The sequence below is a fragment of the Dicentrarchus labrax genome, unplaced genomic scaffold (assembly GCF_905237075.1).
Source record: "Dicentrarchus labrax unplaced genomic scaffold, dlabrax2021, whole genome shotgun sequence".
Taxonomy (NCBI): domain Eukaryota; kingdom Metazoa; phylum Chordata; class Actinopteri; family Moronidae; genus Dicentrarchus; species Dicentrarchus labrax.
In genome coordinates this window covers 19,825,069-19,934,662 of record NW_026136705.1, presented here as the reverse complement: position 1 = coordinate 19,934,662, position 109,594 = coordinate 19,825,069, and the positions used below count along the sequence as shown (strand labels likewise).

Below are 109,594 nucleotides of genomic sequence, written 5' to 3'. Positions count from 1 at the left end.
AATGTGGCTCCATGTCAGCTGAATGTGTATATAAGCGTTGTTTACCAACTTTATATGGTGATATATACAGTCTGTCAGTGTGTCAGTGTTCCACTGCCACCAAAAAAATGGCCAAAAAGCCCACAGCCACTTTAATTACAAAGTTGGTAACTTATTGTCTTTAAGTTGTTAAACTGTATTTACAAATGTTAAGATGCACATACTCTGACCCAATTACATAAAGAGAGTCATGTGAAGGAGCCAATCTGACTCCATGAGCTCCACCTCTGCCACCAGAGTGTCAAACTCTCAGTTGTTTCATTTAAAAACATGATTTGACATGAACAAAGACAATTTGAAGGAGATGACTCAGCAGAGGAAACTGCACACAGCAGAATGATAGATGTCTGCACAGAACAACAAGATGCAGCTCTGGCCTCTGTTGTTGTCAGAGGCTGATGTGATTTTTTCAGTGTTTTTTGAAACCAGAAAATGTGCATTTGTGCTGTTAGAGGACGCCATCTAAAAACACACTGTTTATTTTGATACGAGAACTGGAGAAAAGAAAAGTTCTAAAAGTGTCACACTTTTCAAAAACATTTGCAAAATGTAGATGGTAAAATAAATTCTAGGTTGTAGCTTTTATCTTATATTAGATTTCAACAGAGGGTGAGAGCAAGAAAGTGTGTGTTTGTGTGTGTGTTTTGGCTGAACCTCCTAAATCCTCAGGCTGTTCATCTTATCATCTGAAATTTGGCAGCTTCTCCCTGTTTGTGTATGTATATTTAGGTATTAAAATGTGTGTTATGTGTGTGTGTGTGTGTGTGTGTGTGTGTGTGTGTGTGTGTGTGAGTTAATATGTGCTGGTAGTCTAACTCTGCTAATACGGTCTATTCTTTCCTTTTCTCCTTCTTTCCTTCTCACTCTTACTCTCACTCTCTCTCACACTCTCTCTGTCTCAGTCTCTCTCTTATGGCCTACTTCCTCCCTGATCATGTGACCAGCTGGCAGCGATGGTGATTAAGTGGGAGAACCGCAGGTCCAACTATGCTGGAGGGCACTACAGGTCCCAGGATGCCATGGGGCACCTCTCTGTTTTCCTTGCCCCCTTGAGAGTCATCCTGTCAGTAATTAGCAAACACCGCCTCTGGTGTGTGTGTGTGTGTGTGTGTGTGTGTGAGTGTGAGTGTGAGTGTGAATACTGTGTTTCTGGATTTTTGTTTGCACGTATAGGAAAGAATATTTTGAGACGAGCTGTTCGCAGCTTTAAGTCTAAACCCCCAGTTGTTGCTTATTTGGTATGTTGTGTATGTGTGTATACTTTAGGTCTGGTAACAAGATCTCTGTCTACTCATGTTACATCCCCCATGTACCTCTGTCCTTTCCTTTTATTGTATGTTGCAGACGATCTCATCCAATTTCAAAAGAAAGTTCAGTGTCTTGCTAAAGTGCACTTTGGCAGGACTCATGACTTCTGAGGAAATTAGCGACTGCGTGCAGGGACTGCAATGGTGACCATTGATTCAGAGAATGATCTCTTGATCTTCAGCTTCCTCAGTGCAAATGCAACAGCATCTCTTTTTCAATCTCTTCCACATCATCGTTCAACTACACACCTGAAGCAGGACTAATAGCTCTCTACGGGAACTTAACGACCTGTAACCTTGCAACTTTCAAGAACCCATAAGGCTTTGGTTCTGCTTTGTATTTCTACTGTGTTTTACAAACCACAACATCCTGGATATTCTTCACTGAAAAGGCAACACTACTTCAGATACTAGGACAAACGGTTGTGCGACTGACATAAATTGTGCTAATATTGATTTCCTTCTACATTTACACACAGTGCCTTTCAAATGTCAGTATCATTAGATTAATGGAAGGGCTCCACATGCGGTGTACTATATAGAGTAGGAGGTGGACAGGCTCGTGGCTCTCCAAAGCCCTGCTCTCTCTCTCTGCTCCGTAATGTCAGTCCACCCTGCTGTTTAATTCTCTCCTGAATTAGAAGACAGGAAGGTGCAGGTAAAGAATCTGGTAGAGTGCATCTCGTCTAAGGTTTTTTTTTCTTTTCTTTCTTCATTGTCCCGCTATGAAGTGGAAAAATTAGCTGTTACATGATTTTGAAAAATAGTCAACCCACACATTAACTACTGGGAAATGTAGTTAAAGGTCCAGTTTGTAACATTTCAGAAGATTTATTGGCAGAAATTGAATACATTATTAATTGTTATGTTTAAATTAGTGTATAATAATAATTGTTGTGTTTTTGTTACCTTAGAATGAGCTGTTTTTATCTATAGAGGGAGCGGGTCCTCTTCCATGGGGACTGCCATGTTGAACTACCATGTTTCTACAGAAGCCTAGAACGGACAAACCAATGGACCTTTTGAATTTTGTATGAGTTTTGCGGCCACTGCAGTTTCTCCTACACACTGGCTGAACTGTATTCAAATAGTCTTCAACTTCACTGCTACACCACTGAATCCTACACACTGGGTCTTTAAACTAGGAACATTCTCCATAATACTGTCACACAATCAGTTTACACAGACAAACAAATAAGAAGGCAGCAAAAAACAAAACAACAAAACAAGCCAGATATTTGGAATCAGTGTCTCACTCGTATATGGAAACACTTCCTTTACAATATATTGCCTAGTCAAATTATACTAAGATTTACAGTGGCATGAGTTCTTACCATTATTGCAGTAATGCAGTTGTTGTTATCTAATTGGCTATTGAGAAACTTTGGCAAAAGTGAGATTTAGATGATATGCAGAGACTTTGTTTAAGTGTGATTTCTATTCACTGAGTGTAGTTACACCAAAAAATATTGTCAACACAAGCAAATCAGTTAGTGCAGCTTTTAACTCAGAAAAGTCTTGTTTTCTGTTGAATTATAAGAGCCTTTGCAGATATCTGGTTTTGGAGCCCAAGGCATTCCTATTGCAAAACTCCAGGGAAAGTGGAGGAAAGTGTGAGAAAATGCCTTTGACCTCAGCTTTACTTCTAAAGCTTAATAGTACAACACAGAGGTTGTACTGGGAAGTTGCTTCCAATAATGATTTGGCTGAATGTGAATTGCAATCACTATAAAGGAGTATACCGATCAACCATAACATTATGACCACCTGGGTACCCTGGTGGTCATAATGTTATGCAAGCCCATACACAACAAGCTGTGATGCTGACACCTTTCTATTAGAACCAGCAATAACTTTTTCAGCAGTTTGAGCTACAGTAGTTTGTCTGTTGGATCGGACCACACGGGCCAGACTTCCATGTGCATCAATGAGCTGCCCATGAGCCTGTCTCCAGTTCACCACTTTTCCTTCCTTGGACCACTTTTGATAGGTACTGACCTCGGCAGACGGGAACATCCCACAAGAGCTGCAGTTTTGGATATGCTGTGACCCAGTCGTCTAACCATCACAATTTAGCGCTTGTCAAAGTCGCCCAAATCCTCGCGCTGCCCATTTTTCCTGTGTCTAACAAATAAACTTGAGGACAAAATAAGAGATAATCAGTGTTCACTTCACCTGTCAGTGGTCGTAATGTTATGGCTGATAAGTGTACACGCTCAGTTGTCTATTTCTGGCTAAATAGAGTTATAAAATCATTATAATTTTTGCTCACAAGAGTACTGCAATTAACAAGTGAGTTGAAGAGAGTTGTTCAGGTACTCTTATTTTGTTATTCTGCAGTTAGCTGTCATGTTAATGGAGAGCACCTCTCCATGTTAAGTATGCCCTTGATCCTTCTGTCCTTCTACTGATGTGGTCCTGAATCCCATTATACATGCACACACTTACACGCACGTGCATGGAAAACATACAGAGCCCCGTTCATGCGTAAACAAACAATATTCACACCCACACACGAAGACACATTTGTGCCAGCCTTGTTTTATGTTTCCAAAGTCCAAACACCCCATTCACTCAAACGCAATCGTATCCACACTCTTATCATTTCCCAATTCTTACCCCATTAAATCACGCTCTCCCTTTCATGACGAGGCTAATAAGCAGACAAAGACAGAGGAAATGAAAAAAAATAGTTTAGACACAACCCTCATTATTTCCATTCACAGCAAGAGCGACATCATAATTTCAGAAAAACCTTGCTGTCTCTTCTTCCGCACATGCTCCATTTAAGTCTGAACCTCAGAAAATAACAAGTGATTGATGTCTCTCTCTCTCTCTCTCTCTCTCTCTCTCTCTCTCTCCTCTCATCATTTCATTCATCCAAACATCCTTTCATGTTCTTCGTACATCTGCCACACATGAAAAGAACCACTGAATATTACAGAAAAAGAGGTAACATTCAGCAAGAGAGGGTGAAGCTCCTTGTAAACCTACCGAGTGACACAACGTAGCCTTTAATTGTTCACTATAAATCTGGCTTTGATTCTATTGTTGCAGAATCAATAAGGTGAACAGACACACATGAATGCGTAGGCTACTGACATTCACATGCACACACTCAAAAACAAGGGCACACACACACACACACACACACACACACACACACACACACACACACACACACACACACACACACTAATATTAGTTAGAAATCGATCGGACATTCAATTTTCTCATAGCAGTGTTTCTAGCTGCTGCAAAGAGTTTCTCAGTGTTTTGTTTGACTTTCACAAAGATTCAATATCAGAAAAAATGTACTGTTGAGCTGCAGGTAATTCTTCATTCAGGCCCATAACAGATGGACGTCAGCTGTGGTTTGTGTCACTGTGTTTGATGTGTGTGTGTGTGTGTGTGTGTGTGTGTGTGTGTGTGTGTGTGTGTGTGTGTGTGTGTGTGTGTGTGTGTATGTGAGTGTGTGAATGTGCATTGATCATGTGACACGGAGATGATATCTCTTCTATCCCACTCTCCTGCTTGTTGTGTTTCCTGTTCCTGCTCCAGGACGGTTTGAGGACTTTTTATAGAGCTGATGCACATGAGATGGTCAGACATTCTGATTCGCTGGCCTCTGATTGGCTGTCCCACATCAAGGTGAGCTTGTCCCTGAACGACTTCCCCGCCCTGTTCATGTGTGTCTCCATCCTCCGTCACCAGCTGCAGCAGCGGGATGTCGAGCATGATTACATGAGCTCGCTCCTCTTTCATGTGCTGATGGGAAGGTTTGACATCTGGCTTCCAAGCAGCATCAAATTCATATTTTTTTTAAGAATCTAAAAATAAATAAATAAACAAGATGTAGACTGCCCAACTATAATTCCAGCTCTATGTTGCTTTTTTTTCCAATTTTCTAGTATAACCTCGGGACACAAAACCTGATTTTTGCAACAGTTTTTGCTCCAACTAAGCAAAGTGTTCAAATTTGTAATTTCAGGTGTATTTGATTGCATGTAAAAGGAAGGCCAATGTGTTTATGAGCATCTGTGCATGTTTATCTGCAGAAGGGATGGTACATGTATGTTTGTTTATTCCTCACAAGCTGTTGACAGATGGTGACGTGCGGGAGGTGGGAAGTTCAATGTCAACTCAGACATGCTCAAAAGTATTTTACAAGTTTACTTGATTTCCCTTTACGCTACAAACATCTGTCGTGATCACACTTCCATGGTCAGACATTATTGTAGCTGAAGATCAGACGTTGGTGTTCGAGGAGTGGCTTGTTTGGTACAATAGAGACCAATAAAAGTGGTGTTATGAAGGCATTATTGACAGATAGAGTGCAGAGTTTATTATGGGGCATTAAACTGGCAACAGATGGAGACCTTTGGTCGCTGTTCTAGTTCAAACAAGGGCAAATATCGTCCTTCTACCTTGTTTTTGTCCCTGGCCTCGCCCTATTATACTCCTTTTAATATGTGCAAGTGTGTGTGTGTGTGTGTGTGTGTGTGTGTGTGAGAGAGAGAGAGAGAGAGAGAGAGAGAGAGAGAGAGAGAGAGCTCACACCTGCTTAATGATGCTGATCCACGGTTTACTCATTAGTATTAATGAATCACACACTAACTACATCCCGTTCATTATCTCTGTCTTTTTCAATTCAGCTCAGTTCAAAGATACATTGTTAGTTAGTAAACATAAAACAAAATAGGCAACAGGAAACATATAAACAATGCTGTATTATAAGTAATGACTGCAGAAGGGGTAAATACATCTTAGATGTTAGACCAAAGTAGGAATATAGATTTAGCAGTATTTAAGCATCATGTCGGTTGTTAATTGGGCAGTGGGCTGCAGCTGTGGTGGAGTGACCAAGCAACAACCACCACAGTCACATGTCAATATCAAGTAAAAACATTGTCCATAGATAAAAAAGGATGCTAACAATTGGCAACTACAGAGGTTCTTGGTGACAGTAAACCTCAGCACGCCGACCATGGAGACTTACTCACTACTCTTCCTTTACAGCCTTCTTTGTGTTTGTACTTGTGCTCTTGCAAACTCTTCTTACTTAAACTATCCAACTTGTAGATTTTAATTACAAGATTGAATTTTCAATTTCAAGTTCAGTGGTAGTGAGGTTAAAGTCATGCGACCGTGGTGTAGTTTGCTTATAACGTGAGCTTTTTAATTATTATAATTGCATTTAGGTTCAAACACCATAAAAGTGGTTTTAGTTTTGTTATCCTGTGGAACAAAAATCCAATCCAATCCAATGGACAAATCCCATTGGCTTGATTGTGATGTCACTGCTGCTTGGACATAAACAAGACTCCAAATTAATGCTAATGTTGCTCTACTGGATGTGTAAATGTAACTTCCGTCCTCAAGTTGGCAAAAAATATATTATTGCTGCTTTAAGATTTTGTAAATTGAAAGACAAATTAGAAGAAGTGAGATTAGCTATTAATTACCTTCTTTCCAGTGGTTCTCACTTGGTCCTTATTCCCTGTTGTGATGGCTAATTTTCCATGCAGCATATTTGGTTTTTCTTTGTTTTTACCCCAAACCATAAATCCTGCATCCTGGCAGCTCCAACGCGGTTGCAATGAAATGTGAACCTATGTTGTGACAAAACTGACCTCGTTTTTCCATTCTCTGGGGATTGTGCCAGCAGGAGGTGCGAAGTGGGGATGGGGAAGGAATCGAGGGAGACATGGATGATGGGAAAAGGCAACTGTTGACGATGAACAGAGAAAATTGGGTTGGTGAAGGGAGAGGGGATGTAAAGAAGTTAAATGAAATCTGAGTTAGAAGCACTGGGAAGAGATGAGGGGCCTGCATGTGAAAGAGAAAAGGCTGGGAGGTAGGAAGGTAGAGAGAAAAGGGGTAAATTAAGGGGGAAGGAAGGTTGCTGAATTGGGGTGAGTGGAACAGGTTACAGTTGGTGGGGGGTAGCGGGGTGGGCAGGGCAGGTGGACTCCATCACCCTCTCTGGTTTCTGCCTCCTTGTGCCTCTAGCATGAGTTGATTTACTGCCCACCACCGAATGAAGATCCCCTCCACGGTCGTCTGCCTCCGTCTCCAGTTTAGTGCTCCTTCCCAGGGGTGATATTAATACCTGAGGAAACACGGCGCTTCTATTCACCTGCTGCCGGGGGACTTTATAGGGCACTTCACGGCCAGAGAGGAAGAGCATTACTCACAAAAAAAGTGTTGGGTGCCATTGTAGTTGCAAAATATTCTCTGCTTTGCAATAGCAACACTCCACAGATCTGTTATGGTCATTCACTGGAACTTGAATGGAACAAAACAGCCTTTTGTTGTCACACTGCACTACACGGTCGTCTGACTGGTACATTTATAGTAAAATGTTTGATAATGTTGTCATGGAAATAAGCACTGAGTTTCGTCGAATGAACATATGACTCAGAAAGCTAATATGTTGCCATGGCAATTCCCACAGCAGCTGAGTTGAATATTCCTGTCGCTTGAGTCTGACGAGCTGGCCACACACGGAACGACGTGTATTTCCATCACATTATTATTTGCCATTGAGATTAGGTTTATGAAAGGAGATGCTATGTTGTTCAGATTTGGACACACATACAAACACGGTCCTCCTGGCACCTCATCAACTGTTTGTTTACTGCAACCACTCTCTGCTCGTCCCCTCTCTTTGCTCCTCCATCATTCACTCTCTCCTTAACTTCACCTTTCCCTTTTCTCTTTCTCCCTCACCCCTTTCTCTCCACGACCTCTCTTTCACCTTAAATCTACATAAACTCTTGTGCTGCCTCTTTTTCCCACCTCTCCCCGCTTTCCTTCCCCTCCCTATCCCTGCACAACTCTTCCATTCTCTCGTCCCCGTGCTCCTCAGTGATGTTTCATTTACTTTAATCTAATTTGATGTTATTTAATTTAGAGAGCCGTGACTTGTGATGGCTCAGCAGGGATTCTAGGAGTGTAGCTGCATTGTCGCATGTGTGTGTGGCTGTTTGTGTGAGCACGCGTACGATCACGCGCATGTGCGTGATGTGTGTGTAAGATACTGGGTCTGCAGTGTGCGCACATGCACAGATGAGCACCTCAGCAGAGCAGAAATGTTTGATTTTTGTAGACTGAGTTTGTCTCTGAGAACTTACAATCATGCCAAGATGGTCATCACTTATTTACATGGCTGAGTAAGAGTTGGGAGACAGTAGGAAGAGCTGGATTGAAAGGATGATGAGGGGTAATGTTGAGATAGCTGTAGTGGGGAAGAAAGGAGGGCTGCAGGATGAGTAATAAATGAGAAGAGGAAGGAGAGGAAGAGGAGGGATGACCTTGGGGAGGCCAGATAAACAGACCTATTGTGATTTATATGACTTCATGCATTATTGACAAGGGAATTATTAGCTGCAGGGAATGCTCTTCACTTGCAATAATCTCCAGACTGTTTTGACATGCTGCTATAGATGCTGGCTATGAAGACAAAAGTGTACTGCCCATTTATATTCAACCCAAATGACCTACTCCAAGCTACAGAGGGCAGATCCGAAAGTCTGAGATAGAGTAAAATCTTGTCTATGCAGTATTATCTGTGATGTGTTTCTGCTGTAATAAGATGCCTCTGGCTCAGAGCTGCTTTATAAAGTTTCTTTCACCTGTAGCTCCAGTCATACGAGAATATCCCTGTAAAAAGTAAAATAAAACATTTATTGTAGCAACAACTATCTCTGTTTTTATTTAACATGTATAGTATAGAGTATATTATACAGTAGGGACATTATAACACAGAATTATGTTGTAATATGATTTTATGTTAGTATGTATCTTTATTGACACTATGACTGTTCATATGCTTGATTTAAATCATTTTTTCTGTACATTTGTTTGCTAATTTAATAGAGTGAAATTTTGTCTAGCATTGTTGATTTTACAGTAGAACTTTATTTATTTATGCTTTTTTTCAGTTCGATGGGCAGTGTTTGTTTTTTGTGTCAGAGTTAAATCACTTCTGAGAATTGTTTGTTTACTCTGTAATTCCTGAAGTTTTGAGCTTAGATGAACTTGTAATCCTGTTAATTTTTATCCCTCAGACATTCTCAGAGAGCAGCAGTGATGCCAGCAACATTAACATATCATGAATTAAAAGTAATGTAATCGTGTTTTAATTAAACCTCATTTGGGTCTGTTACCAGCATGTGGTAGCGCGCGTGTGTGTGTAGGTGGATGATGGGGTTTTATTGTGTGTGTTTGTGTGTGCTTATTGGAGTGAGTCTGCGTTGTTATGCACCTGTGTATTTGAGTTTGTGGTGCACACAAGTAACTCCAGCATGAGGCTTTTTTGTTAATTTTTTAAAGGAACCCCTCTTGTACACATGCTCATAATGCTGCTTAGAGACGGGCTACAGTGCAGGACTCTCAGTTTTATCTCATCTTATTGATTCAGTCACTTTTCTCATTTTTCTTTTTGTTGCTCCTCTCTATGGTTTGTATTTCTACACCCTAAATGAAATCAGGTTCGGATGTGCGCCTTAACTGTAATCTTTCATACAATTATACACAAAGATACAGAGCGATTCAGAGACATTCATAAAAAAATGTTTTATTAGCTGGTTGACTCCCTACACATACTGTGTCTGTGCCTTTTGGGTATAAATCCAGGCTGATTCAAACTCAAACCATTAGAAACCAGACAGGATAAGAAGAAAACTGCTGCTGCTGAATTCAGATATCTGGAGGGATGATGGACTGGCAGCTGCCTGGCTCAGAAGAGAAAACAGACTAGAACAGCTTAAACCCACCAAGGTGTGAGATTTATTCATGCTGTGTGTGTGGGAGTGTGTGTATGTGTGTATGTATGCTACGGTTCAGCTGATACAGGCTTTTTTTTTTAAACTGATTCTGATATTTATGCATTTAAGGTTTCTATAGTTTATATTTTGTGCATTACATTTGAGCATTTTCATGCAAGATTTCTAACCATCAACAGATTTTTTTTTAAACTTTTCTTATTTCGCAGGCGGAAAAAAGCCTCATAGCATTTAGACCATCATGTCACACTAAAACTTCCCCTGAAACTCATAAAAAATTTAATTGTTCCAGGGTTTAGCAGCTCCTATTGAATGTTAGAGGAAACTCTGGGATGAACTGAGCATTTAATTTACCAAAACATTACTAGATAATTAAATGAGGAAATTAAATCTGCAAAGAACGTAAAGGATGGATCTGTGGATCAGTCATGTCCATGACGAACGACAATGATTGACAAGTAGCAGGAGGATATATTGGAATACAGTGTGTGTGTGTTTATGTGCATGTGTACTCCTGAGTGCATCCATCTATTTAAGGGAGATGATGAGTCACCCAGTAATCTCCAAATGGGAGCGGAGTTACATTTTGAGGATACATCCATCATGTCTCCAGCAGGTGCATGCAGGTCATCAGGGTAGTCATCGTGCACAGCTAACTCGTTAGCGGTTCTACCAGCTTCTCACTTTGCCTGTCACTATTCCGACGCTGGCAGTAATTCTTAATTTTATGGTCTGTGGACAGCAGAGGCGACCAAACTATGTTAAAGTTACCGTGGCTAATGTCATTACAGGCTGTCAAATGCTCTTTACTGTAGTTCTTTAGCTGACAGTTTACAAGCAGTGAGCAGGTAAAGCTTCATTGACTTTCTCAAAAGCACTTGCTGTGTCCTAGTTGCATACACAGTTGTATACTAACTCAGACAGTGTTTTCATTATGCAAATACAGCACATTCCTAGTGGAAAAAATGCTTGTATAGCATGTGACCATGCAATCTGAAATTGCTCCATTTTTGAGTGTGCTGTTGACGGAGGCCATTTCCCCATAATTCAATCTGCAAAGGAAATGGAGGAGCTACTTACAGCTGGAAAAAAGTGTGTGTGTGTGTGTGTGTGTGTGTGTGTGTGTGTGTGTGTGTGTGCGTGTGTGTGTGTGTGTGTGTGTGTGTGGATGGTGGTGTGATGGGCGATGGTTCTGCCCAAATATCCCACAGACTAAATAAGAATAACTGAATAAGATTTGGGCCAGTTACCTCTTTTAAAAACTGCACAGTCTTACAAAATAGGTATTTTATTAAAGTTATAATATAAACCTCCTCAGTAACGTACTGTGGTCACATTTTAGTTACCTTAGATTATCATATCTGAGGCATACAAAAACACAGAAAACATTAAACATTTATAGCTTTAAGAAATGTATTTAGTTCTTTTCTGCAAGTACAGTATAAGTCTGAATTTATTCTGAATCTTTTTGACTATCTTGCTCTTGCTCTGGTGTTACAAAAAGGTCTCACTTTTTACACCCTTCACAACTTTAGGTAACATAGCAGTTACAGCACATTTAATGTATTTTTGGAATAAGTAGTGCCTTAATTAACCAACCATGGACAGGATGCCTCTAGCCTTAGCCGTAGTGCCGCAGGAAAATCGATGCAAAAAATAAATTTAAATTTTTTTCTCAGCCCAAATTTTCCACAACCTACATAACGACAGTCCCATTTTTATTGTGTGAAGCTAAATGTCTTGTTTGTTCAATGTTCATTACCTTCTTGAATGTTTTTATGTCCCATCTGCAAGAAACCACTTTCCACCCTTCGTTCTCTCTCTGTCACATGCATGTGTCTGCACACACTCTCCTCCAAAGGTCTGGACGTTAAATCCAACAACCTTTGCATTATTCATGTGGTGTTGCAGACATAACCTTCATGGAGGGAACTTTGTTTTTGCCCCAGCTCTTTACGGTATGGTTGGTTTATGTTACAGGCCACTTATTCATTTCTGTGTGTGCGGAACAGTTTGAGTTTTTAAGCGCACAGGATACCCAAGCTTATTGTTTGGCTGGATGACCTTTGAGCTGGGATGTCACCAATTTAATTATATATTTGGTCTGTCTTGTCTGGTCCAGTTCCAGCCTTCACCTGTTTAACAGATTTCTTTTGATATCTGTCTCTGGCTCCCACTTTGTCTCTTGTTCACCCACCAATCATTTACTTATTCATGTACATGGACACATAAGCACACAAATGCACTCTTGTCTGCTGATTGTTTCAGTATCTCCTCCTGTTTACAATCCTGGGTACATAGGTGAATGTGAATTAACCTGCTCAAGGATTTTAATGTAATTTTCAACGTTACCTACAGCACAAAACTTCGCCTGACAGAATCCTTTTTTTTTCCATGGAAGGTCAACGTTGCTGCAGGACTAGGAATAAGCATGGCAGGGATGTGGGGTGGAATGGATGATGACAAAATCTAAATGCTAATGAAAATGAGGTTGGATTTGGAGAGATGTTGAATGTATTATACAGCAGGGTTGTGATTGGAAACCATAATCTGCTTTCTCATGTTCCCAGGGCTGCCAGGTTTCCACTTCGTGAGGGAGCAGGAAACAGGATCAAGGAACCACTCCTTTGCCAGTTGCAACTTTACAAAGTAGACAAAATTTATATAAGAAGTATTTAAAGTACTACAAGTGTACATAGAGGACTGTGTCTACAGCGCTACGCTGCAATATAAAGTCAGAAAGATGCCGTTCATTTCCCATTGTCTCCAAGTTCAAGTTTTATCATCGCAAGACTCAACTGAAATCACAAACTCTGCTGCCCTTCAAGATAATCCTTTCATTTTGATAAATACACCACTCTGGGAGAAGCTATTAAAACAGCACATTATCGTCACCTTTCACTGCATGGAGGAAAAAAATGGCCATTTCTGAACATAAACTTTGAAATGCTAATGTTCTTGTTCAGAAGACCGCTGTAGTGTGACCTCAACAGAGACACTTTCAATCTATAAATTCACTCTGGGCCATTCCACTTACAGATCTGCTACGGCATATTTTTTTCTTTCTTCTTTACGTAGACCATTTAATAGAGTTGTTTTACTTATTTGTTCAATAAATATGACCTGACCTCCTGGTGACCATCAGACTATCATAACTGCTCCAAAATTCAAAGTCAGCCTTTTTAATACCTTTTATTGCGTGTAATTTCTTGGCACCCTCCACTGTCAACAATCTAATTTTAAAAATGTTAAGTCCGTCACTTCAGGCTATGTTTTAGTCATGGTCTCATTTAATGTAGTGATTGAAGCTCAGGAAGCAGGATAATAGCATATCTCTATTAGTGAGCAATGAATGGTCTGACAGAGCAAACATTGCAGGAAAAAATAGCACAGCCGCTTCTGATTGCCTACATGACTCCCTGTATTGATTTGTTGTGAGGTCAGAGTCCATGTTAGTGTGTCCCTGTGGCTCTATTTGATGGTTCAGACTTCCCCTCACGACTCCTCTCTTTATATTTGTGTAGCCTGAGGTTTTGCCAATTGTCTATCCTCTCAGGTCACTTGGCAGAACCCAGCTGTGAATGTACAATCCATGTTAGACTCAGGGTGAAGTGTATTAGTCAGTCAGTCAGCAGGGAACTGCAACACAGTGAATCAGGACGCTGAAAACAAGTCAAGTTCTTTGACTCGGTGGAGAGGTTTTTATTGAAGGAAACACAAAGAAGAGCCGCTGACATTTTGTTATTATGACAATGTGTTTTTTCTTGTGAATGAATGAACAAACTTTGGCAGCATAATAGTGTACCTTGGCCCTCCATCTTAAAAAATAAGCAATAACTTGGATTTCTCAAAACCTGAGAAAATTGTGCTCAACTCACCATGAGATTTTAGATCATCAACTGGCCAGACACCCGCTGCACAGCTGTGCCCGTTTAGGACAGCAGATGGATTCCAGTAAATTAGAGAACAAGGATGGCAGCCGGTGAAACCTTATCGTTTCTTTTTTTTATCAAAGTCTACCCTTTAAACATATTAATGGATGTCAAATTAAAGGAAATAATGGTATGCGAGTCACTGTATGGATTCAAATTAAAAATCAAAATCAATCGAATGATAATAAAATGAGGGAATATATTTCCAAAGAATACTGTTCAAAGATAGATTCAAGAGGCAGTGGAGCTGTTTTGGAGGCTAGTGGTGGCTTTTTATTCCCTAATATAGACCCCTTCAGGTTAAATTCTTAAATTTTTCCCCATTAGGTAGTTACCAGATAGGGCTGCAGCTAATGATTATGTTTATTCATGATTAATCTGTTAATTATATTCTCTATATATTAATCATTTGGTCTATAAAACTTGTCTGGTATCAAACAGAACTGCCAACTCACTACACTCCATTTCCATCTAAGAATCAATCAACTCGGTGACCACGCCAGATTTGAAGATCTGCATCTAGGCAACCATAAAACATCTTAAAATGGTTGAAAATGCCCATTAAAGTGTCCTAGAGCACAAGATCATATCACAAAACGTCTTGTTTTGTCTGACCAACAGTGCAAGCTTTTGCACCCTTATCTTTGTGTGAGCTACAGAGTGACATTTAACTAGATTATTTTATAAGCATATCAGATTACAGGATTAAGTACTATTTGAGTGCACATGCCCTGTTACTGAGTAACGATAACTCATTTCCAATGTTTTTTAAATCTTTTCTTTGAATGTTTTACTGTTTTGTTTTTAGTCTGTTGTTTGTTCTTTTATTTGAAACTTTATGCTGTTTTCTCAGCCAAGACTTCCTTATATGAGAGATTTTGAATCTCAATGGGAATATTCCTGGTAAAATAAAGGTCAAATAAAATGAAATACAATAAAAAGTGACTAATAATGAATTTCTATTGGCTAATGAATTAATCAACTAATCATTGCCGCTATTCAGGTAAATGTCAAGAGAGACCTGGCCAAGGAGCAGCATAACAGACTAAGACAACTGTCAGATGCTGGAAAAGAGTACAGAAAATACCCAATGGTGGGTACCCAGATGCATTAACAGCTATGAGTTTCTAAAAATATACATATTACACAATTATGCAAAGCTCTAGGTCAAGATATTAGATATTTGTTCAATCTGGCTACAAGTCTACACATAAAGATTAGAAAATAAAGATACCTTTTTACACTTTAGGACTCAATGAGCTGGACCTTTGAGTGTTTTTATTGACGTTATAATGTCACATAGTCGCCTTAGAACAAGGACCATCATGGAAATAAGTCTTGGACTAGACTGTGTCATCCTTGGGTTTTTGGTTGTTCTGTGTGATTTTAAACTCCTCAATCTGATATTGTCACACTTTATATTGTTTTTTTCTTTAATTTGGCACCCACTGTGCATGATTTAGGCCATTTAAAAGTGTTACTTGGATGTTGGAGTATTATAATATTGTTATGATGTAAGGGATTATCCTCAGTGACCTTTTTTATATTTATCAAATTACACGTATGGATTTTATTCTATTTCTGAAGACAATCCTTGTGCTAAAATCTAATTTAAACTGGCAGAAATCGCAGTCATGCGGGTTAGATTGTTTCTTAAACGCTGACATGAGGCGCATCACTTCACCTTCATTTGTCCCGCCTCTGTTGAAGAAAGCCCTTCAGCACCATGGACAGCGCCAAAAAAAAATAAAAAATCAGCCCCACAAACCAGCACGTGTTCAGAGCTAACTGCCACCCCTTGGTGATTTCTCTGAGTCAGTTAAATTCAATAACTCTGCATCTCAGATTTGGCCTGAGAAAATCGGTTAAACCCTTGCAGGTTCATTCAATATGCCCATGGTGCTGTTAAAGCTTTCATGACCTGCATTTACTTTCCACTGATGCCTCGACTCCCAGTGACAAAACAGCAGTCTAGTAGCCCTTCGCACTGTTAAACCCCCCCGGGGCGCACTCTTAATGTATTAACCCATCGCAATCAGCGGGAGGGGGGTAGATTGGGTGGTTAAGTAAGTTCCTGTAACCACTTTTAATTATAACAGCGCAGCAGCGCGGGAGACACAGTTTTCCACCTTAAGGCTGAGACTGCAATTGAGCTGCTGGCGGAGGAAAACAGAAACTTCACACAGCCTATTATATAATTAGTATAGGGGGTGTAAATGTGATAGTGGTGGGGTATTCTAATCAGAGGCACAGAGCGAAAAACACAGACTGATCTGGAGATAACAGGAGGGGAGTAACAGTGGCACAAAAAAGAGAAGTTTGGCTGGAGGAAGGTGCCTTGAATCTGGACGCCTGCCCCGAAGAAGAAGAAGATGATGAAGATGAAGATTTAGGATGGGTGGTGGGGAAGAAAGAGATGGGGGAGATCAGACACACTGCATCATTTAAGTACTGCGGCTGATGTCATTTCCTAAGCACCATAATTGGTCATCAATGACTCTTAAAGCTGTGAAGAATGGCTAAATGAAAACACACACACACACACACACACACACACACACACCGTTCCCATGGGAGGTGTTGTAGCTTCACTGATCCATTGAAACCTTAATTGCTCGGACCTTACACCCCTCCGCTCTCTCTCTTTGACTCCCCCCCACTCCCCTCTTTCCCTCTCTCTATCTCTCCCCCCTCTCCCCTCTCTCTCTCTCTGTTTCTCTCTCTGTGTGTCTGACTCTCTCTCTCTCTCTCTCTCTCTCTCTCACACACGCACACACACACCTGCTGAGGAGGGCAGCTATCTCCCATTGAGCTCCACGGCGTCGCATATTTCCCGCTCACCTATACACAGTCGCACCTCTGCTGCCGTGCCCCCCCCCATGTGGCGCCTCCCTTACCGGACTGGACCGATAAATGGGTTAACTCTGTCATCGGGAGTAGCCGAGATAAATGCACCGGGAGAGCGTCGGGAGATCCCTTCCCATCCCTCCGCTGCTGTTTGAACGATCTGCGCTCAAAGACATCATCCTGTCCACTCCGCCGTGTTGATTCGACAGAGTAGATTGAATTTTAAATCGTGATTTATTATTGTATAAGAGGCGACCGGCATCATCATCAGCAGCAGCAACAGCAACAGCAACAGCAACAGCAGCACCGGTTCTTAGACCCAGACCCGTGGGCGGCTGGGTGGCGTCCGTCTGGGCGAGCTGATAGGACGCAAGATTTGGCACTCTACCTACCAACTGCTTCATCCCAAAATTTCAAGATATGGCGATGAGAAGTAAGATGTAGAAAACGGATGGGAGGCCATTCATGTGTGTCTGGGCTTCAGCTAAAAACGGATAAAATCTCCCAGCACCATCACCCACCTCCTCCTCCTCACCAAAACCAGTTGATTTTTTGGGGGATTTTCTTTTTTTAAATAGGCTAACTATCTAAAAAGTGTGGAGCACATGACACACTGGTGAATCCCCGAGGCTGGTCCCACACTCAGACTGAATGAGTCCATCTTTGGCTGTCGGACGGACTCCTCAACAGTGCAGGACGGATGCAAACACACTAAACACATCTTGGCAATTCAAAATACCCTCAGCGTCTCCGCCAACGGTGTTCTAACCGAGCGGGGGAAATCTGACACCGGGGGGACCAGTCGTTTCACAGGCAGGTAGGTAGGCTAAACCCCGGCGGTTAATTAGTGTGTCACCTCTGGGTTGGAGTGTTAAAGGTGATAAAGGTGATTACCGCGACCGACCGCCCATGCGTCGGTGCCGCTGATGGCCGCAGGAACCGCGCAGGCGACTGCACCTGTTGTAATCTGTGTGAATGCGCGGAGCGCGCCTCTGCGCGAGCGTGTGCGCGCGTGTATATAGACTTCTGTGTATGTGTTGACAGTCTAGATGAGCTGTGGCGTCTTAATGGCTGACAAGAGAATTGTGTCTGTGTCTATTTGCATTCAGTATCCGACTATTTCAACTGCTCCTCAAAATCTTTCCCCAGCTGTTTGTGTGCGTCGCGCGCGTTGGTGCGCGCTGCGTGGGCTTGATCGGTGTGATTAGGTGATTATAGGTCCATCACACACGCGCTATAAGTGTAATTAGAGTATAATTGTCTCAACACGCAGCGGGATGTAAAGCACTCCATCAGACATTATACATCATGCTTTGTGGCTTCATCAGACGTTCTTCTGTTCATTCAGCTGGAGCAGCTCACATATTGGTTCTGATAAATGAGGACTGGCTGCAGTCTAAAGCCCAGTTGTATTCATCCTCATTGCCAGATGCTCTAAAACTCCACAGTCATAAAGCGTGATGGCCAAATCTGTCACCTGCCTCACACACATTCATCATCTGATACCCTGGAGGAGACCCGCCTGTGGATGGTAACGGATGGAAGGTGTTACAGTACGTGCGTGGTGTTGGGCGGTGTGGGTGCGAGCATTTTTGGCGGGTAGCGCGCATGTTTTTTTTTTTTTAATTCTCAGGCACCCCATTCTCTGTGCAATAAGGGTGACATGTAGCAGAGGCTTTGAAACATCAGGCGGTGTGAGTCCAGCTGCTTTCCTTCCCCTGCAGATGCGCGCAGTGTGGCAGACCACTGGTGTCCAACTCTGTTCCCGTCGCGTGGGGCTCTTTTAACATCCAACAAACGTTGTTTCATCAGACCATCTGACAGAAGATCAAGGGCACATACGTCCACATCTCCTCTGGCCGTGCTGGTGGTGAGGCGCCAGAGCTATTCAGTTGGCGCAGCAGCTGGTGGTGGGGTCAGATAGAGCGTGTTGGATGACCCAAGTTGACCCCCGGGAGAGGCGGCTGTAGGCGACAAGATGGGCAGCCCATCCAGCGCCTCTGCTGAGGAAACGATTTTAGAGTACAGCCTTGATGGGTAAGAGAGAGACAGCAGAGATCACAGCTGTGTGGAGGCTGCCTATCTTTGCCCAAGGTGACTTCAGTAGGACACAGACAATGTGACATTGAGCAGAGACAGAAAAGCAAAGACAGCAAGTTATTTGAATTCGATTCATCATTTTTTATTATTGGTTTAACAGTAAATCTAATAAGAAGCCATTTTATTGCTGGTAGCCTGTTGAGGTAACTTGTCTGTCCTGTTGTCCATTTTGTTTGGCTTTGTAGTCTATCTGACAGATCGCAGAGTTGCAGTTTATCCAACACCGGAGCTTTAATTCATCAATAGTGGTCCCTTATTAGTTTTGGCAGGAGGCAGGTGCCTTATCTCCAAAACTGGAAGAAGACATGGAGAGATAACATTTTAGTGGCTTGAAGTAAAAAGAGAATCATTTGTTGATTTATCTTGGAAGTTTGTCTGGCCAGCTCACAAATCTCACACACATCAGAGAGTCCCTGGATGAAGTTAAATCACACAGTTTTGCATGTTTTGATGGTTAATGGGTGGCTGCAGCTTGTAACAAGCTGTTTTCCTTTGATCTGGGCTTGATAAGGCTTTATTCTGTTGTCTTGTCAGGGCTGCCTGCTTGTGATGGCAGCCTTGTGCATGTGTTGTTGGAAAAATACTGTTGTGACCTCCCAGTTCTTTTCTGCCATTCTGCTAATGCATTTCTCTCCATGGGGACAGAGGGAGGTGAGGAAAAAACATGATTCTCCTTTCTCCCCATTCCCAGCTTTTTGGTTCAATCTCAGTTGCTCCTTTCCCTTCATCTCAGCCTCTTCCCTCCCGTCTGAGCTTAAATTCGTTCTGATCACCACACTGCAGACTTGAAACTGGGCTCCCTGGGGCGCAGGTGACCCCGTAGTTCAAACACTGTCAGTCAGCCTGCTTTCATTTGCTCCTTTCATCCCCCCCCCCCCCTTTTCCTGTCTCTCTCTCTCTCACCTGTCTGTCTGTTCTTCCTCTTCTTGCTCTCTTCTGCCAGGCAATGAGACTTATCAGATGGAGGTTTGCTGCTAAAGCTTGTCCTTGTCAGCTCTCATGTCCGTCTCTGTGACAACAGTCTGTGTTTTCACGAGTAGAAAAACCACAATCTAAAAATATATGGGAGAAAAATCAGGAGCGAGTGAGAGAGAGGTAGAAAAAATGAGAAAGAATCAGCGTGTGACTGAGTTTGATGTATGTGTATGTGCGTCTGCTGGTTTTTGCCATGTATGAGTGGGTGTTTCTGTCAGGGGAACAATTGTGAGAGCAGATGGACTGTTGAAATACATTCTCATATTAATTTCATATCATATGTCTTATTAATTTGTCCACTGATTAAATAATTGCTGGGTCCTGTTTAATGTGGGGAGTTGAAGACTTTAGGGTTTTTCATTTATTGAACAGCCATTAAATGTTCATAATTCTTCATTGTGACTTTTCATCCTGTCTTTAGTAGATAGATTAGATATATTCACTTGTAAGTGCACAACAAATCACTGATACATAGTGACAAACTGTGTATCATGATGGAAATATAAATCATTCTCCTCTGCTCAACTGTACCCACCACAGAGAAAATATATGTGTTTCTAACAGACATGCATGCAATAATGCACCCAGGGGAATTTAAACATGCAAAGATGCAAAATACACTCCAAAATAAACCTTTTGTATACATGTGCACATAAATTAACTATATGCATGTACCAATCTGCTGTATCTGCATATACATGCCAACACACATACGTAGACACCATAAAGCACATGTTTACTCAAGTATATGCAGTGCTGGTGGTACTGAAATGTGATGCAGAGGTGTAATTATCTTTGAAAAAGCAGCCAAGGTTGTCTCTACCTCTCTCACTTGGTAATACGTATTAGTAGTCATACACTTATAAACGTGTTGCTTCCTGAAAAAAGCTTCCTTGTTTCTTCTGTCAAAGGTTTGCGTCCATCATATCGGAATGAACGTGTGTGATGTGATTTTTTTTCACTCAACATTTCAGTTGTTTTATCTGCCATTTTGAGAAACTGAAGTAAAAGGCTTCTTGTGCCGTTTCATATGATAAAACAAACCTGATGCCACACGAGGTAAAATGTACTGGAGGGGCAGCCAATCTCCTTAGTGATTATCTTATTTATTCATTTAATTAAATCTTAAAATTAATTAACTCTCAGAGTTAATGTGGCAATATATCATTGATATTGTCATGCTTCACTTGGCAACTTAAAGCAACACTGTGTAACCTTTTACTAAACAGCAGCCAGTGTGACCAGAACTGATAATTTTGGAAAAATGATAACATGCCATGTTTGAGCAGGAGAGTCCAGAAGAGTCATAAAGTTAGCAAACTGACTTTCACAGCAACAGCTAACATTAGCCACCACAAGCTACTGGTCATACCAGACCATGGATGGCTATAGCAGTGTTTTACTGTTTATAAATTCTATTTCTCATTTGTAAGAGGAAAATGTGTTATTTCCTCCTTCAAAAGTTACATATAACACAGATATAACACAAATATTAAATTTTAAAGAGTTCATTCTGTATGTTGCTCTCGGCAGGTAGTAAGTGGATAATGATCCAACAATGAAACCTTAGCGTGTGTTTTCATCTTGTTGGCCGAAACCTATGTCTGCAGAACAGGTACATGTCAAGTACCTTTAATGTGCCGGTGGGACAAGAGTAGAACCAGGAGCAGATGGACTGAAGACTACATTACCTCAGAGCTCACAAACTATGTGCACATACACACCTTTCTGCAAACACACACACACACACACACACACACACACACACACACACACACACACACACACTGTTTGCTGTCTAGCTCTCATGCACATGTACACACAGCCATTTTCACACCCGGTGTCCTCTACAGATCACCAGAGCAGACTTGCACCTATCCCACGGCTCTTAACCTTTTACACTGTCTTTGTCTTTACGCTCAGTCTGTGTCCTTTCCCTCCCTTGGCTCGGATTCCAAGATCCACAAAGAGTTTAAGTCTCAAATAACAGTGTGGAGAGGAGAGGAGAGGAGAGCGTATGTTTATACTTTGACCATGTCTCCCCTGAAAAAGACATCCCCACTTCTATCTCTATCTCTTCTGTCTGGCAGCAGCCCGCTCACAGAATACTCTTGGGATCACTATCTCTTCCTCCCTGACTCCCTCCCTCCCTATCCTTCTTTCTCGCACTCACCTCGACTCAGTTCAGTTCAGCGTGTACTATTGGCAGCAGTATTACATGAAGCATATTGCCAAAGTGTCAAAATATTACACTGGGAAAGCCCTCAGAGGGGGCAACTCTCATGAATCAAATCAGAGAATCGCTCTGATCACACGACAGCAATGGGCCGTGGTTGACTGATGCCTTGTCATGCCCTGAGGTCTCTCTGAGGTGTTGGGTGGCAGTGGTGATTGTATGGCGGGACAGGAAGTCAGAGGATTTGACGAGGGGTTGGGGGGGTTAGCAGAAATGTTAGCGAGCGACAAGACTTTAGTGCTTTTCCTCTGTCGACTAAGGAGACTGAACAAAGAGCGAGCAGGAGAAAGACAGCAAGAGAATGATCGCTAGATAATACAGAGTTCCTGATTATACTCTGGTATTTATCAGAACAATAACAGTGGAATGTTTTTTTTGTGACTCCATTGAATTATAATATGATTACATAATTTGTCACTGTGATTGTGTCACAAGGAGACAGTGGTTTCTCCCAGAAAGGAGCATTAGCAGAGTAGAAGGAACAATGTTCCCTCCACAGGAGATTGTGTTTCTAAAAAAGGCTCCTGACTGCGCTGGTAGCCGGGGCTTGAATACACATGCCCATACTGACACAAATGGTTCTTACCTTTCGTTTTCTCTCTCAAACACATGCTAGGTTTATTCAGAAACTGTGCGTATGTTTTTGCTCTGCAGGGAGAAGATGCCATTCCACCATGTGCGGGCGGGCCTGCTCTATCCAGACAACTACCTGAGCAGCTCCCTGACGGAAGGCAGTGAAGCCTTCCAGCTCACCAGCATTTCCACCGAGGAGCTGGGAGGTGAGTGTGCCAACAGAGACACAGAGAGAGAGAGAGAGGGCAAGAGGTGGGGTGGTTTGCAGAGTAAAGTGTGAGGCACTGGGCAATTAATGTTTCACTAGAGGAACAATGCAACTACAACGCCCCAATTCTCCCAGGGATAAGTTTTTCCATTTAGCCATTTTGTCAGAGCTTGACTGGATGCATTGGTTTCCAATTATGGTGCTTAGGAAATAAAATCAATCACAGGACTCAAAATGAAGTTCAGAAATTCAATATATATGTCCGGGCCTGAATTAGGACACCACTATACTGATATTCCTCCTAATCCAAGTTTACAATCAACTGTGAAAATTGATGCCACCAGAACTCACAAAGACCTGTTTTATGGGTGGGGAGATTGTAAGCAAAGGTGATGTTTTGAGCAACACTGCTCTTCATCAAACAACATCAAGATGCTGTGTGCTCTATCAGGATATAATGTGTATGTGTGGATGTACTTTTGACCATGTTATATTACCACATTAGAGACTCTGTTCATGTTGACTCATTATGTGACTGAATCATGTGTATATAAGATGGCGTTGTGCATTGTCAGTTTGATAAACAGCGGTGATGCTCGAAATGTTACCTTGGTGAATTAAATCAGAGCCCTGCAGTGCGCTAGCTGTTTATTTATCTAATTATTTGCTCAGCACCTGCTCTTGTTTGGTTTAGATATATATTTATGAACGTAAACCACTGTATTAAATGCTTTCAATGTTGAACCACCATGTTTCTACAGTAGCTCAGACCAGACAAACCAAGCACTGGCTCTAGACAGGGCCTTTCACGTAGTTTCTCCTACACACTTCACAGCCTGTTCTCATTCCCAAGTTGACAAATACAGACACAAGCATTGTTCAGTCAATTGCAGTCAGCAACTTCCTAGCTAGATGCCACTGATTCCTACACACTGGTCCTTTAAAGCAGTGGTTCTCAACCTGAGGGTCAAGTACAGTACACAAGGTGCAGTTATTCAGTCAATTGAAAATCATAAATTAGTTGTTGTTCTGTCTGGGGCAGGGGGGTCCCAAATTTGTCATAACCAATGGCCAGAGCTAAATAAAACCCAAGTAGTAACAACCACAAGGGAGTTTTACTTCCATGCAGACTGGCTGCAGGCTGAGGGCTCCTAAAGCATGCCGTATGTGATTACATTTGGATCCTGATTTGAGGCAATCCTATGACGTAACCTCACATGTGCTATTTGACAAGCTGCAGAAAACAAAGACTTCTACACTGCACTGAGAGCGTATATTTCTTACATGCGTTGCTTTGGTGACAAAGAAACAGCTACAGTAATCCTTTCACCAAGCGAGGACCAACAGCATGACAGTGTGTTTCTGACTGAAGCTGTTTGTTTGTGTTTATACATGTGGCCTATTGTAGTTTGCTCGAATGAGCTTTGGTATGAAGTACTTTGTCCCATAAATCTTTTAATCCAGCGTCCCTTGTGCACAACTCGACTCAACCCAGTTCACTGAAACAGTTGTTTTAGTCCACTGAAGCTGGTACAGTGACTGAAATGCCTCATCCTCATTAGTCCTGTTGGCCAATGTCTGTGTTTGGTTTGTCAAGGACAATGAGAAGGGTAAAGTAGTTTGGACCTATAGAGCTATTATATAAATTGAATCTGGACTCTTAGACTCCAGATATTATGATGAAGCATTATCTAGGCCCTGTCAGCCACAGATGCAACTTAACCAATGGGATTGTTTGATGTGGACAAAATATCCGTGGTATTTGCTGCCAGCATTTGAAAACTCCTAATCCCACTTCAGAGAGATGCTGAAGGTTCTTCTAGGATCATCTGTTAGCAGAGATAGAAGGCTAGTTAATCACCCCTGTGTTGGAATCGCTGCTATCCTTTTCTCTGCTTTTGAGGCGTTTCATCAATCACAGTGAGAACATGTACAGTCCTGGGGGGTTGACTTCATAATACACAGCCACACACAGGCAGGGCTGAATGCTCATACGCAAACACACATACACACAAGCATTGCACTGTTGTACATCACGGACCAGCTCATTCGTAGCCCATTGAAATTGTACGCTTTACTGTTGACCTGCATACAAATGCATCTCACTTTGTTTTTGGGAGGCCGCACACGCAACCGTATTCCCAAGCCCTTGCCTCTGACTCTCACTTTATTTAGTAAGGGAGGCAGTGGCACGGTGCTCAAGTCTAGCTATCAGCCGTAGGGGATATTTACAGGCTCAGATTGGGGCTACGACTGAACTTCAACTCCCATGCAACTGACAGCAAAAACAGACATAGGAGGCAGATCTGAGACAGACTTATTACACAGAGGAAGGAAGGAGCAGCATGTCGGGACGAGAATATTAATGACACACAGCCTGAGAGAGACACAGAGAGAGATGAACTTCATGTAAAATTCATCGTTTAAGTTAGGAAAAGGATTAGTCTTGGGGAAATTGTGATTTAAATTCCGACGTGCAGCCGGCTATTACTCTTCTCGATTGTGTTTCTCCTGTAAAGATTTGCACAAATGCCGTATGCCAGCTGAAATGACACCCTCTCCCACCCCTGAAGTGTGGAGAGCCACAGAAAAATGGAGCGCTCGCCTGTGAAAAGATGTTGAATAAAGACTTGCAAAGTCTTTCCTGTCCCTGCTGTCTTTATCAAGTCGATAAATTCGACCACCACCACCCCAGCCCAACGCAATGCCTCCCATCTTCCCACCACCGCACAGATAGTGCCAACTGATTGACAAGTAATTAGCCAGAGATTGACCATGGTATTTTGTAAGAATGTCCTCAGAGGTTTGAGTAATTGTGCTGCACGAACAGATAGATGCCTCGTGAGCTGTGCGCATTTACTTGGAATTTCAAGTTAGAAGGAAGCCTTTTATGTGGGAGGAGAGAGTCGGAAATGCTCTTGGCAATGCTGGTGGTGATTGTGCTGTGTGGAGGGATTGGTCCAGGTCCCTCTGGGTTTGTAAAATACAATAAGTGTATAAAGATGCAAGAGAGACAAGGAAAGAGAGTGAGAAAGAGGGGAGAGGAGGGAAGAGGAAGGGAGGGAGGGAGGGCGGGAGATCACCCTCACCTTGGTTTGCCTGAGGATGAGGCTGCAGCACTTCCCGTTAATGGGAAAGCCTGTTATCAGCACCAGGGAACCACCTTTCAGCACCATCTACAGACCTGCTAAAATCTGTTAATCATTAATTTCATCTCATGGATTAGTCCTTGTCACTGATACCATCTGACAGCTCACTGTTACATTTTGGGATTGTATGAGGCTGATGATGCGATCATACTTGAAACAATTGAAACATTGTGTCATTAAGCAGTTTTTATGGTTACAATTTAGTGAGAGGGTTGTTTGTCACTCCCTGACAAATGGACACATCAGCATTTTCTGATCTGGTGCTTGTTGTTATGGTTAGAAATGAGTCATATCAGCATAAAAACCGCTTGGTTAAACCTGCGTTAAATGAACATTTCTGGACACTTAGAACAGGTTGTAAACACAAGACTGATAATCACCTTTTAAGCTGATATGGTGAACATGTGCAAACAGTAGCTTATTTACACATCCAGTAGTTAAGGACCAACATTATCATTCATTTGGAGGTGTGTCATTCATTTTCCTTTTCCTCTGCTTTTGGCCTCTATCACCACCTCCTCAGGGAAATATCTGGCTCTTTAGCTGTTAAATGCTTCACTATGTTCAACAGCGAGTCACTAACTGTCTCTGTCTGCCGCTTGGTGCCGAGCAGTTAGTGTACGATTGGTTTTTAGAGCTGTATCATTGAAAACAACTGCCCACTGCATTGCGAAGCACCAAAAACAGTTCAGTTGTGGGCTGGAAAATGAAAACAATAAGCAAACTCTGCACAGCTATGGAGAAACTGCACAGTCAGGTAATAATTTAGTCTCTTTTCGTTTATTTAAGTGACCCATTTAACATACAAGTAGTAATTTAAGCCATTATTTATATAAAAATATTCATTACAGCCACTTTAGTGTAAAATAGTGAATGCAGTAATTATTTTAATGAATCAATGCTGAACGGAGGTAGGAGACAGGATGCAAACAGTGGTTTCCAGTGTCAAAGTCATACAGTTTGATGACCCAACCATCCACCCCAATCTCCCTTCTAAGAGGTATTATGGTGTTATGACAACATCACATTATTTCTGCCTTTGCCCCTGAGAGACAACAGTCATTATTTACACTACCACAAGATCTGTAGTGTAACAAGCAGTGTAGTCAAGGAAATGACAACAAACATCACGCAGGAATGCCAAGATCAAAAACACAGAATGTCAAGGAGACAATTTGAAAAAAACAATAACGCACACATTTTTACAAATGAATAAGGAAAACAAAATTAAAAGTCAGAATTATTGCACAAACAAATATTCCAATAATATGACAAATGTTTCAGAGAGTCAGTCACAGCTTCACAAATATGAATGAATAAAAGGAAATTAGTAGAATCACACACACCACTCAGTCAATCAATTAAGTTCCAGCCTTGGATTTTTAATGGTAATAAAGAGATGAAGTGTTTAATTTCTGCTGTGATGAGCCCCGACCTTTAAGGCCGAGAGGATACAAGAGGAAAATAAATGTAAAAGTAAAAGAGAGCTGAAAGACACATTCACATCCTGCACCACACCTGCCAACCTTGTCCCAAACTAACCAGAAAGCCACACATCACCAACAAAAATTAACACATAAAAAATAAATGGATCTACCACAATGTTAACAAAGCATTCAATAAATATCAATAAAACAATTTATGTATATATAAGACAGACAGACATACATAGATCATATCATATGTACAATCAAATGTTGTGATTTTGTTGTGCAGAGATCCGTGAGGCATTCCGCGTTTTGGATCGTGATGGGAATGGTTTCATCTCCAAACAGGAGCTGGGCATGGCCATGCGCTCCCTGGGTTACATGCCCAGCGAAGTGGAGCTGGCCATCATCATGCAGAGACTGGACATGGATGGTGAGGCACTACATAAGGACACACACTTGGGTGCATCCACAGAGCATACATGGACACATGCAAACACTAGAAGAGAACCTTTTCATAAAAAAGTGGCTATTTAATATATACTGCATGTATATAATGTTTGTTTATAGTTTATATTAAATATGATGTGTATACACTTGATGAGCTTATTTTAATTGATGTAAATGAAAATGATGCCAAAACAAAGAACTTATTGCCTCTTTCACTTGCTTGAGGCAGAGTGGGATTTTGAGTTACAGCTTCCTTCACAATGTCCCTTTAAAACTGTTTCTAAACTGCCCTAAAAGCAGCAGGTAGTCAATTGTCAAAAACAAATTCCCCTGGGGACAATGAAGAGAGAACCTGTCTGGTCTGGCTCCTTAAACTCCAGCTCTGCTTGTAAATTCACAGTGGATTGCAATTACTCCTAAGGAGTTCCTGCATCACAGACAAGATAGTCAATCTCTCAACTGGATCTTATCTGCCTGCTTTTGATTCCACAGCTTGCAGTAAACATCAAAGGTCAAAGCTAAAAGCTTTTTGCTTTAGCCTCCATGAGCAGTCCGACCATCTGAGAGCAGTGCTGCCATTTGTTCTGAGGAGGGACAGTATCGGTCTTAAGATCCTCTACCTCTGACTTCTATCGTCTCGATGTCATTGCTAGCAAAGCACTGAAAGTAACAGACACCATTAGTTTAAGACTGTCAGGTATTATCAGGTGTTAGACAACCTGTACAGTTCTTCAGATGATTAATTTTATGTCATTAAAACCCGTCTTAGGAAATCTTAATCCACTGATCTCTGGCATTATCTTCTTATCTTTCCTTTAGGGTTTAAATGTAAGATTATATTATGCTCATTTAAAGCTGAATTTTTCAGAAACTGCAGTCAGGTTTCAGAACAAAGAACCGATGCTGTTTGATACACCAATAATATACTGTATTATAAGGTCATGCTTTATTTTTACCTGATATGTCCTTGTCAAGAACTGTCTAATTTGGCACTAATCATGGTGGAGAAGGCACCTTGAAAGAACAGCTGCAGAAACTTAATTCTCCATACATGTTGATTTGCTTGCAATTAATTGGAATTAATTCATTGCAAGAGTACCAACTGAAGATTGTCTCCATTTTCTCTGTAATTAGTATAAAATTAAAAAGTCCTTTCCAGGAACCTCTTGGAAATTATTCAGAAATTACAGACCCATAAAATAAAGTGTTATCCTACTACCAAAACTAACACAGCAGTACTAAGGATGTAGACTGTGTAGACTGCTAATACTTCTTATATGCTACTTATTGTAACAAACAATAAACAGAACATTAGACAGCACTGTAAACTGGTAAAAATCAATATTGACAATATATACTTAATAAGTCTATGCAGTAACTCATATAATACAAGCTGTAGTGGAGATGTTCACTGAGTATTAATTCTACGGGACACTGCCTGTTGATTGCTATCTCTAACAACATGCAGCAGTAGAATACATAATGTACACTTACAAGTTGTGTCCTTAGAAGTTAAATTTGCAAAATGTTCCCTGAATTGTTGCTTCAATGCAAAAACGATCCCACAATTGCTCGAACACAGATGAACATGTGTGCGCACTGGCACAGGTGCACACACCTTATTTGAAAGGTGAATTAGTGGTGATGATGCATGGGTGCTTGTCATGGATGAAGGCACATCCATCTGTTGATTTGTCTCAGGGCGCTTTTCTTTGTTTCGGCAAGAAAGTAAACTTCAGCATAAAATGCATTATTTAGCTCTGGTCTGCCAGCCTTCCTGTTTGTGTGTCTGATTTTCTATTATCCCGGTCTGTCTCCCTGCCCGTGTGTGTGGTTGTGTGCGTGTGTGTGCGTATCTGCCCACAGGGGACGGCCAGGTGGACTTCGAGGAGTTCATGACGATACTGGGGCCCAAACTGCTGTCGTCCGACAACAGAGAAGGATTCCTGGGCAACACCATCGACAACATCTTCTGGCAGGTGAAAGACAAAGCTGGAGTTTCTCATCACTCACAATCCTCGTCATTTATCAGTTCCATCTTGTACGCCTCCTCTCACTAACTCTGGCTCTGTATTTCAGCAGTCAGAGCTTACATCCTTAAGCAAAGCCCTAGTTTCTGCAGGGACTCGGCACAAGCATGCACCTACTTAAGTGCAAAAATACACATATACACACACAAAAACACACTTTCAGACCCCCCACCTGCTTCTTCTGTTCCCTGACAAAAAAATACTTTTTTTCTTTTCGCCTTGAAGGAAAAGAGACCTGCTGAGACATGACTGTGTTTCTTTACTGAGTTATGTTTATGATTTTGGGTTTGGGTGTGCGTGTGTGTTTATCTTTCACAGTTTTGCGGAAGGTATTACCATCATAAAGATTTCAGGGATGTGCCCCTGTATGTGGAAAGTCTGAGCTTGTGTGTTTTCAAGTGTCCAAACTGGGCACAGTGGTGAATAAAGCTGTGGTTCATCTACATGCTTTTGAACCTGCTTCCTTTGTTTTTAAAAATTGTTCTGGACAGAAAATCTGCTGCTCTCAGAGTGGGTTTTTTTTTTGCTTCTTATGTAGGCTAAGACATGCGACAATAATGAAAAGTGCAGCGTTTTGAGTGTGTGTTGGGGGAGTAGGGGTAGTGGGGGGCGGTTGAGTGTGAGGATGGCTGGTTGAGCAGGGTGACAGCTCTCAGGAAGCTGTTCTCTGCTTTCCTTGAGTCAAATGAGAGGAGAAACATTTAGAGGGTGACTCACTGAAATGAGGAGGTGTGTGTGTTTCAGGTTACACACATTTACATAGGCATTCCTTATCCTAGATTTCATTGTGCAATCTCTTCAGAAAATATTGACTATTTATGCCATTCACACATGAGAAAACAAACAAAATTCATGCAAAAAACGGCTGATTTTAACATCAAGATCATTTCCTAAATTGTATGAAATAAAACACCTTCTATAAATGAGACGCATTGCATCTATAAAGCAGGGATGGAGCAAGACGGACTACAGTGTGCCAGCCAACAAGGCTGAAAGAGATGAGAGAATAGAGAGGGACGCTGGACAATATGTGAGGATGGGGAGGGTGGTAGTGGTGGTGCAGGGGGGATGCCCCACATAAAGATACAGGAATATGAAGGAAAACCACAAAGGAGGAGAGTGGGAGAAAATGAAAGAAGAGGTACGAGGTGTGTGATTCATGAAGGTCGCAGACGGTGTGCGTCTCAGGGGTGATTTAAAATGTTCACCTTCCACAAAGAGTGACAAACCAAAAGAAAACAGGAAGAAGGGGACGGAAAAATGAGAGGAGAGAGGGAGCGAGCAATGAAAGCAGAGAGCAAAACAAAAAATAGTATAGGACGAGAGGAGGAGGAGGAGGTAGAGAGAGAAGAAAGGGGATGAAATGGTGGGAGGAAGTGTGTCTCTGAAGACTGTGAGAACTGTGTGTGTGTGTCTGTCTGTTTATATTTCACAGACCTCAGAGGGAGACAGGAGGAGAGGGAGAGTCATTGTATTGCAAAGAGAAAGACGGAAGAGAAGGAGGCACATCGTGGTGGGCCATAATGACTCAGTCCCGTGTGTTCAGATAATATCCACAGTGAGATGTATAATGATTGACTTCATTGGGGAAATTTGTCGCCAAGTTTTGTGTCACATTTTCGTCTGTGTGTGCGTAGAATAAATTCTGTGCGATTGTTCCCCATCTTGTTTGATTCAGTGTAGCATTGAAACATCTAGAATACATTTCTGTTTTTCTGTTTATCCTTTACAGTAGCATGGTCTGAGTAAAACCTCGGGGAGATTTGCTTTGAAAAACCCCTGACTCAAGTTACCGCATTCCTGCTGACAGTCAGTAAATTACATTTGAAAAAGGAAGCACCCACTCTTCCATTGCAAATTAAGCTACAGTGCCAAAAGATACAAAAACATTTTTTGCCAATATCATAACAGTGTTTATAGTCTCGAACAAATATGTTTTCACTGAGCAAAAGCAGGAGATAATTAGCAAAATCCTCTATCGGAGGCACACAGTACCTGAAAAATGTTATCAGTGCAATTACATTCATTTGGAGAATGCGTTTTGTCTTGAGGAGCTACATCAGTTTTGGGGTTATTGCTTAAGTACATTTGACACAACATGTGGGAAATATCGGGGATTAAACAAATGATAAATGGACCACCAAAGCTTGTTTAATCCTCTTTACCACAAATCATGTGTAGCCTTTTTAAAAAGTAACTTGACACCCCCTAAACATGTTTCTGATGATTACAGGTTAAGCTTTTTGCTTCACCTCCTGAGGTTTAATTTCTCACAATGCTGTAGTGATGTACACATGTACTCCAGGACCATGTGACATCATTGATCCCATGTGCGGACAGAGGTGAAACAGGCTTAAAACTTTCAACCAGAGACACCAGTGAAACACTGCTTTTCAGCCTTGTGTTAAGTTACTCTTTAATATTATTATGCAACTATAACTACTTGTTTATAGGAATAGTTTAACATTTTGGGCCATACCATTCTTATGTTTTTACGGTAAATATGAAGCTACAGCCTACAGCCCGTTAGCTTAGCTTAGTGCAGTCACTTTCTAGAGTCTCTGCTGGTTGCCTGGCAACCTCACAGTGACAACAAAAGGATGTTGCTGTGACCGACAAAGCAATAGTCCTATTTCCCCTCTTTATGCTAAACTAAATTAACTGTCTCATGGTTCCAGCTTCATATTTAACAGACATGACAGTTGTTTTGATCTTCTCATCTAGCTCTTGACAAGAAAGGGTAAACACAGATTTTCCAAAATGTCAAACTACTCCTTTAATGTTAGTGAAAGATTGTGGTCATGGGTAAAGGAAACCATGATTGAGTGATGGTAGGAGATGGGATGCTACTCCCTGGATGTCAAAGTAGCATGTAAACATTCACCTTGACCTTCTCCCAAGACATTCTGCAGTCATGTAGGGGGACAGCATCTCCATTTCAACCTTGATGAAATGGAGATTGACCTTGTTAATAAGACAAAACAGTCACATTCAGCTAAAGATGTCAACTAACAAGTCATTTAAAGCACTTGAACAACTGACATCTCTCTGGGCGGCCGACCAGTCAAAATATGTATTAAAGTTTTTTACCATTAACTTTTGTCAATATATATTTGTCAATGACAACAGATATTAAAAAGAAGGATGAAGAAAGCAGAATGAAATAGTCAGCCAGTGACAGGCTTATCACTCCCGTCTGCATCTGTTGTGACAGTCTGCGATGTTCATACTGATGACCAGGGATGCCAAATGCAGAGTAATTTAAAAAAAAGAAAACATGGTGTGTTGCTGTTACATAATAACTGCCATTTGGTGGATTTGGAAAGTGTAGTATCATAAGTGCAATTATTTTAACACTAGTGTCTAGAAAGTGACTGGGACAGGGCCTCTTCAGTTTTAGCACTGATTTCACTGTTTCAGCATCGACTGTGGAACATTTTCCTTCAGACTGACAAATCTGATGATTTATAAGAATTGTCTCTCATTACATCACACACAATTGTGCCTGGTTCCATTTCTGTGGCTCTAATTGATCTATTTTTCATTTGTGGTTGGCTGTAGCCTCTGCTGTCTTTGTTAAAAATAACTTATCTTACCTGCAGTTTTACACTAACATGCATCCTCTATGTGCACATATATATTTGCGTGCATCCTCTGTCTATATTCTCCTTTTGGTTAAAGCACTTTGGTACAAACGTGGTTTGTTTTAAAATAAAAAGACAGAACCTTCACTTTACTTGTAGGTGTCAACTAACCCTCACAGCACTGCTGTTAGAAAAATAGGAGAAAGAGTACAGAAAAAAAAAAACAATGCTCGCAGGTTGTCACTCTCTGTGACTTTTTAGAAAAGGGTCAGAAGACAAAGCAGGTGGACGACTGACGAAACAAGCTTTTGCTGTACGAGGGCAGGCAGGATTAGACGGGAGGGACGGAGTGTAAGCACCTGTTCTTCTGATTGATGTGTCCTGGCTTCTTCAGAATGTCACCGGTCACTGCTCACGATCCCCTGCTGTTTTTCTGTCACACACACACTCACAGGCACACAAATACACACATCACATATTTGAATTCTTTCAGTGAAATACAAAATTCTCTGACGGGCAAACTCTTCAGTCTTGCATCCCCTGTCACTATGTGTGTTTGTGTTGATGTCGAGGTCCTTCAGAGACTGGCCAGAGGGAGAAATCACTCTGTTGGTAACAGGTAGTGCCTCTGCTGTGGCTTTTCCCCCCTCAGACAGACAGACAGGAACATTGTACATTCTCCGTGCTCCCACTCTGAGCTGTCATGTTGTCTGTCCTGCGGCTTCAGTCCAAAGAGTTGTTCCTCCCTTTCCGAGCATCCATTCAAAGCAGAGACAGCTTTGGCACGAAGGAGAGCAGAAATCATGCCGCTACGGCCCTCCCAACTTCTGCTGCCGCTGCCTGTTTCTCTGCCCTGGAGTGCCACACAAGGTTGCATGAGTCAGAGCAGTTAAAGGTCCAATCTGTATTTTTGTTTGCACTTTTTGAATGTGTTCAAACTACTAAAATGAGGACACATGCTTAATACAGCATCAGAAAATATTAATAACTGAAATGAAGTTGTTGTGTAGTGTTCGTCCATATTTCAATCACTCTTTCACACCCTTGAAGGTTCCATATGTTATATAATGAGGCATTTGTTTCTTTTTATTTCCAATGTGTGAACGGGTTGTAACTTTAAAAATGAGACCATCCCCAGCATTCTCGAGTGCTTGTGGACACATGTTTATGCGTTTCTAGTGATGCAGATTTTTCTGATTTTCCGCAGAAAGGATGTGACCTTTATGCACGCTCCCGAATGCCTTCTCTCTTCGCTTTCCTTCATTGTCAACAGTGTGCAACACTAGCTAATGTTAGCTTATAACTGGAGTCCGCTAATGTCAACAAACAACCGACACCAACCATAACACAGAGTAAGAATCCAACAAAGTCAAACCTAACATAACTACAAGGTCTCTAAAATATATTTTGATATTGGCAGAGCCAGTGATGCCCAGGAATAAGCTGGATGACAAACAAGAACAGATTGGTGACAACTGGACACTCAGTTGACAGCTCGGAAAGATGGCAACTGGGGCAGGATGGGGTAGCAGTCCAACCTGCATATCCAACAAAGCTACAGACTGACCCACAGAGCCATTATCCCAGAGGAGTCAGAGAGTCCCAATAGGACAGACTTTACAATGACAACCTTGGCAAACAGAATATCAGCAATGACAACTGCAAGATGCATTTGTGGCAAAATCAGCAAGAATGAGCGTAGCCTTAAAGTCCATCAGGGTGCACAGGATCCACTCCTGGTGAGACACAGGAGGAGCTTGGCCTGGAGACAGCGCACAGAGCCCAGGATCTCCAAGTGCTAAGCTCTCCATCTCCCAGTAGTTAAGCAGCACCAGATCAAGCCAGCAACAAGCCAGCACGGAGAGTGGCACCACAATGCCATGATGAGGATGCAGCCAGAATGATTGAATCAGCAGCAAAGGAAAAGGCAGACAGACAGCTTCAGATGATGAAGCATCATTGTCAGTTTCACCGCAGACAAGTAGAATAGACCAAGACCACTAGACCCCATACCATGAACCAAAGGGCAGAAAATTCTAACAACTGCAGAAAAAGCTTCAGACTCTGGCAAGACAGTTTGAGGCAGCAACTGAGGAATAATCTCACAAGCCTGTGCAGAGCAGAATGGCACAAGAGAGAGAAAGAGTCAGGAAGCAAACGTGAGCTCCAGAGCTTGTGCATTGCAATTCACAAAGCAGCTGTTAGGGCAGAAGTGCAGCAGCAATATTGCCTGATCTAAGGAAGAGGTAGACCATGATGCAAGGTACTGGCATCCAACTAGCTAACTGTAGCCTAGGATTAGCTGGGGTTGCCTGGCTGGCTGCCTGGCTGTGGCTTGGCTCTGTGGCGTGGGTCTGGCATTGGCTGTTTTGTGACTGACTGGGAGATTTACAAACGGTAAGCTAATTAGTAGCATGGAGCCAATGGTCCAAATAAAATATAGGAATTTTGCAAATCTATATATGATTGTAATTTATTGTCCAATGTTTAGTCTCCTCGTCTCGTTTTGGCCAATGCCCAGGGTGCGAGCAACAGGATGCTGACTGCATTTCACCTAACGGCCACTAGTGTCATTATTGAAAACGTTTTTCAGAAAGAAACATATAGAACCATTACATTTTTTGTGATGGAATGACACTTTCGGGTGGCTGTGGCTCAGAGGTAGAGCGAGTCGTCCACTAATCAGAAGGTTGTTGTCCCCGGCTCCTCCTGCTGCATTTCAAAGTGTCCTTGAGCAAGATACTGAACCCCAAATTGCTCCCGATGCTGTGCATCCGTGTGTGAATGTGCATGAATGAGGTAGTTTATGTTTGATGGAGTTTGCTATCACAGTGTGAAAGGGTAAATGTCGCACTTAGTGTAAAAGTGCTTTGAGTGGTCGGAATCCTAGAAAATCGCTATACAAGTACAGGTCTATTTACATTTTAATTTTTTACTCTGACTAAGGTGCTTACAACTTATGATGCTGTAATTTTGAAACTTGTTTGTCGTGCCCTATCCTCTCCTGTCACTTTCGTTGGTATTGCTATTTAAAAAAAAGCTTCAAAGGAAAAAAAGGAGCCTCCAAAAAGAAAAGAAAAGGGTTATTTTAATTTGATCCAAGTTTGCCAAATTGGGATAATATTGATTCCAAGTTCTTTGCTTTCACTTAATAGTGTATCTGCATGTGTTCATGTGGGTCTGTGTGTGTGAGTGAGTGGGGTACAAGCAGGGGTGTGTATGTGTGTGTGCATCCACATACTTGTTTCCGTAACTGCAGTGTAAATCACCAGAAAATGCAACATCATTATCATCATGAATGGTAGGACTGGAATCAATACACATTTGCAGAGCTTTTGGGGTGCACATCAATACACACAGACGCAGGCTTGCAAAATACATAAAGAACTGGCTCAATATTTCAGGTTTAATGCATACATAATGTGTGTTTGCATGTGTGTATGAGATTTTTATTGTGTATATCTATATACACCAATCAGTCATAACATTATGACCACCTGGGCACCCTGACTGGTCTGTGGCTACGCAGCCCCAAACGCAACAGCCTTCCGCCAGCCTTCACTCCCCATATGCATCAATGAGCCTTGGCCACCCATGACCCTGTCTCCGGTTCACCGCTTTTCCTTCCTTGGACCACTTTTGATAGGTACTGACCTCGGCAGACGGGAACATCCCACAAGAGCTGCAGTTTTGGAGATGCTCTGACCCAGTCGTCTAGCCATCACAATTTGGTCCTTGTCAAAATAACTCAAATGCTCACGCTGCCCAACTCATCAACATTGAGGACAAAATGTTAACAACAAGACAATCAGTGTTATTCACTCCACCTGTCAGTGGTCATAATGTTACGGGTGATTGGTGTGTTAATGTATGTTGGTATAATATCATGCCTCTGAATCGTATTGATATCTTGGTTGCGTTCCACCGATTGCTTTGTTGCAGTGCTGTAATCTGACATTACAGAGAAGCCCTTTAGGCAATAAATGGAGCTGGGTTTAATTATTTTTTTTTGGTCCTTGAGCATGAGAGATTGTGTTAGTTAGTTTTGAACAAACATTGCTGTGAAGCATGAGGATTATTGTTCCCTAGTTGAAATGAGTATCCCCTCTTCTCCATAACTATTTTATGTCCCTACTGCATTGTCTGCCAGTCCTGCTTTCTCCATCTGTATATCCCACTATTTCCTTCATCTCAGTTTTCTCTGACCTCACTATACTTCCCTATTTTTTCATCTCACAGTATCTCTACTTACTCTCTCGATCAAACCCCTGTTTTCTTCCTCTTTGCCTCGCCTGCCTCAGTATGTCCATCTGTTGTGCTACACCAAGCGACTGATTGTATTTGAGGCTGTCAGTGAGGTAAATAATCTAGACATATATTCTAGTGGTTTGAGGATTGTGTGTGCATGTGTGTCTATGGGTTGTAGAAGAAATCTTCTGGTGGGGCAGGAAGGACGTGATGTTTTGGAAGGGCAGACAGGGAATAAGACAGAGTCACTGATTGGTCAGAGCCTCATAAATCATTCTACACACAAACAAGCACACACAATTGAGAATGCAACCACCTACAAGGATGTAAATGTTCTGGTATTTCCATTTTAATTGATATGTCCATTAAACCAATTGTGCTTGCATTTATCCACCTATATCAATGCACACACAGGTTTACATACTGATTCCGGGCCCCTAGAAATAGACCCAGTGATGCATCTGCAAACATGCTGCCATTACATTACAACTGACACATTTCCTACTTACATAATGTACCTGTACATAACATTTTGGCAATAAAACACAAATCCATACATGCCATATTTTCTAGCATCTTGCATCTTGCACATTTCACATTTCACACCTCATTCTTACATTCTATATTTATCTGCCCTCATAAAGCCAGTTTGTGGATGACTGTGTCTCTGCATTGATCGCTGTGTGCCCCTGCAGTTTGACATGCAGCAGCTGTCTCTGGATGAGCTGAAGCAGGTGCTGTTCCACGCCTTTCGGGACCACCTGACAATGAAGGACATAGAGAACATCATCATCACCGAGGAGGAGAGCCTCAATGAAACCTCAGGGAACTGCCCTGAGTATGAGGGAGGTGAGGAAGCTGTTCTTTACTGTTATAAATACCTGTAGCCTACTTATTAAGAGTACTGTTATACTGTAATTAATATGATATTTTGCACATTCATTTGACTCTGAGCTAAGTATGTATCCATGACCAAAACAGTCTCCTAACATTAATCTAAATAACTAATTGTATGCCTAATTGGGAAATACACTTATTTGCCTGCTGAGGGTTATTTAAGATGGATTCCACTCTCATTTCTGTGCGCTAGGTATGCAGCTAGAGCCAAGCAGCAATTAGCTAAGCTTAGCATAAAGAGTTGGAGATAGGATAAACTAGCCTGTTTCCAAACCTCTGAACTATTACCCACATCTTTAACTTTTTTTCAGCAATTTAATGTAGGTCTGGCGTTATGCTCACTGAGGGTTGTTTCTGTTTTTTTATGGGACTAAATCGATCGAATCGAATCAGAGCAGCTGGGAGGATAAAGAATAGGGATGTCCTCTTGCAATATAGTGAGCGAGCTATCAAGCTACAACAAATGATCTCTAAATCTACCCTCTTAACATGAAATTGACCAACATGAGCTGCTGCTCAGTGGCGGATTAAGCCAAAAAAAGCCACTTCCTGGTCTGGTAGTTACTTGCCGGAGCTACTCGTTGACGAACAGTGACAGGGTGTAGTGACTTTCCTGAGTCTCTGCTGGTTGCCTGGCAAGCTCATAATGACAAGACTCAAACAAATAATTATAGCACATACATTGGGGGATTTAACAAACAAGACGAAACATGTTAACTAGTGAGCTTGTGAACTGGACAGAGCCAGGGTATTTCTTTCACCCTGCTTCCAGTCTTTTGGCTAAGCTTATTACTTCCTGGCTTTCGTTCTGTATTTAGGGCACCGATATATCTGAAAGTGGTCTTAATATTCTCATGTATATAACTCTTGACAAAAAAAGCAAATAAAATGTCTACTACTTCGTTTGGGGTATATTTTAGAAAGGCAAATTCACAAATCTATATATAGTTACACATTTTAAAATGAATGTGTAGTTATGTAACCACAAGTTAACGCCCCTAATTTACCAGAACAGTGTAGTAAGATAGGAGAGATGGTGGAGGCAGAGGGAAATAGAGCAGGAACATATTTAGAGTAGTGTAGTGTGGAGGGCGATAGGGTTACACTTTTAAACACATACTAAATTACCTTCTAAGTTGTTTGGGAAAATTCAATGTGAAATCCTTTATTTTTTTATGCGCTGCTATTTCAACATGAATATCCACCACACAGGTTTATATCTGTAAGGCGGTGATCCTGAGAGACAGATCAAGAATGCTGAGGCATATTCAAGAAAACAGATGTTTAAATTATGAAACCTATAAACATAATCATGTCAAAGTAATGCATACATGTCTTTAAACGTTAAAGCCAGGAATGAGGAATGGCTTGCTAATGTTTGAGTGCCCAAATGAAACACAGAGTTACTTCTTTACTTTAGAAGAAGAGGGAAACAAAAACTTCCACAAGTCAGACTAGGACAAAGGTAAAGACGGATCAAACATGCTAGAAAACTAGGAAAGTCTTAATGAATCCACTGGGTGCTGGCCTACAGTCTCGGGGAGTCCTAAAATGAGACAGCCGGGAGGAAACGGAGAAACTAAGCGGGAAAGGGACAGTGAAGAAGGAGATAAGAGGCTAAAGAAGGGATCAGGGAACTGCTTGCTTGGCACTCTCTTTCACCATGTTTCTGGTGTTGAGGACAGGGCATGAAGTGCAGTTAGGAAGAGGAATAAGAACAGTAGAAAGATGTTGAAACAGGAGAACTAGGCAGGGAGGGATAAAGAAATTATAAAGAGGTATAGAGATTTTCTTGTAGAGAGAAACAGCTGTATGGCTCCCCACATTTAACCCTCTACCCACATCCTCAACTGTCCCCTTTCATGCCTGCTTCCTTCCCATCTTTTTCCTGTCCAATGGGACTTCAGTGCCTTTTACAGTCCCTCTTAGATCCACGACTCAGAGTTCTGACTTGATTTATTGATGCAGCTTGTGATTCTTACAAACTGAGACAAGGGGGCTGACAGAAAGGAAACTTTTGGTTGTTGCTCTCGTTGCAAGGCCTGTTGGAGGACACATCTGTCTCTTCTCCTCTTCCTCTTTCAATCTCCAGAGATTACATCTTTGGAGGAAACAAGGCCTTTCAGCCCTCACAGATAGGTAGCAGAACAAAAGTTGCACCTCACTACTCTTGTCTTTGTTTTTGCTGCTGCATAGAGAGTATTAGAACCAGTTTATGCCTCTCATGTACTCATCATTTTTACATTTTTAGGGAGACACTTCCACCAATAATCTAGGTCACAGAAATAAGCTGCAAAACATGGCAACTAGGAACGTAGCTGCCATTTTATCCGTATTTGTTTTTGGTTCACTGTGAGAAACAGGTTGAAATCCCATCACTATACACAAATCAGATTATTTTAATACAGGCACAACGGAAAAGACTTTGAGGATTACAGAAATGTCTTTAGTTCATTCTTCCCATGATCCCTTTTTAATGTTGAGTACTTACCTTAAATGCCATCCCAAAACCATGTGATTTTGTAATTTATGTAGGCTGAACAGTTGTATTGTTTACGGAATATTATTTGGACCTGATGTTTTCATTTCATTACTTAAGGCTAGAGTTCAAAATTTTGGGAAAGACAGTTTGCTAACTTACTATGAAGACCGGAAACAGGGAAAGAGCTTGCCTGGCTCTGTCCAAAGACTGTTTAATCTGTAAAAAGACCAAAGTTTAAAAACTACTACTCATGTATTTTAGGGATGGTTATGTGCATGGATGTATGGGAGAACTGGATACAGCGTTAGAGGCGGGGCTCCGTTCATTCCTATGAAAGTTGCTCAGTTGGCGCATGATGCCAAACAAAACCACTTTTCCAAATCCTCCCATTATTTGAGCGCAGTGATATGAACTCTTTAAATGGGGAAGAAACCAGATCATTGATTACAATTTATAGCTTAAGGTTTATGAGAAAAAGTATTTTTGGGCCAGTGTGTATCGCGTGACGTTGTCATTGCTGTCATTACACTTTGGCCACAATGTCAAACTGACTTCAAAGCTCGGTGCGCTTCCTAATCTGCTGCACTATTTATTGGTTGGGCGCAGTGACTTCTTGGAGTCTCTGCTGGTCACCAACTACAGAAAGTCTGTGTTTGTACAAATTAAACAAGCAGGATATAACGTGCATCTGACAGAGTCAAGCTGCTTCCAATGTATGCTAAGTTGAGCTAACTGTCTCCCAGCTCTAGCTCCATATTTAACACACTTACATGAGTGTGGTATATATCTTCTTCTCTAATTCTCCACAAGAGAGCAAATAAGTGTATTTACCAAAAGTATTCCTTTAAACCTGTATTATTAGTATTAAAACCAATAAACTAATCAATGAATTAACTAATCACCATGACATGACAACAAAAATATACTCCTGTCTCTTATTTCTTTTCTCTTCTGTTTCACTCCACTCAGTCCATCCGAAGAAGAAGAATCGGCAGACGTGTGTCAGGAAAAGCCTGATCTGCGCCTTCGCTATGGCTTTCATCATCAGTGTCATGCTTATCGCGGCCAATCAGATGCTGCGGAACGGCATGGAGTAACCAATTGCACTGTGAGCATGGGGAGTGGACAGAACAGCCATGACCTCACATCTTGTCTTTGCAGCCAAAGCTGGACCAAGCACTTCTCTAAACAATCAGTTGAGTTTTTATTTTATTTTTTAAGTTTGATTTGAACTTACCTTGTAGAAGCAGACAATGTGGGTGAATTATAGAGAGATATATTTGTTTTGCATTGAAGATGTCACCATGTAGAGTTACTGGACTTATAAAGAAACCTGAATGGGAAAATAATTTTGTTTTTATATAAATCGTGACAATAAATAGTGGGTTTTATTTTGCTGTTTTTAAGACGAAGACCACCCTTTAAACTTGATTTTCTAATTAACAAAAATGTTTATCAGGTGCTTTGAGCCATTCCTAATTTCAAAAACAAACAGTGGTTATTATGGACAACTGCATATTTACCCTAGAAAAGTGGCACTGAATGTGATCTGAGTGAATGTGGGCACATTAAATGCATAGTAAATCCCTCACATCATGATAAACATCACACTTTTTGTGACACATCGACATCCTCGGCTCAGTCCACTAATCTTGGGGCACATGAAATCTTTCTGTGTATCTACAAGGAGCACAACTCAATACTCAGTGAGGGACCACTTAAATATCATTACCGTCCCGCTATCTCTACTCTTTAGTCTTAATACTGATCGGTTGATTGATTGTTTTGTGTGGGTGTGTAAAAGACAGTGCTGTCCACATACATAATGTTAGTTCAGGCTGTCCGAGAGGTGTGAAATGTAAGGTAAAAAACAAGAGATATCAAATCAAATGACAGTGGATCTATGGTTTTGGTTAACAATAGGACCAGGCTGAGAAACATTGTGATATTTTTAGTTAGCCTATGTGTTGGTAGAAAATGTTTCACCTCAGCATCTCATTGTAATACTGCCCAACTGTGGTAAATATAAACCACACAAAAGCATGCCAGTATATACACTGCCATACCAAACATAACTCTCACACCAGTTTCCCATGGATATCATTGTATATATAGTACTACTTAGCTTGTGTAATGTATTATTCTTCTCAACAGCAGAATGTATGAAGGGTAGAAACTAGTGAGATAAATCAGGGATATACAGTAGAGCTGTGATATATACTGTTGGTACAGCTGTTTTCTTGGATAAGGTTGCATCCTAGTGGTTTAAATATCAAACTGCAGCTAAACACTTGAACGACCATGTCTACAAGGTGTTCAGAAGTGAAGAACAACACCCCTGAATTTGAGCTTTGATATGTTTCAGTGTCACAAAGGGCAGTTTGGTCTGTATTGGAATAGAATATGATTTTCCAGATTGTGTTGTCAAACCGGTGTACAGCTCAGGATTAGATGAGATTGAAGGTGACTGCTTCTGTACCTGTGGCAGTTTCTGGGGTCATAGCAATGTTTTATGGTTCAGACCGGATCGCACTACAGTTTTATAAAGCCTGCTGGGAGGACAACATTTGGAAAGGACCTTGTAGGAGTTTACAATCGTGCTCCTCTTCTTTTATAATGGAGCTGCCGAAGGTTGAACATCCCAATGACAACACAGATTAGATTTGAGGATGTTTTTCTTACATGGGTGTAGGGCTGGGCGATAAAGACACGTCATTGTTTGTCTACTGGTAGTAGAATAGTATTGTAACTGTATGTTTTTATTCTTTTATTGTTTTGCAAAATTTCCCAAAAAATGGATTCCAGGAAAATTGTCATTCGAAACAGAGATTACCTGAGGTTAAAGCATTTTAAAGAGCCAGTGGAAAACGGTTCGTTATAGTGAACATCATATCTATTATTTTATCTGTGATTATTTTGTGATATAGATATCGTAAAAATATTTGCATTAATATTGTGACGATTATTCCAACCAAATCGCCTGGCCCTATGTAGATGCCCTAACAGCAACATTTGTTTATTCCTAAATTGCACGGTGCTTCTGGTGCTTGGACATTATTGATCTGGAGGCTGGTTTGTTCCCATTAATACCTTGGAGTGATTATTTGTTCTCTTGTCTTTTGCCGGGGTGGATGAAAGTAAAACTAGATATTTCATTCAACCATGTGAGTTTATATGGGTTAGCCGAAATATAAAAGGGAGAGGGCTTTCTTTTAAAATGAAAAAATAGCTTTGTAAGATCAAGTATCACAGCAAAAATGTATTATACTGTAAATCAGTATGCATGTTGTTGTTTAGATTTCCATGTCTTTAAAAGGCAGGGGAATCCATTTAATATTTCTTTGTGGTGGCACAACCTTGGTTTAAATGTAGGTATGTATGTACTACTGTCATATTTGACTTTCCAGTTTATACTGTAATAGCCATTTTTTCTAGTTTCTACCAGCTATTAATCAAATCAGAGTGCAGGAGAGGGCATTTTCATAAATATGCAAATACAAGGTCACATCATCATCATCATCATCATCATCTCTGTTTCACATCATCTTGGGTAGAGTCTGTAGGCTTCACTGTGGATGGTTAAAATTAACATTGAATACAATATATTGTGTGTTTTAGTCACTCACTGCCTCATCGTCCTGTATAAACTGCTGTATAATGTATGCTACACTTATCCTCGTAAGTCAGTTTTATGTCTTTGATATTTTCAGCACATTGACATTTGACCAATGGACCATGTTTTCACCTTTGTCTATTAGCATCATGGTCCTTTTGAAACCAGCATAGACCACTTATCTTAACAATTCTCTAATAATTGTGCCATTCAGACATCCTTGCATGGCTATGTGAGGGAAACTCGTTTGACAGACCTTTTATCAACACTTTTAAAGTTTACATTATTATACTGTACATCTGTAACAGGACGGAGTCTTTTCATGATTTTCATGTTTTTGAAAGTTGCTTTTGAGATTTGTTTTTACCAAAACATGTTTTTACCTTGTAGATTGTATAGAGATAAAAACTAAATCCAGATATGTAATACAACCTTGGCATGCTGCTTAGAAAAGGAGAAAGAAAACAGCAATAGTCACCAACTGAATGGATATTTAAAAATGCAAATAACAAGTTTAATCTGTTTAATCTAAAAAAAAAATATATCCATATATGTTTATGCAATAAAACCTTGTTTTGATAGAAATATAAGGCATCTGTGTTTACTTGTGAGAGATGTTTGTGCCTTTGCCCAAGACCAACAACATATACAAAACAATGCTTGCAGCTACATTAAAAGGTAAAACAATCTTAAAGATCCCTTCAAGACGCGTATTAAGACCCACATACAAATAGTCTGCTTGGAATAATAATAATGTGTCTGATGTGATTTAATTTAAGTTTTTCTGGTGGCTTCAAGTTGTATCAACAATTTTCCCAGTTTCATACTGGACTAGGATTGATTTACAAACTATTTGTGATAATCACGCGTGTAGGCCCCGTCCCTTAAAATCTGATATTCTATGAGCACAGAGAAACTTTCCACTTTCAGCAAATTAATGTAAAAACATCCTTCTAATGTTAAACTCTGCACAAACATCATTCTGCACATATTTTTGAGTGGAGTGGGACTTTAAATAAGGCTCCTAAATAACACATAACTTTTGGCAGACAATAAGCTGAGAATGTGAAATATTTTCCCTGTTAATAGGTCTAAAACTATAAAGTGGGCTTGTTGCTTTACTTGTCACTTGTTATCATCTTTGTAGTGTCATTTTTAAATACCAACCCTAAAAATAGAATAACAACACAGCGTGGTTTTCACTGAGTGCCCCTCACTGCAGTTTCCCCGTGCAGGTACCAGAGCGTCCATAAGGGTGCTGTGAGTCAGAAGAGCACCCTCTTCAAGTGCAGAAAGCTCACTGTTCTGACATAACCTTCACATAATACATACAGGACATGTAGCACTACAAAGATAACTGCTTTGCGTGGGCTAACCTTGGCGGGTGTGACAGACAAAGGTTAACCTTCCACTGTTGACCTGATCAGCATCTTAAAAACTCTATTTAGCTTGATGTGATTCGTGATGGCTAGAGGTGAATTTACACATTTGTCAGCTTGTGTCACAGAGGAGTTTCCCGTGGAGCAGCGCTGGCATCCACACTCACTCTAAATCATGATAATTAGGGAGCATAGGTCAAATACAAGTGAGAGCAGCCTCATAGCAGATGCACCCGAACCCCATTAACCAGCAGATAATGAACCAAAACATGCCATTAACTGGACAAACAAGGCATTAGTGTAATGGCCCAGGCAGACATTAACAGCTTGTCTTACTTGCAAATCCTTTAGTCCGTTCATCTTTGAAATTAAGGGGTTAGGCTTTATAAGGTGACTCCAACCTGCTCAACCATTATATGAACGACCAAGGAAATGGACGCACCTAAAAGGAAAGTTTACATTGTGTATACTCTAGTACACAGTTGTTTAACTTTTGTTTCATAATTCATGTTGGCAAATTATCAAGAGAGTCATGACATCAGTGAATGATTTGAAGTGATCATGCAGGAAGGACCATGTGTGAAAAGATAATCTCAACTGCTCAATAAAGAAGTCACACTGATAGTTATGCATAAAAAATGTATTTAATATGAGGTATCCATTGCATGTTTGTAGCTCATATGAACCTCTGGAACAAAGAGTTTCTCTAACACATATGCATGCACAGACAGCATGACTGTAAAACACTGTACTTTCTCCCAGCACTTGGAAACTGATCAAACAGCATCTAGTTCAATGATATACATTTAAAAAAGCTGCTTATTCTCTCATATCAGATAGTGTGGGATACTTTATATGCAACACTGAGTCTGACCTAAAGGGGGAAAAAAAGGTAATTTACCATAGTAACTCTGCTTATCCGTTGGTTGAGTAGAATATGGCTTACAAATACCATAAAAACACAATAAAATTCTTGTGTTTCCAAAAGTTTAAAAGGCTCAACAATGTAAACACCTACTACTTCTTAAAAAGGATAAAAGGCACAAGTGTAACAATGTTTTTTTTTTAGTCCAACAAAACACAAGACTCACTTGATGACTTAAATTGACTGATCTGCAAAACATGCACTGCCGTCTTTGTTGTAGCGTCACTGCTAATGGCAGTCATTTAACAATAAATAACAGCTGAGAGGACCACCTCTTCTTGGATGTAAAGTGTCATAAACTGTAATAAAGAGTATTATTTATACTGTAAAACAGCATTTTTCATACATTTATGTGTTTTTGTACCCATTAAGGCAAACAATGATGCTATTTAAATATTGTTAGCTGTCTGAGTGTAGCTGCTGGATCTCTGAGGATTCAAGTAGTGTTTCCTACAACACAATGAATGTGAGAGACATTGTTAAAGATTGATAAGATGAAGTTATTGTACCCTGATTTGTGACAGACTTTGGCACAGTCTCCTCAAAAGATGACAGTCAAAGGTTGATGAGAGGGAAATGAGACAGGAGAAGGGGGCTAGGAATAGAGGCTGCTGGTACAGGCGTAATTAGGGACAGAGGTAGGAATACAGGGGTACACAGAGACATAGTGACAAAAGCAGAGAAGAAAAATCGAGGTCAGAACTCTGTGTGTGGGTGACCGTAGTCGCGGCTGCCCACCGGGCTCTCACTGGGCTTCATAAAGATGCCCTCCATGGCCTTCCACAGGCTGTGCTGGCTGGGGTTCGACATGGCGTGAACTTCCCTCTGACCGTGGATCGGCCGTCCATACTGCTCCCCCGTCACAGACAGCAGAGCATCAGTGGCCTTGTGGCGGAAGCGGACGGCCTCCTCGCGCTTCCATACAGATCCCCCACATTGAACCGTCCACTCGTCCAGGTGATCCCCTTCTCCTTCGTCGCCGAATGCACTCACCTCCTGTAGACGAGTGAGAAAGTGATTAGAAGATGGAATGGAAGGAAAAGAGGAGGTAAAAGAGGTACCTTGATTGTGTGAAAGCTTTTAAACACCATATATGATGCACACCCTTTAGTTTCCAGTTAAGAGTGATGCCACTGATACTAATGTATCAGGCTTCTTGAGTGGATGAGGGAGGTCAGACAGACTACAGTGCATATTACAGTGAAGATTGTAGATTATGTACATACAATCTTCTATTGTGATATGGGTAATACTGTATTGCCACAGGGATAATAGCTAATGTTCTGGAAACTTAGTAGAGAAACTGTTTACAGATATAATAAACCAGTAGGAATTTCTATTTTAGTCAATGGACTCTGTCACACTGATGCAACAAAAAGTGCCATAAAACTGTCAAAAAAAATTGTCCACAATCTAATACATGTTCAATTAATTTGCCTACCTTGGTATAAACAGTATACCAACATTTTACAGTTGACAAATTTCTATCATCTCACGGTACACATCTTCCAATCCTATAACACTTTGGTAAGACAGTGTTTTCACGCTTCCTCAAGACTGGAGAGGTTTTTGCTGACCTGAGGCTTGAGAGTTTGTTAGTTTCCTGAAGTGTAAAAGCTGCTGTCAACTCAAGTCCACTTCAAAAAAATGTGTTTAGTTTTCTCTAAATGTGAAAGACAACCTCTTGGCATTTCACATCTTTCTGACAACATATCAGGGCTGCACAATGTGGTAAAACATCATATTGCGAATATTCTGACAGATGTTGCGATTGTGATTAAAAAAATATTAAAATCAGGATGATGTGAAACGTTTGGGGGTCTGTACCAAACAGACAAGATGTGTAGACCAGGGCACCTCTGCAGCGCTACAGTACTTCATTCATTGTAATGCTGTTTTGTCACACATTTTACCTTTATCAAAACATTACAGCTCTTGTGATTTTCATATTGTGATTTTGATCAAATTTCGATTAACTGTGCAACCCTGCTACATATTAGAAATGTTACTGCAATTTCCCAATCTCTGCAGGGTGCTATGTGGATTGCAGCTCACATAACATTAAACCTCTCCTCTTTCCCTGTGTACTTCTCACACCACCCACCTGGTTGGAGGACAGCGGTGAGGCGAAGTAGTGGCTGTGCAGGTTACGGCCTGTGTTGACATGGGTGAGGCGGATCGTCTGCCCACACTTGACCGGGGTACCTCGATGGCACAAGGCGTCACTTGTCCCTCGAACACTCCAGTAGCTGTTGCTGTCTTCCACTGCAGTCACCCCTGTTACAGACTGCTGTCCACTACCTGTCTCACACACACATAAAAACAAACACAGTGAGCAGAAAGCTGTTGCATAGATAGTCAAAAGGAACAACCAAACTTGGATTTTGGCGGAAAAACATCTTATTTCATTGATTAAGAAAGTTCAAGGCTGTTGGCCAATCCTCTTGTTTTGACTACTTAATTTCTTCATAGAATCAAAATCTGTAAAAACACTTGATTGTGTGTTGGGTTTGACTTTGAACCCAAGGGTTCATGTTGGCAAACAGCATTTCCAACTTTAAACTTTAAAGTCTAGAGCCATACAACCACAATGCAGTGCGGTACAACATATTTATAAGAACAAAGCCCCATATTATTACAAAGACCCCCTTTGTAGAGTTGGGGGAACTCATGTCTACCATGGTAGAGATAATGTGGCACACCTGTGTTTGCCTTGGTTTAATACCAGAATCGGTTTTTTTTGTTCCTTTATGTTCTGCCATTATGAAATGGATTTCTCTTATAATGTCTAACAATATTTGCTTTGTAAATGTCACCTAAAGGAGATCATATGTCACCAGTCTTTTATCTGAGCCACTGTTTGCTTGTACACATAATGGAGTCATCATGAATTAGTTAAAATGTCACATTGACACTGTCCACCCATTTCCAATGTTCGTCCAACAATAAACGTTTAATTACAGACTAGGTTAATGCCATATGAAGTTAAAGTTAGTGTAAAACACGATGTAGCTGTTCATTAATGCTTATTTATCTTGTTAATGAGAGGAAACTCACCGGAACCGTAGCGTACGTCGTGCGAGTGTAGTCTCACATTGTGCTTTATATTTAACAATTTAATGACTGATCCGCAGGTCACAAAATCCAGCTCCGTGCTAAGCGACAGTCCGAATATAAAGGATAATAAGAACAATAATAGTGCTGGCAGAGAGTGTGGGAGAACAGCACAGTTTAAGTTACCCATTCCTACTACACCAGACAGCCGCCGATGCCTCTCTGAGATTTGTATTATTTTTCGCTACGTCATTAAAGTTGTACTGTATTCCAATATGAAGCTCAGGAAACAGCGCCGCTGGCGACCCGGGGTGGTAACTGCATGGAGCTTATAATATGTTTTTTTTTTGTTTCTATTAGGTTAATTTAGCGTCGCTGTGAGATATTTTTATATTTTTTGATCACATGATAGTATCCCCATTAAACGTTAACAGTTGTTATAATGTGCAGTTCTTATTTCGTTGTGTAATTTGGTGTATGATCCAGGTACACCAGCAGGGGGCGTCACCTTGCTACAGAAACGGATGGAAGTTCCCTCACTGCATCCCGGAATTGTCTTCACGCCACTCGTTCTCGGCCATTTTTTTTTTTTTAACAAGCTCCCCGAAACACAAAACACACTCCCGTTGTTACTGTAAACATTCACGGATTATAACCACCGCAGGGAGACGTGTAAGTCCAAATTCACCGCCGGTCGTTTGGCGAACTTTAGATTGCGTTGCCTAGCTACCAGCCGTTAACTAACGTCAGCTAACGGTAACGGTAACGGTTGGATGTTGTTGTCGTTCCAGCGAATGCTAGGCTAACGCACTGCTATGCTAACTAAAGCGTTAAGTTAACTATCTTTAAACTGCGAGGTTGAGTCAGAGGCCTTGATCGATTTCTGCAACGGTAACTGAGCGTCTGTTATTCTTTGTATTGCCAGGCAGTGTAGTGTTTTTATACAATGTAATTTAAACGAGCGATGAGGAAATTAAATACCCGCTACTTGGGGGAAAAGGTTGCTGGCTAGCGAGCTAGCATCGCTGACCTAGCCGGGTTGGTGGTTGCTAGCCCCCTGGCACACTAACATTAACGCTAACGTCGAGGACTAGAAATCACAATATGACGTTAATGTTTGTCCACAGACCGCTCTTTGGTTAAATATAAAGATATCACCTTGTTAACATTAGTCACCATTAGATTTAAAGCTGGTAGCTGTAGTGGTTTGGTCGTCTCTATCGATGTGTGTGCGCAATGCGACAGCGTTAGGTGTGGGATTTTTATTTATTTATTTATTTTTTAAGCTCACCAGCAAAATCTAGTTTCGTTACAATGTTCTGACGTTATATTATAACGATGCTGTTATTTGAAAATCATCACCTGGACGCATGCATATATGAACATATAGTATTAGTGCGAAGGATTGTTTAATGTCGTTAATGTTCACACATCAAACAATTGTGTGGATGTATAAAGGAGCATTGGTTCCGTATGTATCAGGCTTTTTATTTTATTTATATGTTTACCTCGAAATATCATCATAAAATGGCTTGAAAATGAATCACATATTGAAAATTGTACAGCTTGTGTGACAGGACAACACAGAGGAGTAAACACTCGTGCCTTGCAGCCAAACGTGTAAACCCACAGGGCTTTGGAGAAGATCCTAAAGTTTACAAAGACAATATGTTACGTTACTACGCACTAGAGATCGAGAATAATTCCATTTGGTGGAATGTGTCTTGTGTTTTTATATTTTACTCAGTGTGTTTATGTTAATGAAAGCTAGAACAGAGAAGTGTGATGCTGTCAGACAGTGAGAGATGATTGATTGAGAGAGGATTTTTCCAACATTAAAACTCCGATGTGACACTACAGTTACAGCAGGATGTTAAAGAACATATCTTATGTGTGTGTTTGGCTTTTATATTTGTGACTAGCCTGGGAGAACAAAGTAACACTTAGGTGACATTGAGAACGTTTACTAACAGCATCTTGCTCTTCTTCTCAGGAACAGCAGTCATGTCAGACTTCATTGAGAGCGAGGCTGAGGAGTCAGAGGAGGAGTTTGAGGAGAAAGACCTAAAGCCTAAAAAGACTCAGAGGTTTATGGAGGAAGATGGTGAGATTTGAATTGCTATTTCTTTGTATGCGTTTCAGAGGTGAGGTTGTATGATGTACTGACCACTTATCTGTCATTTTTCAACAGATGAAGAGGAAGAAGAGAACACAGAGGACCAGGATGAGCGGGGAAATTTACGCGGCCTCATTGATGATGGAGATGAAGAGGAGGCGGAGGAGGAAGAAGCTCAAAGGAGTGGAAGTGGAGCGGCGAGTGACTCAGAAGAAGAAGTGAGACATCGACGTAAAAAGCGCAGTAAGTTCATCAGGTGTTTTTAAAGGGTGGCAACCATTATACAGTTTATTATTCTAAGTTGTGATTAGTTTAATGAAGTCCTAGATGTAAAGGCGGTACTGGAGCTCTTATACACTCATTGCTGTTTTACTTTAATCCCATGCACTCACCCCATTCCCGTCAGCCCCTGCATGACTCAGTAAAAAAATATGCCCCTTAAAATTATTGCTACGTCACACTTCTTTCAAGCCTTCAGCAGGGTGTAAAAAGCATTTGTTTGATTTGTTTTGTGTCAGTTGCACAACAGATTTTTATAATTCAGCAGTGTTTTAAATTAATTTGCCTGTATAAATGGCAGATGTTGAATATTCCTTGACTGTCACAGCATATGCAGTAACATTCATATTAGAGCAGTTTTTTGTACTCCCAAATATTGATATCTGTATCGACACAACCTGACCTTGAAATAATACTAGGTGCCATTTTAAGATTTATCGCCATTCTGTAATTCCTTTGATAGTGGACAGTGCTAGATAAGAGATTTTAAAGTAAGATTAAATACATTTCTGAATAATCAGAATAGCCATTAAACATATTTCTGGCATCTGTTGGGCAGGTAAAACAACAGATTGCCTCCTTTTTTTCCCTTGTCTTCTGCTTTCAGCTCCATATGTTGGGGAGCCAGATGCGCACACATATTTGTTGCATTAACCCGGGCAGATGCTGCCTGATGTTATTTCTCTGCTGGTGTGGTTTATAATCTTCCTTCATATTTTTCCTTTTGTCATTATCAAAGAAGAGTGAATGTGTTGTTTCATCCACATTTACCTGAATTCAACCATGTACATAAATAATTGCCTGCAGTAGTTATGCAGACAAAAAAATTGATTCTGAGTCAGTGTGATACAAAGCCTCGATGTTTATACTTCAGTGTTTGATTTCCTAACCACACACTGTTTTACAGCGCCAGAAATGCAACATGTATTGAAGTTGTTTCCCCCGACTGAGGCTTTTTCTCTTTGTAGATTATGACGACTACCTGGATGATGATGATCTTGACCTAATTGAGGAAAACTTGGGTGTTAGAGTGAAAAGGAGGGTAAGAATCGTTTTTGTCATTATTTTCTCTGTATAATTTTGGCTTTTGAGCATTTTTATACAGTTGAAAAAGTTCCGTAGTGCTGATGCTGTACCTGTTTCATGTTGCAGAAGAAGAAATATGACCGCGTGAAAACACTTGATGATGATGAAGAGGACGATGACGAGAAGGACTTGATCGCAGATGAAATCTTTCATAGTAATGCCGAGGGCGAGCTGGAGGACGGCGAGGCTGTCGATGAGCCTCTCCATCACGGAGATGATGACGAAGAAGGAGAGGATGAGGAGTCAGGTAGTTTTATAGATCTTTCTTGAAGTATCTAAAAAGCAGTGGAAGAATAGATCAATGTAAACTCATGCCCACACTAGATGATGTGACATAGAATTGATTCGTTTTTAAATTTGTGCTTTCGTCCCACAGATATAGACGATTTTATTGTGGATGATGATGGCCAACCCATCACCAAAAAGCGGGGCAAGAAGTTCTCAGGATACACAGATGCGTAAGTGTCATAGTTTATACAGCAACTCTAGTCATGTAAAAAAATATATATATCATTTGTAGGGCAGGAAGCTTATTTTTCCCTGCTATATTAAATAATCTAATACAGCTCAAGTATCTCTGTCTTCCATCAAAAATTAAAATATTGATACTGGAAACACAAAATGGCAAGCTGCTTTGATAGGTATGGGTAAAATCAAACATGTAATCACTGTGTCTTCTCTTCACTGTTCCTCCTCTCACAGAGCCCTCCAGGAGGCCCAGGAGATTTTTGGTGGCGACTTTGACTTTGCTGACTTCGATGCAGACGCTTACGACCAAGGGGAGGAGGAGGAAGAGGACCAGGATGAAGAGGGTTGGGACCGACCCAAGAAGCAGACTAAGAGGAGGCAAGGGAGGAAGAGCATCTTTGAGATCTATGAGCCCAGCGAGCTGGAAAGCAGTCACATGACTGACCAAGACAATGAGATCCGCACTACAGACATGCCCGAGAGGTTCCAGGTGTGTGTGTGTTTTTCCTCTGTGTTTTTGAGGCTAACAGTGTTGCTGCACATTCTTAGAGGGACCATATAGGTCCATGATGACTGCTTTTTTTGGTCTATGTCCAATGAATACTGATTAAGGTCGAGGGGGAGTTAAGTGGAATAGTCAGTTAAGCCTTGAAAGCCTATTCTGTGTTTGCCTCATGTTGTCTTCCTGAGTGCCTGTTTTCCTGACACTGTTCCCTTTCTTATAGCTACGATCCATTCCGGTTAAGCCTGCTGAGGATGATGAGCTGGAAGAGGAAGCAGAGTGGATCTTCAGACATGGCTTCTCCACTCTTACTATCTCAATGCAGGTACGACTTATGCCACACACACACACACACACACACACACACACACACACACATACATTCACAAAGTATGCAAGGAACTGTTCTTGGATTTCAGTCATGATATCTGGTTAGATTTCCCATTTGAGGGATAAATCACAGGATTCTCCTTTGATCTAAAAACATATCTGTCCTTTCTGTGCCCTGAACAGGAGAGCACCGATTATCTAGACAGAGGGACAACCACAAACTTCAGCAGGAAAGGGCCCAGCACAATTGCCAAGATCAAAGAGGCCCTCAACTTCATGAGGAATCAACAGTTTGAGGTACAGCAAGCTCCTTCATTGTTTTCTTTGTTTGAGGTTAATCTTCTCTATAAGCCATTAAAATTATGCCTTTAAGAAGGGATGCAAAAGGCCAAATTTTATTATTTTCTTTTCAGGTTCCATTCATAGCTTTCTACAGGAAAGAATATGTGGAGCCAGAGCTCAACATCAATGACCTGTGGAAGGTGTGGCAGTGGGATGAAAAGGTATAGTTGGTATTATTTTTTTCACAGAAGGAATAGATTATGCTCACAGAAAGCGAGTCGGTATGCGCAATCTCAATCCTATAATATTCTTCTTCAATAATTAAACGTTGTTTTAAATTATTATTGATAATTTGCCTTCATGAAGTTGACATACACACTGCACTTCTTGTTTCTTGACCAATATATTTTCATCATCCATCCACCAGTGGACCCAACTGAAGACCCGGAAGCAGAACCTGACCCGTCTGTTTCAGAAGATGCAGTCCTACCAGTTTGAGCAGATCTCAGCTGACCCTGACAAACCTTTGGCTGACGGCATCCGTCCTCTGGACACCGCTGACATGGAGAGGTACGTCTTGATAAGATTGAGGTTAAAAGAGAGACCATCTTTTGTGCCCCTATTCATCTATCCTCACCAATGTTTTTCTGTCCCATTAAACCCCATCTTATAATTTTTCTACAGGCTGAAAGATGTGCAGACTCTTGAAGAGCTGGGTGATGTGTACAACCATTTTCTGCTCTACTATGGCCGAGACATCCCTAAGATGCAGAATGCTGCCAAGGCCACCAAGAAGAGGCTCAAGAAGATCAAAGAAGTGTCAGAGGATGGTAAGATGGATGTGTCTGTCTTGGCCATTTTATTAAATGATTGATGGATACTGCAGAATTGTTCAGTTCTTATTCTAACTTTTGAGTTAGTTGAGAATGTTTTGCCTTATTTTAACAATTTGGTATATGACTGATTTTGATGGGCTGCCTCTTCAGGTGAAGAAGAGGAATTGGAGGTAGAACAAGAAGAAGAACCAAAAGGACCTGACCTCAAACTGGCGTCTCGTAGAGATATGTACAGCATCTGTCAGAGTGTGGGACTTGGTTAGTCTCATTTTTTTTCTTTTACCTTACTTGAAGTTTATTATTACCACCACCTAAATATTCAAGTATCCTTTCCCTTTTTTTCCTAACTTGGCCGCACTTCAACTTCTTTTTCTGTTTCTTCTACTGCAGATGGCTTGGCTAAAAAGTTTGGGTTAACTCCAGAGCAGTTTGGAGAAAATCTGAGAGACAGTTACCAGCGTCACGAGACAGAGCAGTTCCCAGCTGAGCCTGTAGAGCTGGCCAAAGATTATGTTTGCAGTCAGTTCTCCACTCCTGAGGCAGTGCTTGAAGGAACCAGGTACATGGTGGCCATGCAGATTGCCCGTGAACCTCTCGTCCGGCATGTTCTCCGACAGACCTTTCAGGAGAGGGCCAAGATCAACATCAAGCCTACAAAGAAGGGCAAAAAGGTATGGACACCATGCAGGAAATTTGCTGAACTTAGAGGCTGTGCTCCGAGTATCATTCTAAACTCACCATGCCATTTGCTTACTTTGTGTAGGAGATAGACGAGGCTCATTTTGCCTACTCCTTCAAGTATCTTAAGAACAAACCTGTAAAAGAGCTGAACGGGGATCAGTTCTTGAAGATGTGCCTGGCAGAAGACGAGGGACTGCTTTCCATTGACATCTGTATAGACCTTATAGGAGTCAAAGGGTAAGTACAGTTTAAATGCTGATGACCCAAATCTAAAAAGGGGAGAAATCTGTTTAATGATGTCTGTTTGCCAGGTCTGCATAGAATAAATTGCCTCAATCCAGATACATGTTAATCTATAATTATAAGCAGATCAAGAATTAAGAAGTCCCTTTTTAAAGGTCCAATGTGTAGTATTTAGTGGCATCTAGCGTTGTAGTTGCAGATCGCAACTCCATCGCTTCACCTACCCTTCTAAGCACGAAGAAGAAACTACAGTGACCATGAAAAAAAATACATCTTATATTCAGGTGATATAAAGTATAGAATTATGAAAACATACCTACAAATATTCAATTTCTGCCAATAGATTCTCGTAAATGTTAGACACTGGACCTTTTTAATCAACTAGATGAGGCAAATCGTAAATAAAAACACATTAAAGGTTTATAATTCCCTGTTCATGCACATTACTTGACCATAAGACTTTTATTAAGCACAGGATATGAAGTGACTAACGGTTGTGCTATTTTTAGCATCTGTATATAAACCTAGCTTGGATGTTGGAGGAAAGGAGGGTTGCTAAGTAGGATAGGTCCCCTGAGTTTAAGTTCTTGAAATTTTAAGCTGCAGCTTATGTTTTTATCCACATCCTTGTCAGTTGAGTGTGGGGCTTTTGAATTATGACTCTGGTAATATTAAGAAACACTTTCCTGTCTCTGCTTCCCTTTGTGTCTTCCCTCTGCTTTTCCTTAGATATGCTGGGGACCAGACGTACTTTGATGAGATCAAACAGTTCTACTACAGGGATGAGTTCAGTCACCAGGTGCAGGAGTGGAACAGGCAGCGAACTTTAGCCATAGAGAGAGCGCTCACTCAGTTCCTCTACCCCCAGATGGCCAAGGAGCTCAAGAGCAAACTGATCGCTGAGGCTAAAGAGAGCATTGTCAGGGTAATTGTCATGAAAGCTGACTCTCTTTGTTGTTATCTTACATAATTGTATCTGTGTTACGCACAAAAGTCAACACATATTACAGAGCAAAATATTCACAAAACCATTAAACAATGCAATAGTGTTCTAACCTTTGAACTCATTATGTTTAAGTCTCCGTTCTCCATTTCTCCTTGTAGTCCTGCTGTCGTCGTTTATATAACTGGCTTAAGGTGGCTCCTTACAGGCCAGATCAGCAGGTTGAGGAAGACGATGATCTGATGGATGAGAGTCAGGGAAAAGGCATTCGGGTTCTGGGTGTAGCCTATGCACCCAGCAGGTATGTGTCCCTCAGTGTTTTTTATTCTTTTCCTTCAGATATATTAGTAGCTAGAATTAATGCCAACTTTTAATTATGGGAGATATACTGCATGTTTGAATTGCAACCATGTAAGACCAAGCAATGTTTGCTGAATAAATTACACACTTATGTAACAATATAGACTGACTTAACAAACTATGCTCTCACAGAGACACACCAGTCTTCTGTGCTCTGATCAACGGAGAAGGCGAGGTGGTGGACTTCTTGCGTCTGCCCTACTTCATGAAGCGGAGGAATGCCTTTAGGGAGGATGAGAGAGAGAAGAAGGTACAAGCAGAGAACATGACTGTACTTCTGTGCAACAGATGCTTTATTTACATGTTACTGGATGAATCTTTGAGATGATCACTCATTTGTGTGTCATCCTCAGGCCCACGACATTGAAAATCTCAAGAGGTTTCTGTCCGGCAAGAAACCTCACGTGGTAGCTGTTGCTGGCGAAAACCGGTAAATAATAGATTTCTTTCCGTACATGTAGACATTTTGAACAGGAGTCATGAGTTATAATGGAGTTGAGGTTGAAATGTTAAAAATGTGTGTGCAGAGATGCCCAAATGATCATGGAGGACATCAAAAGGACTATCAGCGAGCTTGAGCAAGAGTCCTCTCTGCCCGCCGTGGGAGTGGAACTTGTTGACAATGAATTGGCCACACTGTACATGAACAGCAAGAAGTCTGAGGTAAATACATAACACACCACCATACACAGGCTCAGACACTAAAGTAGTTTCACTCTTCCACTGTGGCAGGTAACCACAGTAAGTTCACTAACTGGTGCATCCTAGACGAGGACCAATATTGTCTTCTTCTGCTGTCTCTCTGCGCAGGTGGATTTTAGGGATTACCCTCCCTTGCTACGTCAGGCTGTGTCAATTGCCAGGAAGATCCAGGATCCCCTGATGGAGTATGCGCAGGTTTGCAGCTCTGATGATGATATTCTCTGCCTCAAGCTACACCCACTACAGGTGAGAGGTTGAAATAAATGTGGATTAGTGTGCTTTTATCTCATATATTTATTGCTGTATGTGGTTGAAGCATGATAGATGTTAGAAACATTATGTATAAACCAATTAAAGATGATAATGTGACGTGCTGCTTCTCTAGACTAAACATCTGTAACAACTATTAAAACTAGATGCTGTAGACATAAAATGAAGTATGGCTCTGCAGCTATATACAGCACAGCTAATTCTTTTTTTTTCTCCCATTCTTTCCCAGGAACATGTGGTGAAGGAAGATTTGCTTTGTGCCCTTTACTGTGAATTTATCAACCGCGTCAATGAGGTTGGAGTGGATGTGAACAAGGCCATTGCCCATCCTCACACTCAGAGCCTGGTCCAGTATGTCTGTGGTCTGGGACCAAGGAAGGGCTCACACCTACTCAAGGTATGCATTTGTGCTACTGACATTAATTTCTTGTGTCACATCTAAAGTATAGTGCCTTATCTGCTGATCTAATAACCGTTGTGGTCCTTGTATTTGTGCAGATTCTGAAGCAGAATAACACTCGTCTGGAAAACAGAACTCAGCTGGTGACAATGTGCCACATGGGACCTAAGGTTTTTATCAACTGTGCCGGTTTCATCAAGATAGACACTGCATCACTTGGGGACAGGTCGGTACCTTGTAGGAGTTTTTACTCGCTCAAACCATCCAAATGTTTCCAACAGTGCAAGGGTATATTTGTGAGTTGTGGTTTGAGGTAATTTCAAATCAGCAGTGTTTTTTCTTCTCTCAAACCTTCCACACAGTACGGACTCCTACATCGAAGTTCTAGATGGATCTCGTGTCCACCCTGAGACGTACGAGTGGGCTCGAAAGATGGCCGTGGACGCCCTTGAGTATGACGAGTCGGCAGAAGATGCCAACCCAGCCGGAGCTCTGGAGGAGATTTTGGAAAATCCAGAACGTCTCAAAGATCTGGACCTGGATGCCTTTGCCGAAGAACTTGAGAGACAGGTCAGAGTTTGTGCTGTTGGCTTGACTGTAGCAATGTCTCATGTATTCTGTTGCCAAAGTAAACATTTTGAGCAGCTTGAAAAAAAAATACTACAATCCAGAATTATATTTAGTCCAGCTGAAGAGACGCTAGACACCACTGTATGTTTCAGGAACGTGTAAAGCTAAAATAAAAATAAGTGATGTTTCACATCCACTCACAAAGTTGTGTCATCATTGTTCCTGTAGGGTTACGGCAACAAGGGAATTACTCTGTATGATATCCGTGCAGAGCTGAGCTGCAGGTACAAAGACCTGAGAGTTGCTTACAGAGTCCCTAACACTGAAGAGGTCTTCAATCTGCTCACCAAGGAGACTCCAGAGACCTTTTATATTGGTAATACAAACAGATATTTATCTCTTGAATTAAGCCACACCAAAGATCAATAACTGATAGATAATTCCTAACCATCAGTATTAAAAGTGGATGCTGTAGTCATAGCACATGACTTATTAAAAGGAGTGCCGTTGCACCAGTCACAGAAAAGAGAGCAACTTCACAGGCTGTTGTTAATGTTTTCTCCTCTTCCAGGTAAGCTGATCACCAGTATAGTAACTGGTATCGCTCACCGGCGACCTCAGGGAGAGAGCTACGACCAGGCCATCCGCAACGATGCTACAGGTCTGTGGCAATGTCCCTTCTGCCAGCAGGACAACTTCCCTGAATTGAGTGAGGTATCAGACGGCTGAGTTTTTAGATTTTCACACTTTAATGTTAGATCACAGCCTGAGAGTCTGACATCTAAAGATCACCTTTTTTGTTTTGCGGCCCTGCTTTAGGTGTGGAATCACTTTGACAGTGGTTCGTGTCCAGGTCAGGCCATTGGGGTGCGGTCCAGATTAGATAATGGCGTCCAGGGATTCATTCCCACCAAGTTTCTCAGTGACAAAGTGGTCAAACATCCTGAGGAGAGGGTCAAGGTAAGGCATTGTTTGCTGTTTTTCTTTTGTTAATCTCACATGCAAAAATATCAATGTTTCTGAGAGTTTTGAGTTGGTGCCAGTTACACTACCCAATCCCAGTATATCTGATGATTGAGATTCATATGTATGTTCTTTCTGTCTTGTTTTCTTCTATTGTGGCACCCGTGTGACACTTAATTGTTCCTTTATCCCCTCCTCCATCAGGTGGGCATGACAGTTCACTGCCGCATCATGAAAATTGACATTGAGAAATTCAGTGTGGACCTCACGTGCCGCACCTCGGATTTGATGGACAAGGCCAATGAGTGGAAGCTCCCCAAGGACAGCTACTATGACTTTGACACAGAGTCCGAAGACCAAAAACAGGAGGAGGAGCTGAAAAAGAAACAACAGCGAACACGTTAGTATAATGACAGAATTAATAAAAGTTATTTGAAACAGAATAGCTAATAAAATGATAATGTCATTTTTTTGTTTTTGGAAGCACATTCTGTTTACCCAACATTATTTGCTTCCACATCCCTGTCCTTATACTGTTTGCCTGTTCTTTGTGTTCTCTCTGTCTCTCCAGCATATATAAAGCGTGTGATAGCCCACCCCAACTTCCACAATATCAGTTTCAACCAGGCAGAAAAGATGATGGAGACCCTGGATCAGGGAGACTTGATTATCAGACCCAGCAGCAAGGGAGAGAACCATCTCACAGTCACCTGGAAAGTAAGAAACTGAATAGATGGATGAGGAAGACACTGGGTGAATAAATGACTTCATAGTGTCATGGAGGTTGAGCAAAACTTGGCAGTAACATATGACAGGCAGTGAAATAATAACACAATATCATTAAATGTTTAAAGCAGGACACTTGTATGTTGATAATGCTCTTATTAAACTTTAATGTGGAGAGTTTGTTCCAGTCTGACTGTGATCTTTTGTAGGTGGCTGATGGTATCTACCAGCATGTGGACGTGAGAGAAGAAGGCAAAGAAAATGCATTCAGCTTAGGGCACACTCTCTGGATCAATAATGAAGTAAGCTGTTGTCTCCTCTTCTTTTGTTTAGCATGATTGTGTGCTTCATGATTAACCCTGCAGAAAATGTATTGTAAAACATCAGTGTTACGGTGGCTGCTGCATGTTCTTAAACACTTTAAACCGTTTATTCCATTCTCTGCAGGAGTTTGAAGATCTGGATGAAATCACCGCTCGGTACATTCAGCCAATGGCCTCATTTGCTCGGGATCTGCTGGGGCATAAGTACTTCCAGGAGTGCCACGGGGGAACCAAGGAGGTACATACTGATTAAGTGTCCTGAGTATTTTGTCTTTTGGCTGTAATTCATCCAGTTGCACAACCTGTTTTTACCACGAGTTGCACCTCTCATATCTCCTTATGTTCCCTTGTTTTCTCTCTGATAGAAAATGGAGGAGTTATTGGTCAGGACAAAGAGGGAGAAGCCAACTTTTATTCCATACTTTATTTCAGCATGTAAAGATCTGCCAGGAAAATTCATACTGGGCTACCAGCCTCGCGGAAAACCACGGTGAGCAGAAATGTTAAAACATAATTGACAGCAGACGATGCCATTCAGTGCTGTAAATAGTCATGAATCACAGTGACATATGGTGACACGCAAAGGTCCATAGCTACTACAGAGGCGCATATTTACAAATCTTAATCTTTCTGAGTCATTTCATACTTGTCGGGCCGAATTACTCAACAGCACTCAATTCTTATCCACTCTCCCACACAACTGCTCTACTGCCAAGTGTTTTTTTATTAGATGCTTACTGATTTGATTGACAACAAGGTTTACATACTTGTAGAACTGAATGTCAACATGCCATCTCTTTTTATGTTCTTTTTTTTTATAGAGTTGAGTTTGTAACCATTACCCCAGATGGCTTCCGCTACCGGTCACAGATATTTCCTACAGTGAACGGGCTATTCCGTTGGTTTAAGGACCATTACCAAGAGCCTGTGCCAGGTATAGGAACACTATACATATTGTTGTAGCGTATATTAAGACAATTTAAATATATTGTGAGTTATCATGTAACATTTTATCCTTTTGTCAAAGGTATCACTCCCAGCAACAGCAGCCGAACAAGGACACCTGCATCTCTGAACGCCACCCCAGCCAATATCAACATCGCAGGTGAGTCCCACTCTCTTTCATACAAACACACACACACACACACACACACACACACACACACACATCTACACTGTCAGCATGAGTGGAGTTGTAGTACATTTGACTATTTCCTAATATATTCCTTCCTCCCTAGACTTGACGCGAGCTGTCAACGCCCTCCCACGCAACATGACCTCTCAGATGTTCAGTGCCATCGCCGCAGTCACAGGCCAGGGCCAGAACCCCAACACCACCCCCGCGCAGTGGAGCTCCAGCCAGTACGGTTACAGTGGCAGCACAGGAGGAGGAGGAGGAAGCTCTTCTGCTTATCATGTGAGTGTAGTTCTTGGTAAATAGGAGGCTTTGTGAAAACGCAGCTCAGCAACAGCTACAAAAGTTGATTTGTTGACCTGCAGATTCATGAGCTTAATATTTTGTGTTTTCTAGGAATTATGAACAGGATTACAAAGCACAATTTCAACACAAGTTGAGACTTTGTGCTTGTTTGCTGCTCTTAGAGATACTGTTCTTATGTTGTTTTTTTTCTTTGAGAAATCTGTGTTCAGTCCAACAAGCTCTTTATTGTGAAGCGCTTTGAACACAGTTTTATGCAAAGTTTAATTGGCACTGTACCGCTTAAGAATATAGTCTATTCTAGTTCTTTATACTTCCCTACACTAATAAAATATATATTGACTTTTCTCAAGTAACTCGGTGAGCCACACTCATTTCCAATACTTCCTCCCCTGCAGGTTTTTGCCACACCTCAGCAGCCCATTGCGACACCCATGATGACACCCAGCTACTCCTACACCACACCGAGCCAACAGGCCCTGGGCACGCCGCAGTACCCCGGCTCCACCCCGCAGTCCTCACACTCTCATGCACACGCCCACCCACACGGAAGCCACGTGTCACACCACAGCCATCACGGCCATCATAGCAGCAGCCACCACGGCCACTCGTCCGGCACGCCATCATCCTCCACCTCGTCCAGAGGACGGACACCACAGCAGCAGCAACCGCAGCAACCGCAGCCAAAGTAAGTACAGGAGGAATATGTGTGAGCAACCTTGTGTACTCCAAACGTGTTTCTTTAATAGTCAAACTGATTGTTCATGTCCAGTGAACTTAGCAGTTACCCCTCTAACGTTAAGTTTAACATAAAATCCTCATATGCTTTGTCAGATTTTCCTTTCACCTCCAAGTCAGGACGTTTAATGTCTATTTGAGAATCCTGCCATTAGATGGCGCTAAACAACAATTTGCATCATCTTAAGGCTGAGCAGCAGCCTGCCATTCAATCTGTTTGCCCCTTCCTACACTGTCTTTGACTAAACCACCTCCCCCTCTCTCCTCCCACCCAACAGGGCCAGTGGCAGCAACGCCTCTGCTGTGGACTGGGGCAAGATGGCGGAGCAATGGCTGAAGGAGAAAGAGGCAGAGGGGCGAAAGAAAGCCCAGAGGATGACGCCACGACCGTCGCCCAGCCCAATGATCGAGAGCACGCCCATGTCGATTGCCGGAGACGCCACACCCCTGCTGGACGAAATGGACCGATAGGACATGCCCCCCCCCTCCCCATCCCTACCCAACTCCATCCTCTATACTGCTTCTTCATCTGGATAACCCTCCACCTGCTGTTTCTCCCACAACTCATCATCCTTTTCATCCATCTGTCCAGTAGTTGGAGCCCACTCCTGTCCATTCATACCGTTCTCTTCACCTCCTGATATTGTAGCTGCAGTTTATCAGTCTGATATCATGGTTCATCTCTTTCCTTCCTGTTGTCCTCCTGTCTGCCCACCTCATCCCAAATGTTTCACCTCCAGCCAACTCCTCTGGCTGCATAGTATTTTGTATAATCAGAATAACACTGTATATGTCATGCAGAAAGTCATTACAATGACAAAAAAAACTTGAAATATCTGACAGCAGTTACATATAGGATATGGACCTACACAGACTATGTCAGACAAGCTGTCCTACTATCTTTACTTTTTGCGCTTGGTTTTAGTTTGATCTTTGAATGTTTTTGACAGAGGGACACCATTACAGTTTCCATACTTACGGTTGGTGGATTTTTGCGAGCAGTTGCCAAAAGAACGCTTTGCCAAGCCAATCAGGAAATTTAATTTTGTATGGAATGCGTCAGAATTAATAAAGACTGTTTTTTTTTTCTGTTTGAACGTTAAGCCTCCACTCTTCACATCTGTCAACAGCAAATACATCTGTGACTGCACAGATACACAAAAACACACCGAGTGTGAGAGATGAGGCTGACTTAAAAAAACCTAACAAAAAAATAAATTCAATTAATTAAATGAGAAACCTCCATGTCAGCCTGAGTTTCTCTCAAACATGAATTACTGCTAGCTGTCTGTCTCCACCACGCTGTATTATGATCAGCTGACTGTGTTTTGGCTCCTGTAGATAGACTCTAATGTATTGTTGACTCTTATTTGACCTATCTGAGAATACTGTGTGGACATTAATGTGCCACGTGTGAGGTAACAGGTTGTTTGCATTTCTGCGAGGCAGTGCAGAAGAAGTCAGTTCACATTTTAAAGCAGCTGATTTCAGTAACAATACTCAACAGGCAAAATGGAAGTGCCTCGCCATGTCAAGCGTCCAGTGTCAGAGGGTCATTTTTGTTTTTACAACGTTTAAGTTTTAAAAAAAACAAACATATTTAAATCTCTTGTATCTTTTAATGTCTGCAGTTCAGTGACTATTCGACTTTTTGACCATTGGGTTATGATGTTTGCCACCCTGTAGGACGTGACCCCACACGCCGCTGCGTTAATTCAGTCCCAGACAGTATCAACAGTTAAATTTAAGATGTTTCAGTGTTTCAGAGTTCAAAAATCTCTAACCGTAACACTATCACCAGAAGATACTATCGAACTGTTTTCCCACTGTGTTTATATTCCTAACTGTATAATATTCCCAGTTGCACGCAGCTATTTCACTAGAATGAATATATTGTTGTTAAAAACACGTTGAATCTCTTTTGTGATTGTCGTGTGGCGGTTTATGGCCACTCTGCATCCCTCTTGACTTATGCATTCAGTCTTTGTTTTTTGCTTTTTGCTGTGCCTCTGTGCCACAGTACAAACAAGCAGCGCTGGTATTCAATGGTGTGTTTCATTTTGCAGTGTGCAAAGTATCATGGTCCCATAATATGCATATTGTTTTAAATAATTATGGTTTATGACTAAACTTGGTTTTACATCTCTTGCCAGATTAAGATACTGCATCTTTCTCAGCGAGGCTGTGATTGGTTCTCGGCAGTAGTTGGTGACAAAGGAGAAAGGATGTTACTGGCACTGCTGATGACCTTTTATACCTGTGATCCCTTTAATAAAAGTGTTCATATTATAACCCCCGAGTCTTGTTCATGCTAATTTGGGAAACAGACTGGCACTCTGGACATGTGATGTAAATACAAGTTTGTGTGAGTTTCTCCACCGTAGAAATAGGATTAGCTGGGAACAGAATGTGAAGCATTTTTCTAAACTTTATCATTTCAACAGAAGGGCAACACAGTGGCAACAAGAGTATTTGCAATTCATAATATTTGAGCTATGATAAACATACATGTATTTATAGCGGGGGACGAGAGAATGTAAGCAGGTTTCTGAGAACACACATTTCATCCTCCGGTCTCACTTTACTGAGGGAGGAAATGAATTTGCCTCAGATGTAACTGGCTGCTCCCTGCAAACAATCCCTCCACTTTTGAGATCATGAGAACCCTTATGTCAGAGGCGAGAGATGCGTTGTGGGTATGACCGTGGTCATGGGAGCTGGCGTACGCATCGCATTAGCAGTACAGACACATGACAGGAGACCAGTGAAGGAAACCAAGAAAAAATGTGGTGCTGACATTTTCTCCAATAACGGAAGGGGAAAAGGTTGCTTCAGACAGACAGACGGACACGTGTTTATGAAAGCATTGACAAAGTGCAGTTTAATAAGAGAAGAGAAGGAAAACAATCTTCCTCTTTTGAGAAACGCTCACCGAGCACATCACAAATCTTTATATGTTGCGACTCCGGCCAGCAGTACAAACATTCCTGAGAAGACACTGAGCTGCTCATTCTGCTGACTGACTATTGTTGTTTACAGCCTTAACTCCGTCGTGTCAAACCTTCAACCTTCACCTCAGGCCATCTGCAGAACACCACAAATAAGCATTTAGTTGAAATCGCTTTTAAGGAGGTCTATCCACACTGAGCAGGCTGAGTCCATATTTCAGCATCTTCTCCTTCAGCGTGCCGTCGCCGTGTGGTCAGTACAGTGGATCCAGGCCGGGGTCCAGGTCGATCATTTCTCTCTCATAAGCAGCAGTTGGGCTTCCTCTTGATAGGTTTGTGATCTGCCTCTGAGCTGTCTGTGAGCCCTGTGGAACAAATGAAACAAATGTATTTGAATAAACAGTGTGAGCCACGGGGAAAAGTTTAAATGATTAATCCGGGCAATTCTCAGTTTTACTTATAACAAATTCCCTGAGATTGTCCTACGAACAATATTGTCTAAAAACTTCACAGTTAGAGACATGAACATATTATTTTAAGGCAATCCCTGCAAAGTGTATGAATTAGCTTTTTACAGACTGGATACTTTCATCCATTATGTCACTGGTGGCAGTAACACGAAGAGGAATAGCAAAACACTAACATGTTTGTTAGGGACACACTGTTGGTAAAAAAAAAACTTCTGCAGGCACTTTTAACTTCATGGGGTAACTAGCAAAACAAGTAGCACTCCATTTGTAGTATTACCTATAACTATAATTATTTGTGACCCTTTTTAAAAGATTTACATCTTCAATAGGAACAAATTTACTTTGAGTATGAAGGTTTTTGTAGGTTGAGATTTGAAAGTTCTGAGACTGTCGACATTACTGAGTCTGACATTTGAAGATACAGTGGTTTCTAGATATGGGGAACTAATTAGTTGGTAAATGAATCTAAGAAACAGTCGAATATGATGCTGCCTTCTTCATAATGAGACTTTATTGAGCAAACTGACTCACTGATAATGTCACCAACGTGCCTCGAGCCACTTTTCTCGAGCTCAGACAAAACATTGGCCTCAAAAGTCAGAGAGGCCAGACGGAAGAAGAAATCTCTGACACCATCTCCTGGAACAATACAGAGAGACAGGGAGGATTTTAGTGACAAAAATGGGACAAAACAGAAAATGAAAAGCCGGGTCGGGTGGTGGGAGATAAGGATTTGTTCATCGTGTGACTGACTCCCACCTGACTTCGCAGACACAGCCCAGTACTCTGCTTTGATTTCCTCTGACAGTCTGATGGCTTCCTGCTCAATCTGAGACAACTGGTCTGGAGACTGAGGAGTGAATGGAAACAGGGAAGTGGAGGAAAGTGGTGAAGCAAACAATGAGCTTCAGATCACTACTGATCTTAATCATGAATTTATTCATTCATTTATCATGAATACTGGGCTTCCATAGGAATGCTCACCCAGCACATTTTACTGTGTATTGATAACTAGCTGTCACTGTTATTTTCAGGGTTACAACTACTGGTTATTTACATTATTTAATAATGCGCTGATTGTTTTTTGGATTAGTCACTGAGGCTATAAAAACGTGAAAAATACAGTTTTCTATCAACAGTCCAAAGACATTCAATTCACAATAATAGAAAATCAGTAAATCCTCACATTTTAATAAATCAAAATAGTTGCTGGTTAATTTATTAACGGATTGACTAATTAACTGACTGTCTCTATTTTAGCACATTTTTATTGCACCCACACTGAGGTCCTTCTTTGTACCAACAAGGAAAAGTAAAACACTGGATGGATCATTTTCCTTCATGGCGTCCTCCAGCCACTGCCTACTCACACACACACACACACACACACACACACACACACACACAACACACACACACAATTATTATTCAAATGACATTTTAATGGTATAGAATATATGTGATCTGTTTAAAATGGGTATTCCTTACCTGGCATGTGTTAAAGAGCTCACGCTGCTTAAGTCAAACACCACTATAATGGCTGGAGGAGCATAAAGAGACAAACAGTATGAGCACAAGTAAACAAGGAGCACGTTGCGTAGGTGTTCTGTGTGAGAGACAATGTTCATTTAGTCAAAGGTGAGAGGTGTAATAGTAGAGACTGAGCTGAATTCACCTTGTGCTCCTCTGTAATATGTTGAAGCGATGCATTTGAAGCGCTCCTGACCTGCTGTGTCCCACCTGAAATAGATCAGAGTCAGCTTTAAAGGACCAGCGTGTAGGAATTAGTGGCATCTAGCCGTGTAGTTGCAAATTACAACCTTCTGGCCTCACGCTCACGTTCCATGCATGTGGGAGGAACAGCAAGTAACCGCGAAACTCACCAAAAAGCGATAAAACCCTAGAGCCAGTGTTCGTCTTTTCTGGGCTACTGTAGAAATAATGGCGATTCAACCCTCTGTAGATACAAATGTGTCATTCTAAGGTCACGAAAACCCAACGATCATTATTTCACATACACAAATGAAAACATACCTATGAATATTATATTCCAATTCTGCCAATAGATTCTAATAAATGTTACACACTGGACCTTTACTTGCGCTCGTTGGGATATTTGGTGGAGATGAAGGGAAGAAAAGAGAGAGAAGAGCTGTGGGATGCTGTCATGTCCAGCGGTAGAGCCATAATGGAGCCATAATAGGTTTATTCAACAATTATCAGCTTTATTCAACACAAGACAAGATTCTACAGCTACGCTAACAACTCTGTGAGGCTGTACTCAGTTAACACAGTGGTAACATTAACATGTTAACAATGCTTTAGGTATAGTGTTTACCATGTTCACCAACTTAGTCCAGCCTGAAATATCATTTTCACCTGATGAGGGTACCAGAGGAAAGTTTAAGGCATTCCCAAAGTTTTTACAATTCATCCAGAGGAACATAACTGTGTGTACCAAATCCCATGGTAATACACCCAATAGATGTGGAGACACTTATTCCTGTGGGAACCATGAATGTATATTTCAATGGCTAAGTAAAAGATCCAACTACTACAGGCGCTAAAGGGAAAGTCAGGAGATCACCAAAGTCATTAAGATTAGTCTTCTAGAAAAGTCCATCTAATAGTTCAATAGTTGCTGACATATTTCAGGAACAAAGTGGTGCACCGAATGATATCTACATCATCTACATGTCTAGAGCCACACCGCTAGCACCACTGTAAAGCTCAAAAGAAGAAGACAAAAGGGAAGCAAAAGAGCTACAGAGTATAAGAGGACAAATAATTGACTATTTGCCAGTGAAAAAGTACAACCATGTTACAGCTGTGAAGGTTCCCTGACTTTGTCCCGTGCAGTCTGTCTGTCTGGGAAATTAACCTTAAAATCACATTAACTCTACACATGCATGACCAAAGCCAGCATAGGGAAGGAAACATGTCATTTAAGGCCCACTTAAGAGTCTAAACAACAAGCCAATTAAGCCCAGAGGCCATTATATAGCATTAACATTATCTAACATGTGATTTTGAGATTTTCAGACATTCAAGAATCAAGACCTTGTTGACCATTTGACCTTGTCAGCTCAGCAAGACAATTACTTCGTTCAGGGCTCAGTCTATGAACTGAACTGTGACATATAGTGACATACTTACAGCTGTAAACTGAAGGGAACACCGAGCACCTCGAAACGCTCCATCTCAAAATCAACCCCTATGGTTGCTTTGTAGTTCTTATCAAATGCACCCTTACGGAACCTTACAGGCACAAGAGAAGAGTGAGGATTAATATCACAGCTGCATTTAACAGTCATTACTGTTATTATGTGGGACTTACACGAAAAGACTTCTCTAGTTGGACTTTAACATCAATTACTTATGACTTCAAACATTACGCCTCATCCCACTCCTACCTTTACATGTAAGGGAGAAGAAAAGAAGGACTTGAGCCTTTTGACTTGAAAATACTTCCCCCAAGCCCAAAGATTTAAAAAGTTTTTTAGTTCTGCTCATCCTGTGTTTAAAATGGCATTACATTTGGTAAAGAGCGCATTATGACTTGTTTAGGAAACTCAAACTTTAGGATTCGAGGGTTTGAGCGCAAAGACTACTAGAGATTATTATCAACTAATCTCTCTCAACAATGTTTTTATTCATGATTTTGTCTTTAAAATGTTGTAAATGTAAAATCTAAGCTAATAAATTATTTTTTATCTTACTTGTTTAATTAAATACTAAATTATTGGAGAAAAAAGGTCTTTACCCTGACTGACATTTCATGAGATCTAATGAAGGTATAATTGACTCCAGTTTCTTTATCTCTCTCCTGTATCAGACTGAAACTAACTCAGTTAAACTCTTAATGATGATTTGGACTTTTCCCAAAGAAAAAGTGAGTCTCAGCTTTGTGCGCAGGTTTACTCTGTGTGTGTGTGTGTGTGTGTGTGTGTGTGTGTGTCCAAGTGTGACCGAATTCTAAATCATTACGTAACAACTTTACTTTGATAAAATGACTAAACAGACACAGTAACACATTTCCAGCATATTTTAGTTTTTGTGGAACAAAACTTAAATGAACTGCAGCTGCATACAACTACAAAGGGAACTCTTCAACAAGTAATAAAGTCACTGTTCAAATCAGACTAAAACAGCCACATAACAACTTCATTCTAGTTATTCATGACTGCTTTTTACCTGCTGATCAGACACGTTTTGCCAACTGCAACATCTCCCACCACAATGACCTTGGCGATATTGAAGCTGGAAAGAGAAGCCGACAGCATGAAACAGACATCAACCTGCTCAATAACATACAGACATCAGTTCTCACTAATTAACCCCTTAAATATTCACAGCTCCCTCAAACTTTAATATTCTGCAAATGCATGAAGCCCTTAATGGTCCTCTGTGGGCTTTTATATTAAAGATGAATCCTTTTAATAACTTACTTACTTAACAGACTTTCCATTTAACTCTCAAATTAAGGAGAATTTGGTATGATCAAGTCACTAATTAGCTGCTAATGCTTTGACATTTACTTTCAACCTAAAAAAACTTCTATCATTTTAATTCAATACGTGTACACAAATGTACACACATTTATTTTGTGTGTGTATGTGTGACAAAGTATTGTTTTGCATAATCTCTGCATTAATGAAGAAGAAGAAGAGAGGGTCAAAATCTTCACTGCTTTTTTTTTTACATGTTATGATTAACAAGAAATTCATGAATATTACAGTAGAGGGCTGTCATTGGAAGTGTTGACTTTGGTGGGTTATTAAAATGTTAATTAATGCTGCTTAGAAAAGAAAAATAAAGCAGGTGGAGGGAACTGTGGAGCCTGAAGAATAAGTCTGGTGATATTTTCTATTTTCCTCATTGTCAACAAATCCTTTGAAAACACGAATTGATCAGCAAATATGCTCTGTGTAGTCAAAGCCTCTGTGTCTGAGACATCTATTGTTGTCCATAAACGATTAAAAATGATCAGTGAGCCTTAATTATGATGGACATGGGCGCCATAATTTGTTTTGAGTCAGTCCCAAATACACTGTCTAACTGCTCACTAGCGCACCAAATTTGTATTACTGCACATCTGCATATAGTCCCAACTCCTGTCTTGGCTAAAAAACTACATATGTGTGACTTTATGTGAGTATCACCATCCTCATCCATTAAATAAACCACCACAATGCTGTCATATGTGATGGTCGATGGCTGTCAGCTGACACAGCAGAGCGTCACTTAAAGGGCCTCGCCAGACCTAATTCATTTAATTTAAACACATATCTCAGTGTGTGTAATAGTGTAATAGCAGGATGTGTTGTATGTATCATTAACCCTTCTGTGATCTTACCTCACTGTGTCTGTCTTCTGTACTTGGCACACAGCCTTCACCTGCGGGTGGAAGCCATCTTTGGTGTGCAGTGCTGCATTTGGACTAAAACACTGTGAAGAAAGTGGGACAGTCAGTCACAGAAAAAAATCAGGAACCCAAATCAAAATCATCCCTGCTGCCTTCTTCCAATGAATTGTTGCTGTCCAATGAAAACCTTGTATTTCCAAAGTATCAGCTTTACATGAGCTTTCTTCAATAACTTTATTAACTGTATCTACAAGGCTTCTTTTGGGTGGGGAAACTTCCTCAGCTCACAGAGGAGCATTATAGAGCCTTCAAATGGAGTTAAAACAATCAAAAAAGAAAAATCCCCCAGACTGCAGTTACAAGGTTTTCTCAGGGCAACAGCATTTGTACATTTGCAACCGTCCACTTTCAGGGAAGCAAAGAGCAGCATTTGAGACTCTTAATAGCCTCATCATCAATAGTAACACTGTTAGCTGTAATTACATTACAGAGCATGAGTTTGTATGTGTGTGTGTGTGTGTGTGTGTGTGTGTGTGTGTGTGTGTGTGTGTGTGTGTTGTTAACCTTTGGGAGCTGAGTAATGATCCGGTCCTTTTTCACAGGTGGCAACATGCTGCTGAAGTGGGTCAACACACACACACACACACACACACACACACACACACACACACACCACTCTTTCCACAAAACCAGAGAAGTTAATGTCTTCCAACTATTCCTGAAACACAGCAAATGTCAGAAGGTTTAAATGTTGGTTTCAATATATGAGCAGGAAAGCAGAAGTTGTATCTTTTCTGTTGAAAACAAACAGTTTGCAGTGAACTACCATGAACTTAATCAACCCCTGATAAACATCCCAGAAAAATGAAGATGATTCAGTGGACCAGATCAAATAAAGGCATTGTCTTGTTCTATGGCAACACTGCAACCCAAAAAGCATTTCTCATTGGATAATATGTAATTTAAGTGTAAGGAAGGTAGAAACAGAGTATTTGTAAATTAAGGATGGGACATCAGCAGAGAACAGCAAAAAAAGAAACTTTGTGTTAAAACAAAAACTGTCTAAATACAGAGTCAAAAGTTTAAGTAGTTTGAACCAGTTTACCTGAAAGTGCTGGATGGTAAAGTGCTGAAGGAAATGTTGTTGTGGCTTTGGATCTGGGATGTGATACCCAAAGTCTGCTGAGGAAACAAATCCAGAACAAAATGACGCTCACAGCAACGAACTGAGTCTCCAGACAGTAAAAACGCGCATTTAATGAGATTCTCTGTGTAATTAGGGAAAAAAAGGCAGTCAAACAGCGCCACCCTGCGGCGGAAAGATATACTAACTTAACCTTACTGATTATCAATATCTTTATTTATGTAACACCAAATAAGCTACAGTTTGTTATATTAATGTATATTTCTCATTGTCTTTGTTGGTAGTAGGTAGTGAGTAATGATACACATTATTATAGACAGTATTATTATGATGATTATTGTTATTGTTGTAATTGTAAGCTGCCCAGAGTGAACTCTATTCCTGCCCTTTACCAGCTTTAATATCAGTGATTCTTATATATTAATACATAAATAATTATAATATATATACTTTTACTGAGTATAGTTCTGAATGTAGGAGTTTTACTTGTAACAGAGCATTTCTACACTGTGGTATCGCTACGTTTACTTAAAGGAAACACCTGAGTGCTTCTTTCACTGGGGATTTATTACGGTATTTTGGGGGAAATTAATATAAACACTACAAAATAGCAGAGGTATATTCCAATAAACATATTAGCGACAGAATAAATAGGGAAAAAAATGAATAAAACAAATCCCAGGTGACAATTTACAAAAGCCACTTATATCCTGCTGTTCTAACTGTTTTTACTTTTCCTACATGTGGGAGACTCTGAGTGTAAGTTCATTTAAATGTGTTATAAAAGAATAATACTGAGACAATCTATCTATCTATCTATCTATCTATCTATCTATCTATCTATCTATCTATCTATCTATCTATCTATCTATCTATCTATCTATCTATCTATATAGCTACCACTGGTTATAAAGTTATTTAGTGGATACAAATTTTAGTTAATTATCAATTAAACTAAAACAATTTAAAACCAAAATGAAAATGATAAGGCTTAAATGAATCCAAAAACCCAATGAACAGTCCTGATGTTTACACTCCGGTCCACCAGGTGGCGACAGTTCACCTTTCACGCGTCATAAACACTAACGAACAAGGTCACAGTATAAAAGCTTCGCCAACGCTCGCCGCTGTCTCTTTTGATTTCAACTCTCTGGTTGAGGAACCGCGGCGATGTTTGGGCAGCGTTTATAGCAGTTATTGTTAAAAGCGTGGTCAGTAAATCCAGGACCACAGTACTAACTCTTTAAACTACACGTTATCTGTTTATATTTTGCGAACTAAGTTGAAACGCGATATCTGCGAGCTAAAGTGTAACGCTAGCATCCGGTCAGCATCGTGCTGACGGGCCTCAGCAGCCACGTGGGGACTGAAAGATGGACGAGATGAAAGATAAAGTGAGATTTGGTGTTTTTTTTCCCCCCTCAAGTTTCATTTATGAAGAGGTTGTGTGTTGGTTTACTGCAAACATTGAATAGTTTGTTGTTTAAATAACTAAATATTTTGGTAACATGTGGTTGAGGTTATTTTAAGTTTGTGTTGAACCTTAAACATCTTAACTGAGATTACAAATATATATTTTTGTTCTGAATTTTTGCATAAATGTGATCTATTATACTGCCTGCCTCTGGTCTCACGTAGCCATATTAACAACTCTGTCTTGTCTTCCCTTAGGTGGACTTGAGTCTGATGTCCCATTTGCATGAGTTTAAAGAGTCCTCCGTTGGATACATGCAGCCTTGTTCCCCTGCAAGGTGAGTGACGGTGACGTAAAGCCAGTGATCTGTAATACTGTTGTGTCAGTGATGAAAGCTGTGAATAGGAAGTGCCGTCCGATGCGACAACTGACGATGTTTCATTCTCACTGTTCTGAGCCTCAAACTGCAGTTGATTCTCGTTGATCATTAATGTTTGAGGTTACTTATTGGCTTTTTTATTCTTAAACACAGGGCAGAATGGGTGGAGTCCTGATGATGGAAAGTCAAGCCTGAGGTAGGTTTAATGATGCACTCGATGTATAAAATATCCAGAAGCCTTTTTTAAATGTAGTGATGAAATCCAAACTGAAATAGCTGGAATTACCGGCAGATTGTTCAGTGGTGACTCTCGGTTTTCTGACCATTAAATGACGCAGTTCTGTTGCCTGTAAACATAAATAAACAAACTGTAGTAATTGACAATTATAAATGTTTTCTCCTGTAGCTGAACAAATGTCTGAGCTGCCATTAAAGATGCCAGGAAATACACACCTGCTGACAGAGTGCTCCAGATTGAACCAGCCGACTTCATCTTGTGCAGGTGATTTTGCGTCCACATCCATTCGTTATGTTAAAGGCCACTAATGCTTCTGTTGTGATGAAACCTAAACTGAAATAGCTGGAATTACCGTCAGATTGTTCAGTGGTGATAATGGGTTTTCTGAACACAAAATGCTAAACATTTAATCTCAAATGGACTTTATCAGTGCAGTTTTTCATCTTTTTTTTAAATTGTTTGATTTCTTAAGGTTGAGCTGGTTACTGAAGATTCCTGACAGGAAGTGATTCATCTTGTGCGGTGCAGCAGCTACAACTTTAAAAATGGCTCTTGTAAGTTCATTTTTCGTTTATGATGTCAAAGGCTTTCTTATAGCTCACCTTTTGTACAATAAGGCTGTCCTTGGCATGTCTGAACATCTAAATTGTTGAAGCTTGTATTGCATTAAGCAGAGGAGACACTAACTGACTTTAAAAATCTTCATGTGAACATGATGCATGTAATGACTGACATTTGAAGTTAACTTAAAAGTAAAAACTGCATCATTCAGATTCCAGTTGGCAGAATTAAACATTCTTCAATCCAACGGACTCCATTTGGTCAAGCAGAAATTGGACATCTCTCATTCTTGGCTTAGAACATAGACAGCTTCGTATAGAAATGAATAAAGTTTGGACAAATGTAATCTAATACTCTTGAATTGGCTAAATACTGCTAAAGAGTGCTTTGACTCATGTTGTACAAAAGTGAGCTAAACAGAAAAGCTTACTTGCCCAGAGGTAATCTCTGAGGAGCTTTATCAGTGATGAAAACCTGGAATAGGAAGTGCCGTCTGATGCGACAACTGACGATTGTCTTAATCCACTTTTTCTGAGTCTTATAGCTAAGTGTAATACTTAAAGAAGTTTGGTTACATTAGTCTGTTCTCATTTTTCTTGTTTTTATTCCAGGTGTCATTCTGCCAGACTGATCCTGTCCCCTGAAGTTTGCTGTCAGGTGATTTTTGACAGGTACCTTATTTAAGCTGTAGTACACAAAATGGCTGTCATCTACTGTTATGATGAAATCCAAACTGAAATAGCTGGAATTACCGGCAGATTGTTCAGTGGTGACTCTCGGTTTTCTGAGCATTAAATGATGCAGTTCTGTTGCCTGTAAACTCAAATGCACAAAATGTAGTAACTAACAATCACAAATGTTTTCTCTCGTAGCTGAACAAATGTCTGAGCCGCCATTAAAGATGCCAGGACAATGCACCTGCTGACAGAGTGCGTCCGCTCCAGATTGAAACAGCTGACGGAAGACCCTTCATCTTGTGCAGGTGATTTTGCGTCCGCATCCGTCGATTATGTTAAAGGCAACTAATGCTTCTGTTGTGATGAAACTTAAACTGAAATAGCTGGAATTACCGTCAGATTGTTCAGTGGTGATAATTGGTTTTCTGAACATGAAATGGCAGCATCACACAGTACACCTGGATGGAATAATTTGGAGACTAACCTCCTTTCTTATCCTATAGAACTGGAACAAGTGATTGCAGCGACTCTGCTGGAGTGCATCTCAAGCTACATGTGGTAAGATGTCATGTGATTTAATTTCTAAGTGGAAAATGATAACAGCTTTTTAACTAGAAGACTAAGCAGCACTGGCAAAGTGTAACTCAGAAAGGCTCATAACTGTAGATGTGCTACCTGATGGGGAAACTGGGTCATGTATCAATGTCTGGAAATTGTCAGATGTGTGGGAACATGGTAGGGATTATATACACTTAATAGAAAGGTTCAAGGTGAGAGCAATTTGTAAGTTTTTATCCACCCAACCAGTGGTTTTCATTGCAGTCTGAGATCAGATATTAATCTGCATGCCATATTTGATTCCAAGGCTAATCTGGCTCCCTCTTTTCTTCAGATGGCAAGAGGGACTCATGGATACGGTCTGAAGATGGATGTCAACCTGGTGAAACGCATTCACATAAAGATTGGTGTCAAAACAGCCTGAAACAATGGTGTCACTTCCCCTCCACTGACACAATGGCCAAATCCATCAAAATCGTGTGCCTCTGACCTTCAGTACCTTTTCAATGCAGCATGGTTTTTCTGAATGCATAACTGACATCAAACTCGTGCCTCTATGCTGCTGGAAACTTGCAATAAGGAGTTATGGTAGAGAGGAAAAAACTGTCAGTGACATTTCTGTTTCTACATGTATTCACTCATAATAAAACAGTTGTGTTGAGCCTGAAAACCAGTCTGCTTTTGTTTTGTACCTGAAGACTTTGGTCATTTTATATTCCTGATGTCCTCCTTTATTCTATGGGAAATTCATTTTCTCACTAATGCAAAATATTAAATGTGTCGTGCTCCTGTTTTTAGTAAGGATGAATGTGTAGACATGACTAAGTGTCTAAAATGCCTTCAGGACAGCTTTGAAACATTATCTTTGAAGAAAACACCGGCTTTATGTCTAGGTCATGGAAAATAAACTCAGCTTTTTGAATTTGAACACCCTGTGTTTAATATCCATAATGGCTAGTCATGGTTACAAGTTTGTAACATTACAACTTATCAATGGCATGAGACACCACAAATGCACCAAATCTGTGCCCATAGTTGGTAAACATGTCAACTTACCTTGGAGCAAAGTGTTCAGTTGAGTCTTGGCACAAAACAGTGCTTTGGCTGTAGTATACCACCTCTAAACAATATGTGGCAGAGGACAAACAAATTTAACCCTTACTCACTAAATAATTGTCTTGCATCAGTTTTGAAGTTTGGTCCAACATTGCATTCAGTGAGCTTGTCATAAATAAAAGGCTTAAATGGATAAATAGTAACTAAACATCCACCCTTGACCTAACGCTCCCTCGCTGTTAGTACGTCATTATGTCCGATTTGACAGTTATCTTTCAACATGAGCATCAGCCATGTTAATCTCTGCCTACACCCCTTTATATTGCAAACATGTTTTGCTATTTGCAACCTTTAATTCTGACTGGGTGTTGACTTAAGTTACTGACTCATTCAATATTTTATGTATGCCTGATATGCAGTTGAGCTGTATAAATTCATTGCACAATTTCTTCTTCAGTCATATTTTGTTTTTGCTCCACAACAGCTGCCAGATAACAGGTAAATTCTGCATTTGCTGTAACTCTTCTACTTCTACTCTTTGCATCAAAGTTGCTGTTTAATCTGGTTTCAGACACCTCTGCCACTGCTCTCCAACATGACATCGACCTCTGTGAAGATGATTCACTCCCTCTATGAGGACGGAGGTGAAGGAAGCCCTTCTAACCCTGTGAAATTTAAAGCTCAAGACTATAAGCAGCTCAAGGAAACTCTGCTCAAGCAGGGGAAGAAATTTGAGGATGAAACTTTCCCAGCAAACCTCAGCTCTCTGGGAAAACTGGAGGATTTTACATCAGAGCAGCTCAGTGAGGTGGAGTGGCTTAGACCACAGGTAAGTCAACTTAGTGGTTGTCTAAAATGATCAAAAAGGTGCGATGTTTTAGAAAGGAAAGATTCACGTCCCTCACCTTTTATAGGACCTTAACCCTGATGCATCATTTGTCGTGGATGGGGCTTTGAGCCTTGACTTCAAACAAGGAGATGTTGGTATGGATGGATACTTGGAAGAATTCTGAATGTCCTCCTTATCATTTATGTTTACAATATGTTGTATGTTTGTTGTTTTTCCTGTAAAGTCCAGTGAAAAAGGTATCAGTTTAGTTCTCTGACAGTAATGTGCTTTGTGGTTGCCTGCAGGCAATTGTTGGTTTCTTTCTTCTATTGGAGCGTTGACGCTTCGCAAGTCGTTGATGGCACGAGTAGTGCCTCCGGATCAAAGCTTCAAGGATAACTACGCTGGGATATTTCACTTCAAGGTAAAGTAAGAGTTTCCTGCCAGTCAGTAAACCAAGAACCCAAACAATCCTCAGTGTATCCTTTTGATTTAAAATGTTGTTCCAAGATGGAAGTATTTATATAACTTTGTATTAATTACAATGCCTCATTTCTCTTTTGGCAGTTTTGGAGATTTGGAAAATGGGTGGATGTTGTCATCGATGACTTTTTGCCAACACGCAATAAGGTGCCTGTGTCAGTTTCCTCCAGATCTGAAAAAGAGTTCTGGGCCCCCCTGCTGGAGAAAGCGTATGCCAAGTATGTGATATTTCATGCACACTGTACACTGAAATTACTTCTGAGCCTAAACCTCAGCCAACATTTACGTTTATGTTAACCACTCGGAATCAAGTGGCTAAAACACTGATCATTACAAATGTCAATGTTTCTTATCAAAGCTGCACAATCAGCAGTGCTATATTCAAAGGTGCATGTTAAATAATCTATTTGCTTCAGGGTTTGTGGATCTTATGGAGACATGATCGCTGGCAACCCACCTGAAGCATTCAAGGACTTCAGTGGGGGTGTGCACATGAACTACAAGCTGTCCAAAAGCCCATCCAACCTGTGGGATGTCATGGACACGGCTGTCGAGAGCAAAACTATGATGGGATGTGGGACGTTTACAGGGGTAAAATTATGAATGTTTGATTAGGTTAGGACATGAAGGTTAAAAAAAAAAAAAAACATCATCCACTATAAACTTGTGTCTGTTTCAGGAAAAAGGGAAAGAGATTTTCAACAAGTTTGGTCTGGTGGAAGGTCATGCCTTTGCTGTGACAGGAATCATGCAGGTTTGTACTTTACACAGCACATATAAGTACTGGGACCTGTTTTTGTATTCCTCTTTGTTTGTTTAACCTTGACTGTGAAACAAAAAAAAAGGAAAAATCAGCATTATTGATATGTAACCACGGCAACTGTTTATGACTTATTTACTAGGTAGCGAGTAAGGGGAACACGGTGAATCTGGTGAGAATCTGGAACCCGTGGGGTGAGAAAGAGTGGACCGGAGACTGGAGTGACAAGTAAGGAGCAGTGAAGCTGTAACATGATGAATCTGAATCACCTGCATGAAAATAATGTTACCGCCCTTTTTATAACAATGCCTGTATTAATGTTGTACGAATAATAAGCGGCTGGTTTGTGTTACAGGTCAGAATTGTGGAATAGTGTAAGCAGCGAGGACCGTGACCAGTGTCTGAAAGTGCAAAATGATGGAGAATTCTGGTAAAGCAATGACAAGAGCAGTGACTGAAACAATGTATAAAGTTAACAGGACATCAACGATGTTTGAGCAGACTTTGTAAATATATAATTTTTGGAGGGTTGTTTTCAGTTTATTGAGAGGGATTTGGTATTTGATATTTGCAGGTACCAGGCAGAGTGACTCATGGGTTACAAAAAAAATGTCTTTTGTGGTCTGTAGACAATCTGGCATGCTGAGATTAGAGCAAGAGAAGAAAATAAATCATGAATCATAATGAAATATATATGAAGAAAAGATCAAACTGAGCTGAAAATGAGCTTGTAGACAAAGATGGGGTTACTATGTCTGATCATTTAAAAGGATATAAAGATATCCGATGCGAATTGGTGAATCTAGTGTGGCAAATGACTTTGATGAACCCCCTACTGCTGACATGCTAATCCCTCTGTCTGTGAGTCTCATCTATCACTGTTTCAGGATGAAGATGGAGGACTTTTGTGTCTATTATGAAGAAATGGACATCTGCTGCGACAGCCCCAACTTTGTGGATGGTGATACTACGTGCCAGTGGAACTGCTCACTGAAAGAAGGCCGCTGGGAGGCTGGAAAATCTGCTGGTGGCCCCCCTAGTGAAACAGGTGAGGTTTGAGTTTTTATAGCTATATTTTTTTTATATTCGAAAGCGCTTTATTGCATGTGGTAAATTCATATAACTGTAATTGGCTCTTCACTAAGCTCTGGCCCTCTTTGTTACTTCTGCTGTCTGTCAAGCTTCCACTCTGGGATAGCACATATGCAGTTAGCAGACGTTTAGTTGTAGCCCAGAGGGTTGTTCCATAAAACAAGAAGGCTGAGTTGGCGTCAGTGAGACATTGATCTATCGTGGGAGTCAAGTTTGAGTGACAGACCCATAGATTTAAAAGATGCTCTATAATGTAACAGTGTTCCTATTGTATGTATATGCAGTACTGTCTAGACCTGCTCTATTTGAAAAGTGTCCTGAGATATTTTTGTTATGAATTGGTTCTATACAAATAAAATTGAATTGAAAGTTTGAATTGTATGTTTTGTGATAAGCTATGCATGCTAGGCATACGTTGTCTAGGTATGCTTTGCAAGGCCCTGCATGCTAATACTTGCAATGTACAAGAGAGCAGAGCAGAAAAAAAACATGGTTTAATCTATTCTTTACACATTTGCACTTGTGGTTTGGTTTTTGGAAAGGGGGAAAAAAACACACAACCCTCCAAACCTATGTGAAAAATCTCTTTTACTACAGCCCCTTAAATCTCTAAATCCAAATATTGACAGGCCTACCGTGCCTTGTTACTGTTGCTAAGCGATACTGTCACTCTTCAGAGGAGGCTTTGAAAATCCGTTTCAAATCTTATAAAACAAAAATAGATAAATAAAATAAAGGGGAACATGACACATCTCTGTAAGAGCTGTTTCCACCTTGTGCTTTTCCTCAGAGAACTTTTGGACAAATCCACAGTACCGTCTCACAGTGAAGGCAGTGGAGGAGGACGTGAAGGGAGTCAAGAATGTCTTACTGTCTCTGCTGCAGAAGTCTGATGAAGAATATCGCAGCAAAGTTAAATATCACGCCATTGCGTTCACCATCTACAAGGTCAGTGGTGTCTTCATGTTGGCTTATCTGCACTGACGTGATTTATTAATCTTGTGTGAATTGTGAAGTATCTAATCTGATATCCTCACCCTTCATTCCAAACAGGTACTGTCAGAGGTAAAGAAGAACCATTTATACAAACTTTTTCTATTAAAGAAACATTCAAGGGCACACATAAACTCTACATACATTCATAAATTAAAGGAAATTTCCCATTTGTAATCTTCGCAGGCACCCAAAGGGCGATTTCCATCTTCGCTCTTCTGGGATAAGGAACCTGTGAAAGTCAGTGAGTTCAGCGAGTCGAGAGAACTAATCGAGTTTCACAGTTTGGAGCCTGGGGAGTACGTGATCGTTCCCTGCACGTATGAACCCAACAAGACCGCAAGCTTCATCATCACAGTCTACTCCAAGGCGGAAACTGAGATGGAGTGAAGACACCTCAGGGACAACAGATGAAAGATGGCTCATTCTTTTCAGGCTGCTGGAGTCATTCATAATAAAATCCTCAAAGGGCATTTATAACCCTCTAGTTGATGTTTAACTACTTATTAACACACGCTTTATATACACAGTAATACATGACAAATACATAATTTACTGGTAAGTCATAAATCTGTATGAAGTCATCTGTATTTTATGAATTCATGATGATATAAATACAGACCATTTGATATTTTGAATGATTTATATCAAATATAATGATCTATATCCATGATTTTGACTTGCCATGAAACTGCAGTTAAAACAGTTAGCCAACAGATGACAGTATCCTCTCTAAAGCTGATGAACGTGTGCTGTGTCCATTATTTTGTCTTTACAGCATAAAAGGGGAACAACATCCCAGTACAGTACTAGTTCTGCCTTCCAGCTGTGAGATGGTCTATAGGCTACTGCTTAAATTTAATTCAACTGTTTAATGAAAAGCAAGTTTTTCTTTAAAGTTCACTGAGCAAAGGACACATTTTTGATGCTAAAAATCTTGGTTTCTGTTGTCTTACAAAAAATACTCAAATAAAATCATCTTATGGATATTTCCTTTCTTATGTCTTAATTTCATATTTGGTGTATTTGGTACTGGTAGGTATGTTACTGACTACATTTTTAACAGGGAATTAGTGATTGTATTGGATTACATTTTTGAAGTAAACCTCCCCTTGCTGTGTATAAAATAACGTTGAGCTGATAATTATCATGCAGGTGACACAAAACATCATTGCCAAGTAACTGGGTACTAATGGGCTCCTTGCTCTTTTAAAGTTTTGTGGATTTGGAAAATCTGATCTGGGAGAGTTCTGGGCTCCCCTGCTGGTGGAAGTGTATGCACAATAAAATTATTGTAAATGCTTAGAAATTAGAAAACACACCTTGAACACCAGCCAAGTGAAATGTATTTTTAATCATCAGGATTTGGAATTAATTATTTTTCGTTGTTGTGGCTAAAATAACTAATCATTTACAAATTGAAAGTTACCACTAAAGTGTTTATTCCTTGATCCAAGTCCTTTCTCTGCATCACTAATTCATAAATACATTTGAGGTTTCTTGACAAAATCACAAAATCAGCACTGCTACGTTCCAAGATGCACGTTTAGTTTTTGTTTTGTGAATCTTACATGATGACTGGTGTTTCATCTGAAGCATTCAAGGACACGGCAAGAACACTGTACATATCTGATTTGTGGTATGTCATGAAGGGCAAAATTATGATGGGGGATGTGGGACTAATGGAGTTTAAAAGAAAAATTAATGTCACCTAAAACATGGACATTGTTTTTTTGTTGTTGTTAAAAATAACCCTCATATAATAACAACCTTGAAACTTGTGCATATGTTGAAGGAAAAGAAGTGTGTAAGAAGTTTGTACTGGGAGATGATTATACCTCAGCTGTGACAGAAATCTGTTATTGGTCCAGGCTGTTGATTTGCTGACTTATTTTGGTCTTCTTTGCTTGTCCAGACGTGACTGAAACTCGTAATGTTTTCCTCAGTTTAACAGTGACTTCAGTTACATTCCCCAGTTGGATGCAGGTGAAGAGTTTGCTGATAAAAGAGGTTATATTAGATTTGCTGGAGACCAGCTGACTCTTACTCTACCTCTGACAGTAAATGATGACAAAAGAGATGCACAACCATCAATTTCATTTAATAATTAATTTACTGAGGTGCAGATTAAATGTACATGTGTAATGAGCTGCATGTCTTCACACTCCACACAGAAAAGGCAGAGACCACAAACTGAATTTTCAGGCTTCTCCCTGTGAGGAAACATGATCTCTGTGCTGCCCCACCCCTCAAAAGCATGTGTTAGTCGTTACAGAGAAAGTACAGCTGATCATTGTTTGGTCAGTAAAATGCTATAAAATGCTGAAAATGTTGATCAGTTTCCCAAAGCCCAAGGTGACGTCGTCAAATGTTTTGTCCACAACCCAAAGATATTCAGTTTACTGTCATTAAGGACTAAAGAAACCAGAAAATATTCATATTTGAAATTATTTTAACTTTTTAATTTAATTAGTGATTAATTAATAGACTAGTTGACATTTAATCGATAAGCGACTAATCGTTGTTAGTCTGTCCACAAGCTTCAGCTGCTTTCAAACTATCAACAAACTTAAACACCGTTTTTTAATCATTCATTCATCACATTCCTCTCGAAAAACAAGCCCTCTCATAAGAGAAAAGCTGTCATTGTTTTTCAAGCAAAGCAATAAAGAGAGCATCTTGGAGAAAGATTGAATGTCCTGGTGAAAGCGAGTCACCCTGTGATCCACCATTGATGCAGGAGATGAAGGGCTTCCTCACAATCCAGCTGTTTTCTGTTTCTCCTGACACAGGGGTTTGGATCCATTCTCCAGGTGCATGACTTTACAAAATGCAATCAGGTATGTTCAGCATTGTAGTTTTCTTGGTAGAAGCCCATGTAGATCTGCTCACTCTGTCTCTACTGATATGACTGTATAACAGCACTTGTCTATATATGGTATACATAACAGGGTCAGTCACTACTTGCCTGAAACGAGTTTCCAGTACCTACAATGTACTGAAATGTGTCAATATTGGTTCTATATAATAACAATAACAGCAAGGTTCTGTAAATAGTTAGCTTACTGTTGTGATCAGAAATTGTTCTGAATCTCAACGGCTGTTGTGTAAGTAGTTTTCAGATAAATATGGCAACTTCTGATTAACCCATTTCAATTTCAGGCTTAAATTAACAACTTCAGGTTAGTCCTGCCCACATAAAGCCACGCCCATTGGAGGTACGGATACAGATAAATAATTCCTAGAATTCATGCTGTTGTAACATTCATGCATGGGCGACTTCAGTGCATGAATAGTCTAGTAATAGAACTCTAACCTGCACCTCAGGCCTAATGCTATCTAATGTTTGAAATGCACGTCTAGTTTGTACCTTCGTTTTTTCAGTATGAGAATGCAGCCATGTCGATCCGTGCCAACCACCTGTCAGTTCTGAAATTAACAGGCAATGTGTATGTGTGTGCATATAGGCCTTTAATGCCTTTAAATTAAATCATCCATGGGGGCGGTGGCTTCACCTCAATTGAACGGTACAAGGTCTGACGCTGATGCTGACGCATATCTGGTATTTCGTTGATGAGTATAAATTACTTTCACATGTCCTCGTCCTGTCACACTGTGTTCATACTTTGAAAACGTTTGCCAGACTCTATAACTTTACAGGCAAGTTCCATATTTTCCTGTTATTATTTTGTCTTTTGCATGATGTTTGATGACTGCTGTCAATTGTTAAGTTCAGTTTTGTCTCAAAGCTGTTGACCAGTTGTTGTTTAATCTGATTTCAGACACCTCTGGCACTGCTCTCCAACATGACATCCACCTGTGTGAAGATGATTCACTCCCTCTATGAGGACGAAGGTGAAGGAAGCCCTTCTAACCCCCGTAAAATGTAAAGGTCAAGACTATTAGCAGCTCAAGGAAACTGCTCAATGAGGGGAGGAAATTTAAGGATGAAACCCAGCAAACCTCAACTGTCTGGGACAAATAAAGGAGTTCACATCAGAGCAGCGCAGTGAGGTCAATCTGTCCATGTGGGAATATTTGCAGTATTTTAGAAAAAGTCAGCAAATTGTGTGAGGTTATTCAGATGTCTCTCACCCTTTAAAGGACCTTAACCCTGACACATCATTTGTTGTGGACAGGACTTAAAGGACCGGTGTGTAGGATTTAGTGGCATCTAGCAGTGAAGTTTCAGATGTGGGATTTCATGAACAGTCATCAATTCAAGATGCATCTGTTTCAGAACAAAGGAAGGAATTTGGTGTGGTGAGATGTCATGTTGTTTTTGCTGTGAGAGGAGTAAAGCAGGTTTGAACTTAATGCAGCAGGTCTTGTCCGTCCAGTTAGCATGTGACGCCTGCGCACTAGATTCATTAATGACCACTGCTTGCCAAATTCCATTTAAAAAAAAAACAAAATCAACAATGATTTCATCCTAATAACAAACACTGCTGCTGTAGCCACATGTGTTAGTGTAGCCTCATACCATTACTTGTGATTTATTTAACAGAATGAGCGAAGGTAGATCTGATACAAATGTAAGAATGTGTGGCGTGAGAAAGAGTTTAATGGAGACTGTAGCGACAAGTAAAGAGCAGTGGAGCTGTAACATACGGAATCTCATCACTGCATGTACACTGTATTTACAAAAGTATATGGACACAAGTATTACACCCATATGTGATTGTTAACATATCAAAACCATAGTCATTAATGACTTTAACAGCCTCCTCTCTTCTGAGAAGGTTTTCCACATGATTTTTGAGCCTGGCTGCTGGGATTTGCTATTCTTCCACAAGATCTTTAATGAGGACGGACACTGATGTTGGGCGATAAGACCATCATAGAGGGCTCAGTGCTGCCCAGTGAAGTTCTTCCTCACCAAACTCAGAAAATCAGTTTTTTTGGACATGTTTGTGCATGTTGAAAGAGGCCATCCCTAAAGTGCTGCCACAAAGATGCAAGCACACTATTGTCTAAGGCTACGTTCACACTGCAGGCACAAGTGGCCCAAATCAGATTTTCTTTGCTCATATGTGACTCAGCTTGAACAGCACAGATAACATGCAATCTGATCCTTTCAATTCTGATTTGGGGCCACTTTTAATAAAAATATTTAAAACCCAGTGTGAGCAGTCATATCAGTGGCTTTTATGTGAGTTTAGATCAACATCTTTCATGCAGGTCATCTAAGGACCGTCAACTCACACTGGAGTCTGATATGGGCCGCATCTAAAAGATAATGTGAACAGCCAGATGAAAAAGAATCATATCTGATCGATCAGATTTGAGCACTAAGGCTTACAGTCTGAATGGCCTAAAATATGTGTTTGTCAGGGAGGATCGTGGTTGTACACTCGCACCTTTTAGCGATGGGCGTGGCTGAGGCAGAAGAACCCAATAATTAGAAGGCGTGTCAACATACTTTTGGATGCATAGTGTAATTATAAGCACAGGACCATTGTCAACACTCCTTAAAAGCATTTTGTTGTTTAAATAAACAGAGCTGACTTGTGTTGCAAGTCTGAATTGTGGGATCAATAAGGACCATGATCAGTGTCTGAAAATGAGCAATGAGGGAGAATTCTGGTAAAGTAATCAATAAAACAAATCCAATAAACAATATTCATTCAGCTATTCAAGTATTTTTTAATGGATGGTTGCATATTTCTATGATTTATCAATGAAAGTCCTATTTAGCACCGTTCCAGGATGAGGATTGAGGACTTTTTTGTGTATTACGTAGACATGGGCATCTGCTTACTGGACTTTAGAACATTAAGTGAAACCTCATGGCATTGACCATCTACAGTGTCAGTGTTTATGTTTGCTCGTCCATTCGTGATCTGCGAATAAAGATATGGTCACATGGTCATTCTGCCCTGTTTCTGTTGTGTATTACTGATATTATGTGAATTGCAAATGATCTAATCTGATATCCTCATCTTTCATTCTTAACTCTTTTTAGGTACCATCAGAGGTAAACAAAAATCATTTCATAGAACGAAGCAAATCTCAACATCACAAACCGATGACAATCTACTACTTATTTATGAAGGTGCTAATGTTTTGCTTATATTTGATTTTGTTGTTTCAAAACTTATGTTTAAAACACTTAATGTCATAGGAGGGGGTAACATTTGTATCTATAGGTAAACAGCATTATGTCCCAAAGAGAGTTTGTATTGACTATTTTCTTTTATATATTTTTTTATATATTTGTTTTTATGTGTTGTTTTTTGTGTTGTTTTTTCTTACTTTCACATGAATGCTATTACTCTTGCTTCTAAAACCTATACTTAAAGTGACATGTTATTTATGACAAACAAGTATATATATATATTTTTTTTTACATATCTCCGCATTTATCATTATAAGCTTCACCAGTTTGAACCAGTCTGAATGTAGCACAGACGAGAAAGTGATTTATTACCTGCAGGTGAGAAAGTAAACATATCCATGTTGTTATTTATTTATTGCTTACATGCACAAATTCATGTCCTTGCATCAGGTTTGTACAAACAAATTATTTGTCCCTGTAATGTACCTTCAATGCATGGAAGGTCGATTTACAGAATGAATAGCAGTAAGCACATACAGTAATTATATACGTTATTGGAGCTGGTATTGTCTTTAATAAACTTGTGCTTTATTTCCTTTTATGATATTTTGTAACTTCTTATGACATGTTTTCTTTGCCAAAATGTGCAAGTATGCAATCAGTTTATTCATATTCCTTTAAAACACCTGCAGTCCCAGATAGTATCCCTTCCATGTTCCTGCTGTCTGCTATTAAAAGCTTAATTGATTATATAGTCAGTGATTTAAGAATTGGCATAACTCCACACAGAGGGAGTAAAGCCCCCATAAATAAACTTACCTGGTATATGAACTTTTGTCTACACTTCTTATTGCTGCAAATTACAATGTAATTAGGTTGAATTATGAAATCATCAGTTTGAAGTCTACAATGAAAAGCATGCTTTAAAAATAATAATCAATCATATTTCTTTGCTCTTCAGTAGTCTCTGACTTTGCTTCACAATATTTTATTTAGTATTTCAGCATTTATAGTAAAGCCCTCTTTTTTTAAGTCTTTAATTTCTTCTGCTCATTCTGCATTATACAATGATTGTAAAACCTCAGTTATGTGAGAGGACATGGCGTGCTGGCATCTTATTTAGCAAGAATTTGTCCAGAGGGCAGACTTACTTTCCACCCATAACTCTCACCAAAGTATGTTAGAAGGTTTACGCTGACATGTGCTGACCTGTCAGGATGGGAGAAAAAAGAAGCTTTTGTTGCATCAGTATGCTTGTTATTTCTAACATTAAAAGCATACAAAAAGAGGATAAACTGAGATCTTATTCTTCCATGTTATGACATGTCTCATCACAAACATGATCATTATCTCAAAGACCACTTCACTACTGCCATAAATATGCTTGTTTTACAGCACTTGGGAACTGAAACAGTACCACCCACTATTTTCCTTGTAGATTTAAGCTTTTAAAAACATGCTGGCATTTTAAGCTTTATCAATACATTTTTATTTTCACTACTACACATACACAAGACTGGAGGGAGATTCAACCAATACACATTATGCAGTAATACAGACTGATTTGCACTGAAACCTAATTCTCTGTACGTCCTTTGTTGACTACTTTAGACAACAATTCCTTGTGATAATTTGCATATTGCACTGCAGCGCTATATGCAAATTATGAACCATTTTTCTTGAGACGGCTGTCTCGTCTGGAGTCATTTTGTCCCAAGGGCAACTGTAAACCTGAAAGTACAAGCAAAAAGAAATCTGACAATAAAGACTGTGCTGAGAGAATTACTGTCATGTGTTAGGAGGATGTTCCGACAGCGCACACATTGTTCCTGCAGCAGGTGTGCATGTTTACAGTGACATATACTTATATCTTCACACTCTGCTCTGTATCTGGTGAATTGCCTCTTCCCAATCAATAGTGTGTCAGTAGCGTAGCAAGAAATATAGATGTATGGGTGCAAGAACGAAAGCAACAAGTGATCTGTAGATTTTAAGATCTCCTTAAAATATAATTCAAACTAGTATTTGACAATAGTTTTATACAGCAGGCTATTTCAGGGCTTGGTCTTGAACTATCATTTTAAAGCATGCTTTTCATTGTAGATTTCAAACAGATGAGTTCACATTTTTGTATCAGACTTATTTTAGTACAAAACATATGCAACAAAGGAAAGGTGTGAAAACGAGGTGTGAAAACGAAACATAAAAATAAATTAAAGCTGCAAGCAGCAATGAACGGGCCCTCGCACTCCAAGCAACTTGGGGTGTGCTGCAGCCGCGTCACGTGCCGTCGTAACACGTGTGGACCGCAACATGAAACTTTCACGTAAATCAGATCAAAATCGCCACGCAGCGCTTACTTCCTGTTGCCACTAGGTGGTGCTCTCTTTATTACTGTATATTATCACAGACGTGTTCAGAGCGGGACTCTTATGAAACGTGAAGTTTCATTGAGATCAGATCATGTATGCCACATTCATTACAGAATGTAATAAATAGCACAACTTTTAATCGGGAATACCTTTAGATGGCTTTCTCCAAATCTGAAGTTGATACGATCAATTCCCTAGGAGGAGTTACACATGCCTACCAATTTTCATACATGTGGGCCTTACGGGTCTTGGGGGCTGATTCTGGGGGGCGTGGCTTAGCCATTTGGCGGCGCTCGTGCACGGGTACAGTTGCATATGTGAATTTTTTGTCACATTTGAATTTTGTCCAAATTTCCCTGACTTTACGAGCATGTTGCGGCCACCAAATATGCAGTCGAAGAGGCAGGAAAATAATAATTCCTTCCATTACAATAGGGCCTTCGCACGGTCAGTGCTCGGGCCCTAATAATAAATATTGCAACCAGTGAAAATGTCTTAAGGATTTTCGTCTTAACCAATTTAACTACTCACACATAAGACAGTGATAGGTTCTGTAAGGACACCTCAGAGACTATTAAAAACTACATTAAGTGGAACAAGATTTGTTTCTTTGGTATTCTGGGACAACATCTGCATAATTCAGAAACTGTGAAATAATTATTTCCCTGACCTGTAGGGTGAAACAGTTAATGGAGCAATATCACATTCTCAGGCAGCAATTGTTTGTATTTAATATTTGGATTAAAACGAAGTTGACTATCAGGCCAGAGACCCACATATTTCAATTCCTCCACTTTCTTAAGTGGTGTCCAATCTGCAAAATTATTCAACCTATTATTGATTGAAAGCAAAAAGTCTGATCTAGTGCCAAACAACACACTATAGGATTGTTAAGAGAAGGATTAGGGGTTTTACCTTCATTTGACAAGACAGCTTGAGATTGACAGGAAAAGGGTGACTGATAAACTGCAGGATGAAGTGTTCCTTTAAAATTCTCCTACATCTTAAGCTAAATAAACAATTTTAAAATGCTCTTGGATTAGCTGGAAAATGCATCGTCTTGTATATGAAAACCAACTTGACAATGAAAACCAACTTGACAATGAACATGATTCTGATTATGATACAGAGCAAAGCAGCAGGATGTGATGTTGCTCCACAAGAGCAGCAGTTGAAGTGAGGTTGTCATTGTGCAGATGCTTTAGTTCACCTCGGGCTTGAAGAAACCAGCCAATATACGTTCACATTTTGTCGCACCTCCACCTTCTTCCAAAAAAGGGTTGTTTTTTTTACCAGACATGCCTCTACCTTCTTCGTAAGAAATCTGTGAAACCTGCCAAAACCACACTTACAGGCAAGTAATAGGTCACCAACAGTCTAGTGACTGTAAAAGTTCCAGGTGCTCATGGCTGGTTAGATCTAAGACGAGAAGCAGTGGTTGCGTGGAAAGGAGCCAACCACATAAGGTCTCCACAAAAAAACAGTCAAAATGCCATCGAGGAAAAAGAAAAGAAGATGGGCAGAGATGTCACCACAGTTGAACTCAATGCAACCTCTCTTAGCAAAAACACTAATTGTACCATTTTCATTGAAATGAGTTGATTTGTTTCCGATTAAATCTGCTGCTGCAACCCGTCTTTAAAACTGGTACATTAGTGTGACTTTTTGACTGCAAAAGTTCTCCAACATCCAAAGTCATTCAAATAAAGCAGATTTTGACACTAGAAGGTCTTAGATATCTGGATTACAATGTTTTTACACTCTATCTGAATCAAAGTAAGGGTCTGCCCCCTGTGTACCAGATATAAGTCATTCTATATCACTGCCAAAATTAATTTCTTGAGAACAGGCATAACTGAGTTTTCACATTATTTACCGGTGAAGAGTGAAGACTCCTCTTGTCAGTGAAAGATTTATTGGAACAATTACGTTGTTTTTTAAGGTTTTATTATTTAAGATATAAAGACATCTCACAGGATATGGCACCTGAACACAAGCAATAACCACAATATTCACAGTTCCTTCACACTAAACACACATCCAGTTTATCAGTTATTGTTATGCATTGGATATAATATCTATAAAATAGGTCACCTAATCAGGGGTTTTTAGTTTATTCAATAATAGAAAAGAGGTGGTCCTTTAATGAAAAGGTTTGGGAACCACTGTCTTAGACTTCATCGTGCACCATCTGTGAAACCAAAACATACCAAAATCAAACTCAGAAATTGTCTCATAGTTTGACTCCTGTAACTTTGCCTCTAGTACTCACAGATGGAAATAACAATATCCAGAAGGCTCTGTTCCTTTTAGTGTACTTCATACTTTTACTCTCTACATTTATTTTGCAGCTGTAGTTGTTATACTTTGATTTTACATACAAAACAATCTGTTCATCAAAATATGGCCTCACAGAATTTTCCCTTCCATTTATGCAGCAAGGTCAGCACATCCATACAGGACCACTAAGTGATGTTAAGATGCTTTACTTATAAGACCAGTGTAAAACTAAAAAATACACAAACATCAGTACTCAAGTATAACTTAAATCACATCATTATTACATTAACATGGATATACACAAGGTAAGTATTACAGTAACTAAACCCCCAAACCTATTTTACTAGTGTTCTTGATTGATTCAGATCCAAATCTGGACATTTTAGCACAGAGCTTTTGAATTCTACATATTTTGCTATAAAAATTGATAGCGCCCACCCTATATAGATTCATGGATTTGTTCAATTTGGAGTTATTAAAATCTCCCATTAACAAGCACAGAGCACTATGGGAAAGGGACTGGAGTTTTTGAGTCACTCTATAGATGGTGTGGCATTTTGGGCGTTCGCTTTTGGGTATATGTACACTACTGGGGACAGAGACAGATTTCCCTGAGGCCTCTGGGTTGCTGTCTAGTCTGATGGGTGCCCCCGAAGCTGCTGATTGTGAGATCTGAGTCCGTGTCTGAAGACATGATGTCTCACTAAAAGCCATGATGCAGGCCTCTCTGTATTTGTGTGGATGGATTGTGTTTGCCTGCAGCTTGTCGGTCTTGTTCCTGTGCGACTGAACGTTTGAAAGAATCATTAAGGAAAGCGAAATACGCCGCAATGTCAGACCGTTTAGTCTGAGATGGACTCCTCCTCTTTTCCTTCGTCTACTTGACTTAGTGGAGTAATTTCTGTCCTGTTCCTGTGGCTTGTGCCTAGCAATCTACGTGTTTAAATCTTGAATCCCTCTGCATTAGGTTGGAAGCTCTGGGCATGATAGACCCATAAAGTCCATAGGATAAACATGAAAAGCACTGCCATGATGACTGCTTGCCTAAAAAGTCAGAGACAGTCAGTCTAGTGTGCGCACAAAACAAGGCAGGTTAGTTATCCCCCATAGAAGAACTAGAGTAGTAATGTCATGTAACTGTCTCAGCCATATTGTGTACAGTGGAATGCTTCAGATGTCTCAGACAATAAACATTTTATACTCTGACAGAGGAGCTTCAATAAAACTGGATGGTGATACGCAGCTAATAAGCTACAATAGCTTCCTCCATTTTGGGACTCTCCATCTCCTCAAAGGGCAACTCTATATAGACAGTTTGTTACAGGTTAACAGTGCAAATGAATGTGTCAGCATTGTGTTCACCACAGTCCAACTCTGTATCTGAGCTGTTGTTTCCTCTCATCTACACCCTGTTCATCTACCTTTGTGCTGTGTGACAGACCTCCCTGTCCACCTTTCCGATCTTTGTTTGTTTTAGTGCCTCAGTTGTCTCATCAATAACAGCTCAGCTTACTAAGAAAATGATGCTGTTGGAACATTCTTAAAATTTAATTCCTTATAACTCCTTTCAGGATTGTACATGACTTTGTTTTCTTCTGATGAAATCTATTTAATCCTGCCAAAGTCATTCTCAGTGGCTCCAGTTGGAACTCGACCCTGCTGATATTTGATAACTGCTTGTCAACAGGCCTGAGCAGTGTGGAGAGACAGGAGATCATTCGTCCAGGACTACAGTAGTTCTGGCAGAATTTAGGTAGCTTCAATTTTTACCCTGTTAAAGGGTTTTCTCTTTTTCCAGATCTGAATCAAAGCAAATGTATGATATATCAATAAAGCTGAGTGAGGAGTTTGAGCATTGTTACTGGAGAACAACAACATTTTGAAAAATCATTACAATTTGTAATACTGCAATTAATTATAAATGAAATATATAGAATCTGAAAATCTAATCTTATGCGCAGGGTGTTTTTTATGTTTCATGGTTTGTGGGCTACTCTCATGTGTTTTGTATCTCCATGTGTAATTATTACATTATATATATATATTATGTGTAGATTTGATGTCAGAATGCCAGTTCAGTCAGCGAACTCACGTTTGGAATGTTTATTACAGCAGTATGGCATATTTAGATTTTGGCGTCTAGGCTCCGACCTCATCACTCCACGCAGATAAAAAAAATCGCCACGCAGCGCTTACCACCTGTTGCCGGAAGGTGGCCCTATCACTATGTCTTAATATTGTCATGTAGACAAGTTCAGGGCGGGACTGTTGTAACACACGTGAAGTTTCATTGAGATTGGACCACGTACGCTGAAGTTATGAGGACGTGTTCAGGGCGAGACTGTTACAGAATATATGAAGTTCACTGGAGATTGGACATTGCACACTGAAGTTATGAGTGGCATTTCATGGCAAATCCGCTGAATTCGACAAGTCGTCACTGGCACGGTCATTTCACATAACGCAGCTCAAAATCGCCACGCAGCGCTTACTTCCTGTTGAAAAATCCACAGGAAGTGCTAATTTTATAGCGTGCTTATTGTTTGAAATTTCAAAAATGTTCAAATTACTTTTTTTGCCAGGGCGGTCCGCAGGTGCTAGGTGAAAAATTTTGTGCGAATCGGACAAAGCGTGTAGGAGGAACACGAAAAAGTACTTTAAAGACATTTCGCGCTCTAACGAAAAAAAATTATAAGTGGAAGTGGGCGGGGCCTATATGGGGAGATGCAGAAGTTATTAGCCTAAACGCATTTTTTTATGATAGTAGCGCCACCTACTGGCCAACCCAAAAGCGACGCATAGAATATAAAATTTTTCACCAGGCCTGACAACTTTGCCAAATAAAATTGACTTTTCGTATATGTTCAGGGGGGCAAAAACGCAATCAAAAGTGCTAAAAATAATAATAAGTAAGAAGAAACATAGCAAAAACAATAGGGACCTCCAGCGGTGGCTTGCGAGGTCCCTAATAATAAATAAATAAATCAATAATGGCAGCTGTTGTTGATGTTATCCATCCGTGTTTCATTCCAACCATACTTCAAACCAACTTGCAACTACTAGGGATGTAAAAATACAAATAAAACTTCCCAAAGTCTAAACTGAAAGTTGGATATACCAATCCATTTGTTTCTTAAATTGAAACAAACAAAACCTTTACAATAAACAAAACAACAGCGGACCCTGTGCGCCACACCTGTACCAATTAGACTGCACCTTTAATAGACTTGTGGCCACCCACAGTTAAACATGGCTCCAACAGATATTGCACACTTCAAGTACATTAAAGTAAGTAAAAATCAACGCACAGCATATGCTTGACAATTAAATAGCTCTGCATTGCATTAATAAACAAAATGCCTGAATTGAAGCTGTTTCATTTTGCTCTCTCTCACACAGTGCAGAGTGGAGGAAAGAGACAGCGAGGGAGTTGGGGATGGCTGCTCCGTGCAGGAAAACAGCTGTGTGACAGCTGACGGAAAACAAAAGATCGCATCGGATCAATAAAGCTCAATATAGCCGATACCGATCAGTTCTTGCATCTAACTCACATGTTTGTTTGTTTTTATGATCATGCTGTATGTGCCAGCTTTAGAGTTAGATGGCACATTAGAGCACACCCTTGTGATAAGTGGTTTAGTGCATTCATTTTCCAACAGGCTTGATATCATCCTCATTAGACAGATCAAGTTATCAGCATTTCTGCTATGTAGCTTCGGGGCCAGACCCAGACATGCTAAAGCCAACAGGAAGCCAATAGAGAGAAGCCAGGATTGGGGTGAACTGACCGGTAAACATTTTATTTTTCTTACTTTCATATAAATTATTTTACCAATGCTTCTCAAACCTATACCTGGAGCGACTTGTTGTTTTTTGAATTTTTTGAAGAATGTTATGTTAGTGACAGAAATGTATTTTACCAGGGGCAAGTCTCACTAATCCTTAAATCAAAGAGTAGCCTTTACCACCCCCCCACCCCCCCATCTTGTTAAGTCACATTTTTCAAGAAATACCTTGGTTGAATAACAACTTTTAAAAAAATAATAAGATTTTTAAAATTTTCACTTTTATCTGAATGTTTCTCTAGTTTCTTCATTGTCACACAGTTCAGCACCCAAATATGAGTCTACTCCTCAATTGTTCACATGAAAAGAGGAGAAAATGTGACAGTTTCTTTGTATGTCAGCAGTTTTTGAGATAGCAGATGAAAAGGTCAGGTGACACTTGAGTGGAGTTAATGATCTAAACCAAAAAAAACTAGTTTTGTTAGTCATAAACCTCTCAGCCCCCTGTAATTGTAGGGAGTTAGGGGGTGGGTCTGACTCCAGGCTTATGTAAGACTGTGTATATAAGTTTGGCCAGTTTGCTGCAAAGAGCAGAGTGGACACTTCCAAGTCCCTTCTCTTCTAAGGAAGCAGTTGTTGTTTGCGGCCGTCTTGCAGGTAATTATAACCATCCATCTCTGAAACATAGCTTTTGCATTTCAAATTAGATTCAGAATGGTCTTATTCTGTCTTTCTTCTTGTATCTCAGAGTCTGTCTGAAGCCTCTTGTCAACATGCCTGGAACTTGCACCTCTATCATCAACTTGCGTTACCAAGATGGCAGCGAGGGGAGCCCCTCCAACCCTGCCAGGTATAACAACCAGGACTACACCCAGCTGAAAGAGAGCTACCTCCGCAGAAGGAGACAGTTTGTGGACAACACCTTCCCACCTGACAACCGCTCTCTGGGTGACCTGCCTGATCTGAGCAGCTGGCGTGAAGACAAAGTCAAATGGCTTCGACCAGCAGTAAAATACTTCAGAATATATCTCTTCTCCCTCATGTCAATCTAATGATAAAAGATAATGGGAATATACATTTTTACATTGTGATGTTAGCAATGTTTTTACATGCCTTGTCTACTTCTGATTTTATTTTGTTGATTGTTGTATTGTTCAGGAAATCTTGAAACTCCAAAACATTGACAGCGAGCCTGCTTTCTGCACAAGTGGAGCCTCACGGTTTGACTTTGGTCAAGGCGGTGTGGGTAAGAAAGAATCTCTGGCTTATAGCTAAAGGCAAAAAAAGATGAATACCTTGCTTAGGTAGAAGTTTGAACTATGTGAGAAAAATATTTTCTTTACTTATTTACCAGGTAACTGCTGGTTTCTGGCAGCAATCTCTGCACTGACTTTCCATAAAAGCCTGATGGTGCAGGTTGTGCCCATGGACCAGTCCTTCAACAACTATGCAGGGATATTTCACTTCAGGGTAAAGAAATATTAATAATCATATATAAATGAGGTAAAACAATGCTTTCACAATACATTCTGGTCTTCAACTAACTTGTAATTCCTTCTCATCTTCTCTGTGTCAGTTCTGGAGGTTTGGCAAGTGGGTTGATGTTGTCATTGACGACCACCTGCCAACACTGGACAACCGTTTGCTGTCTGTGCACGCCAAGGGGGGAAACGAGTTCTGGGTTCCTCTGCTGGAGAAAGCATATGCCAAGTACGAAACCGACTTACTCACACCCTTATAGAAAACACTTCAATAGGTGGCACAAGCACCAGAATCAAGACATTAAGACACAAATACTAGATAAGCTAAACTCACCATAGAGGAAGGGTTTCTGGCAGCATTTTCATCTTTTCTTCTGTCTGCCTCAGAGTGTGTGGTTCATACGCAGACATGAACGCTGGGCTGCCATCAGAGGCCTGCAAGGATTTCAGTGGAGGCGTCCACATGACTTACCAACTCAGGGAGGTCCACACTGCAAACCATGATACAGAGCTGTGGCAGTCACTGAGCAATGCCACCGGGTGCAACTCAATGATTTGCTGTGGGACTGGCCAGAAAGGGGTAAGAACCAATTTCTTAGAAGAAGAAAAAAAAAATCAAACTCATTGGGGTGATTTAACTGTTTTGTCTGTTTCAGGGTAAGCTGGTGAACACTGTAGCTCACACTGGATTGGTGGACGCACATGCCTATTCTGTCACAGCAGTCACTGAGGTAAATATATGGCAACTGAGGAGAAGAATTAAAACAAGAGCTGTAGGAGTTTCAATGCTGGCAACATTTTGCCAGCAGTATTTTGGTATTTGCTCATGTTTCAATTCATAATTTTATCTTTAGGTTGAGTATTACGGCTCCAAAGTGAAGCTGGTGCGCGTCATGAACCCTTGGGGCCAAACAGAGTGGAACGGAAAGTGGAGCGACAAGTACTGAAATTAATCATACATGTTATAGCAATAAAACCCACACTACTACAATTAGTACTACAATTAAGAACTGTTTATTTTTATGTCTATAATATATTTTCCTCCTGTGCTCAGGTCGGATTTGTGGCAGAAAGTGAGGCCAGAAGATCGCGAGAAGTGTTCTGTCCGTGACGATGGAGAGTTCTGGTAATTTAGCTACAATAACAGTACCGTGGGAAGTTTTGTTGTAAACAAACGCATACATCCTCTTTACCTAGCCTGCAATTTGCTCACTGCTATTTTTCCTGGTGTGTTAATTACCACATGCGCTTCCTTGTCATAAAAAACATTGCCCATAGTCCTACTAGTGGTCAAAAACTAAACTGGATACCTATAAACAGTGAGGTCTGAAAATGAATGGACAAGAGCAAACATTTTATTCTTCATAGATGAAGTTTGAACAAACAGTAGAACTAAAAGCCATATAGTTGTTTGTCTTCTTAAGTTAGTATATGGACTGCAGGGTCTGTCCCAGTGGTTGACATTTTGTCTCTTGCTGTCAGGATGGAGTTGGAGGACTTCTGTCACTACTTTGTGATGTTGTCCATCTGCTGTGAGAACCCTAACTTCCTTGACGGAGACCTCACCTGCCAGTGGAAATGCATGATTTACGATGGCAGCTGGGTAGCCGGGAGATCTGCAGGTGGCAACGTTAACGAATGTAAGCCCAATTCATTCTTTTGGCTTTAACTATAACTGCAAAGGGAAGATGTTTGTTGTCTTTTTCCTGTTATGTGTGCACTGAACTGCCATCTGAAGTGTCATCTGCTTTTCTACTGTTTCCCATCACCTGTAGCCTCCTTTGCCACAAATCCTCAGTATCGCATCCAGGTGACAATAATAGACGAGAAGGAGCAGGAAGACAAAAACATCTTGCTCTCTCTGATGCAGAAACCTCTGCAGCAGAACCGCAAATCGATAAGATCATACCCGATTGGACTCACCATCTTCAAGGTTTGCACCATGAATTTTCATTAAATATTAAACAATGATTGAATAATGCAAAATGCATTTCAGCAAGTATGAAAATTATGGCGCACGTAAGAAAAAAAAAGTTTTATGTAAACCAAAAGAATTACATACAACAAAAAAACTAATTACAGCTTATTTAACTGGGAGGACACCTGAGCTCTGTTACGAAATTAACGGTCACTGTTTGGCTATTTCTGTGACAAGACTGACTTGAAAACTGTATAATGACATTTTTCTCTCCATTTCACATCCAACAGGTTCCACCAGGGGTAAGAGCAAATATCACACTCTTCATACCTGTGCACACAATGCAAATTCCACATTAAAATAACCTGAACAATTTAATTCAGTGCTCAGGAAGCAATTTCATTTACATTAAATAAGATTCATACTCTTTACAGTCTCCACGAGGACGCCTGCCCGCCGACTTCTTTAGAACAAACAGACCTGTGAAGGATGCACAGAAATACACCTATGAGAGGGATCTGATTGAGAATCACAGTATGGAGCCAGGAGAGTATGTGATCGTCCCCTCCACCATGAAGCCCAACATGAGTGCAGAATTCGTTCTCACTGTCTACTCCAAGTCTGAGGCTAAGATCACGTAAGGACTTACTGATAGTTGACATATACTACACGTCCCAATGGAGACCCCCTTCCCAAAACAGGGATTGCAATTTTGAACTTCTGACCTGATTACCATTTAAAGCTATGGTTTTCACAATTTCAGAGTCAAAGCTTTCTTTTAGGATACTGAGGTCATGTTTTTAGCAAGCAGGGTTTCCATTCTACAAATGTACATATGGTGGTTATTTTTTATGCTGATTCCACTGTGTTTGATTTTTCAGCCAACACAAATGGATTCATGTAAAAACTGGGGCTGATATCTGATATTCTGAAATGACACAGCAAATAATAAGTGACTGTGGGTGTAGGAGGCAGATTTCTAACACATTCTCCACTGTATCCAGCCCCCATGATGGACATGATGATGATGATGACGATCATGATCATGATCATGATCATGACCATGACCATGACCATAAAGATGAAAAGGACAACTTAGTTCTTCCCGAGGTATGAAATAAAATAATGTAGTGCCTACTTTAGCTGTAAGTTAGAGAGAGCAAATACTTTAACATTCACATGTCAACTTTAGGTACCAACTGAAAAGGAAAAGGACCCCATGCGTGCCTTGCTCAACCGCTATGCTGATCAGGTGTGTTATTTTTTTTGCGTTTACCTGTCTCAGTTTTTCCTTTTTCTGATATCAATGGATCAAAGAGAGTTTTTATTGTTTCTGTGTCCGTTGGCAGAATGGTGAGCTGAACGCCAGACAGCTCCAGAAGCTCCTGAATGAAAACTTCCCTCATGGTGAGTTGATTGATATCATTATATCATTTCAAAATTAATTCAAAACAATAATTCATTTGTTAATAATCACAACTCACAAATCGTTATACAGTTTTACAACCAGTCATGTTACTTTGTCCTCTGTGTGTACCATTCACAGGAACCCGTTACGGCTTTGCTCTGGACAACTGCAGTAGCATGATGGCCTTGGTGGATGTATCCAAAAAGAAAAATTGTTGTGAAAAATGTTTAAGCTTGTTTTACTTCACAAATCACCCTATGTTACTGTGGCAAAGAGTCAAAATGAAATCATAACATTCTGATCAGATCTGAAGTTGTTTTTCCTTAACATGCAAAGACCGACCGAAGAATGACGATGTCCTTCTCTGAGTTCTCAACTCTCTGGGAGAAGATGAATGAATACAAGGTAAGACATATTACAACTAATTCATTGAATTTTCAGGGTTTTTTTTGCCAAGACACTGTCTCTGATGTTCAGTTAATAATAAAAAAACAGACACATGTTTTAAATGTAGTTTAATCTTCTTTGCAGAAACTCTTCCATCGCACAGATTTGAATCAGAATGGATCCCTGTCCGACTATGAGCTCAAGAGGGCAATTGAGGCTGCAGGTAAAACATTGCATTAATTTAAACTAAAAGTTAATGATAAGCTTATACCAATACAAGACATAGGAACATTATTCATATTCACAATTGTAACTGGAGTACTTGTGTCTGTACCAGGAATGGACGTGAACGACGGCATGGTGAGGCTGATGATGTTCCGCTATTCTGGCTTCTCATCCACCACCATGGACAGCTTCATCGTTCTCCTGTTACGCCTGGAAAAGACATCAAGTGAGTGACATGGCAACAGCCAATCGGATCACTTTTAAACCTACAATCCAATTTTGAGAAATTATAAGCTTGGTATCAGAATCATAGTTTATAGAGTATTTCTCCTTTTTAGAACGGTTATGTTGCATTACAAAAAGTGATTTTTCTTTGCAGGTATTTTCAAGGACAAGTCAACAGATGGAGTGATCCACATGACCTGGGAGGAAGTAAGTCTATTTCCACTTAATGCCAGATGTATTCTTTTGTATCTCAAGACATCCAACTTACAAAATGCTTAAACATGTGGCAAAAATATTGAAGTAAAAGTAGCAATGCTGCAATATAATAATAATAATAGTCCTGCATTGAAAAAAGTATTATTATTCAAATGGATGTAAAAGAGCAAAAGTAAAAGTAATCATAATGCAGAATCGCATTGCGAGTGCTTTACTATTATACTGTATATTACTGGATTATTCTTAATGATGCATTCAGTAAAAATTGCGTTTTAATGTTATAGTTTTAACAATGCATCGTGTTCTAAGCACAGCATATATTTCTAACCAGTGAACTAATAGCTAAAGCTGTCAAAGAAATGTAGTTAAGTAAAAAGTACAATATTTCCCTCTGAAATGTAGTGTTGTAAGTTCATTACTTTTAAGTAAGGTTGAGTAAATGCATTTGGTTACATTTCACCATTGAATAAGTCATTAAAAGCATTTAAAATCCTAACAATTCTACAAAATGTTTTGTTTCAGTGGTCCAGCAGCTCCTTGTACAACTAGAGCAAAACCAACACAGGAGCGCAGGACACATACGACAGAAGATTCCTGCAAACACTGCTCGATTCGAAATTCATGTCCTTCCTGTGCAAAACCTGTAAACCAGTAACACGTTTCTGTGATCAAACGATCCTTGTGAAATAAACGTTGTTACCTTCTGAATTATGAGCTGGAAATCTTGATTCTTGAACACATTTTACCACAAAACACCAAATGACTGCAGAACAAACAGGAAGCAACAGAAAAAGATTGTGGACCAGAAATTATTTTATTAACTCATCCCTGACTACATCAGAAAGATATAAAACCTCAACAAAAGTGATCAAACACAACATCAGTGTCTCACACCTCATTCCATTCATTCATCCTCCAAATGAAGCAATAAGATAGCATTTCATATATACACGCATTCCTTTATGTGATGTTTCAAGAGGTTCAAAACTCATATTTACAAGTCAGTGTTCTTATTTCACAATGTTAAATCAAAGATCCACATATTCAATTCCCCAAAACAATATTGTCCAGGTCTTTGTCTTGTCACGGAAGACCATGAGTACACTCTGCTGTCTGAATCTGTCCACTGCAGCGTACGACGGAGTCACTGGTTACAGGATAAGGTTTGCAATTTACAATATTTTTTTTGTTATTGTCAACAAATCCCACGAAAAAGATGAAAACCAACAAGGAATCGATCCGACTGATAAGTAGTCAGAAGCCCGACATACTCTTCTATACCAAATGCCTCTACTGTTGCAGGGCTTCTATGTAATTTAAGACCTATTTTAGATCCATACTGGGGAAAAACTGTATGAAGTATATGAAGGATTTTGTTACAGCATGAAATACTTTCCCCAAAAATGCAACTTTATACAAGTAACATTAACTTTATCAATCTAATCAATTTTGTCATCATCATGTCAATCATGTTTAAGAAGTGTTAAGGCCTAAAAGTCAGATGAGTTGGATTTTAGACCTTTTAAAGACCCCCCCCCCCAGACCTGTTTTGTCCAAAATTATTAAAAATACATTAATATGCCTCACCATTACCCTAGTAGACATGTTCCTTCATTACAAAAAACATGGGTACTGTAGTTTACTTTTAATCAGATACACAGAGTCACATAGAGAACACATACACTGTTCTAATGCTGTAAAGTTGTCAAGATTTCTTCATAAGGATCCAATGGTAGGGAAGTCAAAGACCGTACTGACAGGAAGTAACTAACTCATTGTCGGTTTTGGTGTTTTATGGGATTTGTTGACAAAATAAAATAAAATAATAATAATAATAATAATAGCCTTATCCTCTAAATTGAGATAAAGGCTGTGTGTAATTCAAGGGTGTTTCCTCAGTCCTCCTCCTTCTCTATATAGGTCTTAGAGCCCGAGCGTGCTATCTGTCTGGCCATGTACCGGTCTCTCGCAGAACACACAGTCTGATCTGTGCTGCGCTTCGCAAACTTGTTCGCCTTCTCCTCCCTTTCCTCTTTCTCCTCACCTTCCTGTCCCTGTCCATCTCCTTCCTTACTTTGTTCTTTCACTGCTTCTTTCTTATCCGGATCTTTCTCTTCCTTCACTGCCTTCTCATTTTCAGGTTCCTTCCTCCTCTCCTTCTCTTCTTCCCAATCTTTGTCCTTCCGCTTGTCTTCATCTGGATTCCTCCTCTTCTCTCTTTCCCCATTCTTATCCCTCTCTCTTTCTTTGGGGCTCCTCTCCCTCTTTCCGTGCCTGTCTTCCCTCTCTGTATCCCCCTTGCCTCTGCTTCTGTCATCTTCCCTGCCTCTGTCTCGGTCTCTGTCCCTGTCTTTCCTTCTATCCCTGTCGTCTCTTCTTCCTCCGTATCTGTCATCCCTCTCCCTTCCCCTGTTTCGGTCTCTATCTCTGTCTCTATCTCTTCTACTGTCTCTGTCTCTGTCTTGATCTCTGTGGCTCTTCTTATGTCTGTCTCTCTCCCTCTCTTTCACCTTCTCCTCTCCACTCCCTGATGACGGTGACCTCTGTCTGTATTGGCGTTTTGAGTGTGCAGAGACTGTTGCAGGCTTGCTAAACCCAGACTTCTGCTCTTGCCCCTCCTCAATGTCACTGCATGAACTCTGGATATTGTCGTGGGATGTAGATGAGGGCACAGGTGAAGTCCTCTCTGTGTCTTTTGAAACCTTTGAGGTTTGAGTACTGTGGAAGGAGGAACAGAGAGACACAATTAAAGGCTCAGAATAGTTTCTAAAAATATGTGTGTGCTTGTTGTGTTCATGGATGAGCAAGTAATGCGGAGCTAGGACTGACTTGTTTGCTGAGCGATCGGGTATCGCCTCCTCTCCTACAGTCTGATTCAGCAGGTGGCGGTAGAAGCCGCTCAGGTCTTTTTGTTTCTTCACATCCAAAGCAGCTACACAAAACAAAAATAATTCAAACAAATCATTTACATTGTGTCGCATTAAGTGGTCTCGCTGTATCACTTCTGCATCAAAATCGTATCTGCATGCAGCCTAAAAATAGTTGTAAAGTATCAGACTAACCTTCCATCTCTGCCTCTCTCTTCTCTCTCTCCTGCTCCTCCTTCTGCTCCAGCAGTTTTTGCTTGTAGGCGGAAGTAACGTAAGCCTCTTTATCGGCAAACTGCTCTCCCTCCGCCTCTCTTTCCTTCTGGATCTTCCTCTCTTCCCTTCGTTCTTGTTCTTTCTTGCGGTCCTCGACTGCTCTCATTAACTGGTGGATATACTTCGGCTGAAATAAAGAGACAGGGACAAAAACCTTTATTAAGTTAATATTCATGAGGAAGTTCAAGCGCTCAACATCAGTGAAACAGCAGCACCATAGCACAGGCACAGTGCCTGCTGGCCGACAGGGGCCAAGTGGACAGTCTTTCTAGCCATTAGATCACTCTGAAATCCCAACGTTGACAAATGTAACTATACAAGTGTTCGATATGAGCATGATTACCCTTTTGTCAGCGCCTCGCAGGATCTTTTTGTTGCTCTCAAGTCTCTGGTTTTGAATGTCGTCGTACACTGCATCATAGTCATATACTGTGCTGTCCTGTTCCAGGGCCTTATGCATCTCCAAACGTGTCTTTAAACAAAGAGAGAGAAAGACAAATACCAGAGAAATGTAAGTTACAGTGGAATGACTGTGTTTATAGCATTAAATAAACTAAAGTCTCTCACCTGCTTCATCATTTTCTTTTTGACAGCTTCTCTCTGCAGACTTTCCCCAACTGAGGTCTGAGAAACAAAACATAACAAAACATAATCAGTATATTTGGACTTAAGTCTGTTAAATGTTACTTATGATACTTGGATATGGCTTTTTAAAATCATTTACTTTCCAGAAATCTGTTTAATTTCTGTAAAAATACCTGAATCATATCCAGTGATTGGTGAGTGACAAAACAAAAAATATATAGCCCTGCTTATAACAAATCTAAAAGTTTACCCACCTCATCATCTGAGTCATCCCCGAATACTGAGGGTTTCTGCAGCATTGCCGTCTTTGCTGCTCCTTTCTTTTGCGGCAGGATGAGCCCATACCTGTGGACAAACAGGACTTCTTAAACGCCGTCCTGCAAAACTTATCTGTACATGTATGTCACATGTACAACCTTCACATGTCGTAATTCATCAAGAAAAGTCTCTGCTGGGACAAATGCAAAGGCGTCTCTGATACTACAAATAAAGCAGCAATTTGAATGAGAGGCAAATGACCTTAAAGTGGAGTGTTTTTACAGTGAGTGTGTGGAAAGTGAGGACTAAAGATTTGTCTTGCTATGCTGCTATTAATAGATTATTTTGAAAGTTCATATCACAGCACTATATATATATATATATATATATATATATATATATTTCAAATACTGCATGTCAGGTTTCCATTTTCCAATGACAAGCCCTATTTAAAAGATGGAATAAAATGATATTAAGACAGGTGACTTTATGCAAATATAAGGTTAAACACACCTTCTACTGTGCAGTAAGTCGTGCACCAAAAAAAAAGAAAAAAAACACAATAAAAACCTGTGCGAAATCTACCACATTAACTGCAGCCTTTAAAAAGCTTTAAAAGTTCCACAGACTCCCTGACGGTCTGTATGTCGAAAGATGAATAAACTATTGATTAAATATGATAAATCTGAACATTTGAACCATTTTAATAAACAAAACGGGCCCTAGCTGATGTGTAAGCGAGGTTAGCATATCGTTAACTAGCAACAGGGGCAACCGCCGTTTTACCAAATACCCCCTGAGCTGTAACACCACGGCTGCTACAGTAAATGAAGTCCTTCATCATCACTATAACTATAACCCCGAACAGGTTACACGGGTATCGTTTGAGGTCAATCACACACACGATAATAAACGCGTTAGCATGTTTGCAACTTACTGTTTCGTAGGGACCGCCATCTTGTTCTGCTGACTGTGAAGGAGCGCCACCGATTCGACACAATGTTTTAAAAGTAAACTCATTCAATTAAACTTCTACTAGGTTACATTTAATTTAAAATGTAAATATATATGTTATTAAAGCTGCCGTACACATGAGCGGTGTTTATAATTTTGGAGGTTATATTTGCTTCTGTTGATTTATATGTGGGTTATTAGCCTGTGGCGAATGTGTGGACCTCCATGGTGGTTATGTGTTTACTTAGAGTAGGCCTACCAATAGATGGCAATGTTGCTTCAAAGTGTTCAAAGTCATTGATCAGTTTATCGTGATTAACCTGGCCTGTACCATGAGTCTGCACATAGAGCAACTATCACGGTTAAATCCAGAGAAATACAAGTTTTTAAATTAAAAAAATGCAAACATCTGTGTACAAATTAAATAGTATTTTATCTTTAAGTTCTGCAACACCACAATCTTAAAACTCATTACTATTTATTTAATTTCTGTCAGCACGTACGGTGAAATATGTTTACATTTACATTTACTTTTTTTTGTATAGTCTTATTATCTTATTATGTCTCTTAGGCTCTTGTTATATTTCTATTTTCAATTTTTATTTTAGTTACTATATGTATATACCTATACATTCATTTCTATTCCATATATTATGTTATAAATTGTATATAAGTGCTATTTATCTAACGTTGTGTGAGTAGAACAACTGTAACAAACTAATATTAATGATTATAATGTTCATACTAGATTCAATTTATCTCTGGGATGTGAATAATGTTGTCTTCTGAAAGACTCGATATTTTTTACAATTGTAAGCAAAATTACACACTT

The 109,594-nt window shown here is 40.3% G+C and overlaps 7 protein-coding genes, 1 long non-coding RNA gene and 6 other non-coding genes across 19 annotated transcripts; 11 read left to right on the top strand and 3 right to left on the bottom strand.

Moving 5' to 3' along the window:
* Positions 1–17,539: 17,539 nt before the first annotated feature.
* Positions 17,540–46,810, top strand: caln2 (calneuron 2). 3 transcript variants are annotated; one of them, XM_051400351.1, is made up of 6 exons: positions 17,540–17,731; positions 22,880–23,004; positions 27,872–28,015; positions 29,899–30,011; positions 38,590–38,743; positions 42,243–46,810. In XM_051400351.1, the coding sequence occupies exons 2-6, from the start codon at positions 22,887–22,889 to the stop codon at positions 42,368–42,370; spliced, it is 657 nt and encodes a 218-aa protein (XP_051256311.1). In that variant the 5' UTR covers positions 17,540–17,731; positions 22,880–22,886; the 3' UTR covers positions 42,371–46,810. The 3 variants fall into 3 exon arrangements, with proteins under 3 accessions (XP_051256311.1, XP_051256310.1, XP_051256309.1); XM_051400350.1 differs by having other exon boundaries at positions 17,650–17,735; XM_051400349.1 differs by lacking the exon at positions 17,540–17,731 and adding an exon at positions 18,605–18,951.
* Positions 46,811–46,890: 80 nt separating this feature from the next.
* sdf2 (stromal cell-derived factor 2) lies at positions 46,891–50,491 on the bottom strand. The gene is made up of 3 exons (XM_051400352.1): positions 50,248–50,491; positions 49,295–49,491; positions 46,891–48,186 (listed from the first exon to the last, which is right to left on the bottom strand). Exons 1-3 carry the CDS (start codon positions 50,432–50,434, stop codon positions 47,887–47,889), a joined length of 684 nt encoding a protein of 227 aa, XP_051256312.1. The 5' UTR covers positions 50,435–50,491; the 3' UTR covers positions 46,891–47,886.
* Positions 50,492–50,800: 309 nt separating this feature from the next.
* Positions 50,801–66,792, top strand: supt6h (SPT6 homolog, histone chaperone and transcription elongation factor). Of its 2 annotated transcripts, none has more exons than XM_051400347.1 (37): positions 50,801–50,916; positions 52,238–52,348; positions 52,436–52,603; positions 53,608–53,681; positions 53,792–53,972; positions 54,102–54,183; positions 54,428–54,683; positions 54,919–55,020; positions 55,209–55,322; positions 55,439–55,528; positions 55,735–55,877; positions 55,992–56,137; positions 56,294–56,401; positions 56,534–56,814; positions 56,907–57,061; positions 57,797–57,992; positions 58,172–58,311; positions 58,503–58,620; positions 58,724–58,800; positions 58,898–59,033; positions 59,181–59,318; positions 59,572–59,739; positions 59,841–59,968; positions 60,105–60,312; positions 60,541–60,688; positions 60,884–61,026; positions 61,132–61,272; positions 61,480–61,675; positions 61,847–61,992; positions 62,211–62,303; positions 62,449–62,562; positions 62,690–62,814; positions 63,146–63,258; positions 63,352–63,429; positions 63,563–63,741; positions 64,161–64,450; positions 64,779–66,792. In XM_051400347.1, exons 2-37 carry the CDS (start codon positions 52,249–52,251, stop codon positions 64,969–64,971), a joined length of 5,268 nt encoding a protein of 1,755 aa, XP_051256307.1. In that variant the 5' UTR covers positions 50,801–50,916; positions 52,238–52,248; the 3' UTR covers positions 64,972–66,792. The 2 variants fall into 2 exon arrangements, with proteins under 2 accessions (XP_051256307.1, XP_051256308.1); XM_051400348.1 differs by lacking the exon at positions 50,801–50,916 and adding an exon at positions 51,117–51,135.
* Positions 66,793–66,955: 163 nt separating this feature from the next.
* On the bottom strand, positions 66,956–74,489 carry LOC127364613 (ras-related protein Rab-34-like). 2 transcript variants are annotated; one of them, XM_051402253.1, is made up of 11 exons: positions 74,389–74,489; positions 73,848–74,001; positions 73,275–73,366; positions 72,113–72,178; positions 71,075–71,176; positions 69,594–69,658; positions 69,407–69,458; positions 69,199–69,280; positions 68,678–68,768; positions 68,450–68,557; positions 66,956–67,813 (listed from the first exon to the last, which is right to left on the bottom strand). In XM_051402253.1, exons 2-11 carry the CDS (start codon positions 73,893–73,895, stop codon positions 67,749–67,751), a joined length of 771 nt encoding a protein of 256 aa, XP_051258213.1. In that variant the 5' UTR covers positions 73,896–74,001; positions 74,389–74,489; the 3' UTR covers positions 66,956–67,748. The 2 variants fall into 2 exon arrangements, with proteins under 2 accessions (XP_051258213.1, XP_051258214.1); XM_051402254.1 differs by having other exon boundaries at positions 73,848–73,958.
* A 1,052-nt stretch (positions 74,490–75,541) lies between these two features.
* Positions 75,542–84,456, top strand: LOC127364468 (calpain-2 catalytic subunit). Of its 2 annotated transcripts, XM_051402053.1 has the most exons (20): positions 75,542–75,821; positions 76,099–76,178; positions 76,374–76,416; positions 76,627–76,722; positions 76,931–77,012; positions 77,631–77,690; positions 77,892–78,001; positions 78,200–78,254; positions 78,589–80,139; positions 80,225–80,294; positions 80,445–80,563; positions 80,707–80,840; positions 81,039–81,213; positions 81,302–81,376; positions 81,525–81,610; positions 81,738–81,812; positions 82,270–82,430; positions 83,265–83,422; positions 83,528–83,539; positions 83,654–84,456. In XM_051402053.1, the coding sequence occupies exons 9-20, from the start codon at positions 79,906–79,908 to the stop codon at positions 83,855–83,857; spliced, it is 1,503 nt and encodes a 500-aa protein (XP_051258013.1). In that variant the 5' UTR covers positions 75,542–75,821; positions 76,099–76,178; positions 76,374–76,416; positions 76,627–76,722; positions 76,931–77,012; positions 77,631–77,690; positions 77,892–78,001; positions 78,200–78,254; positions 78,589–79,905; the 3' UTR covers positions 83,858–84,456. The 2 variants fall into 2 exon arrangements, with proteins under 2 accessions (XP_051258013.1, XP_051258014.1); XM_051402054.1 differs by lacking the exon at positions 83,528–83,539.
* LOC127364752 (small nucleolar RNA SNORD49) lies at positions 76,223–76,294 on the top strand. The gene has a single exon (XR_007885060.1). It is a non-coding gene; the product is annotated as a small nucleolar RNA SNORD49 (small nucleolar RNA).
* On the top strand, positions 76,471–76,544 carry LOC127364758 (small nucleolar RNA SNORD65). Its single transcript, XR_007885066.1, has one exon. It is a non-coding gene; the product is annotated as a small nucleolar RNA SNORD65 (small nucleolar RNA).
* LOC127364759 (small nucleolar RNA SNORD65) lies at positions 76,775–76,848 on the top strand. The gene has a single exon (XR_007885067.1). It is a non-coding gene; the product is annotated as a small nucleolar RNA SNORD65 (small nucleolar RNA).
* Positions 77,479–77,556, top strand: LOC127364753 (small nucleolar RNA SNORD49). Its single transcript, XR_007885061.1, has one exon. It is a non-coding gene; the product is annotated as a small nucleolar RNA SNORD49 (small nucleolar RNA).
* On the top strand, positions 77,736–77,809 carry LOC127364757 (small nucleolar RNA SNORD65). Its single transcript, XR_007885065.1, has one exon. It is a non-coding gene; the product is annotated as a small nucleolar RNA SNORD65 (small nucleolar RNA).
* LOC127364760 (small nucleolar RNA SNORD65) lies at positions 78,054–78,127 on the top strand. Its single transcript, XR_007885068.1, has one exon. It is a non-coding gene; the product is annotated as a small nucleolar RNA SNORD65 (small nucleolar RNA).
* A 2,787-nt stretch (positions 84,457–87,243) lies between the features above and the next one.
* On the top strand, positions 87,244–90,356 carry LOC127364604 (uncharacterized). The gene is made up of 2 exons (XR_007885041.1): positions 87,244–87,322; positions 89,433–90,356. It is a non-coding gene; the product is annotated as an uncharacterized LOC127364604 (long non-coding RNA).
* An 8,173-nt stretch (positions 90,357–98,529) lies between these two features.
* Positions 98,530–104,530, top strand: LOC127364263 (calpain-1 catalytic subunit-like). Its single transcript, XM_051401656.1, has 22 exons — positions 98,530–98,619; positions 98,711–98,969; positions 99,121–99,208; positions 99,317–99,432; positions 99,539–99,672; positions 99,831–100,023; positions 100,100–100,174; positions 100,298–100,383; positions 100,498–100,569; positions 100,926–101,083; positions 101,219–101,376; positions 101,652–101,663; positions 101,796–101,998; positions 102,366–102,471; positions 102,554–102,613; positions 102,711–102,768; positions 102,908–102,963; positions 103,106–103,174; positions 103,301–103,379; positions 103,494–103,607; positions 103,761–103,813; positions 104,345–104,530. Exons 2-22 carry the CDS (start codon positions 98,736–98,738, stop codon positions 104,369–104,371), a joined length of 2,151 nt encoding a protein of 716 aa, XP_051257616.1. The 5' UTR covers positions 98,530–98,619; positions 98,711–98,735; the 3' UTR covers positions 104,372–104,530.
* An 87-nt stretch (positions 104,531–104,617) lies between these two features.
* On the bottom strand, positions 104,618–108,787 carry nsrp1 (nuclear speckle splicing regulatory protein 1). The gene is made up of 7 exons (XM_051401657.1): positions 108,746–108,787; positions 107,805–107,895; positions 107,533–107,589; positions 107,309–107,437; positions 106,885–107,092; positions 106,652–106,754; positions 104,618–106,540 (listed from the first exon to the last, which is right to left on the bottom strand). Exons 1-7 carry the CDS (start codon positions 108,763–108,765, stop codon positions 105,718–105,720), a joined length of 1,431 nt encoding a protein of 476 aa, XP_051257617.1. The 5' UTR covers positions 108,766–108,787; the 3' UTR covers positions 104,618–105,717.
* Positions 108,788–109,594: the final 807 nt, after the last annotated feature.

Coding starts and splice junctions, on each gene's coding strand:
- caln2 (XM_051400349.1), top strand. CDS start 18,893: ATGGGCAGCCCATCCAGCGCCTCTGCTGAGGAAACGATTTTAGAGTAC. Junction 28,016..29,898: donor GCAGAGACTGGACATGGATG/GTGAGGCACTAC, acceptor ATCTGCCCACAG/GGGACGGCCAGGTGGACTTC. Junction 30,012..38,589: donor TCGACAACATCTTCTGGCAG/GTGAAAGACAAA, acceptor GTGCCCCTGCAG/TTTGACATGCAGCAGCTGTC.
- sdf2 (XM_051400352.1), bottom strand. CDS start 50,434: ATGGGTAACTTAAACTGTGCTGTTCTCCCACACTCTCTGCCAGCACTA. Junction 49,492..50,247: donor CGACGTACGCTACGGTTCCG/GTGAGTTTCCTC, acceptor TGTGTGAGACAG/GTAGTGGACAGCAGTCTGTA. Junction 48,187..49,294: donor CACCGCTGTCCTCCAACCAG/GTGGGTGGTGTG, acceptor ACTCGTCTACAG/GAGGTGAGTGCATTCGGCGA.
- supt6h (XM_051400347.1), top strand. CDS start 52,249: ATGTCAGACTTCATTGAGAGCGAGGCTGAGGAGTCAGAGGAGGAGTTT. Junction 60,689..60,883: donor TCCAGAGACCTTTTATATTG/GTAATACAAACA, acceptor CTCCTCTTCCAG/GTAAGCTGATCACCAGTATA. Junction 61,273..61,479: donor ATCCTGAGGAGAGGGTCAAG/GTAAGGCATTGT, acceptor CTCCTCCATCAG/GTGGGCATGACAGTTCACTG.
- LOC127364613 (XM_051402253.1), bottom strand. CDS start 73,895: ATGTTGCCACCTGTGAAAAAGGACCGGATCATTACTCAGCTCCCAAAG. Junction 73,367..73,847: donor TCATTACTCAGCTCCCAAAG/GTTAACAACACA, acceptor CTTTCTTCACAG/TGTTTTAGTCCAAATGCAGC. Junction 72,179..73,274: donor CAGAAGACAGACACAGTGAG/GTAAGATCACAG, acceptor TTCTCTTTCCAG/CTTCAATATCGCCAAGGTCA.
- LOC127364468 (XM_051402053.1), top strand. CDS start 79,906: ATGACATCGACCTCTGTGAAGATGATTCACTCCCTCTATGAGGACGGA. Junction 80,564..80,706: donor CTGGGATATTTCACTTCAAG/GTAAAGTAAGAG, acceptor CTCTTTTGGCAG/TTTTGGAGATTTGGAAAATG. Junction 81,377..81,524: donor CTGTGACAGGAATCATGCAG/GTTTGTACTTTA, acceptor CTTATTTACTAG/GTAGCGAGTAAGGGGAACAC.
- LOC127364263 (XM_051401656.1), top strand. CDS start 98,736: ATGCCTGGAACTTGCACCTCTATCATCAACTTGCGTTACCAAGATGGC. Junction 101,084..101,218: donor AGGTGGCAACGTTAACGAAT/GTAAGCCCAATT, acceptor CATCACCTGTAG/CCTCCTTTGCCACAAATCCT. Junction 102,614..102,710: donor TCAACCGCTATGCTGATCAG/GTGTGTTATTTT, acceptor GTCCGTTGGCAG/AATGGTGAGCTGAACGCCAG.
- nsrp1 (XM_051401657.1), bottom strand. CDS start 108,765: ATGGCGGTCCCTACGAAACA. Junction 107,590..107,804: donor GGGATGACTCAGATGATGAG/GTGGGTAAACTT, acceptor TTTGTTTCTCAG/ACCTCAGTTGGGGAAAGTCT. Junction 106,541..106,651: donor CCCGATCGCTCAGCAAACAA/GTCAGTCCTAGC, acceptor CTCCTTCCACAG/TACTCAAACCTCAAAGGTTT.